Source organism: Pseudopipra pipra, chromosome Z (assembly GCF_036250125.1).
Source record: "Pseudopipra pipra isolate bDixPip1 chromosome Z, bDixPip1.hap1, whole genome shotgun sequence".
Lineage (NCBI taxonomy): Eukaryota > Metazoa > Chordata > Aves > Passeriformes > Pipridae > Pseudopipra > Pseudopipra pipra.
In genome coordinates, this window is record NC_087581.1 from 65,181,046 (window position 1) to 65,325,224 (window position 144,179).

General features: G+C 39.5%; 1 long non-coding RNA gene across 1 annotated transcript; it reads right to left on the reverse strand.

The window, feature by feature from the left end:
* Positions 1-7,986: 7,986 nt before the first annotated feature.
* Positions 7,987-70,753, reverse strand: LOC135407236 (uncharacterized). The gene is made up of 3 exons (XR_010426776.1): positions 70,653-70,753; positions 69,728-69,811; positions 7,987-11,814 (listed from the first exon to the last, which is right to left on the reverse strand). It is a non-coding gene; the product is annotated as an uncharacterized LOC135407236 (long non-coding RNA).
* Positions 70,754-144,179: the final 73,426 nt, after the last annotated feature.

The following is a 144,179-nucleotide window of genomic DNA, read 5'->3' on the forward strand; positions in this document are numbered from 1 at the left end:
TCTTAGCAACAGCCCATGACATTACAATGAAGGGTATGTCAGTGTGCCCAACATAAAACTTGTTGTTTAGTGTTTAGTACTCAACCAGAAAACCTCACTCTGCAGTGAAATGTAGTGTATAAAGTGTTTGCCCTGTACATTTCCACTGATGTTTCATGTTTGGCTGTAGGTTTCTAACATGTAAAGCCCTGAAAATAAAAAATGTCACAATGGTGAGTGACAATTTTTATCATTTAGGAATATCTTATGGTCTGAAAGTCAACTGTGACAAACCCTATAGAAATATAGAGGAAACAGATGGTTTTCAATTAAATTCTCAGACCTTTTCACATGATAATGAACTTTTTTATAATCACCTTTTCTGTATTGGCTGATTACTAGGACATCCATTGTCTTTCTTCTTTATGGCAGTCATCCTTAGCAGCACTCTCATTGGTGAGAAATATCTGTAGTACTTCATTTATTAACTAAGAGCAGCATCTGCTGAAGAGCAGGGCACATAAGTGACATATTCTAAATTTACTGGTAAATCTGCTACAGAAGAAAAGGAGAACAAAGGACATTTTTTTTCTTTTGAGAACTTAAAAAGTATATATAAGAGGTTTTTTTTTTTCTCTATGAATTTCTGCATGTTTGAAACTAGGTATAACAATTTGGGTTGACAATATCAGTTACTTTTTCCATAAGAAGGAAATAAGTCTATGATCTGAGCCAAGGTCAATGTGTAAAGGAAATGAACCTATTGTTCATCAAGAAGCTAAGGTTTTGTAGTATTTAATCATGCTTTTCAATGCTAGGTGGGAATTCTAGAATCTTGTTTAGAGAGAAGTGAGGCATGACTGCTTTTATCTATGTTACTGAATTAGGGATTTGTAAATAAGCTTTGATATGTGATTATAAAGGTTAATTTGTATTTCTTTCTATGTTTTTTTGAGCTATGTAATGTCTCTAGGGGTAACAATTTCCACACAGAAATATTTTGAGAGTGAAATTTACTGCTGTATAAATTTCTTTGTTAATAACTAAAGTTGGAAATTTTAACTTCAAATTTCTTGGTCTCTCAATGAAAATGAAGAATTCTTGTATTAATTTTCCTTAGATATATTACGTGGGGAGTTTTCTATATCTAAAAATAGATCTGAGATAGACACTCTAATTTTAAACTAGCAAAATAGATGCCAGTTTTTTATATCTGGGCATTAAACCTTCGCAAAACATGTTTTAGTAGAAAACATAAAATGTTTCCTGATAAATTTCACAGAGGATTTTGCAATACTTCTATGTAACTCACATTTCAGTCACCAAGATCTCATTTGATTTTATCTTCAGCTCAGTATTCATAAAATGAAGGATAAATCTTCTTCTTTCAGCACTATATAGTGTTCTCCCTTGCTTTCAGAGATTATCTTCATCTAATGTAATCCCTCTACATATCTTTTAGCAAAATATCTGCCTTAGTTGCTTTGATAGGTGTTTTAAAGAGAATCTACAAGCATTTGTTGAAACCATAAATATCTTTAAGAGGAAATTAGAAGATTCAGAAAGATGTTCTTCAAATAAATGTAAGTATAAAAGAGTGCAGCTTAAAGATTGATAATTTATTTCCTTAAAAAATCAAGGTGATCTATGTATAAACTTATACTTGACCATAAAAAATAAATGGCACATTAGAGACTTGCTTACCCTCTGTGGCTCCCAGTAACTGACTAATTGTTCCTTTTGTCACCCACTACACTGAGTTTTGGGAAGTTTATGGAGAAACTCCCAAGTCTGAGGTAGAGTAGCTTTAGACTGGCAAAAGGAACACTCATTTATTGTAATTCCCTATTTCAATGACAGATTCTGCTTTTCTGTCAGAGCTTTCCTCTCTTCAAACAAGTTTCCAGTCACTCTGTAAGTTTTCCCCAGTGTTTTGCGGTTTCCAGAATAAAAATATATCTTTTCAGCATAATGAATGTCACAGCATGACTTTTCAGCCAGGATTTCACAGGGGAAATTAGAAGTGAGATCACTGAAAGGAGAGACGTGCACCACCTATGGACTTAAAATTTACAATTTATTTATTAAGTAGGAGTATTGTAGTGGGTAGATAGAAATTTCAGTCTAGAGCTTTACACCTCTATTCTGTGACATTCGCTGGCTTCATGGTCACCCCAGTCCAGCCCAGTGCCTCACCTTCCCCTCCAGCTCCCACTAGAACCATGGCCCCAGGTGACTGGGTGCTTGCTCTGACCTTCCAGCATCCTGGGGTTGTATGGAGTGAATTCTCTGTGGATTCACAATTCTGCATGCTTCTGTGTGTGTATGGCCCCAAGAGATGGACAGATACAGTGAAGGTCTCACTTACATGTTGCTTTTGTATGGTCTTTACTCCATGACAAAGGCAATAAATTCTTTTCAGGTTGGATAATCCCCATCTGCTGTTCTGAGGTACGATTCATCAGTTGTTACAATAGTAAAATAGACATGATGCATTGCAAGCAGGCTGCTTCCTTCCCACCCATCACAGCCCATTCCCCACGCTCCCTCCCCATAGGATCATCTTCGCTTTCCAAGGCTGAGAAGTTATCCTGTTGCAGTTGCTAAATCTTTTGCTTTGCAAGGGCCAGTGTCTTACCTTCAATTGTGAGAGAGGAACCTTCCCTTTAGGAACTCCAGCAGAAGTATGATAATGAGACAGCAGCCTGCCAGACTAAACAAGCACATTTCTTACTGTTTACCTGAATCCCTCAGATTCTGGAATAAGCCACATTCATTGCAGGAATTGGTATATGGGGTACCCCAGCTTCCCTTTTTTTTTCAAAACCATTTGATTTCAAGTAACAGTCTTCTGAGGCAGCTTGCAATTCCACAAAGCTCTAAAATTATATACATCTAAGCTCTTTCTTTACTTCTTGGAAAGTACCTGCTGCCCTCTAACTCAACATAAAGGGAGAGGATTAACATTTTGTAATTGCTTTTAATTGCTTTTTGGTTGCCTCTTTTACTGGTCTTACTGGCAAGATAATTTCAATGCTTTGCTAAAACAGTGTGTGTATATTTTCCCCTGACAGTAAAAACACGATGAACCACAGACTGTTATTCAGTTGTCATGCAGACACAGTGCTTTCTGCAGCACATTGATTTGGTGGAGAGGCTGTCAGAAACATGCCAGCTTGTATGCTATATTCACATAAGCAATGGCATTGGTACAGAAAGAACAAACTGGCTGGGCACAAGTCACATAGATACACTCAGGTGTTCATGGCTCCAGCTCTGCACAGCATTAGTGTCTTTCGTCTGGGGATTACTATACCTTGGTTTTGCTCATTTTTTGTCTGAAAAACATATGATGACATTGGATTTATTACCATTACTCTAGCACTAACACAACCTATAATCTAGATACAATGAATTCCAGGTAGCATTAAGTAAATGGAAGCTATAAATCCTTCCTTGAGTTCACATTTTCATCGCACATATATGGTAGCTCTGCTAGTTCTGTACAATCACACTGTTGTGAAAAGTCTCTTGTGTGTCACTGAGATGTCAGTGTGTCTGCAAAGCATACAGAACTGTCTCCAGTGAATAGTGTGCAAATGGTATTTCATACTTCGTTCACATAAAGAAAATTAACTGAAACCTAGGTAATATTTGACAAAAGATTGTGTACACGCATGCACAAACATATATGACAACTTGTCATAGTTTGAACTCCCCAAAAATCCAATTTCCAAATCTCCCACAATTTGTCTCAATGTGAGAGCAGTTTTCAGACATAACACAACTAATAGCATGGGGAAATTATATTAAAATTTATTACTAACACAATACTATAATACATATACGTACAACAATTTTAACTATTTCTCCTATGGTAAAGCAATATATATACATAGGTCATTCCTCTTTCGCTCTATAAATGTCCAGAAGGAAAGAAGAAAAAGTATTTTCCATTTTCAGGGCAGCACAGTCTCTCCTTTATCTTCGAGGCAGCAGTTTCAATTTGTCGTAGCTGGAAAATATCTCTCTCTCTCTCTTTTCATTACAATGCAGGAGTTTTTCTCTCACTCCTTTCAGCCCTTCGGCTCCAAATGAAGGTCTCTCTCTCCCATGGACTGTAAAAGCAGGGACAAAGCTTGCTTCACCTCAGTCATATCACAAACTACAAGGCATTCCATGAAAGTCCCTCCCCTCAGGGGGTCAAGTTCCCCCGAGTCAGAATGGTTTAGGGGCTCTCAGTTCAGTTCTTGCCCCAAGCGTTCTAACAGAGCTGCTTTGCTCCTTTTCAGTTACTAATGTGGCAGGGGAGGGCCACTTCCCCCTCACTCCTTGGTCTGATCGTCCTGGTCCAGCTCATAGGATGTCTCCGAGCTCTCAGCTCCTCTCTCTCTCTCTAGCTGTTGCTGCATTTTGGAACTCCCTTTAAATGGAAGCCCACCCCTCCTTCCTAGGAGGGTCTAAAGGTTTTGGGGATTTAATTTCAGTCTTACCCCAAAACGGTCTCTGCTGAGCTTTCTATGCTCTGTTGCCGGCTCTCCCTCTCTGCAGGACATCTCTGCATCTCTCAGCCTGGCTCCATGCCGTCTTGCTGCTCGCCGGTTATCTTCTCGGCTTTCAGCCACAGCTCTCTATTCAGTGCTGCCTATGCTGCTGTTTTAGCATCTTCTGCTGCCTACTCACAGTGGAGAAACTCCCCCAGCCTTTGGCCATGGCACCAGTTCAGTTTTAGCACTACACCAGGTCTCTCGTAGTCCCAGCTGGGGGGACTGGGGTCTGGCCCCTCAGCTCTAACATGTGGCGTCTCAAGCCATGGCTGCCTCTCCTTCCAGCTACGTAATTCCAGGTCTCCTTTTCCGGTCTGTGTAATGTGTTAATTTCACAGGGGCAGCCTGATTGGCTCAACACCACTCCCTGGAGTTAACTACTTTCCAACTCCAGAGGGGAAGCTTTTTCAAACTAAGACACAGCTTGTACTATGAACTGTTTAGTCTAAATGCTTAAGAGAGCAAAGATCATGTAAGTACATCATGTAAGTGAAGGAAGATTTTCTATAATGTTACTTGCAGTACCTTGCATCTGCATCCCAAGTGTCTCCAGAGGTAAGGCCTCTAAATGCTTCTGCATCAGCACTGATTTGGGAGACTCTATAGAGTTTTTTCCCTCCTTTAGAAATACTGATCCTAACCTAAACATTGGTTTTTCCTACTATTTCTGGTGTGTCGAATGTGAACAAAGAGAAATCTTTGTGCAATCACTAGTGGCACTGTCCATTTGGAAAACTCCATCCTGAATCCTAGTAGTTCTGTCATAATTAATATTCACCCTCACTACCAAAATTCATATTAAAGTCTCATCCTTTACTAAGTCAGCCTTACACACTATGGCCTTGACAGAACAATACTCTTTTACTAGTGTTTTTCACAAAATTATCGCCTATTCCTCTTGATTCACCAAAATGACAGAAAGGGACCCTTTCTTCTTGCTATAGCTCTCTGTTGTTGTTTGATGCCAGCCAGCAACCAAGTACCACACAGCCACTCACTCACTCCCCCAACAGTGGGATCAGGAAGAACATCAAAAGGGTAAAAGGTAGAAAACTTGTGGGTTAGATAAGAACATACAAGCAAAGGAAAACAAGGAATTAATTCACTGCTTCCCATGGGCAGGTAGGTGTACAGCAATCCCCAGGAAATGTGGGTTCCTTCATGCGTAATGGTGACTTGGGAAGTCAAATGCCATCACTTTGAAGGTCCCCCACTTTCTCCTTCTTCCCACCACTTTATATGCCCAGCATGATGTCATATTATATAGAATACTCCTTTGGTCAGTTTGGGGCCACCTGTTCCAGCTGTGTCTCCTCCAACTTCCCATGCACCCCCAGTCTCCTCACCACTGTGGCAGTACAAACATCAGAAAAAACTTTGGCTCTGTATAAGCCCTGCTCAGCAGTAACTAAAATATCTCTATACTCTAAACACTGTTTTCAGCACAAACCCAAAACATATCACCATTCTAGCCATGTGAAGAAAATTAACCCCAGCCAAAATCAATACACTGTCAGATGCAACTTCTCTGAGTCACCAGTCTGCTGTATGCCTCTTCACTCCAAGTCACAGCAGGATGCCATTCAGCCCTTGTTACCACCAATCTGGTTCACCTTAAATGCTCTTTCTTGCAAATGCTTGTAAACAAACATTTATTAATTTGCCTAAATATTTGTATTGAAAATGTTCCCTTTTTTTGTTTCAAGTGTCTTCTTTAATGGCAATTCTTTCAGCAGCCTACACAGGACTGCCAGGGGCTCAGTGAGGAAGAGACAATGACTATTTCTTAATTCCTGTTCCTGCCACCCCATGTTTCTTCATCATTTGAATATCAGTTGCTTGGATTTGGATGGGTTTTTTGCTGTTTTGGTTTTTTTGGGGGGTTTTCTAATAGCTGTTTGTTTCTTTCCAAATGCAAAAATCTCCACAGGGACTTATAAGAACTGGGATAGTTCATTACCCATGCTACACATTTGCTCTACTTTTCTCCTTTTGATTTTTCTCTTTTGTTCAAGTACCAAGCACAGAAGACTATTTGGGTACATTATTCAACTATTATAAAGTGTACCACAGGAAAATTATCTGGTCTCTAAAGAGAATGAAAACATGTGTCATGGAAAATGTATAATATTTTTTTCTTCTTCTTACCATCTTTGACTTTGTCTAGCATTCTTTGACCTTTGGTAGCAGAGAAAAAGTTAGATAAAAATACTTTCATTAAGTAATATTGTATCACTTAAGTTACAAAAGGAATGAAGCAATCACAGCCCTCAAGGATGCATTAGAGTGGATTACCTGGAGGGTCAAGATAAACTAAATATTTTATCCCTTCCATCTCAGGAGCAAGCCTGAGGCATTATCTCTTACTCAGAAAACTTGACCTAAATTAGTGACAGAAAGAGACAGGCAAAAACTCCAGTAATCATGGGTAATTGGCAGAACAATTCTTCAGCCTTTTGACTGAAGAGATACAAAATAGCATAATCATGGAATTGAAGCTAAACCACTAGAAAATATTTCTCATTATGTGAGTATCAAGCATTTATCTCTAACGTTGTCAAAAACTCAGCTTCTCCTGGACTACTCCTCAGATAATTAAAGGGCATAATCTGAATTCTCCAGGCACTTGTTTTGGCCAAAGTACAAATTTCTCCATTTGCAATTGAATCTGAAAGAAATTCCATCTGGGGTACATGCAAAGTCTCATCTTTGCCTAGTGGCATCTCCATTTCTGTTTTCAGGCTGAGTACAAGGTGAAAATGCAGCTCCTTTGCTTCAATAGTAGAATTTTATGCTTTGATGTTTCAGATTTGCTGACTCAGATCTTAGTTTCTCATTTAGAGGATTTTAGGCACCAGATCAGTGATTATTGGGTCAGAACTACCTTGTGAGGAATGTGTGGGTGTGTGTAGTGGGAAGGGATGCGTCAAACCCCAGGGAGGTGGGGTGGTGTCATATCCCTCATGGCAACCCCTGGAGCCCACGTGGGAAGCCCTGGAGTAACTGTCAGTCACAAACAGCTCGGGAAAACTATAACACACCACATGTCCTGGAGCTCCTAATCCAGCTCAGATTGGCAGGGACAGTGATAACACTGCCCCTCACCCTACCCTGGAACCCCAGAGTGGCCAGGGGGTCAGAGGCCTCACCTGGAGGGTTTGGCCATAGGGACCAGAGCAGATAAAACCACAGACGTGTGTTTGCTTCATGTTGCAGCCCTGCCATTGAACTTGAGAGCTGGTCTTCTATAAAGTTGTATTATCTGTCTCTCCCTCTTTCTCCTCCTCTCTTCTTGCTCCCTCTGCTTCTCTTTCTTTACTCCTTTCTTGATGCTTAGGGTGGCTTAGAGCTGGAGGGATTGGATCTTGACTTAAGAGTTGTGGATTTATTGGATCTTGACTTAAGGGTTGTGGATTTATTGGATCTTGACTTAAGGGTTGTGGATTTATTGGATCTTGACTTAAGGGTTGTGTATTGGTTGGATTTTGACATGAGGGTTGTGGGTTAATAGTATATGCTGAGTCAGTATTGTGGTGGAACATTTTTGTCTAGCCTGTGTGATGTCCCTTTGAACTTTGGCCACGTTCCCTTATTTACTCTCCTAAATAATAAAGAAATGTCTTGGGAACAAGTCCGTGGCTTATTCTCTTGATGCTATCTTGAGATATTAAAGAACCCTACATATATAAAATAAAACTCCTAGCCAAGTCTGTGAGCTGGCAGCTTCCGGGACTGGAGTCTTACAGGGGGTTGTGATTTATATGAAAGCCTGTGCTCTGATAGACTCTGGACATGTTAATTTATGTTGCCAAAGCGTTTTGGAAATCCTCTTTGTAATCCTAGAAGGTTCATCATGGTGCACACATACACACACGTGTTGGGACACAGACCTGGAGGCACAGCTGTACGTTAAAGGGTTAACCTGTGAAACTGAAAGTCAGACTTTGCAATATATAATGTTACTATTTGAAACTTTTGCAAAAGCTTTTTGTAGCAGTTTGCAGGGAGAAGAGTTCAAGGTCTCCGCCACATTCAAATCTCAATCAACTCTTGTTTTTTAAAAGTATCTGAATGTCAGTATCTGGATTAATTACCTATGTTCGACAGACAAGATTTTACTATGTATTTGTATATTTAAAAATGAAGTGGTCAAAGCTTATATGACAATTTTAGAGGGCATGTATCATGATCCTTATAATGAAGAATTTTTGCCATGGGATTAAGGATAGAATTTTTAAAACAATTTCTTTTTACATGTGAGTCTTTTGGATAATTCATTTAGTTGTGTCCTAAAGAAACCCAATAGTGAAAAGGAACTCAGTAAAGCTGTACTAAGTAGTTTGTAAAATTACTGGTAACTGGTTACATCTTAAACAAAGACACATTATTTAGGTACATGCAATTCAGAGTCTCCCTTAAAGCTCCAATATTCCTAGGGATGAAAAATATTGACTTCTTTTCTTCAAGACAACTCTGTACAATATTTACTGGTTGATTTAAGATGGTAATTGACTACAGCAAAATAAAATTAATAGAAAAACTTTCATGAAATGTTTCTGATAGTGGAACTTTCTGTGCCATAGGTAACTGCATTCTTAAGCATTTTAGAAGGAAATCTACAGCTCCATTGTCCAAATAATTTCTAATTTTGCTTTCATCGAATAGTGTTTTTAAGAGTGGAAAAAAAAAAAGAAAACAAAAGTGATCTCTCACCAAGGTGAGATTCCAATACCATTGAGATCAATGGCAAAAGTCTCACTGATATCACAGGAATCATGCCCTGTCTGCTGGTGATTTTTCTGTAGTATACAATGAATTGTTAGAGAATAAATACCCTCTCAGTGCATTAGAGAGGTACTTTAAAAGGCAGAAAATAATTTTGCCTTTGTTTTCTTTCAACTTCTACACTTCATTCCTGTTTCCTTCTAAGGGAAAATATAACCAGTGCTCCTGGTGATGCAATGCTTTGTAGACAAGGTGAATATTCAGGCGAATATTCAGCTTGAAGTTCCACAGAACAGGCTCAGCTTCATCTGCTAATTTCAGAAAATCTCTTATTTGTCATTTGGAATAGGCCACTAGAAGACTTAATCCACTTCAGATTTAATTAACTTTTTTATTATTATTATTAGTTGGAATTTTAATAAGGCTTCCAGAAAGCCATGAGGAACTAGGCATTTTCCAAAGCAAATTTTGAGGGGATTTTTGCCTGAGAGAATTCCTTGCTGCTTCTTGCACAGGAGATCGAATGGCTGAGTTACTGTGTAGCTCTTCATGAAGATGAAATATCTTCACCTTTCAAAAGCAAATTCCTCCCTAATATTTTCCTCACTGTCTACACCCAAACAGAGACCAAAAAATTGAGAAGGTGATATTACATGTCTTTATAACACTCCTGAGACCTATTCTCGGATACCACCTGCAGTCACAAGTAGTTTTTTTTTAAAAAGTCTCCTTAAAAATCCAAATACTAGACTGAATCCTGGTAAAGTTAAGGAACTCAATCTTTTTATCTGTTCAGAAGATTAAACCATGGTGACATACCTGCAGAAAGATCTTCAATCCATTGAAAAATGCAAAATAAAAATTCCTGGTCAAGTATTAAAGATGAACAATTTTAATTAAAAAAACAAATCACTAAGTTGCATCATTGCAGCAATGTGAACCCAGAAAATATTTGTCTTTATGTTTAGCCTTTTCCTCTAGTTAGAAGATTATTAAATTATAAGTTGAAGGAAAGAATAAGTAGATGATAACTATTATTTGGTTATATAAAAGCCCATGCTAGATAATCTAATGATCCACTCTGGATTAAAAGAAAAAATAATCCATACATAATGTTAGCATTCATTAGCATGAAAAAAAAATGTCTAGGTACTGCATATTGATGGACTAGTGATAACATTCACATGGATATAAGTTCCTTCAGAATATACAAGTAGCCAACTTGAACAGCATGACAAATAAAAAAACAAACAAACAAGAAAAACCCTGCATGTTTATCACAGTCAGGATTAGATTTCCATATGTAGTTCTTCTTTTGTTTCTGCAAAGCTAAATTAAAGGTTAAGGTAAGTTTCTTTTTTAGTAAAATAAGTAAATTCTCAATTTCTGAAAATAGCCAAGTTCTAGTTATCAACCTATGTCACTTCCTGATTTATTGAAATGGTCAACAAACTAAATATATTTTGGTCAATATGTTCAATTTTTATTCCTTTTTTTCCCTTTAATTATTTTAGGTTATTAAAAATGGTAGCATTAGAAAAATCTTATTTTCTTGTCACAGCTCTTCATGTCTGCTTTTTGTTAGATTACTGTCATTTGCTTAGTTTTTTTTCTGGTGACCAATTGTAGGGGTAACTAAAACTCATAGTCAGAAGAGCTGTATTTACATTTCTAAATATTTGGGAAAGTTTTACCTGGAAGGGTAACAGAGCTTCTCTGTTGTGGCTGGGCTTCTAATGTGGGCGGATGTATCACACACCCATATTCTGAGCAAAACCTGCCAATAAGTAGTCAGCTTATATCTGTCAGTCTTAGCACTTTCTTCCTTGTGTGCAGATCTTGTGCAGAGAAGGGCTGCTGAATCACTCCAACGTGCTGAGAACAAATCATCAGCATTTATTTTATTCTCTCTGCTCTTCCAATTATCCTTATATCTGTAGCTTTCCTTCAAGACAGACTTTTCTTATGTACCAATAAATAAATATATCAAGTGGTTATCTCCTGCATTACGACTGGACAGAGACTGATTTTATTCAGGTGAAATTGAATCATGTGAACTGTGCTGAGGAATTTTAGTCCCTTTTGTTCACGGTCCGTGAAGCTACTGGTGATCTGAAAAACTGGCACTTACAGACTGGATGAATACCTTGAGATGCCATTTCTTCAGAAAATGAAACAAAATATGTGACAGGAAAGCACGTAAGATTCTGACAAATGAAAGAAAGGATGAAAAAGCTGAAATAGAAGAAAAAACCTCATGACAAAGGATCATCCTGAAAAAAAAAGAAAGAAAAAATAAAACAAAATAAAAATTAAAAAAAAAAATCACAACCCAACTATTAGAAAACTATCTGAAATGACTGAGGATTATGAGCAGGAGCAGACAGATACACACCCTCAAGGAGTTCAGCTGTCAAGGGGGCACCCTCGAAAATGTCCACATCATGGGCTAGGCTGTGTCTCATTCATGCTGTGCCAGTACCTTCATGTCCCACAGGAGCACAGCAGCACAGAGGGTGAGGGAAGGCTGGGGATTAATCTGCAGAAACTCTCAGGAGAGTAACTGAAATGACAAAAAAGGTACCACTTAGGAGGTACAACCAAGGGAGGGCTCACCCCACAGCAGAACCCACGCCTCTGCTGCAGCTTTGCAGCATGATTTATGAACACACAGGCAAGGCTTTAAGGTGCTTGAAATGTTTCTACATATTGGACCAACACAGCGCAACATGTACAGTAAACAGCCCTCCACCACAGAGAGGAGGCAGGTGGTTAAATCAGGGCTTCATGTCACATGCAGGTTGCTGAAAGGTCCAGCACACCCTGTGTCTTGTCTCCGCTCCCTCCTCACAGTGGCTAGCTTGCCCATGACCAACTCACAGCACAAAAAGTAACTTCAGACCTTTGTGTTTCAGCTCAGGGTTCTCTGTAAACTTCTTCTGTATCATTTTGTTGGTCACAGCGCTGGATTTTGTCCTTGCTGTTTCAGCTCCAATACGTCTTCTGAAAATCTGAAGAGTTTCATCACTGGAGCACTTAATCACATTAGCATATGACAATGAGCACACTGACAATTTGTGGAAACCGATAAAGCTCTTTGGGCTCCTCTGCCTGGGATTTGACCTTGCCTGTTTCTGAATCTCCTTCTGAGTACTGAGGGTTTTTATAGCACAGAGCCCAGGGAAGCACCAACTTTGAAGTCTTCTGAGTACCTCAGTCACACTTCAGCTGTAAATAATTGCCTTCCCATCAGTATTTATGTTTGTCTGGAGTTTTAGTCACAGAGGTCATATTTTGCAGTCAGCAAGCAAACACTACTTGTCTTACACTAATTGTCTTATCTCTCTGGTAGGCAGAATCCCCCACAGAGCCTCTAGCAGACAGTCAGGTAGGGAACAGGGATGAAGGAATAAAGGGTATAAATAATATGTCTTGGAGAACAGGGTCATTGTAGAAAAGCCATACATTAAAAAGGGTGTTTAATTGCATACAGTGCTTATGTAGGTCCTTTCCTCCCATATAAATTTGGACAGTGCATGTGTACCAAGCTAGAATTCCCTGTAAAAATACGCAAAACCACCTCGTTGTTTTTCTAAAGACATCTTCAGTTTATTTACCAGAATCTTGAAGATGGTGGACTTATAATAAGCAGAAAGTACTGCTGGCCACTTCAGTATATTTCATTTTTTTTATTATTTCTGTCAGGTATTTTTTGCAAACTGTCATCTATTGCATTATGCCTGGGTTTGCAATGTTTGGATGTTCAGATGCTATTAATGTTTTCTCAAATCCTGGACTCCTCAAGTACCTAGTAAATTACAAATAACTAACATTATTGAGGAGTCATGTGACATGCACTATCTGAATTAGCTTTCAAAACTGAAGAAACAATTAATTTGTACTTTCTTTAAGTTTTTTTACTGCCTTTGGAGTGCTTTACAAATGCAAACTTACAATGAATGCTGTGGCATGTACTACTTAATACCAGGGCCTAGTTTTTTCTGTGCATGTTCAATTTTAAGCTGTGTTCATACCGCTTTCAAAGTCAGAATCTGATCAAGAGCACATTTTTATTTCTGCAAAGTTCATTTGTTTTGGCAGCTAGAAAATGTAATTTCCTTTAAAAATGGTTGAGAAGTCCCCTCCCCTCTTCCCCCGTCTCCTACACATTCAAAACATTCCAATTTTTTTTCCACAATTCCCTCTATAGAAAACATTATATTGGTACTCTTTGGCAGTGGTGTAGTCAAAATACTGATTTAAATAGAGACAGTAAAGTAAAAGCACATGGGAAGTTGGACTTATTGATTTTTTTTCTCTTTAAATGAGACATTTATGAGTCAAATGATTTTATTGAAAGTCCATATTATCTAGCTTAAGTAGCAGAGGAATTCCTGCTGGTACCAAAACACAAAATTAAATGTAATTTTTTATATTCCTTCCAAGCTGTAAATGTTGTTTTGTGTTTGTTATCAAGGTAAGACTCTTTTCCTCTAGTAGCCATTCCATGCTCTTTTAATCCTAGAATCTTAAGGGGAGTTTCACTTTTGGCTGCTATTAATACTATCTGTTTTCCAGAACCAGATGGGATCTCTCCAGAGGGAGTTTAAATCCAAACTGCTGTGGATACTGCAGGAGCTGCCAAACCTCACAACCTCCAGGACCTGTGTATCTGTGTGTTTGTTGACAATTTGCATGTAATTTGTTTTTTCTTTTACACTTTTACCACATTTTTGGTCCTTAGACAAATAACAATGAACCAGCTGCTCTCAGATGGCTTATAGCTCTATATAAATAACTAAAAAAGGCAGACACTAGTGAAAGAAAAGGATTAAGGTTATTCAGCTCTCTTATATTTTTACCAGTATTTCATCATTTGTCATGATCCTGAAAAAAATGAATGTACATTTCAAAGTCTTTTAAAGAAAAAAGCAAGAAAAACAGACTACAAAAGGGGCAGAACAGTTTGATTTTTAAACTGGTACTAAATCTCTTATGTCAGGTCAGCTCAATAGTAAGATCCCTATGGATATTGTGTCACAGTGTCTGATGAGACCTGCATTTTTGTTTGGTTATGTTATTCACTGTGAGCCAGACTCTCTTGCTTCCCATTTTGCATTATGTGGCTTGTCCAGGGGAGATTTTGCAGACTCCAGAGAAGGCACAGTTCATACAGGAGATTTGGGTCCTACAAAGCATCAGCACATCAGATTACCTGACAACAGCTTTCCTGAAGACAGTATAGCATCACAGCAAAACACAGCTTAGTGCTGAACCACTTCAGAATTTTGGGTAAGGAGGATTTGCTTTTTCAAGCAACTTACAGTTAAGTAATTAAATAGTTCATCAATGTTTTCCTGTTGTAAAAATATGTATTCCTGATAAAATAAAATTTTTTGAACACACAATAGGAAATTCAGTTATGAGGTAAAGAAATTGCAAGCTAGGACAGAAAATAAGCAACACATTATGCTTTTGGTGAGAGAGAAGATACGCTCTTTGGTAAATGTGACAGACTCTTACTTGCAAGTCAAGATAGCACTAAGTTTACAAAATCTTCTGGGATTGCCCTCACAGTTTAAACCTCCTGGCTGTTCAGTTGGATGGAGGTGTCATGAAAACTACCAACCGTTTCAAACCCTCTAGCAGTCTCCTGCACACCTTCTGAATTGTGAGCAGAGGAAGAGGACAGGTAAACACGCCTCATTTTCATTTGGATACCAGACATATTCATCGCAGGCAACATCTGCCTCCCAGATTGACTTGCTGGTAGGGACACAGCAGATGTGGGGTTTGATTTCTGGAGGGGTTCTTTCCCATGTAAGCAGAGCACAATTTTCTTTGTATGCATTTATTCTTACGCATTTTGTGCTTTGTGTGTCCTTTTTTGTGGTGGCGCAACCTGCCTGTTTCAGGCAAAAAGGGTCTGATTGAAGAAGCAGGAATTTACACAGCTGTCCCACCACAGCAGAGACCTGCAGAGGCAGATGTGGCAACGGCAACATCCAGAGGGAAGGTGTGCACATTCAGGAAAACCCACTGATCTCTTTAGTTACTCTCCCATGTAGCTTGGGTAGTAAACTTAAAACCAGTGCATGAGTGGCAGATCTAAGAGAATCAAATTGTCACTGGCTGAATTCATGTCGCAGGGTAGTTGAAATGAAAGAAAAAGTATAACCATTTCCTAGAGTATTAGGCAATGAACAATTTGATATCCAGTTCAGGTCTCCATCTAATTCTAGTTGATGGCTGTACTGGCCAGCGGAAATGCAGTATTTTTAAGGTATAATTTATTGTGATATACAACCCTTAAATCAGATGTTAGTGGTAGGTGAACTTTGTGACAGTTTTTATTTTATTTCTCTATCATGCTACATTTTTCTTGTTGTACAGACAGTGTTTTGATTTAAACAACATTTTTTTTACATTTAAAATCCTTAGATAAACGAACTAAGATTAAGCAGAATACAGAGAGTTGTCACCACTCAGTTCCTTGCTCTCTGAAACAGCGCAAACAAGTCTGGCAGATATTACCAGTGTCTTTGCACCTTTTTCATAGACCCTGCATTCAAACAACAACAAACACAAATTGCAACACACATCCAAAATTGAGCTAGGATGAAGAAAGTCCACAAGAGGAGAGTGGTTAGAAAAAGTAGTGAAAATGCAATCACACTTTTTCAAGTTTCAAAACAGAATATGGCTCACAGCTACTCCTCTTCATGGGAATCTCGATATTGAACATCTAATTATCTTAAAGTGTACATATGGCAGTGTGGTATGCAATGCTCAATTTTCTGATTATCCCAAAACGGCATTGTAAATTAAAAAAAATTAAACTGAATGGTTCGTTTAATAACAAGACTGGTACCCAGATGAGTTCTTTAATGAACTACATTATTTCTGTGTTCAAGTTCAATTTCACAAAGTGTTTTTTAAAATAAGTCTCACAGTGAGACTGATTTGGATTGTATACACATGCATCCAGCGAGTAAAAGGAATCTCAAAAAATTGTGTGAACTAAAAGATGGCAGAACAGGCTTTCCATGCTTATTTTCTTTCATGATCTTTGCTATTCACTCATCTGTCCCCCTGTTTTCAATATGCGACCATAAACATAAAAAATAAAGATTTTCTTATGTTTCTTTTTAGTTAAAAAAAAAATTAAAATTTCTGCTAATTCTTTCAGGTTTTGTGAAGTATTCATAGCAGCGTTACTGTGCTGCAGTATCAGCAGCCAGTCAAATGTGAATTTTAGGATTTGCTAAAATATGTCCTATGCATCCATACTTTGGGATTTGTTTCTTCCAGATATAACTGCAGTTCTTTGCAATTATATTTTCTTTCTTCCTTCTTCTAGGTTTTGTTTATTGTAATCTGGAAATGAGTTGTCTTTGACAGGAAAGTAACTCCAAAGGTTGTTTCTTCTAAGACTTTTGGGGGTTTTTTTCTTGGTCCTTTGACTAAATATAGGAAAATGAGTAGTTTTTATTTTGAACCAAGGGGGAAAAATTGCTAAAATTGAATTTGCATCAAGCTAATATGGAATGGTCACCTGTGTCATTAGAATAAAAACCCTGATTTAACTGTGTAGATAGCTGAATTCAAAATAAGATCATGAACTGAAAAATTTAAATAAGAAAACAGATCTCTTCTCTTAAATTAAGGACTACTATCTTCAAGGGAACAAAGAAAAAGGGGGAAGGTAGGGAAAGAAAGGGATTTTATTAATTTCTGGGGAGGTTAAAATTTTTTTCTTATCTTGATAAAAAGGATTCATTAATTCTGTACAATTCAGCCATCCTTAAGCTAAGTTTTTTTAATTAAAGAGATTGTTCAAGAAAAAATTGTTTGCTTCTCGATGTCTGAACCAATCCTGCTTCCCTTGGAAAAGTGTGGGGTTTGCTTTAAGTTTCAAGGAGCTTTGGCTCAGCATCTCAGATTATAAGTTCATTACAGCAGGAATATCCCACGCCTTCTCTTTTCACCAATAATGACTCATGATAGTATTTTCTTTATGAAATAGTTGTCTTACTGAGAAAAAAATCACCCATAGCTCACTGTTTAAACAAAAATGTTTCATTGAAAATCATTAAAGGTTTCACTGAAAATCATTCCACATCATTGTTGGGTTGTGTCTGACAAGCACAGTATCAACAATAATGCAGATACATCTGTCAGGCTAGCTATGGCTTTCATCAAGTACAATTAAAAAGAAAAACAAACAAACAAAAAACAACAAAAAACCAGTAAAATAAAGCTACTCATGATAAGCTGGGGCACTTGACCTATCCCATAAGCAAAAGAACACACTTGTGAACTTCAAATCCCACCATGCCATGTCCCCAGAGATAGTCAGCAAAAATCATTCCAGCCTCTGACAGATCAAGTGAAGCAGCCCAGATTTACATGCTCTTTTCTGGATCTCCCTAAATGCTATAATGCAAAACATTGATTGTTTAGTAATATTTTGCTCTGTTTTCCACCTTCATCTCTGCATGTTCACATCTGGCATTAGTGCCTGCCAGTCATTTTGCCAAGCTGTTTTGCCTACATGGGTCAAATGGTGATGGAGAGCCCCCTGTGCATGGGCCATTCAACACCATGTGGAGAAAGGCGACCCCCCTTATTTGAGAGCTGAGCAGTGTGCTTGGAGGAAAAAGGAAGGCTTTGGGAGGAATGAATGAAACCAGCAAAATTATGACGAGGTGCTTTTATTTCCACCTCTGTATGCTTACTGAAAAAAAAAATAATGTTAGATATTTCTGATGGGAACCATAAAATACAAGATTGATTTCATTGAAAGTCCACTGAGAGTTGTGCTGAACAAGAGGTTCACAGATGAAGAGGGGAGGAACCTTTATCATACAGGCTCAGAGCTCATGCTGGTAGGAGCTCACTGGCTTCGAGGAGGAAAGGAGTGCATGTAATGACCTTCTGAAGCGGGATCTTGCATGACATTTTGCTAACATTTCTCTGTAAGAGAAGCAGCCGCTTAGTGTGACTATTTACTGCTCAATGTTATGTAAAGGAGAGGCTGTTCCTAAAACAAAACTTTTTCTCTATGGAATTGTAGTTTGACAGTGAAATAAATGGCTTCTTATTAAGTGGTGCTCAAACAGCTTCAGTTTCTGAGGCCTGAACAGAATTTCTGAGACTAGAAATGCTTTGCAATTTTACCCTCTTTTTCTTTATGCTGTAATCTCAGATGTCAGGTATGGACATGAAGAGATGTATTTTATTCGCACCAATTCTCAGAATAGTGTAATTCACAGAATGCACAGCCTGAGAAGTAGACTCTGAAATGAAAGAAGGCTTTTCATGTCATGATGAAATAAGATGAGGACATGGTCGTGTAATTTCTCTTCTGCACAGATAAGTTAGTTTCAGAGTCAATAAGTGACAAAGCTCCAGTTTCGCTGATTTTCCCCATAACCCCTCAGAGAATCATAGAAATGAAAGCAGAACAGTCAGTCCCTGACATTTAGATAGATGGACTAGAGAACCAAAAGCAAGATAACTGGCATTATTTGCAGTACTAGAATATTTTGGAGCAGTGATCTGAAATGTTATATAGCAGCAAATGTGCAGCCATGTTCAAGCATCTTACTACAAATTATTATAGCAATTAGGAAAAGCATCATAAATCCTAACTTCCAAAGCAATAAAGACTTATTTGGTTGAGTAGTCAGTTCCAGTTCCCACCCTTTCTCCCACCTTCCTCCGAAAGTTTCAAACTCACTGACAAATTTCAGTCACAATTGATAGAGAGGGGCAGAACTGAGAGAAACTGCAGTGCTGCAAGTTTCTGACAAATGAAGGAAAAGATTCAAGTGAGTTTTTTCAACAGAAGGTTGAAATCTGTGCCATATGTTCAGCTATGTTACCTAGCTAGAACCTATAAGAGATGGTCCCAAAAGAAATGAGGCCCTGAAAAATCTCTGCTTACTGTAGACATGTTTTTTAATGGTTTGGGTTGTTTTTTCCCCAGTGAAGAGGTATCTTCTTAGTAAAAGTGATATAAATTTTTTTTTTCTTAAATGGCTTTATTTTCCTGGCTGTCTTCAACCAAGTTATTATAGTTACTATCATTGATTCTTCTTGTTGCTTACTAAAGATTGTCTCCCAAACTCGCTCTTACCCCTTCAAAAGCTGAAAGCTGCTAGTATACAAAGTTATTCTTCTCTTGGGCATCTCTTTGTAAGCAACCAACAATTAATTAGGCTCTCACGTGAGGACAGAAGAAAATGTAAACACAACACTCTAATCAACAGAAGGGAGGGCTTTCAGAAGCAGCACCAGGGAATTCACTTTCTTCATCCATTTGTCTGTATTCAGAACACAGTGTGCAATTTCCAGTTCAAAGGACCTTTGTTTTATCAGCTAGACCAAGTCAAGTGACATGGCAAGAATTGTAGGGAGAAAATTCGTGCTCCCACAGCTCAACTGGTGTTGAAGCTGAACAGAAACATGGGGGACAATAAAAAGAGTTTTTCCAAATACATTAATGGCAATAGGTAGTATAGAAATATCATTGGCCCATTACAGGATGAAATGGTCACCCCACAAACAGGGACAGAGACATGGCAGAGGTGTTTAATGTTTTCTTTGCCTCTGTCTTCAACATGGATGATGGACTGAGGGGGTCCATCATCACCATGACTGTGAAAATTATCAACTCCAAGTTGACCCTGAAGGTGTGAAAGATCTGTTGCTCCAACTGCATCCCTACAAATCTCTAGGTCTTGATGGGATTAATCCAAGAATCCTCAAAGAGCTGGTTGATGTCATTGCAAAACCTCTCACAATGATTTTTGAGAAGTCTTGGGAATCTGGAGAGGTCCCAGCTGACTGGAAGCTGGCAAACATTCCTGATTTTCAAGGGCAAGAAGGAGGACCCAGGAAACTACAGGCCTGACAGTCTCACTTCAGTGCCTGGTAAAGTTATGGAAAAGATTATTCTGGGAGGTATTGAAAAACGCCTGAAAGACAACACAGTCATTGGTCACAGCCAGCACAGCTTCATGGCAGGAATGTCCTGCTTATCCAACCTGGTTTCCTTTTATGACAAGGTAACCCACACAGCTGATCAAGGGAAGCCAAGTGATGTCACCCTTTTGGATTTTAGTAAAGCTTTTGACACTGTCTCTCCCAGAATACTTCTGGACAAACTGTCCAGCCCACAGCTGGATAAACACATCATGTGGTGGGTCAGCAATTGTCTCATGAGTGGAGCAGAGAGGGTAATAGTGAATGGGGTGACATCAGACTGGAGACCTGTCACTGGTGGGGTTCCATAGGGCTCCATCTTGGGCCCTGTGCTCTCCAGTACCTTCACGAATGACTTGGATACAGGACTGGAAGGGATATTAAGCAAGTTTGCAGACAACACAAAACTGTGAGGAGCTGTTGACTCCCTCGAAGACAGGGAGGTCCTGCAGAGAGACCTCGACAAATTAGAGAGCTGGGCAATACCTACCATATCAAGTTCAACAAGGGGAAGTGAGGGATTCTGCACCTGGGACAGACAGAGTAGGGAATGAGATGCTGGAAAGCAGTGCTAGAAAAGAGATTGGGGGGTCCTGGTTGACAGCAAGTTGAATGTGAGTCAGCAGTGCCCTGGCAGCCAGGAAGGGTCAACCCTGTCCTGAGGGGCATCAGGCAAAGCATCACCAGATGGTGGAGGGAGAGGATTGTCCCGCTCTGCTCTGCACTGGGGCAGCCTCACCTTGAATATTGTGGCAGTTTGGGGCACTGCAATATAAGAAAGATATTAAGCTGTTAGAGAGCATCCAAAGCAGGGCAATGAAGATGGTGAAGGACCTTGAGGAGAAGCTGTATGAGGAGCAGCTGAGGGCACTTGGTCTGTTCAGCCTGGAGAAGAGGAAGCTGAGGGGAGACCTCATCGCAACTTCCTATGAGGAGAAGAGGAGGGGCAGACACTGATCTCTTCTCTGTGGTGACCAGGGACAGGACCTGAGTGAATGGCCTGAAGCTGAGTCAGGGGAGGCTTAGGCTGGATATTAGAAAGAGGTTCTTCACCCAGATTTGGCACTGCTGCCTTGTACACTTCCACTGCCTGGAAGGTCCCCTAAGTTACTTCTCTGCAGTTTGGCAATCAGTCACAAAATTCCCCTTATCCATCTGCAAAATCTAGCCACCTCACAGTGCTCATGATAAGTTTTGTCAGCTTCTGACTGTTATCATCACAGCCAGCAATTTTCTGAGTCATGTCCTGTGGCATCTCATGCTCTGTTCAATTATATTACCCTCGGGTCAGCACCTATTCATTTGCTTGCAATCCTAACAGCATACATAACCCTAAAGATAGATATCTACCAAGGCCTATCAGTACAGATACAAATCTTACCATCATATCAACTAAAACATCCATCACTGATGCCTGCACTTTGGTGATCTCCTCATCTGACAGCACTGTGAATTTGCATGGGGTGCAGCAGAATCTAATCAGCGTCAAAGTACTAGCCTTTTATTGCTCAGAAAAATGCAGAATCAGAAAACCCTCACGAGGTTTTTCAAAGCTTTTATATTTCCACATACTTTTTTTTTCCTGGAAGAAAATTCCTGGCTATTTCTGTCAAAGAAGGTCTATATGAATCCTCTTCCAGGTTACAGTGCAGGGTTCACGAGCTTCTGTTTTGTACATGCTCTTCACTAGATGAAAACTTCTCACTGATTGATTCTATACAGCATTAGGTAGCTCAAAGCTCTAGCACAAGGTAGACAGAAGTATTCTCCCATACTTACATTGTCTCAAATTGTTTTCTATCCCAAGACTCTTCCATTGTCCTCTTTAATCCTTCATCTCATCCGAATTCAGTGATAACAGCCCTAAAGAACATCTTAACAGAAGGCATTCAAGATGATTAGGAAGTGCAACATCCCTTCTTATGCAGGCAATAGTTAAAAAAAGTCAGCAGGAAAACTGAGACTAACTAGTTGTAATTGCTACAACCAGGCATCCTGCCAGTTCCCTAACAGTAGTTTATGTTACATACTCTATATATAGCAACAAGGAGGAGGAATGGGAAAAGCTTAGATTTATCCTGTGTCAGTTCCTCAGCTGGTATGAATCAACAGAATGCCACCGACACATAAGGACCAACCTATCCGCCCTGCTCAGGAGAGGTTGTTTTCTGTCATCTGCAAGTACTCCCAAGAAGCATGGCTCATGGGGAGAAGCTTGTCTGACTTGCATTAAAAAAATTATTGAGGAAAACATTTAACATCTGTTTTGAGAGAGAATTCAATACCATGATGAGACCTGGGCTCTTCTCAAGAGATTTCTTTGATGAGTGTATGGAGATTGATTGTCAGGAGTTTTTGGTCCTGTCTTAAAGTTGGTAGGTTTTTGCCTTGTCATGGTTTCAGCATGAAGACCTCAGACCCAGGAAGTTTGCAGGAGAAACTAAGATGTAGTTAGCACAAACCCTTTGACAGCTGTTACCTCCACAGATGGTAAGCCATTGAAGAAGGCTCATAAGAAGCACTGAGATATCTGAGATCAGTGAGTTGGATAACTACCTTAACTAAAACCTGGAGTTTATTCTTAAGTAGAATAATACAATTTGTGCCTCCCTAAAGGCAAGGACTACTTCAGAAAAGCTGTTACCTGCTCTCCAACATGAGAGAAGAACCCTTAGGATATCTCTCGTAACTTATTTTGTCTCTCACACTCCCCTAGTTCCATTAAAACAGGGATCTTCTAGTTTGTTCTACCCTGGATATGCCAAAGAAAGTGAATTTATTGTGTGAGTGGCCTTATAAGTGTTAAATTATACAGCTTATTTCTCAACTAACCAAAGAAGGAACCTCTTTTAGTCTAATTACAGCCAGTAATTCTACTCTCTGCTGTTTGTGTAATTCACTAGCATTCCTCTCGGAACTAGAACAGAAACTGTTTCTACTGCAGAGAAATCAACAAATTAATTTAAAAGCGGTGCAGATTGTAGACCAATCTGAAGTGGGAATACACTGGCCAATGTCAAAAGAGCTTGAAAAAAAGTTCCTGCATTGTGCTACAACTGAACAGTTTTAGAAACTGCGTAGTTAGCTATTACTATTTTGAAAGAACGTTTGCACATGCAGTTATAGGGAGGTGAGATGTTAAATTTGTTTCCAGCTCCTATCAAGTGTTTCAGTGAGACCCCCTCTACCCTCTGTTTGGGAGTCAGTGCTGTCAGGGCTGTGCCTCTGGGATGTATGCCATGTGGCAAAGTATAAACACACCTATTTTTTAGGCTGACAGTTTCTCACCTTCTACGAGCAGTAAATTAATCATGAGGATTTAATTGGACTTGGCCATATGACTGTGAGGATAGTTCCATTCTTAGCAATAAAGAAATGGCAGACCAATCCATTAGATGTATTGCTGGTATTTCAGTCACAATTTAAGTCAATGTTGAGCTCGGTCTCTTCCTCTTCTTATTATCCCGACAGTCATTTGTGTCAGCAGTATCCAAGGATACCTATATTTGCAAGGAATTATGAGCTTCATTATTTTTCTTCATTCACCATCACACAGCAGGAAATTTATATTAAGCATAATCTACACTAAATTCTACCACTCAGAAGCAGAACAGTTTTACGCACATTAATAATATGATTATATATATATATATATATCTCTGAATATACTTAGTCAAAATACACAGTCTCCTAGAGTGTTGTATGAAAAGCAGGCATTGGCATAGTTAGTGCCATAGCTTACGGGGCTTATATGAGTTTAAGTAAATTTAGTGAATTTAGTGGAAGCATCTTTTGAGCAGGCAGGCTCAGAGAAAGTGCAGCAGGTGAGTCCCAATGAGGTGTCAGCAGAACACATCACAAGTTTATATCAAGAAATTAACACACCTGAGACCCAGATGTCATTTAAGCCTAAGGAAAGAGCAGCACACTTCATTGCATAGGAAGAGAGGAACAAACCACGGTACACTGACTAGCATCAAATTATTTCCCCCTTCAACTGCCTCGTTTCTCTTGGTTGGGGCTGAAAGTGAGATCACAGCTATTTTCTGTTGCCTTGAACTGGAAGGGGCAGAATGTCTGTCTCGACTTGCACCACAAATGAAAAAAGCAAGCGAACTGAGGAATAAAGTTACTGTAGCTTAAGAGCGAAAATTACTATCACAAACTTTTTAATTCATGGCTCATCTTCTCCTTATCTGTTCAACTACATGCTAGACCTGCTGCCAGGCTCCCTGCATTTTTGCTTTCGATCAGTGCATCCAGGGATGCTCCTCTTTAGACCTCTGTATGTTTGTTCTTTAGGTCACACCAAACCCAGGCACCCATGAACAGCTTTCCCAGAGGTGGGACCAGGTTCCTAAGGTCTCCAAGCTGAGCTGCTCCCAACCCCAAATCTCCTTTCCTTTCTGCCTAGTATATCCTCTGTCCCTTGGCAACTCTTTATTCTGACCTTCTGGAACCTCTCCACTACTGTCTTAGTCCCATTTCACAAGTTATGCAGGGCAGCCTGTGCCATGATTAACAAACACCTCAAGTAGGCAAAAGTCAAGACATCTGCAGTCCCTAACGTCTAGTTCCTTATTTAGCCCTTGGGTCCTTTCTCTCTGTCCTCATTGCCTGAGTCCTGAAGGATGCTCTCCTATGAGTTCTGCAAACCAAAGTAGAGTATTAGCACTTGAGTGTTCTTTGACCCTCCTGCATTAGCAGCTGTTAAACATCAACTGGTGCATGCCAATAGTGTTATCTTCTCAGCAGACTTCTTCAACCTCCACCAAACATGTAACTAGTGCCTCCCTACTTTCTTGAGCTTCATACCTCCCTGGAGAGGTCACCCAAGGACATCATCTGCTGCTCAGTCTCATTGCTCAGGAAAGCAAGTCCAGAAGGGGTTTCAAACAAAAAAAAGTCTCTAGTGAGACAAGGAGTAAGGTACTGTGAATCACAAACATACCTATTCCTCTGAAGGTTTTAGTTTTTAGTTTTTAAAGAACATTCTAACTTCGCTGCTTTTCCTAATCTGTTACCTGATTCACTTTTTCTTTATTCAGGCTTGTTCCTCAAGAGTACTTTAGAATCAAATAGATGTCTTCTGGGTTTTCTGTATGCAACATATTCATTACAAAAACAGCAGAGAGACACTGAGGCTAATTATTTAGTAGGGAGCAACTCCATGTGGTATGCACTAGAGTATTGGATTCAGATACAGAAATTCTGAGGACTCTTAATCGGTGTGACTAAGTCTTTTGCATGACTAAGACTTCTGTCATGCACCTTTTTAAGATTAGGGTGATGATATTAGCTTAAAGAATTTGAAAGCTGAAGAGAAAGTTTGGAAATAATTAAGTGGCATCATTCATTGGATTTACTCACATCTTACAGCAGAGAATTCTGTAGCAAAATTTAACTTGAAGCATTTCTGTCCAATCTGATGGGAAAGAGGAAAAAAAGAAAAAAAAAAAAAAACAGAAAGTTTTACTGCTTTAACTGTGTGCTATTAAACTGCAGTGAGCCAGATAATTTGACTACAAGATTGCTCTAATAGAAGAGAGGTCTGATTTTTCCAGATATGTCAGAATCAAAAAACTCAGATATTGCGAGATCACCAAAGACAAGTACATTAAATGCTTAAATGAGAAATATATGTTAAACATTCCTAAACTCCCACCACTAAATTAAACACAAATCTCAGCCAAGAAAACAATTAGGCAGCGGTGTAGGAACTGCAGAGCTGATATCCTCTTCCTCTTTTACTTCAACTACAGAATAACCTAAATATTCTCCTTTCTATATATGACTTTCCATTAGATATTTTTTTCCCAGACCAAAAATGCCGTAGGTATATCTCAGAAAAGTTCTTCTATCCCACTTAGTACTGGAACATTTCTATTCAATTCTCTTGTTTATGCTTATATATACAGGACATATTTGTATTAGAAAAACAAAGTCACAAGGGATCTAAGAGGCAACAAACTGCTGAACTTTCATTATCTGCCTTTAATTGCACATATGGTTTGTTGATAATGATTTCTCATTTCTTCCTCATTGAAAAAAGTAGGATGGAAAAATATTTTCTGATGGAAAAATATGCTTAAATATTAGGACAAAAAATAAAAGTCACACAGATGCAGACTATCAAAATAAAGTTGACCTTTATGAACAACCGTTTATTTTAAACCAGAATTAATAGCAATCAGCAAGTAATTTTTGGATTCTAGTCAAATAGTGAAATATCTACTAGTCCTTTGAAACGTTTCCTAGATATAGTGGTATTTATTTCATGTGAATATTTTTAGAAAGAACTTGTATTACTTTATTTCTAGGGGAGGGAAGGGTGTGTTGACCAGCACCCTCAGCTCCTGTTCTGCAGGGCTGATTCCCAACCACTCTTCTTGCAGTTCCTACTTGTGTCCAGAGTCACTGCATCACAGGCGCTGAATATGGCATTTGTACTTGTTAAATTTCATTCCATTGATTATTACCCAGTACTTCAATCTATCTAGATCTTTCTGCAAGGCCTCTCAACCCTCACGAGGTCAACAGCACCTTCCAGTTTGATATCAACAGCAAGCTTGTTAATGGTACATTCAACTCCCTCATCTAGATTGTTGATAAATATATTGAGCAGAACTGGTCCTAGAATTGAGCTCTGAGGAACACTGCTGTTGGCCAGACACCAGCCAGATGTGTCTGATCAGTTAAATAGGACTTTAGCTCTGTGAACATGTGTTGAGTGTGTCTGATGATTGCATTGTTCTTTATATGCCTTTCAATAGTACCCAGTATAACTTTCTCCATACCTTTTTCAGGAACTAGGATTGGACTCACAGGTCTGTAGTTCTTTGAATCTTCCCTCGTACTCTGTTTGTAGATTGCAATAATCTTAGTATCCCCTCCCAGGGAGCTGTAGAAAGCATTTAGATCTCCCCTGAGCCTTCTCTTCTCCAGGCAAAACAACTCCAGCTCCCTCAGCTACTCATCACAGAAATTAGCCTCCAGATCCTTTACCAGCTTCATTGCCTTTCCATGGACAGGCTTCAGCACCTCAACATCTCTCTTGAAGTGTGGGGCCCAGACCTTGACACGGTACCTGAAGTGTGGCTTCACCAGTGCCAGGTAGAGAGGGTCCCACCATAACATCCACTAGCTCTGTCAGTACTCTGAGATGAAAGTGTTACCTCTTTTTTAAAGGATCTGTGCTGAATGAACATTTGCATAAGATGAATGAATCAGGTTATTATCAGCTGAGTGTATCGACCAGTGCATAACTGTTTGTCTCTGAGTTTGTTAAAAGAGTGTAAATTCCTTCCTGTGAACATGCTGTACAGACCAGTAATGAAAATCATTACTGGCCATGTAAGTCAACTGTATATGCTACGTAATATTAATAACTTGCCATCTAGTTTCAAATAAATTCAAATAAGTAAATTTTGTACGATGTATTAAATCCTTTAAGAGTTGAACATCTGAAAGAAACAGGACAGTACTGAATTCCAGCGTACTATAAGCCCCATCCAGTGCTTGCTTTCCTTACTACCATCACTGAAACATTTAGATAGTATCTCTGATCTTCTCTGCATAATCACTCAAGCATCACAATCTATCCTTTAGCTCAGTGGCTACTACTGAATTATCCATGGAAAATAATTTGTTTTCAAAGTGCTTAACTGCTTATCTCATAAGGACTAGGACTTTTCTTTTTTCTTTGTCACAGGAAGTTTTTTTCTTCTCTCCTCGCATAAATTTATTTTGTAGGTCTTGCAGTTTCTAGTTTTTCTTGGTATTAGATCCAAGTTGTAATGTCTGGAATCATTTATATTGTCCCTCCCTCAAGAACCAGGATGGTCTCATTTTTTCTGGGTAATTATCAGGTAGCAGTATGAGTATGGAAGTAGAAAACCCCGATATCCCTCTGTTACCAGCCACCTTCTATAGGTTCTCACAGAGTACAAATAATACATTCTTTTAATTTAGAGAGGAACTCCCTCCCTCCAAACATTTCTGATATTTTTCTCTTATTACCACCAAAAAGGCTCAGGTTTTCTAGAATTTTTGTAAGATGTTTTAATTTCATGCTAAAATAAAATGCCCTTCATAATTTTGTTCTGGCATTCAAAGAATATCATAACATTACTATTTTTATATCTGTTAATTGGAGTAGGTTAATAGAAATACTACCGTTTCTGAGTCTTATTGAAAAAAGTAAAAAGTAATCTAATGAGAAGAAATTCACAGTAGTGTCTAATCCTGATCTTACTGCAATTTTGGACAAGAAAATAAGTCACTAAAAAATGTTTAAATGCAGCTTAATTCTATGGGTGTATCTCTGCAAGGATGTCAAAATACATTATATTAATTAAAAGTTACTTCTACAGAGGAATGGACAAATCAAACAAGCATTTCTAGTGGCAGGAGGTATCCTGTTCATACAGCTTCATTATTTTTGTTTTCACATCTTGCTTTTCTGACTTCACACTCTCCCATGCAGAAGATTCAGATATGTGAAAGCCTTTGGTTCTTTGTCTACTGATATGAGTGGTGGATAATTTCCCTTCTCTTCACTGGTGAAAGATTGGAGCCTTTACGTGTTGTTAGGATCAAGCAGAATAATTAGCCAATGGAAAGAATCAGAAGATTTTTTTTTTTTTTTTTTTTTTTTTAGGCAAGAGTAAAATGCTTTTTTGCACAGTTGACCTGATTTGTTCTACACATCCTGCCAGAAGGCTTAAGACACCTTCCCTTCTCCAATAAAGCTCAGTGTGAAGCTTAGTTGAGAAGGGGGAATGAAAACAATAGGGTGCTGACATTATTTCTAAATACAGGAATGGTAAAACAGCTATCAGATTGTGGTGCACTGACCCATTTCCTGACACAACAAAAAGGGTTGCAAAATGAATAACATCCTGGAAAGTACTTCCAAGATTGATAGACCTGAACTGGTCTCCAAAGCTGTGAGAAAAACTTGATGAAGGCAACTGGTTTTATTTTTCTTACAATGATATGGGGAGAGTACAATTAGAATCCTCCCACTAGAGAAAAACTTGCAGCTGCACTGCAGCTCCATGACCATGATGGGCAGAAATGCAGAGATGACTCCTGGATTGCTTCTCAGGCTGGTTGCTATGAATCACACAAACCCAGTTTCTAGAGAAGGATGGAGGAGGTAAAGATGCCAGCTGGTTGTACTGAATGACATATGCTATTTCTGCTTACACTGTTTGCTCAAGGGGTTTTGGGGCAGGCCATCTGCACAAAAACAAAGGTTGTTCATGGTGAGCATGTGTATCCAGCATATGTGTCACTTCTATACTGCCTAAAGAACTGGCAGGACCAAGGTGACTGAGCAACTTTGGGAGGGAAATAACAATTGCGTGAATTATGAAGAGATTAAAGACCTAGGAAGAATAATTTACCTCACTAAAAACAAATGCAATACCATGGATTTCAGTGTATTAATGGAATGATGACTTAATAGTTTAGAAAACAAGCTTAGGTATTTTTCTAATAAGCAGAAGTGTAGGGGGATAATATGAGTTTAGATGAACTACGGTTTGTATTCTGTAGCAGTTTCATGGTGTGTGGAAGACATTGGGATTAAGAGCCTGAAACTAATGCCATAGCTCCCATTGAGAAAAAAGAAATGTACATTTATCTGACTCAATTTCAAATCCCCATCTTCAAGGAATAGGGCGCTGCCATCCCTCCAAACAGAATGCAGATGCTTGATAAATTAGGTGAGGAAAATCTGAGGACAATTTAGATCAGATGGACTTGAAAGCCATTTGATTCCTGTGTATTGTTTACTTGCTTATGTAGATGTTGTTTCTCATCTGGCCTCTTTTAGCAGTTTCTTCCTATTTTCCTTTCCCTTGTGTCTATTCCAGCTAACACTGACTAAGCTTGAACAGTACTGCAAGCCAACTCGCTCAGCTTTGTCAAAACCCCAGTACCTTCCCTGCATTCCAGCTAACTACCATCTTGGAGTCATAGACTTGTGGAACTCTTAAGATTGGAAAAGACCTCTAAGATCATTGGGTCCAACACTGCTAAGTCTACCAACAAACCATGTCCCTAAGTGCCACATCTACAAGTTTTTTTAATGCTTCCAGGGATGGCAATTCCAACAATTCCCAAGGCATCCTGTTCCAATGTCTGACCACCGTTTTCGTGAAAAAAATTTTTTCCTAACATCCAATCTAAACTTCCCTTGGTGATATTTGAGGCCATTTCCTCTTGTCCTATCACTTGTTGCCTGGGAGAAGAGACCAATCCCCACCTGGCTTCAACCTCCTTTCAAGGAGTTGTAGAGAGTTATAAGGTCTCCCTTGAGTCTCCTTTTCTCCAGCTGAAATAACCCCAGCTCCCTGAGATACTCCTTATAGGAATTACTCTGTATATCCTCCATAGCCTTTCTCTGGACTCATTCCAGCACCTCAATGTCCTTCCTGAATTGAGAGGCCCAGAACTGGACACAGAACTCGATGTGCAGCCTCATCAGTGCCACACACAGGGAAAGGATCCCTGCCCTGGTCCTGCTGGCCACACTATTTCTGATACAGGCCAGGTTGCCACTGGCTTTCTCAGCCACCCGGGCACACTGATGGCTTGTGTCCAGCTGCTGTCGACCAGCACCCCAGGTCCTTTGCCACTGGGCAGCTCTCCAGCCACTCTTGCCCCAGCCTGTAGCACTGCATAGAGTTGTAGTGACCCAAGGGCAGGACCAGGCGCTTTGCCTTATTGAACCTCATACCATTGGCTTTGGTCCATTGATCCAGATCCCTCTGCAGCAAATCCTACCCTCCAGCAAATCAACACTCCCACCCACCTTGTTGTTCTTTGCAAAATGGCTGAGGGTGCACTCAATACTCTGTTATTAAACAGAAATGACCCCAAAGAGAAGGGCATCTTGGTATATGACCATGTGATGCTGTGAGCAGAAATGCAAATTCTCTTTACTTTAAAATAACCATTTCGCAGTACAATTCTGATCTTCTTTCTCTTTCAGCCCCTGTTTTCTTCCACTGTACTCAAAGCATTTCTCAGTGTGGATATTACCTTGTTTCTTTCCATGACAGCTAATTTCTTCCTTTCTCATCCAGGAGAAGACACCTGAAATGTAGGGGTGAAGATTTTATGCTAAAACTGAGTTTTTTCTGCATCCACTGCATCCACTGACTGTAGCAATTTTAAATACTAAATAATTGATTCTGGTGGTTATTAAAGGCAGAAGAAAACAGCTTCTCAGATGTAGCATCTTCAAAAGAAATTACATCCACAGAGGCCACCACTAATTCTGCTGTCATCACCTCAAACTGATCACTGTACTACTGTTTTACTACTAACATAGTAAAAAGAAAAAGAAAAAAAATCACATTCAATGACTCAAAAAAAGAAAAAAGTTTGGGTTTCAAACCACAGTCACTAAAAGTATACGTGGGCTCGCTGACTCTACTTTAAAATTGTGACAAATTTTTGAACTGGGAAACCAAAAAACTTTTTCTTTATTTAACTATTTGTCTCATCATTTTATGGATATGAAAAATATTTAATCTGTAAAAATATTTTTATTAAAAATTCTAGAAATTTTAAAATAGTTATATCAAGCCATTTGAAAGTTCTCTTCCAGAATCACAAGAAACATTATTGTGCTGACTGTTACTACAAAAATGTTCAGACAGCTTTTTTGTGTGTTTTTAACAAAAATCCTAAGTCTAAACAGCAAAACTGATCCATTCCTAAGAGTTATCTGAAGTCGGTGTGACCTTCAGTTTTGTTTCCTAAAAACTACCATTTTCACTTCTTTAATTACAAGATTAATTTATTTTAAAAATCAGCTCCTTAGATAATGGGGAATTGTATATGTTTAAAATATAAATATACAGTTATTATTGTCACTAATGTAGTTCAGGAGTGTTATATACTTATACAGGGAAGCTGGGTGTGATCATATTAAATGAATATATTTTGCACTTGATTATTCTTCTGTGTTTGTCATATAAATTGGAAGGAGGAAAATAATTTTCTCTGTTGGAGCATAAAACAAATTAGACATAATGGCACATAAAAAGCAAACCATAATCACCCTCTTGAAAACGAATGCGTTTTACAGGATATGTAGCCATTAAGCCAGTCACAACATTTTAAACCTACTCAGTTCAACACACCTGCAATCTATTCACTTTCCGATGGCAGCATTTTTTGAAGCTGGCACTGATAGTTAAATAAATTGTACAGTGGAAATCCTAAACTCATCTTGCATGGCAATGTGCCAGATTTTTCTTCCTTTGTATTCAGTATTTCACTAAACATTTTTTGTTCACTATGTAGTTTTTTTATGGTATTTCCTTTAGAGATCAGGGGTATTTTTATTTTTCGTTCTGAAAACAATATTAACAGATGAGCTTAGAAATAGTCTATGGATGGGGTAGACATTATATTGTAGCTTAGCATGACCAAAGGGAGCAGGGAGCAAAGCTGAGGGTGACCAATATAAGCTGCTATGGTTGAATGCCAAGGAAAACACTGCTTCATACCATGCTTCAGAAATACTCTTTCTGTTAAATCAATTCAGGGAAAAACACTGGAAAGATTTTCCCTGACAATTTTTTTACAACCTTCCAGCTTCATTAAAACAGTTAAAGGGCAAGAATCTTTTTTCTTTCCTCCATTTACTTCCAACTACTAAAGGGCACGCTTTCACGTCACCTCTAGATGTTTCATGATAGCTTTTAACCATCATAAATGAGTTCTCATTCAGCTGATGACTGGGAGCGCAGAAGAGATTTCTGTTACTGATCAGGCAAAGGTCTGTTTCTGGAAAGACCATCGTCACCTTTATGCCCTGGAGCTCTCAAAATAAGTAATATTAGTAAACGTGCCTCCAAGAGTGAAATTTGGGCACCACTGGAGTTTTTCCACTTATAGCCAGAGGAGTCAGATTGCACCACAAGTGATCAGATATGATGGTTTAGAATAAAACACTTACATTTTAGAAACTCTGTAGAGTGTAACTGTGCTTATGGCTTTGGTGTCTGAAAATCCTGGGGGTTTTAAGAGCTTTAAGTACAGTAAATTACTTCAGTGGAATCGGTATTTACTTCTGGGGAAATAGTCTCTAGGCACAACACTCCTAGGGACTGAATGAAGAATTCCTCTAACAAAGGGTCCACCTAAAGTCAGGAAGGATGAGGAAGCAACATCTAGATGGAAAGGTGGCTAATCTCTACTAAGGTGTGTATGTTATCATGAAGTTACACTCACACACCAAAAAAAAAAAAAAAAAAAAAAAAAAAGGAAAAAAAATAAGAAAAATTAAAGTCACCCTGAAGCACAGATAACATGATCTATGCACAGCAGAGAAGAGGGATATTGAAATTGAAGTCAAAATCCTTAGTAAAATACTCTAGTGTCAGCACACAGGGAGTAGCACACCAGCAAAGAAGGGCTCCGAAATCCTTCTGATGTTATGGTTAACAGGTATTTTTCATGTTATTTAGTTTAAAGGTGATCACCTCCAGATAAAGAGATGTGACAGAACCTCTGCTGGTGGTGCAGATGGATCAGACTCTCTATATGAGATTCTGGTAATCTCCTTATCCGATAAGAGATACAGAGAAAATCCTTCAAGGCTCAATGAAGAGGAGTTTCAGAAATATGAAGGTAAAGCGCTTTCTATCTTTCTCAATCTCAACTGAGGAAAACATTATTTGATAAAGATTTTTTTCTCTGAAAAAAGGAGATGGAACTGCCCTTTATTTATTTCCTTATAAGTTTACTGTGAAATGTCAGGGCAAAATCATTTTTTTTCAGGAGGTAAAATTCACAGGTCATCTTGAGGAAAATATTAAAGATGACAACGTAAAACTCACTGACAACTTTGACTCAAGCCTCGGCAGTGATTGACTGTGAAATTTTTCCACATCTGGTGTTACTGAATTATCAAAGTGTAAGCTGAAGTTTTTTGAGAAAAAGATTTCTCTCAGTGGCAGGTGCTCAGAGAATAAAATTTAAGACAAATAATCTATAGGCCACACATTACCAATGGCTTTCCAGAGCATTTTCAGTCTGCTAACCATTTTGAGTAGTCTACCATGAACATTTTCATTCTGATCTCTCCTGCAAGAAGAGAGAGAAGGGATACACAACTGGACTAACCAGCAGGGCTGCAGCCAAGTGTTGTGCAACTGGCATTATTTCCCATTGCATGTGGCAGGCACCCATGGTGATGTGTGCCTGAACCCAGCTCACAAAGCCCAAAGGTTGGCTCAGCCAGCTGGACCTTGGTGGGACTCCCTGAGGAGCACCTCAGTGCCACAGGGATGGTCCAAAAATCTGGGCAATCATCTCCCAAGGGGTGTCCCTGTGGGACTGAGTAAGGTGCTAGTGTTTTGCACCATTGAAGCCAGTGGAAATTTGATCCCAAATAATAATGCAGTCATGGTTTCAGGCCACAGAATTTAAGTACTGGTGGTAGAAAAATGGCTTGCAAGCACAGCTGTTGCTCATTCTTGAAGATATTCTGTGAGCAATATTCTCTGACCAATTCCTCAGAAGAAACAAGACTGATAAACCTGGCAGTGATTTTGTCATTGCAAAACAGAGAGTATTTCCATATATTTTCTCATTTAGAATTATTCACCCACTTTTGATAAATCAGCACCCATAATTTTCTATTTGGCCACAATTTTTTATTTTGTTCCCTTTCTCTGTTTTGTACCTTGATCAGCCTAAAACTTCTTGAAGGGTTGCATTTGTTTAACTATTGTAATCATCCATTGCAGGCAATGTTCAGGCTACCACTTAATCTTCTGCAAAGACAGCTCAGTTATAGCCCAGTCCCCCCACTGCACTTAAATACAGCAGGGACAACGGGATGTTTTACAATAGGTTTTCTACTTAATTCTTTATTGTATTTTCTGCTCTCTATTGATTCTCTTTTTCAGTCTGACAAAGGAGGTTCTCCAACAGTGACTCCTGCTCCCAAGCCCCAGCATACCTCACCTGCACTCTTGAACCATGCATATGAACTTGGATTTCCTAGTGCAGCAGCAACACACCAAAACAACTCTTTTGCTTTAGAAGTGATGTGTTTGAAGTGGTATTCAGTTGGAGGTATATTAAGTTTGAAATCCTCATACATCTTGAAGTACCAAGTTTTCTTTATAGCTAAACATGTTTTCTTTGCTGTCAGCTTAGTTCCTTTAGGATGAGTATTGCAATAGCATAACTAATTTGCATTTCTTGAAAAGAAACTTCAATAAACTCGGGGATAGATGGCCCTAGACTCCCTGCATGATCAGCACAGAGACAGTCATCTCCAGACCACACTTCAAAATCAGTCCTAAAATCTGCAAAAAATTGACTAGTAAAGCATTTTGAGACTGGTCTCCCAAATTAGGTGATCAAAATTCCAGGTCAAGAATACTGGACAGCAGTGAAAAAAATTTTAAACATTATGCTTGTAAACTGGAAAGAAAGGTTAACAAAAATCTACCCAACTGGCAACTGGCAATGCTAGATAGAAGAAAGCAAGTTCAGTTTTCGTAATATACTTGCCTTTAGACAAAGGAAGATAAACACAGCACAGTTTCTACATCATAAGAATACTAAACAAATTATTCCAACTCAGGTCTGATAGTCTAGGATACTCAACTCTGTAAGGTTTTGAGTTCTCTTTTATCAAAGCCTATCATTATTTCTGGCCTGAGCTCCAGCCAAACACCTTGCATTTCCAAAATGAAGAAAATGGAGATGGCCAAATGACCACATTCCTATTGACGTGAGAGGACAGTAGTTAGGCTTCACAGTTTTATGTCAGCTGCAGAAGTATAGGCAACACTTGATCCATTACAAATATCTCAAGGACAAGGCTGATATTTAACAAACATCCCAAAGCAGCATATTATAGTATTTACACTTTGAATAGTCGACACAACAGTATTTTTCATTCTGTAACTGAAGTACTGAAGTCTGTGTGACTAAATCACAGTCTAACCATCCCATCCACAATCTGTCCAGTCCCACGGATTTCAGTATACCGATACAATTTCTATTTACAGACAAACACCATAAGAATAACCGAAGCATTGTCTCTAAGCCTGCAAGACATCTGAAAACAGTCTATAATATTAACTCGGTTATCCTCCATATCATATGGGGAGGAAAAGCACAGCTTTGTTCAAGAGGGATAACAATCCCTTCAGAAGTGGTTGTTGCCCAGTCTCGGTTCAGCACCAGGAACCAGACCACAATGAGCACAATCAGGCTTTGGAATAATCTCTCCAGGGAAGCAGTGGATTTCCCAATATTAGACACTTTCAAGATTTAGCTGCGCAAGCTGTTGGGCCGTCTTGTCTAGACCATGCTTTTGCTAAGAAAGTTTGAACAAGGTGGTCCTTGGGGTCCCTTCCAACCTGGTATTTTACTATTCTATGACCTTGCCCTGGAGAGGAGTCTGCAAGCAAAGGCATGGTCGCCATGAGCCCACACACAGGGCAGGTGTACGTGTCTGCATGTGCCTCCAGAGAGGGACACATGAAAAGATACACCACTTCCGAGCAGAGCTCTGGCTTTAGAGGCTGCAGCAGGTCAGAGCAGAACTTCTAGATTCACTGAATGAAAACTAACATGGATTTGATTGTATAATAAATATATTGTAATAATATATATTTTATAACAAAAATATAATAAAAGGCAGCTTTATTACTGCCATCAGTGGAGTTGTTTTTCACACAGAATTTTGTCACATCTTGCCATAAGAAGCATGCACTCACAGTTACAATTGCTTTTCCAGCACCTATATTTATAATTTCCTCTCTATCTTTTGCAAATATAGGTAAACACAGGACCTACTAGGGACCCCTCACATAGAAATGCCTGGAGCAAAAATTCCTAGAACATTTATACTGTTCATGAAAGACAGCTCAAAAGTTTCCACCCAAGCTGAACTCATTTTACAGGTATCTTGTCCTTTCAACAGCTAGATAGAAAGGAGATGGGTAGGAACATATAACATTAGTTCAGAAGTCCAAGTGCCATTTTTGTGATGTCTCACTTTGGATATGCAGCTGGCTATACCTGCAGTCTGGTCCTGTCCAGATTAACCTTCAGACAAATTGCTTCAGTATTTCTGATATGACTCTGCTGTTAGAAAAGCACACACAGTCACCATAGTGCTGTTGGACAACGTTTACCTAACTCAGAAAACAGCCAGACTGCCATTCTGCACACGTATTGCTAGATTAGATGGAAAGATTCACTGGGGATATGATACACTGAGATCTGATGTCTATTTTTTTTTTTTTTTTGCAGCTGGAGCAAGAACACATAAAACTCCACATTGTAATAGAAAAACAAATAGGGTTACTGTCATTTAAAGGAATAGAGGTTTATTTTGGTTTTTTTTTTTTAAATGACCCTTAGAAGAACCTGATTAGCTTCTTCCACAAAGAAATAAACACTTGGAAATGGCTGTATATTCTTTATCTGAACAGCTATGCGAGATGGTAAAAAACTGGTGCAATCTCAGGAATAAAATATTTGCTGGGGGGTTGTTTTCTTTTATTCCCTAATCCCGCAAAAAAAAATCATTTTAGTTTAAATTATTTTTCTATATATGAATATATATACCTGGCAACATAAGAATCCAAAGAATAAGATGGTCTGCTTCCAGTATTCAAAACTTACCTTGTTTTCTGAGTCATAGAAACATGCATATTTTTATTTTGACTGTTGTATTATTTTGATATAAATGTTTCACAAAGTCCCTTCACAGGAGTCAGTTTACTTCCTTATTATTTTATGGCTTTTATTTCAGGAAGTGAGACAATAAAATAAAGAAAGAGCATAGCATTAGGTTGGATTTTTGTGAACAGTGCAGGTTATTTTGAGTAAGTCTAAACCAAAAAACAGCCTACTTTTCTGAATTATGAACCTTTATGTTCTGATTCTTTAGCTGAATTCAGCTTTTGTCTCCCTTGGCGTAAAAGGTGACAATCCTTATCTACAAGGGAGAGGAAAAGTAGAGATCTTTATTATTAATCGAACCTTTGCAGCATATAATCTTCTGCTGAAATCACTAATCTGGCTCTGGGACTCTTCTCTACAGCTTCTATCTTCCTGAGTATTTTAACTTTACAGAAACTGACCATTTGAGGAAAGGTGGATGGATTTTCTCCCCTGCTTGCATTCCATGTCTAATGCCATGGTATATCAGAAGAACAAGAGGGTTAAGACACTTTTAGTACTGTCCTTTAACTCTCCAGTTCCTTCAAAATCAGCAATATGTCTGCATTTTTATTCCCTTGGCACCTTCCCTTTAGTTTTTAGACTATATACTTCATGGCTGTTTTCTGAATCACCTGTTCTGATTTCTCACACTATTTCAAAGATGGATAATTGTGGGATTTGAGGGTGGGGATTTTGTTGGGTTTTTTTCCCTGTGCTGCTACAAATTAAATTCAGTTGAGGTAAAAATCAAACACTCCTCTACAGATGTCTAATTAAGCTCATTCTAAAACCTACATAATGTGGCAGCTACTGCTCCCATAAGGAGAAAAGATACTCCCCATTTGTGCCACCTTATTACAGTTATTGTGTAATAATAGATTCCTTACATACTATAAGCATAAAAGTCTTTCTGCATCAGCTAAATCTTTTTATGTCAATGACATAATGTGAGTATAGCATTGCTCCATCTGTTCAGGACAAAAATGTACATGCACTGAGCAAATTCACATTTATTTATGTCTATGTAACAAACTCTTTCAATTAAGCAGAATATACTCAAAGGAACAACAAAATGCAAAGGTAATAGATACTGGAACATTCGAAATCCAAAGATAGTATATGCTTCACATGATATCTGCATTCAGGCTTATAAAGGAGATTTTCAAGTCTGAATTTTCCTTCTATGAACTAAAGAATACCACAACTTCAGGGTTGAGTGCTGATGACAGAATTCAGTCAGCATTCGCTCTGGTGAGATACAGGAAGTCTTGTATTCAAAGGAACTTTTTTTTCCACAAGACACTGAAAGACTTTTCAATATACTAAAAAGAAAGATAAAAACTTCTTTAATGTTTAAGAACAGCATTTGAGATCAATTTAGCTTGCCCATCATCTTCAGAAACGAACCTGAAACCCTAAACACAAACCTGGGAAATTTAGGCATGCTGAAATGTGGAAATGTAAGGATGTTTTTAACCCCAAAACTCAGAGACAGAGGATTACTCCTTGGGAAAACAGGTAAACAAAGAATGAACGGTAAATAAAGAATGAACAGAACAAAGAAAAAAATCAGGGAGTAGCAACTAATGAGCTTTTCTTGGTATATTAATGAGATGTTTTGAAATAAGTATTGGATGACATGTTGCACCAAAAATGTTGGGCCGTGGGGCCTGGACCACATCAATTTCCAGGGAAAGCCTGTCCCCTTCACCAGTGACACAGTCCCCAGTGTGGAGCTGAGAGCTCTGGAAGAAAACATGCCTGTACTCTGCCTGGAATAGTACAAGCACACAGACAGAGGCAATTTTTTTTAAATAATACACACATTCTTTGTAACTGTATTCTCTTTCGTGATTGAAGACAGTCTGGTAGGACAGGGGTTTCCCTTTCCTTGGTATGGCATGGCAATTAGGAGGAAAAAAGTGTTCCTTTTTGCCACTATAACCAGTTGTACTTCACCTCCCATGTCTTGAACCAGAAAAAAACCCTGAGAATTATGCAAGGGTTTCAGGTAATTCTTTGCCTACCATGACAGTAATAGGGAAAGGAATGTAGACTGACACAGTGATACCCGGGAACCTCTCTTTCTGGATTCTGGGAGTGTGGAGAGAATAGAGCCACCAGGATAGCTGGGGACTGGACCTGGGGATGTACAAGGAGAACCTGAGGGAAATGGGCTGGTTCAGCCTGGAGAAGAAAAGGGGAAGGAGAGACTTAGCTGCTGTTTCCAAACACCTGATGGCATTTACAAAGAAGGTAGAGGTGCATGAAGGCAAAACAAAATGCAACAGAAACAAGCCGAGACACAGTAAATTCCATTAGATGTAAAGAAAAACATTTTTAGAGTAAGGATGTATGGGGAAGAAGAAGCAGGATATGAGGAAAAGAATTTAATAAATATTCTTCTCTGCAGAGACTGCTCTCTCAAAGCTTCAGCAGAGCATCAAAATGGACTTCTGCTCATTGTTTTCACAGTGTTTCTGATTCACTGGTGGTGTTTGTGGTGAGTTCTGGTTCAAACATTTAATTTGTTTAGATATATTTTTTACCATCTCTTGTTGTCATTATTTCATAAGTTAAATGAGTGAATTATGTTCTCCTAAAACAGTCTTAAACTGCTTCTGGATTTTCTTAAACCATGCGGCTTTTGTGTTTCTTGTCTTTTTGGGCAGAGCTTCGACAATCTACCCTGAGGAAGATTTCACTTTCTATCTGCTCTTAATTGAGCAGTCCAACTGCTTCTTTCCACCAGTTTTGGTGTTCATCAGATCTCTCACTGAGGTATTTCAAATCACTGATATGACAGAAAATGATCATTCACCAAATGTTTTTGGCCATTTATGTGTGTTAGTGAGTAAGCTCACACGGAGACTGGCAGGCTCTAATAGGTGAGCTATTAAGTCCACTCCAGCCATCTTTCTTGCATACATATTTTAAAAAAAAAAAAAGACTGATTAGGTGAGTGTTGGCCATGACTACTTGTGGTTTCATAACCTCTGCCATCATTTACGCATTGCTGTTGGCACTTGTGATTTGTTTTAATACAGACACCTTGATTTGCTTGTTTTCACTGTCCTGCTGAGTCTGTTACAAGGCCTTTTGTCATCACTGTTGTTCAACATCGACAAGACTGTCAGGAAACATGAACTGCTTGGAGCGAGATGGAGGCTGACAGCAACAGAGCTTGGCAGTGCTCTGTGTGCCCTGGTAAACAATTGTAACCTCCTGGCTATTATTTCCTGGCTCAGCAAAACCACCAGTGCAGTATCAATGGTGCCAATCGTTTTGCCTCCAGCTGGGCTGTGCACAGATACCGCTGCTGGTAATAAAAGAAAAGGAGCAAGATCCAACAGACTACACTCAGGGATGTAAGTTTTATCCTGAAACCCACCTTTGTACATGCATGTATAGTCATTGTGTTTGGTAGAGAACTGTCTGTGAAATACAACTGTTTACTTTCTTAGGGTGACTTCAAAAACAAAAATTCATAATGCCGCCCTAAAATTTCCTGCTTTTGGGATCAAACCATGTCTCGACAAAATAGTTTCTTCCCAAGCAAGGGAATTATAAGAATTAATTTTCCAATAGTAAGATAAAACTACGGGGATTTACACCTACCATTTCTTAGTACAGAACCATGAGCTGTTCAGATTTCCCAGAGTATGACCAGCTTATTCTACACATGTTTATATGTATGGGAACATGGCTATTCCAGATTTGCACTACTTGAGAATAATGCCATGTAGACATCCCAAAGTCATCTTTCTATTAGTCAATCCCACCATGGAAAGGTTTCCACAGCTGGGAGGAAATTTCATGGTTAGAATTGAAATGTAGACAAGAGAGAGGGCACGTGTAGTAGAAGCTACTCAAGGTTGCAGTTTCATAGCCATTAATACAGCAATCAACAATCCAAATTTAATCCAGGTCAGTTACAAACACAAGATTGCATTTTTGACAAATTAGCTAGAAGATGCAATATGGATTTCTGCTGAATGCAGGAGAATGGCAAAAAGCCTGGGGGAACACAGCAAACTAGTTTTTCGCTGCCCTTGTTGTTTTTCTCTAGGTTCCAGGGCTTTGTGCTTTGCTTCAAATGGGGTAAGGTAGTCGAGGCAAAGAGAAAGAGGGGAAATAAATCTATATCAGTTCGTGCTGTATTGGCCTCTTGTATTGTGCATTTCATGTGGTTTTGGCATCTGAAAGCTGGATTTGCTGAAAGATCAACCCATGACTTCAGAGCAAAAATATCACCTTGTGAAAAAGGGATTGTGCCTTTTGGATATCAAAGAATGCCCCCCAGGCCACTTCACAGACCATCATGCAGAGGGAACTACAGGATGAGCATCTGTAGAACTGTCTGGCTCTGTACCACCAGAATAGGCATTGTCTGTATCATGATTTAATTTTTAAAACATCTTGTGCTGTTGCCACATCCTATGGCCTGATTCTGCACCCTGTGAGCTAGTGGCAAAGTTTCGTCCACTCCAGGTGGAAATAACTCTAATTTTCTGACTTTTTGTAGAATTAATTTCTCTTAATGAGGAGGTTTTAACCATTTCTCACCAATCAACCTTTAAACTTTTTTCCTACATCACACTGTAAATGTTGGAAACATGAACAGAAAAGGTGTAACGGGAGCACTAAAATTTGCAGCGTCACAATCCTCTTTCACAAATGCCATTTCCCAAAGATAAAGTTCCTCACGAGGGTATCCCAATCAAAACCTACACGATTATTAGTAAATAGGTGTTAAATAATGAATGTGAAGTTTGCCAGATACCAACAGCCTATTGCAACAACCATAAATCTGAAGCAATTGCAAAAGCTTGTCAATGCTCTAAGAATAGGTACAAGAATGGTCAAGGTACCAGCGTAGATAGAAGCGCTGTCAGCAAGGCCAGATAACTTGAAACTAAGTGTAGTTTTTTGGTGTGTGTGAAGTTACAGTTTAGAAAAAAAATGTCTTAAATGCAGTCCGATTCAGACAAGTAGGAGCACTCAGAAAAATGTTTTAAATTTATGTCTCCAAGGGTTGTATAGTCTCTAAACTGCAAGCTGTGTCCCTTTGTTAAGAGTTTGGGAGTGGAGGAGGTGGGGGGTGTTTGAGGCAGAAAAAGTGGTAGCAGATAACAGAAACTTGGATGTCAATGCAAAAAGAGATGAAGAAAGAAAATTCTCTGAAGCTTAACACATAATATATGTTTTAGAAAATTCTCTTGGGGATAAACCGCAATATCCAGCGTCACTGCAAAAAAGATACTGCTGTTTATTTGGATTTTAGCTTTGTACCTTAATTAAGGTCTTGACTGGTAAAAATTTCCTTTTCCTTCTGGTATAGCTTTACATAACTTTAATAGCCTACACAGCAATTCTGAAGAACAGGCACTGCATGAAAATGTCTCTTGCCCTTGTTAAGGAACTCTTTTCTGAGTTACTTGCCAACGTGCAGACACTATGAATTTGTGTGGAAACCTTGAGCATTCAGCTGAAAATTATATTTCTTCCCCTAGATAGACTTCCCCTAGCTGTGTATATAAGTGTAGGCTGAGATAACTTCAAATTAAAAAAAAATTAAGCTGAAGATAGGATTAGGAGTTACTTTCAGAAAGTATCTGATCCTTGCTTTCATTACTTCAGATAATTTCAGAAGAGTCACATATCACTGAAGAGGTCTACCATTAAATGAAGTGACTGGGAAGGGATTTTTAAAGTGAGTGGTGAATCCTAGAGTGCCTACACATTATATTTTCATAATCTTCCCATAAAATATTTAGATCCAGTCATTAACAGAGACAGACAGACTATCAAACTAGAGCAGCTCTGTTATAGCTATAAGGATACATGGAATTATCCCAGGATATAAGAATCACAAAACCACTGGTAACCACTTTTTCCCTTCTTACAGTTTGTTTCGTTTCATCTAGCACTGCATTTCCAAGGTTCTGTTGAAATTCTAAGCAAAGATATTTAAATATTATCATCATTAAAAAGGAAAAGAAATATGCCTTCACAAAAGAAACAGCTGAGTATTTATCTTGAGGTGTTCTGTCAGGCTTCAGTAAGCAGCTAAAACCATTGTTTTGAAGTAAATTTTCCTATTTGAACAAAAGGTTGAAAGACACCCACAATAAAGACCACAATACATTGGCAGTTTATCATTCATAAATGCAGAAAGCTCAAACGGAAAAAGTGTGAAAAAATGCCTTTAGTAAGTAGCTGTCTAAATTTAGTTCTCTAAGCATGTGCAGAAGTATCTAATTAGCTGCTGTATTTTCAAAGTTGCTGAGCAACAATCAGGTGCTCTCAACTTCTGTGTAAACCACTTAGATAAGCAATGAAAACTTAATCTTTGTTTCTCTGAAAGTCTTGTTGGTTTTATGTGTGTTTTGAGTTTTTATAGAAACATTTAAAAATATGGCAATAAATACCATTAGCTGGCATGACTTGCTGTGGTATCTAAAACTTGCTTATTGTTTTTCTAGTGTGCAAGAGTGAGAGAAACAGATTAACACAAAATAATCAAGCAGCAGGGGGAAACACAGCTGTATCTTGCTTGAGGCTCTTACCTAATTTGCACCTGTTCCCTGATTCTTTTTCAGAGTATTTCACCTATTAATGCTCTCCAGATGCAGAGGCCAGGTTCCACGATTTATTTTTTTTTTTTAATGTACATAGAACAGAGAAATTCCACCTATTTAGACTTCATTAATACAGACCCACTCAGCTGACTCACTGTTGTAATTGCAAGGAGGTTTGTGACTAAAATAGTCCCTTAAAATAGTTTATTTTTTTCTTTCTCCTGGCCCACATATTGAGTTTTGAAGGAAAAACCATTTATCCGACTGGTGACTTTTTTGTCTCGATGAGAATACAGTACCCACTCAGTAACTGCTTTCACTGATCTATATCTGTTTAGATAAATTTTCTGGACTCTAAATTCAGCTCTAGTGTCTTCTCAATAGTTGACAATCCCCATTACAAGTTAGCAAGATTTACAAAGCAGAAAATGTAGCAGTATTGCTGTGTAAATTTGCAGCTAAATCTGCTGGCAGCAAGAACAGCCCTGGGAAGGACTACATTATGATTTAATATAGAATCTCACAATTCCTGGTTGGTTTGTTTTCTAATTATTATTCATACATACATTATGTGACATTATTTTAAAAGGATACATTTAGTGTCTAATATTTATGAAATTTACACCTTGCTATGCAGAAGGCGTTATTCTTCATCGTGTCTGACTACAGGCAAATTCTGAGGGGAATGTGGCATTCCCCTCAGCACACACCAGAGAAGGAAAACAATATCACAGCCTCTGGAGTATTAGGAAAGGAAAACTCCATCAGTTAACTGTTATTGTGACTTCCTTTATGAATGATTCAACGTCATTTGTCCTTAGCAATAAAAATTTCATTGTGCACTCCCAGAAATCTACACAAGGTAAATACAATCAATGTAAGGAAAAAGAGTAATAAAAAATTATAAAGGAGAGGAAAGAAAATATAAGAAGGTTGAGAGTGGAAAGGAAATTCAACAGAAAACTTCCAAAATTTTATTGGTTTTAAACTAACACACTTGCATTTCTTCCCTTTACTTCCCCTACCCTTTACCCTTCCCTTTCCCCTTTCCATTTTCCCCTTCCTCCTTGCCCCTTTTCTCTTTCTCCTTTCCTTTCCCTTTTTTCCTTTCCCTTTTTTCTTTCATTTTCCTTTCATTTTTCTTTTCTTTTTATTTTCTTTTCTAGAAAGTGCTTTCTACAGAATAAGTAAAATGTCAGCGTGCTCTCAGAAAAGTGCATTTCTGAAAAGATTGAATTTAAAAATGTAGACAGAAACAAGGGAATATGAAGAGAAAGGAATAGAAAAGAGAGATCAGCAGCAAACGAGTGGCATTAAACACTAGAAAGAGAACAAGTCTGATATCGTCTTGTTTTGTCATGAGAGGAATCTGAGACCTTAAATTCAGTTTTGGCATTCCCACAGGTTCATGAAGTTCTAAACTGGTACCATTTTCTCAGCTTTTCCTTTCTTCTCAGAATTTTTTGGTGTACTGCCGCCTAAACCAAGGATGGAAAGCAACACTGGTACAGATTTATTCTTTACCCACTTATAGGAGGGCTTCATGTAATTAAAAAAATATGTCTATTAAAGTTGGTGGCTACTAACAGTCCATAGAGAAGAATACAGGATAAACATCATCCTCTCAAGGATTAGGTTTCAGCCTGTGTCATAACTCTTAGTAAAAAGATTTGTGCTTGTAGGTCAGTTTCCCATATTCTCAACTCCTAGCTAGATTTGTCAACTGAATTTTAAGATGGCATTTAGGAATAGTCATTTCACAGTAGCATGTTTGTCATGTAGATACTCACAGGACATTTATGTTTTTGCAGAAGAGAAACTTTCAGTTAGATATATTTGGCTTTGCAGGAACAGCTCTGGCTTACCTACATGTCTCATGACATATATTGGGGTCCTTGTGCCCATATGCATCAGTAATGGAAATAGCTGTGTAAGCAGTTAGCCAGCAATTAAAAATACAGAAATTCAATGTATTTTTCAATTACTTGATGAGTTCTCAAGTCTCAGATATGGGTAAGCTAGAGCTGGTTATTAGCATCCAAATGGATGCTAATATGCCAAATGACAGACCCATCTTACTTCTGTAATTCTTTTATTCAGCACTGCTCCAATGAGTAGATATTTTATTGATTTATTTATAACTGCATAAATAATTTAACTAATAATCATAAGTCTCCACTTTCTTTTCTAAACCTCAAATACAGTATGTTCCAGGCTAATGCACAATTCTTAGATCTATTCTAGAGAATATAATTACTATTTTTAGTATTATTCCAATTATTTAATCATATTCTAAACATTTCTCAAATAAAGTGGTGAGTCGCAGTAAAATTATATTGATATACAGGGAAATCTATTTGTACATCATGGACTAAAATTGGTTTCTTGCTGTTTAATTAGAAAAAGGGTAAGGATTACCTGACAGAAAAACTAAGGGCATTTAACATTATTTTTTTTTTCTGCATTATATGAATCAGATTACAAAAATATTGCAAAAACATAGAAACAAAAAGGAACAAAAATGTAACATATCATGGGAAGATGGCTAGGGCTAAAATTTAGAGGAGACTAAAAATTATAGGGTAAAATCCGGCTGCATCTCCCTGGATGGAACATGGTTGGCATCCTCCACTAAAGGTATAACATGTGACTAACAGTGTCTAGGAATCATTATCTGGAGAATTTAAAGAACTGTTAATTTGTGCTTTATAACCAAAAGGTAGAGTTAAAGTACTCTTTCCTCTCATTTAAAAACTAAAATTTAAAAAAATAAAATCACAGAATTTAACAGATACCAAACTATGTGATTGTATGAACTACAGTTACACTATTGTCCCAGTCTTGTCATCTGTCAAAATACTAGGAAACACTCACAAGCTAAAATGAAGTAAAAACATGTATAAAAATAAATAATTAAGAACAGGGAAAAGAAGCAAGACAAAATTAATAGTACACAGATTACAGACATTTTTCCTTTGAATAGAACAGGTCCAAGATACCATCATAGCAGGAAAATGTAAATGTTTGGAACTGAAGAAAAACAAAGAATTTTCAGAACCATTGTGACCAAAACCACTGAAGGCACAGCTGAACACCAAGAGTCACAGAGCAAGAATCAGACAAGCTAAGAGACCTCACTGGAAAGCAAATGGTGTGACAGGACAAATCTCCATGCTGAGACCAGGAAAGTAATATCAGGAGAAGACATACATGAGCAAGCACTAAATTCAAGGAGTGACTGATAGAAGAAATAAATGGATCTACAGTGGAAACAGAAATTCAAGCAAACAGTGCTGTGACAGGAAAGCATTTATCATGGGAAGAGTGAAACTCCACGTGGAAATTTCAAAGTAAGAAATGGATAAGTCAAAAGCAGTGAAGGAAAAATTCTCACAAATGTGTGCAGCCAAAAAGCCTCCAACTTTCCCCTGTCAATAAAGTAGATAACAACATTCTTGAGAAGCCTTCAACAAACACCATTCAGCATCAAATTCTGAGAAAATAAGGGACAGTCACTGCAATTAACTTAATGATAACATGAATCTAGGAAAAAGTCAGAAGTACAGACTGCAAATGAACTGATGAAAACAGAAAAGCAACAGAAAATAATGCAGCGACAGCAGACTTGGCAAAAAAAGCATTTTCTGTACCACTTCACTCACGCTGAAAAAGCTGTACAGACAAGAGCAAAGGAATCCCTCCCAAACAGTGCCAGCTTTTAATCATGATCAGAATATCCCAACAAGAAATTTGCAACTACTGCAGCAGCTGCAAAGGTGGCTGTGTCCTGTAGACATAGAGTCTTTCGAAAAGCAAAACTGCATGGAAAAGAGGAAAAGATATATGCAAAGCTGAGAGAGATGGCCAGAGTATGTAGAGAGCACAGGTAGGACAGTTATTCACCCCAAATACTACAGCAGAACTGTGGAAGACAGCTGCCCTTTCAGACCCTCAAGGATAATGACCTCAGTCATTAATTTTACAGTCTTCCTCAAATCTCCTTTTTGAAATATTAAATATCACAAAGCGAAAAAATTACAAGAGTTAAACATTTCAGTTATCATATGAATCAAATATATTCCGTAAAAACAACAAATAAAAAACAAGTGAAGGAAATTTTAAATTTTAATTTGTACAACATAACAAAAGGATGTGAGGAGAAGCGTCTCTCTGACTTCTCTCTGAAAGTTTTTCACTGGACTTAAAATGTCTTTAGTTCCTTGCTAGATAGTGAACATGCTAAATCAGCTGCAAAACTTTTCTTAGGCAGGTCAGAAGCTGTGACAGAAAGGGTCAAATGAGACATTGCTCCCAGGTTTCATAAGTCATTTGATTTTGATAGTGTAGTTTACATCCATTTTGTCATGACAGTCATCCCCAGTCTGCCATCTGAGTTGGGGTTTTGTTAGTAGTTACCTGCTTTACCATAAAAAAAAAAAATCACATAAAATAGCCAAAGGTTGGCTATTGCATGTAGTAAGCTTAATGGCAAAACTCTGAACGTTCAGCAGTTAAATGACTGATTCTGATGTCTATCAGGGGCTGTTAATGTTAGAGTAGGCCTTAAAGACGTGTACAGATTGCAACATAGAGAAAACCACTGTGTGTGCAATCCCACCATATCCAGATACAACAACACTCAGTGCACTTTTACATTTTTGTAAGATAGAAAATATACAAAAAGAAAGGTGAATTATTTGGCTGAAAGCTATTGATGACTTCTGAGCCAGAATTAAATCACTGAAAATTTCCCTCCAGTCTCCAAACATATTATATTGTCCTGTAGTTTTATTTGTTATTAAGGGAAAGTTGGGGGGGGAAAATGATGTAAAATAACCTGTTCACATTTTTCAAGAAAATAGGCACCTGCTTCAAGTTTGCAAAACTAATACTGTAGAAAAGCCTTGGAAAGCAAGGTCTTCTCTTCCTCTTCTAAGTATAATAACCACATATATAATTTCCCTCTGAACTGGGAACTCTCATCTAAACACTCACAATGGGTATTGCAGTAGCTTGGACCATAAAAAACATTAAGTGAATCCTTTAGAAGCAAAGAAGTATTAATATGGACAAGCTGTAAGTCAGGAAATGAAGCAAAGAAAGATAGTCACTTGTCCTCAGTCAGCTGAATAATACACAAAGGAACCACATCCAGCTCCTTCAAGCATAAGACTAACAGTCTAGCTTCTAATTCCCCAAGTCTTCTCCTTTCTCTAAGGCATCTGACAGAAAACTTCTGGTCGCTGTCAGTTGTTTTTGCTGTTTTCTGTGAGTGTGACATCTGCATTGAACACTTAATTAAGGCCAACTCAATTCACAGAGATTACATGAATGGCCAGCAGCTGCCAGTGGTTCCCAGCCAGCACCAAAGGGGGATAGATTTTAAACAATGTTAACAATGGCAAGTCCCCATATTATGTTAGTAGTTTCTTTAATTGGCTATTACTTTCACCAAAGTGCCATGCTCTGCAATACCACTGCACTTTGCCTGCATGCATTACTCCTTCATGCAAGCATACCTGGGAGCATCTTTTGCCCAGTATTCGAAAGCGCTATAACACTTTGAAAGTCCATAGATAAGAACATTTGTAATTAACATTATACTTTGTGCACACCATTATCTTTAAATAAGGTGCAGCAAATTGCAGGTGGATTAAAGATTAGGATAATTTTTCCCTCACTCTGTATTCACTTGGTGCAGGAGCTATTCTGGTTAAATTATCCTTTCTGGTGTTTTTAATTTGAGTCTGACAGGGATCTGAGCTTTTGCTTATGTGTGTGTATGAATTATGCCTATGATAAGTGTTTCTTTTCCTCACAAAATTGGAAGGCTAAATTAATATTCATTAGAAGGTAATAGGAACAAATAGCACAAAATATTTTAGAATGCTAATTTAATACAGTTCCATATGCACTGCAAGTCTTTGTCACTGATTGGTCCTTTGTTTTCAAGTTCCAGAGGCTTTGAAATAGAAAAACAAATTTCTACAAAAGTAGTAATATTCATTTTGTCTATTCCAAGATCTTAATTAGTATGTGCAATCCCATCAACATGGAGCCTATTGAAAAAAATACAGCATATTAGACCTTGATGGAAGCTCAGAAAGGACCTTGTATCAAGGTCCTTGTATTAATAATCTATCAAGGCAAAATGAGCAAATATACCATAATCTCTGACTACTTTTATTATTATTATATTGTGATTAATACCTCATCTTTTCAAAGGCAATTAATTTTCCTGGAACTTTATGTGTTATATAAAGGTTCAGCTTATAGAAAGATGGGGTGAAAGGGTGAAATAGCTTTACTTTACAGTAGTACAGGTGCCCACATACACACTAAATTCATGACCTGTTTTTATTTTTCTAAAAGTCCATTGGTGAGCATCATAATAGAGAGAAAATAAAAGTGAGAAGAGCCCAATGTTTTTCTTTTAAGAAAAACAAAAATTAAAACAGATGTTATTTATAGCCTTTTTTCCCTTTACTGTTTTATGAGAAACTGATGCTTGGATTATAATTTTTAGTGCAGAGCTGAAACAGGCAGTTGTGCATACTGATCAGAAACAAGAGAGCTTTGACATCAGTGTGATCTCGGTGCATTCTATGGGAGAAACGAGCTACGAATGCCATCTGCTGGAGAAGGGCTTGCTGGGCTAAGAGGCGATGCCTCACAACAGCTTTGGGCTGGGTACAATATCTGAGACTTTACATATTATAAGAATTTTCCCATCAGCTCTGTTAGCTGAAGCAACAGTCAATGCTCATTTTGAGGGAAGAGGTCTGTTCACCTTTCATTTCTTTTCTTTAAATCCAGTATTGCTCAATGAAGGTTCAACATCTCTCCTGCTGTGTGATGGGAATGAACTGGGTGAAGCAGAAAAAGAGTGATAAAATGTACTCTTTTGAGCATGGTTGGGATAAGAAGACAAAAACAACTCCTCTTCGTGCCAGTGCCTTTCTGTCAACGAGGCTGGTGAAGGGACTCAAACTAAAGTCCTATGAGGAGAGGCTGGGGTTGTTTAGTCTGGAGAAGAGGAGGCTCAGGGGAGACCTCATCACTCTCTGCAACTCCCTGACAGGAGGTTGTGGCCACGTGAGGTTGGTCTCTTCTCCCAGGCAACCATCAGTAAGACAAGAGGGCACAATCTTAAGCTGTGCCAGGGGAGGTTTAAGTTGGATATTAGGAAGAAATTCCTTACAGAGAGGGTAATCAGGCATTGGAATGGGCTGTCCAGGGAAGTGGTAGATTCTCTGTCCCTGGAGGTTTTTAAGATGAGACTGGATGTGGCACTTAGTGCCATGGTCTGGTAACCACAGCAGTGTTGGATCAAGGGTTGGACTTGATGATCTCGGAGGTCCCTTCCAACTCAGCTGATTCTATGATTCTTTGATACACCTGTAATCAGGTGAGAACCCTGAGGAGAACCAATCTCTGTGGACTTACTGAACTGGAGCTGATCCAGGATGTCATGAATTAAGTATTCTGTAAAAGTGTCCTTAAGACTTGTTGCTTTCTTTAGGAGTGGATTGAAGTATCTTATGCTGAAAACTTCCAGGAGTTATGAATTAGTTTGATCTAGTCAACCAGGGTCCTTTTAAATCAGTAGAGAAATCAGGCTTTTACAGAGAAAGATAAATTCCAACATCTATCATAGCATGGGACAAACAGCCCTGTAGGGTATCTGTTGAAGACAGCAATGCAACTTGCTATGCAAGTTGCTTAACTGATTCCAGCTATCTAGTCAGTACCCTGAAACAAATCCCAGTCTGTCAATCTTTCTCCACAGGAAATCAAAAGGATTTTGGGGAAGCTGATTTTAAGTCACATGGTATGGTTTTACTAGTGTAAAATGTACTGGACAAATAATTTTGTTAATTTCATCTTCATAAGGACACTTTGCTTTCTCAAAGGATGAGAACAAGGGTCTCAGCAGATAGTGCTCCATGGGATAGTTATGGTCACCGTGGCTAATGTGGGAAGTAGAGGTCCCTGATCACCCTTAACTGCCTTAGTCATAGAACAGTAGTTTTGGACACAGATCAGGTTTACATCTTATCTTTGAACTTGGCAGACCTGGGCCTTAATGCTTCTGACATTTACAATTCAGAGGAGCTCCCTCTTCCCTGCTGTTTTTATGAACTTCCTATCTCCCACCCAAGTACCTCAAGCTCTCCCCACTCCAAATCCAGTCTGGGTCACACAGGTGTTTCCAACTAACTAATATAATATACAGCTGAAAGTCACTAAACATTCCTCTTTACCTTCATATAACTATGGACAAAACGCTAACTAGCCCAAAGCAGCCAAGCTCCAGTGATTTCAGCACTGGTCCAGCGGTTCCTATGCAGGGATTTCAAAGCAGGAATACAAAGGACACTTTAGATCTGAACACAAAATGAGAGATGAGAGGAAGGGCTGATCAGTACATTCAGCCGTTTTCTTAAGAGCAGCCAAGTCTGAATCTCCTCTTGATTTGCTGTAGTGATTGCTTCCCCAGCAGGAGGTCTCAAGAGATAAGATAAAATGAAACCCCCAGACAGAGGTGAAAGTCAACCTCCCTTGAATTAAAGGTGAGAAAAGAGTGGGTTATAATGGCACTACCAATAACGAAATGAAAAAAAAAAAGAGCTCCAAAGGATCAAGAAGATAGATGAAAAATGAGAGAAAAGGTGAGACCAGCTATCCTGGGGATATGAAGTAGCTTATTAATCTTAGTTCTGCTAAGTCAGCACAGTCAACTTGTGCAGCCTACAAATTAGCCTCAGGTTTGGTTTGACGATTGATGCAGCTCTGTTACTAGCCAGTCAACTGTTCAACATCTGCCTCTCATCCTCTATGTAGGGTAGTCCAAGCTTTCTGCTACAGATGCTGTTACGCAACAAGGCTGTCCTAAGTGAATCCATCCAAAGATAAAATGAGCTTATTGAAGGCACTAGGGTTTTTTACAGACATACAGATTCACTGAAAGAAACCAGTTATGTTCTTTTACATATTTGAGAAAGGTACAGAGAAGCTGCCTAAGGCTGACAGCAGATCAGAGCTAGGTCATGCAGAGGTTGAACTATTTCATTGATTGTAAGAAGACACACCAAGCTCTGAATTTTATGGAATGTGTATTTTTGTAAGAAAAAGTACGAAGCAAGAGTTACAAATCCAGTTCTTGAAGGCAGAGTTTACTGCCTTCTGGACAACCATTTGGATTAAAGGGCAAGAATGTTATTTGCTTCTATTGTGACCCAAAAAAAAAAAAGCTTCATATATGATTTAGAAATTACACAGAAAGAAAATCTTTACACAATTTATACATGATCCTCATTGTAGTAGAAGCAGAGAGTTTTGTGATCTGTCATATAATAACTATCTCCTTTTGTTATAAAAAATTGCATTAAGGATTTAAAAAATTGTAGAAGACCGCATGCACACTACGCAAATGATATCATTCATTAAGGGACATCCTTCTTACAGGAGTCCACACTTATCTGTACAGCTGAGTGCAAAACAGACAGATTGTTGAAGGATGATGATAAGTTGCCACTTCTCTTAAAAATATTTTTAAATGTAAGCAATTCTTTTCTTCTGTTTCACAAAATCTGTTCTTTTGGATACTGAAATAGGAAAAATACTTCCAAAAGTTTACACAAGTTTGTGACAACACATGTGGTGAAATTCTTTATGTCTTTTTGCTGTTCATGTGATCTCATGGTAACCATCTCTACCAGCCACTGATTATTAGCTGATCTATAGAAATGAAGTCACAAAGTCTCTAATTAACTACCATGACTCTTTGAATCAGTATATATGTATACACACACATACTCATATTTCACTTTTTGTATCAGCTGTTTATGTTTTTATTGGCTGTTTAATGATTATGACTCTCAGTTTAGATATTTTCACTCCCTTGCCTATAAAAGATGTGTATAAACTCAAGGTTTAAATTCTTCTTTATCAATACCTTAACTTAGTCTTTTCCCAATGAAATACTTCTGTCAGTGTGCCATGAATTTGTATCAAAGGATTGACACAAATCTGGCTGTAAAACTTTGCAATGAGGCGTGCCTGGATTACAGCCTATGAGAAACCGAGGTATCTAGAAACTCCAAATAGCAGAGGCTAGAGGAGAATATGTCTGAGTTTACATGTGCTTACCTAAGACTACTGCTGCTGCTAAAGATGCACCTTTTTTTTTTCTGACCGGGGGTGCTTTTTTCCTAACTGCATGCAAGTCATTAACAGTACCCCAAAGAAAGGGAAAAGCATGCACTAAAGTCAACATTGAATAAGTATTTATTTATAAATTTCACTGTAAGTAGCATTAAAAGAAGATACTTCATGTAGCAAGTTAAGGGTCCTAACACTATAATCCAAAGACCGTCTAGTATAAGGGAAATTATAGGCAGCCAGCCTCTATTAAATACACCTGTGCTTCTTGCTCAGGTAATTCTCATGAACCTCTCCTCCTTGTGGTCTTTATCAATCTCTTAAAAATTGTAAGTCTTTAAGACTATATTGAAGTTTTTAAAAGACTATAAATATTTTTTTAAATATTTGAAATTAATCTTCACTTTAAAAAAAAAACAAACACGGTCCTTAAAAGTGGAAAACTAAAACCTAACTGAAGCATTTAGCACAGATACCACAATTTTGTATTTGTGGCATAATTTTAACTCAAAGGCAGCATAATTGAGACTGTAAGGAGTGTAAGAAAATATGTAAAGACAGAACAGGTCATCTCCTGGCTAACACAAATGAGAAAAAGCCAGATGAAGTCAACTGAGCCACTTCACGTCCCAACAACGGAGTGTCCCTCTCTAGGCACTATTATGAATGTCCATGGGGCAATCATCATTACAGCAGTTGATAAAAGAGTCTCTAGAATAATGTAGCATCTGATGTTGAATGAAATGCTGCTAAATGTTGCCTGAGGAACAAGAAACGACTGGGGGTTTGTTTGTGTGTTGCCTTGCATGACAGCTTACGCTCACTCCCAAATGCATCATTAGCTGAAGTTTGCTCATGGCAAAAAGACATCTTCATTTTAAGAGCAGCACAAATTTTTAAAACAGTGAGATGAAGGCTTAGTCTTACTTCGCTTGTATATATATATATGTATGAGGTTATACTTGCTCCTGACTGCAGAAGACAAGTGGGAGGCACCATAGTGAAGATGGACCTCATCAGAAGACGGTTGCTCTGTGAGACTCTTATGATCCCCCAGATACACATTTAGCCTTTGAAAGACAACATCCCTTCCAACAGTACTTTGCAGCCACAGCATCACACTGCCTCAGCTAATTCAGAGACTGCACTGCAACTGATGCCAACTGATTAAGATGTTTATTGATTAATGAGCAAACCACGAGGAAATTGGTAGAGGAGCAAAAGAATACATTATCTTGGCAATCATAACAATTATATAATAATGCAGACTATTATGCTTGACAATAAAGCTATTAATTGCAGCTCTTAAGTCTAATGAATCACATACCTGAGCACTACTGAATTACAGGTCTCTAAGTATGGAAGTGCAAATCTATTTCCCTTTACACCAAATCTGGACAGCATGTCTGTAGGGCAGGATGACCCTTCAGAATTCTGATGATCTTGGGCATGCAAGTCAGCATCACTGCTGTCGGTTGGCATCCACACTCCTGCCAGTTAAGGATCCATTCTTTTACCTTTTTTCCCCTCATAATTTTAAAGTTTATTCTCTACGCTCTCTGAGTTCAGACTTACATTTTTGCCATCCTTCCACCCTTGGTCTTCCTCCAAGCTCTTCCCATCAGCGTATTCCTATTTGCCTTTTCCTTATTTCCTCCAGTTTTGCTACACTACCAAAAGCAATACCTTTCCCTAGCCAATGTTAACCACATGAAGGAGATTACTTCACTATGAGTGTATTTGTGCTCAAAGCTCTCCCATCATTGTCCATCTCAAGTTTTGTTCACCTTGTTCAGTTACTGAACAAACACTTTACTTCAGCTCTGATTCCCCTGCCTCAGCTCCTACTAAGCATGAGCAGGTTCTCACCATATGCACCAATTGTTTACATATGAGGGCACCAGAGCAACTTGGTTTTCACACTTCTGCCCTGGGCACACATCTGCCCTGGTCCTTGGTAGGACCTCGGCTGCTGTGCAGCTGCGTGTCCCATGGGACACAAGTTTGGGCTGGGTTAGCTGCAGCAGCAATAACCCCTCAGCCTTAAAAAGAGGCACACTTTTCAATCACTGCTAGTAAGAATAAAAACTTCCTTCATTTCTTTTTTCAGTTCAAATATGACTGCTAATCAGTGTGGGCACAATAATAATGCACCTAACTCACATCTTAATTGCCATCTTCTCCAAGCCAAACTCAGGGGCTTTCCAGGAGGTGAAGGTGATCTTGAAAGACTGAAGATAATTTTTTCGCTTTGAAATCTGTTCGCATAACAGGATTTTTTTCTTTTCTCGCAAAAAGGTTACCAGATCAGTCTTTCTTCCACTAGGTATTTCAAGTTTTCTTGGACCAGTAGCTCATCGATGAACTAGTGTTTATAGGCTTCCTTTACTGTAAAAGCAGGATGGTCAGGTTTTTCTTTGTTTGGTTAAGGCTTCCTTTTCTGTTAAACTTACCTTTCTTAAGCATACTGGCTTCTTTTTTAAACAAGATTTCAAAGTGCTCACTTTCCTAAGTCATCAGCAAATAACAGCATTTTTTTCATAGTCTGATTTGTCCAGATTGAATTTTGTAGTTTGAAACTGTCTTAGGCCTAAAGACTCTGAACTACCCTTAAAAGGCCATTAAAGTTATTTGATAATTATATAAAAGAGAATGATTATTTATTTATTTTTCTATTTATTTATTTTTAATTTAAGAAGAAAACCACCATCTGGCCAGTTTTTCTTTAAACTCAAAAGAACCTCTTGATGGTCAGAGCAAAACAGTATCATTAAAATGATCCCTTTTCTTGTGCAAACTGTTTAGTGCTGGAGCAAAACATTCAGCTTGGAAACATGTATTTTGTATTGCACATGCTAACCTACCAGATTCCTTCTTTTCTCTTGGGAAATTGCCCCACATGCATAACCTCTGGCAAAATTCTGGCTTGCGTGCTTTTTTAACTTTGCTGTAGAAGTAAGATATCCCACAGGTTTTGTGCTGTGGAAAATTTCTCCCCAAAATCCTGAGTAACGCAGAAGTGTTCTGTCCTGCTCTTCCAGAGAAGAGCCTTTGTGATTGTAATGTGAAGTGCATCATGTGCACACCCCACTGCACCTCTTTGCTCAAGCTGGAGATGTCGCTGATGGCACTGGCTGTATCTAGACAAGGAGATGCAGGTTTCCAGAGCCCAAATCCAGAAGAATGCTTCACCTGTCTCCCAGATGTTAGGTGGAAACACCCTGGTGCTGTATACTACTGGTTTGTATGGAAAAGATATGCAGGCTGCATGGGAGCCTGTACATGCTTTAGTGAATCTTTGGTCTGAATCACCGGAAAACTAGACCTGAAGATGCATTACAACATAAGTAAAAATTAGTACAAACTCTGAGTTTCTGGTTCTTGTCTATCATTTGGGATCATGTTAGCATGCCAGATCAGCCTGGGCCTTGAGACTGGTCTAGCTAAACTACCCGTCACAACCTACTCCCCCTAAGGTACAAAAGGATTTTCACTTCAGACAGATTATGTTAAAATATGATTCAGGAAAATTCCTTTTCCAAGGAAATTCAAAATTATTAAGTCAGACAGTAGAAATACAAAGTGTTCACATGCAGCTCTTCTGCCAGCATTGTTCTTGTGAACAGATCCTTTTTTCTTCAGTACATCTATTGCAGGTTTGAGCCCAATCACAATGGACTCTTCACTCTGGTGCCTGGGAAGTCCCTACCTTTCCTGGTTGGGACCTCCAAGGTCTGCTTTTAACCCTCTTCTTGTCCACCATAGCCTGTAACACCCTAGAAATTCCCCTTGTCTGGACAGGCTCAACTTTTTCCTCTTGGACCCAAGGTCACCTTTCCCTGGCAATGACCTTTTCCAAACCTAGACAATCTCCCTAGAGTAGTAAAATGTATAACTGAGTCTGCTCAAGAAGATTACCATCAGCCCCAATGTTTCTGCCCACATAGTCTGTCAGGACTACTGAAACTGTGTTAAACTCTCCTGAACCTCTTGCAAATGGTGTCCACTTGCAGCTCTGCTGCAGTGCATGGTTGTGTCACCAGTGCATGGTTGTGTGCACCAGGAGGTGTATGTAACCTTCTTGGCCTTCACTCTTTCTTTATTACTACATGCCATATTGCAACAGAGAATGTTCCTCTGCAGTTTGGCAAGCGGTATCTAATTGTGATTGATTATTGATTGATCTAATTCATTGGTTAATTAATTGATCTATTTAATTGATTGACCTAAATTATTTATCTAATTACGTTCATGAAATATCAGATCTTAGCACACAGCTCAGCAACACAACCTGCACAAGACAATGTTCTCCTGCTCTTGTTGCATGAAGTACCACCAGAGTTTCTACTGACCCAGGACGTTGCCAGCAGCCACGACCTTTGCTTTCCCCTCTGCTGCCTGTACATTCCCATCCCCTCCTTGTTTCTCAGTTTGGCCAACAGATGAGTTGCCTTCACAAGATAAACCACTGGAGAAAATAAACTCTTCAAAACCAAAAATGAACAGGAAAGACAATAACACTAGCATAAACAACTAAGGACTGCAGGAAGCACCACCAAGCCAAACACTGAATTCTCAGTTCTCCCTCTTCTGCTGTCTCTTTCCAGTTCTCGTCTTTACTGTTTTCCCTTTTACCTTTATTTCCTGGTCTGAAGAAAGAATTTTTTTTTTTCTTTAAGTTTTGTTTCCTCTTTGGAAACAGTGGGGAAGAGCAATCAGTTCCACCATCGAAATAATGGTTGTAAAGAAGCAGTATAAAGATTTTGCTAAGGAGTGGAAGTGGCACAGCTGTAAAATTTTTCTAGCCAACATTAGCAATATTTGTGGTGTTCAGGGTCTGGATTCCAGAAAGGGGGGATGCTCAGAGAGATTATGACTAGAAATCCCTTCTGCAGTAAGTAATTTGTTTTGTTTAAAAACAGCAGACCTAATTCACTTCGTAAGAACTACCAAAAGGATTTTGATATTTTATCTCAGTAAGTGAAAGCACTAACATGTCATTTCACAAAACAAGAACTCGGATTGACCAGGCTAATTGGAGACAATGGACTATGGTTTTTTTCCAGTGTATGTGTGTGTGTGTATAAAAATATATATGTGTATACATACATTTAATGTAAGAGTATTTGGTAGAAAACGAAATACTTGGAAAAGAGCTCTTAGGTCTTTATTCAATTGCATACAGTAACTAAGTTCAACAGAGATAGAGCACTCAAGAAGCAGATTTGAGGTGCCACTGTTCAGACAGGAGACCATTTCAGGAACACTGCTATATCCAAATATACACTGCACTCAGTCATTTTCAAAAGGACTTTCTAAAAAACTGTATGATCCTAAAATAAAAACTGTGGTGAAGCTTAGGTTCAGAGTAAGAAAAGCATAGATAAATTCAGCGAGTTAATTTATGAAGACTTTTACATTAAACGGGCAGTTTCAGTGGTCTGCCCCTCATAAAAATACATGTGTTCCACAAGGATTTCTTTAATCATCCAGAGACTGCACTGTAACTCAGCCTAACCTGCACTGACCTTTTTTTCCCTAGCCAGTTCAGAATCACAGGATCACAGAAGGGCTTTGTAAAGAGAAGGTTTGGTCCCTGGAAGAATAATTCCATGAAGGAAGCACAAGAAAAAGTCTTCAGAAAGATTTAACTTCTCTTTTGCTCTGTGGAGGCATAATCCACTTTGTAACTGTCCCAAGACCTATGCTTACTCAAAGCCCAAGATTATAAAAAGTAAATACGTAGCTTCTGGCCTAACACAGTTAAGATACGAAAGGCAAAACAAGTACAGAATCAATGGTTGAAAAAGGTACTTCGCAAATTTTTACAGAGTTGAGTCATCATCCCAGGAAGTGTAGATGTGGCATGCCTCATTGGTGGACTTGGTAGTCTTCTGGTAATGATCTATGGGGGACTATATCTGGTGCAGGTAGCTCAGTGTACAGCTGCACTGCAAGCCTCAGGCTGAGTTCTGGGTTAAAGCCAGAGACAAGAGGCCATGAACTGCCGACCCTTTGCATAATAAAGGGCACAAAGATCGGGTGTAAAGCCAAGGGATTGGACACTGAGAGACACAGCAGGAGCCAAAGACTCCAGAGGAAGAGCAAGACTTGAGCTCATTTGGACTGTGAGGGTATAAAAGCCCAAGGGTTCTTTGTTGGAGGTCACTCCTCAGAGGCACCAGCTCAGGCTGTTTCTGGGTTACTGCATCATGAATAAATTCCTTTATGGAACAAGGTATCTGAGACTCTGCTATGGGAAACCTGGGACCGAACAGTAAGAAAACCTGGTCTGACTGTGTGAGTGGGATGTGTGGGGAGTCAAGAGGGGCACCCATGGTCTCACTGGAACCACCCATTGTGAAAGGACTCAGTCTCAGCAGTGACAGTCTCTGGTGGCGGGAGTGTGACTGCCAGACTGGTCCTGAATGGTCAGACTGGGAAGTTTCCTTAACACATTGAGCTCAATGATCTTAAAGGTCTTTTCCATCCTAAACAATTCTGTTATTCTATGAATCTAGATACTAAAAAATCTTCCAGATAAGGGGCAGGAGGAGCCTGACTCATGTCTTTTAAGTAAGAATAAGAATAGCCTTCTTGCAAACACTGAAGTGAAAGAGAATTTGCTGAGCTTTTCTAAGACTTGCCACCAAAAAAAAATGTTCTCTGAAGAGCAAAAAGTTTCGAATTTAAAAGTTTAGAAGTTTTGTTTGATTGTTTGTTTTTGTTTGTTTTGGGTTTTTTCCCAGAGATACAAAAAACACAAGTCTGAGTAGAAGAGGAGACACATAGATAACATCGGGTATTCTGTTCACAGGAATAGCCATTTTTTCTTTGACTTTGGAGAAGCTACCTGAGTCCATAGCAGCTATGAATATACAGCATATTTTCAACTTCCTTATGTTCTTATCTATGCTCTGAGTCTTATTCATTTACTGGTCCCCACTGAGGAAGTAAGGAGTGGATATGAAGGGACAGTATAGCCTCAGGGCACCATGGAGAACTACAGACAGATGGGGACATAACTTCTAAAGTTTTACCCTAACACCTGCTCTGCTTTCCAGCAGAGCTGGAATAATTGGCCAGTCAGGAATTCAAGTGAACTGACATTACAATGAACAAAAAGCCAGCACTGTTCTTCCGTCTCCAAAGCTGCCTATAAAATATTATTCTTATTAAAATATTTTCTATACCCATCGTAACACATTGCAACTGACATGAAAAGAAAGTGATCTCAGATAATACAAAGACAAAAATACCTCAACGACCAGCTGTAACAGGACCTGTAATAGCACCATTTTGAAGAAGAACAATTGTATAGAATGACATTATATTTCCTTCTAATGTTGGCTTTGCTCTTCAGACAATATATACCTTCTGCATGTTAAGTATGAATAGAGGAGCTACTGAGAAAAATACAGGTAGGTGCTATGAATTGTTAATGCCTACTTTTGTTCATCTGCCAGGAAGAAATCTAATCTCTAAAAGTTTGAGAAAAGATCCTGAGAGTTAGTAATGGCTACTCCACACACACTTTTCAGATATATTCCTTTGTTTCTGTATGAAGTCTGTAAAATAATAAGAATATGGTTCCTGGCATGCTTATTAGTTTTTTTCAACAACAGTGTAATTTTCAGCAAGAGTCTAAGCTGATTAAAGACAGGTACATTTGGTTACTGTTAGGGAGAACAAAGTAAAACAAGTAAAACACAACACCATTAACAGTTACGTTTTAGCTATGATGATTGCATTTTAATGGTTGCAACCAAAATTATGATGGAATGACAGCAGAGAAGAATATTCTGAAATTCAACCAAGGCAAATTCAGTGTCCTGCACTTGGGGAGGAATAACCCCAGGCACAAGTGTAGGCTGGAGGCTGGTCTGCTGGAAAGCAGCTTTGGAGAGAAGGACTTGGGGGTCCTGGTGGACAACAAGCTGTCCATGAGCCAGTAGTGTGTCCTTGTGGCTAAGAAGGCCAAAGGTATCCTGGAGTGCCTTAGGAGGAGCACTGCTGGCAGGTCGAGGAGGGTGATCCTGCCCCTCTACTCAGCTCTGGTGAAGCAGATCTCAAGTGCTGTGATCCAATTCCGGGATCCTCAATTCTGGAGCTCCTGCAGAAAGTCCAGTGGAGGACAATAAAGCTAATTAGGGGACCGGGGCATCCCTCCTACAAGGAAAGAGTGAGGAAGCTGGGCCTGTTCAGCCTTGACAACAGACAACTGAGAAGGGACATCATCAATGCCTGAAAGTGTCTGAAGGGAGGGTGCCAGAAGGATGGAGCCAGGCTCTTCCTGGTGGTGCCAAGCAATTGGACAAGAGGTAATGGGCAGAAACCAATGCACTGTAAGTTCCACCTGAATATGAGGAAGAACTTCATTACTGTGTGAGTGACCATACACTGGAACAGCTTGACCAGAAAGGTTGTGGAGTTTTCCTCCCTGGAGATATTCAAGAACTGTCTCGACACAATCCTGTGCCATGTGCTCTGGGACGAACCTGCTAGAGCACGATGGTTGGACCAAATGACCCACGGTGATCCCTTCCAACCTTACTATTTCTGTGATTCTTGATTCTGTGACAGTGTTCTCCAATGTCAAAAACACAAACTGCACTGTTTTAGTATTTCTGAAATCCCAGTTTTATAATTGCTCCTCAGTCAGGAAAAATTCCGTGTATGGTCTATGAGCTTTAAGGTACATATTGCAAAAAGGTATTTTGAAATAATGAAAAAAAAGTTTAAAAGTAAATGATACTATATAAGTTTGAAGACAAACATTTGTGTTTCTATCACAGTTAGTGGTCAAAACATGATTGAATTCACAGGTACAGCATAAAAAAGAGAGCTCAGTTTCTGAAAGACCAGATGGTGCACTAGAAATGTGGGCATGCTAGGATACAAAATAAAAAAGCAGATTAGTGGATCTAGTCTAGTGGTTCCATACAGTCTGTTTAGATTTTAGATTTTTAGTTTAGATTTTCTCCTCATTTTTCTTCTGGGAAAAACACAAAGTTGTGGGCAGGATGATATTTGGGTACCTAAACTTCCCGATTCTTTTTAATACAGTTGTTCTGGAAACATTTGATAAATTTTTCTTTAAAAATGCAGATAAAAATGAAGTTTGTTTATACAATTTTTTTCTAGAAATACAGATTTTGATTAAAATGTCTGTGAGGATAAAATCTGTTAGAATAAGTGAGTCATTTTCATGCTACATGAGATGCATCAACACTAACCAAGAGAAGAGAATAGCACCCAAATGTCCTTTGCTAAAGGAGTGCACTCTGATCTCTTAGTCTTTAAATCTCCTTGGTTAAACATCAACTGATCTTCAGAAGAAAAATATCTTCGAAGGTTATGATATTTTTCCAGTGAAAAGTTGGGGAAAAGTCTCTGTGGGATGGGAACATGCAAATCTGCTTGTAAGTTCTTCCCTTCATTGTGAAAGTGTAAAACTACCAAGCATAAACCCAAAAATTAAACTTACCTCTTCTCCATTGCATATATTCTTATTCCACTGTTCTGTGTTTCCTGATTTCCTGTGTGCCCCAATTTCCTGTCACATCTTCTGCTCTGCCCACTACCCTTCGTTGTCACTTTCCAGAGTAGTAGGGACAGTAAGACTTAGCTTTGTGTCTCCTGCGCTATCTACAGAAATAAAAAGTCTCACAGCTTTATCATCTGATCTCTTATTCCCCTGCTGGGCTAGATTCATCATTATGGAAGAGAGTAGAGCAAGAAAACTTGAGCTTTTGCTTTCAGTCTTTGGAGGTCTCAACACAACCCATAAATAATGGATAGGTTAATTAATATTGGTGAAAGATTCAGATAGTATGGTGATAAATGTTTGCAGTAAAGCTCATTCATTAGGGTGCATTCAGAGCCATTATTCCAACTCTGGAGAGCAAAGTCTGCCCTCAAAGACAAACAGGAAACAACACACTTTTCCACTGAAGTAAGATAAGGACATAAAACCTCTTATTTGTCTACTGAATTAAAGTTAATTTTTTTATCCTTTAAGCTCACCTCAAAAGAAATTAGGTCAAGTATTCAGAATTATTATATTATATTATTCATATATTTTTAATATATCTGGTGCAAAAGTAGTAATCTTGTCACCACCAGAATTATGTGGGTTAAAAAAAAAGACAGAATACCGTGTGCTTCCAGTAGAATATTTTCAGCAATTTCTAGATAGCTGATAATGTACCATTTTAGTCATTAGATAGAACACTCATCAGACTCATTGTGCTTAAGATCTCAGGATAACATAATTCATTCTGGGGATGCAGAAAATATGTAAAATACAATTGAAAGATTTATTATGAAATTTTCTCAACTGCTGATTTTACACTGAAATTTCTGAAAAGTCTTGGGAATCTGTGGAGAAGGCAGTCACTTTTGTAATATATGTTCAAGATGCAATTAGAAGGCAAAGACTGACCACCTATAGAAGCTACAAATCAGCACATGGACTTACATTTCTGAAGAAAGAACAGTCTTGGCATAATGAATGACCAAGCTAGTAATATGTCACAAATTATTATGAGTCTAGATTTAGAACTTTGTGAGCTTTATATTCCTCTGTATTATTCTATGCTTCTTCTAGATCCATTTTTTAAGTATAAAAAATGTCATTAGAGCTGTACAATAATATAAATGTATTTATACATGCTATTAGAGTATTGATGTGACTGGTCACAGAACTGTAGATTGTGACACAAAGTTATACTTACGGCATTAAGATGCAACCCAAAATGTCGACAAGGAAAATTCTGAATAAAACCAGTCTAAATTTATAGAACAAGAGCATACCTTCAGTTTTATCGAAGGTAGCAGAAGTTATAAGAACTCAAAATCAGAGAAGGGTTATCTGAGTGCTTTAATCAGACAGATGGTCTTTCCCTTATCAACATGGAAAGAGACTTGCTTTAACAAGTAGAGAACAGGATAATGAATAATCCACAGTTTTTCATGGAGAACCTTGGAGTAAAATATGAAAAGTTAAAGAAATAAGAGTCTAATAACTCTACCTGACTATGTATGACTGAGTGAAACAGAAGTGCACTATGATATGAGTTACTACAGGAGGATTTATTTTGTATGGGCTTTCTTTGCAGACCATAATTTACTGTCAATACAGTATTTTCTAAGTAGCTTCACAGAGTACAGACAGTACAGATTGTAAAATGCTTCTCAAAAAGGTAGTGATTTGGGAATGTGATTGGAAATAGTGATTCCAATCTCACCTTTTTTTTTTTCTCTGGGGAAAAACAATACATAATAAAGCATTCTTAAAGAACAATCGCTTTCTAATTCTATGTAGTGTTATTGATCTCCTTTAAAATAAACCATGAGCTAGTTTGCTGCCCAAAGTTTACTTCTTTTCCTAAAAAGTGAATTTCTAACCACTGAAACACAGAAACCTGGGAATGAGAAAAAATCACAGCTGAGTGCAGGATCAACATGTTGAGAATCATAGGAATCTAAATATGGGAAACACAGGAGAAGCTCCAAACAAGTGACTATCTGAATTCTTTGCAAGGAAAATGGGGGTCTAAGGTACCTTTCTTCTGGTTCACAGAGACACAAGCATACTGAGTGTTCGCATCCTGCTGCAGCATCCCAGCAGATTGGTGAGAGGTATTTTCTGTTCCTCCCATCTGTCCAGATATTTGTCAAAATGTGGTTTTATGAGCAGAATCTAATTCTAGACATTCATTTAGGCCTGTGAAGAATTTGTCAGTCCACCACGAGGGAACAGCCTGACAAAGACTGGTCCTTGAGAGGAAGGTGCAGCACACTTGTAATCCCTGCTCTCTTCAGAGTTCAGCAACAGGGAGAATGAACACAGGTACCTGTCCTTCATGAGTGAGATATATTTTCTAAGGAACAATGATCAAACAGAACCTTCTTGAACATGCATCCATCGCATTATGCAGCTGGAAATGGCAAGTGTTCATCAGAGGCTTTTGACTTCAGGGAAAGAAGACTGAGCTGTCTGCCTTCCAGGGTCTAAGGTTTTTTCTTTTCTATTCTCCTGGTGAAAATTACAGTATTCCAGGGAAACAGAGGATTCCCTCTTTTTTAACTTAGCTATTCAGACCCGAGAATATGCACAGGGTGGGGAGCAGAGGTGAGGAGTGAGAGCTGCCTGAGAAAGCTGTCCTGTGGAAAAGTCAGACTGGACAGTCTAACGTGGATGAACATTCCACATCTGTCTTTGTGCCTGGCATTTCACTCTTTGGTTCACATCTTCCATACATAACTGAAGTATGTCAGATGATAAAAAGTAAAATTTCCCCTCGAAACCAATCATTTGTCTTTATGAAAAAAGATCACAGTGAGCAATAGGTGTTAAAAAACCCTTTCTAAGCATTAGCCTTCTGTTTTCTTATTGCTTATTCTCTGTGCCATACCTCTGGCAAGCCATCAATGGCTGCATTTCTGATTTACACCTTGTCTACCTCTTGAGATGTACCAAGGAAATGTGAGGATTTAAACATCATCATCCCCACATCTGTCTTCTGTCAACTGAGTACTCCCCTTGACCTAAACCACTTGGTTCCATCTCTCACAATCACTGAAACTGCTGTGTTTAATGCTTCTCATATGCCTGGGTTGGTTCTATGTTATTACAAGTTTGAGTTTCAACTTTTTGGTTGAGGGAATTCTTTTTGTTTGTTCTTATTAGTAGTGCTATTATTTTGCTTCAGTGTAAGCATGAGAACATGCTTCCTGCCAGCTTCTATGGACGCAGTGGGAAAAATTTGCAACATCTGGGGCTCAAAGGTGTATTTCTTGGCCATGATGTTGCAGACTGCAAGAGAGCTGGGAAAAGAAAATGTGTGATGCAGGAGATGTTTCCTTCCTCACCTCTCTTTGCTCATAAATAACTCTTTCTTTGATAATGTACAGTCCTGCACTCACTAACTGACTCAAGCTCCCAGAGCACTCATGTTTCTGTTAAAGACATGCTTCTTTTCTTACTCATCATTTTTATCCACATTGTGACATTATGAAGCCTTTTTTTGTCTGTGGAAGCGACTCCTTTTTTTCCTCAGTGCTCAAGTCCATGAATCCACTCGAGCATCAGGAGAAGAAGACAGCCCTTCCCATTATGCTGTTCTGCTCCTTGCCTCAAAGGTTTTCAGACTCCAGAAGCAGGCACTGCCCGGTTTTGTCATGTGATGGTCTGACAGGCCAGACTCTCACATCTCAGGAATACCTCCTGAACTTTGCTTGAAAAGTGCCCTCAAATGAGGCAACTCTTGCTGTTCATACAGACTGGGGAATGATATGCTGGAAAGCAGTGACAGGAAAGGGGGTTCTGGTTGACAAGTTGAATCTGCGTCAGCAGTGCCCCGGCAGCCAGCAGGGCCAACCCTGTCCTGGGGGGCATCAGGCAAAGCATTGCCAGCCAGTGAAGGGAGGGGATTGTCCCCCTCTGCTCTGACCTGCAGCTGCCTCACCCTGAATATTGTATGCAGTTTTGGGTGCCGCAATATAAGAAAGATATTAAGCTGTTAGAGAGTGTCCAAAGGAGGGCAGCGGAGATGGTGAAGGGTCTTGAGGGGTGACTGAGGTCACTTGCTCTGTTCAGCCTGGAGAAGAGGAGACTGAGAGGAGATATCACAATCTACAACTTCCTCATGAGGGAAAGAGGAGGGGCAGACACTGATCTCTTCTCTGTGGTGACAAGGGACAGAACCGGAGGGAATGGCCTGAAGTTGTGTCAGGGGAGGTTTAGGTGGAATATCAGAAAGAGCTTCTTCCCCTAGAGGGTGGTTGGGCACTGGAACAGGCTCCTCAGGGCAGTGGTCACAGCACCAAGCCTGACAGTTCAGGAAGTGTTTGGGTGATCTCTCAGGCACATTGTGTGACTCTCGGGGATGGTCTTGTGCAGGGCTAAGAGTTGGACTTGATGATCCCTGTGGTCCCTTCCAATTCAGCATACTCTGTGATTCTGTGAAATAATAGGGCAAGTTCTGACTTTTCATGCTTCTACCTGATTTCTTCTTAGTCAGGAATACACGGGTTTTGGTCTGCCTAGAGACCACTGTCTGGTTTCATAATTTATACAACATTTCAGAGGCCCAAGAGTGGTGTGAATTTAATTAATATCTACAATTATCCACAGCTGATCAAATACAACTACACTAGTTTAATGGAAAAAATCTTTACATGAAATTCATTAATTCATTAAAACAAAATAAAACCAAGAACCTGACTAGTGGTACTGTAGCCATGGAAATAATAATAATAACAACAACAAAAATAACAATAACAATAATAAGGTTCACAATGGAGAGTCATTACTGAAGGATGAGGCCTAGTACAAAGATAGAGCTCAAAATAATATATAAGTAATAGGTTTCTGTACCTAGAATATACAAAGATTAAAGGCTTAAGAATTAACTGATGCTATGGATTTCCAGAAGGGCTTGGAAGAATATGCTTCATGAGGTAGAAAGTTAATAGCTTCAGTGTGAAACATTGCCTTTAATAGTATCCAGGGTCACAAAACAACAAAATACCTGCAGTCAAGCAGTGAGTTCTGGCTCAGATTTACCTCGGACTTAAATTATGGGTTAAAATTTTATCTAAAAATTTCAGGAACATATGCCCCATTTTTGCAAAACCAGCTCCAGGTTTCAGCAGCTTGTACTTCAGTGGCCACACTTACACAAATGGACAGGTACATACTGCTTGAAGCAGTGCCTTTCCAGACCCTGATCCAAACCCAGATTATGTCCCTTTTCATCTGGGAAACATTTACAAACACTGCTGTTGTTTTGGTTTGGGGATTTTGGGTTGGGGGTTTTTTGCACAGCTTATCTCTGCATTTCCTATTACATAGTTTTGTCACTGAATCTGCTTAAACTTACATTCTTTAATCATGGACACTTATAGAAAAGGCTAGGGGGAGATGGAGAAGAAGTTGGGGTGGAGTAGGGTCCAGTGTTTTAATCTGGGTATTTCTTAGGCATCGCATCTGAGCAACTATAGGGATGATACCTTGATTTCCTGGTGATCAATCACACTTCAGGCAGTGAGCACACAAGTCAGAACTGATAATATCTCTTCATGGCATATTGTTCTCTGCGGCAAAATAGAATTCAGTTTTAAATTCTCCTTTTCATCCATCAGAAGACAAAATCAGGAGCTCAGGAAAGAGCATAGCCCAAGTAATTCTTATATCTGAGCAGACATCAATACTTATAGACCTACTCAGGATTTACAAACACTGCACAGTAGGGCATCGCAAAACAGTATTGGCTAAGGATCAAAATGGGTTATAAGATATAATTGGTCAGGAACACCAGTTGTCTGGCATTATGGAATAACAGTGATCATTTTGTACAACAAGGCGTACATAAGGCAACTTTGGAAGTAAAGAGAGGCAGAAACAAAGTCTCAGGAAATAGCATAGCCTCCTCTTACCATGTCACATGCACTCACTGGATAGTAATTCTCAGCAGAACTACATGTCTGTGCACATGGATTTTTTGTTGTACTGGCTTTTCATGCCTTCCTGCATCAGTTGTCTCTCATCCTGATGAGACCCAGGCAACCCTTACAAAACACAGCCCAACAGTAGTGCCCAGCCTAAACATCCAGGCAGGATTAAAAGCACATTCAAGAATGTATAACACCAGCATTCATGCCCCAAACCTACTGCTTCTAGAAAATCTCTGCTGGCACTTCTGTTTATACAGTAATGACTATCTACACTCAGTCTAATATCACAATGGTATATAACTAAAGCTCACACAAGTGAGAAAAAGGGTGCACAGATCATCTCCTCAAGACTTGTGGTTAACCAGAGATATATGCAGTCGTGGAACACTACATTGCCCATACCCATGTCCCTCCTATTCTTTTTGAGCTTTTCAAGCTCATTTTATTCTTGAACATCAGCATAAACTAAACCCAAACCTACCTTATTGTAGGAGTCCTAGAATTTGGTGCTTTCTTTGAATTCACATATTGCACATTTTCGGCCTTCCCGTGCTCAGAAGTGTCTTCGGGTAGTGAGGTCTGAAGACTGACACCAAAAATAGATAGTGAGATTAGGCTTATTTAAAATATGAGTAACTGTTACATGGATTGTGGTTTTATGTCTAGAAACTCTTTTCTTTAAGTGTTGTAACACCACTTGACTAATAGAAGGTAGCCTATTATGTTAAAACTAGCCATTGTAGCTGAAGCAACAGCATATTTTGTTGGAACAGATGTTCTGCAAATGAGCAGGGAGTAAGGAGAGCAGTCATTGTTTCGATGTTGTTTAAAGGGCAAGAGTGATGCCAATCATAATTACCATCTGCTATAGTACATAAAGTATCCATATGCTCTTTATATGGCCCCAAAATTGATTTGAACTGCCATACTGAGATTTCTCATTGGAGGGCACTAGTTCTGCATACCCTTTTCAGCTCCTGACTGACAAGAGCCCTGAGAATAGTTAACACAAATGTCTCAAAATCCTGGCTCAAGTAGTCACAGATTAAATTTAGAGTAGGCCAACCTTTGCCATTCTTTCCTGGATCTCCTGCCATGATAGCATTTACCATCTGAAGTCAAAGCATACCAGGCAGCTGTTCAAAAACATAAACCCAACCTACAAATCCCTATTACTGTACTCCAAAGGGCTTGCAAAGTTTCTCATGGCTCTAAAAATGCCATGTTAGACCCCACAGTCTTCTGGACATTGACTCAGAAACCAACTCTGTATTTAACCTTTCATTCCCCACTTTCCAACTGAAATGTGTTTGCTCTTTCAGCTGAGTGCATTTCCAGTAATATTTCACATACAAAAAAGAAAGACCTCTCTCATCTATCCAACATGCAAAGGAAAAACTATTTTTAACCTTGCAAATCCATTGACCTCTTCCTACTTTGTGACTAGATCTTACATAAAGTCCATGAGCTTTCCAATAAAATTTTGTGTCGAGTTAACAAACGTTATCATGAATACAAAGAAAGAAGTCCAAATTCATCTACAACAGAAGACTAAAACAGTCTTCCCTCACATTCCAGGTTAAATTTAGGACTTTTTTTTTGCTTGCACAGAAAATAACAAAACATATCAGCTCTATGGAGATATAGTGATTATCCATTCATTCACATGTTTTTTTCCACAGCAGTCCAAATAATAGGTGTCTGAAAGAATGGTACTATACCCAATATAAAATAATAGTGGTTCAAATGGCATTTGTTGCTAAGCCCAGTCACTTAGTGACAGGCTTATTCTACAAAGAAGTTCAGTTTATATTTCCCCTCCTTTCCTTATTTTATCAGACAGGTTTTCACTATTATGTGATTGTCTAGTTTTAGAATCCACTTGTGATTTATCTGGCAGCAAAGCTTATGGAATGAGTTCCAAAGCTAGATTTAAATCTAGATTTAAACAGGCCATCAGATTTTTACTTTGGGTATCTTCTTGCTGTTCTGTTAATGATAAGGCATGAAAAGGAAAATTTTTGGCATATTATATCCTTTTTTTTTGCAATTTCTTCTTATGAGGCTGTAAGCAAATTATGTGGCTTAGAGGTTTCTGAGATACTTGTTTGGACTCAGCCATAGTTTAATGGCCTACATATAAGAATTTGGCACTGTGTTCCTGCAATTTTTTATGACATCTGAGAAATGCTATTAAAGTTCCCCTGGCACAGGCACATCTCTGCGCTTTTAAGGGACTGTTACTGAAGTGCACTGGGGAAATAAACCAGCTTCTTGGGCTTCTTTCTTTTCCCTTTATCCTTTATAAGGTGTTATTACAACTCCCCTTTCATATTTTTATTTTACTTATTTACCTCTTGGGCAAAAGTATGACTGAAGTATGATTGGGACATTCACTGGGGAAAAACTCCCTTTAAATGAGGGGTAAAAGACCATGCCAACATCGTCTACAAATAGCCACAGAGCTACCACATAACCTCCCACATTTTGTTGCAGTAGCAAAATTACACACAACTCTTTTAACACAAACATGCAGAAAAATGTGTGTGCTAATAGAGAGGGTGAGGGAGGAAATCTTATCAATATAACAGTATTATGAACACAATTACTCTCCTTCAGGAAAGAGCAAGATAGAAAGCTGATCTCAGGTGACAGATTGTTAGTCACATTACACATTCTAGAGGACATTCAGCAACAATAGTGATCTGGTAATGAAACTAGAAAAGAACTATTGCAGACAGTGCATATGCTTTTAATTGAAAGAAATAAAATCAAATCCTAAACAGAAAAAGGACAAAAAAGATCAGCTCCTACGATAACTCTTGCAATGTGTAGCTCCTTTGTATGGTCATTATACTTTGAGCACACTCCATTTTGCTTTAGTTTATTTTGGTTTATTGATCTGTGACTAAAAAACTATACATTTATGTGTGAGAGGTTTTACAGAAGCAAAATTCATTTTATATTATCATAGATACTCATCATTAGGAAATTGCCTGTTGCTAATTTTTAACTGTAATATGGTTCACCAAAGGCTTGATTTTCTTTGCTCAGCTGGAATATTACATTTATTGTTCTTAGTAATGAATGCACAGAATTCTATGTAGAGCAAAATTGTGACATGGAAAGTTGTCTATAAGGAGTAAAAGGTAGTAAGAATATATCAATGATTTACATTAATATTCATTATCATTCTGAAAAGTGGCATAAAACCATAAGGAGTTGTAGGGTTCAAATTGTTTCACTCTAATTATTCTAATTTACTGTAATTAAGACACTGAAAAAAAAAATCCAGTGAAAGAAAGCCATAACACCCTTTCAATATCAAAGAATCACAGTCTTGTATTTACACAGTATTATTAACCAGACCCCTGAGTGAGCAGGACAAAGGCACAGAAGACACGCTTAAGAAAATTATTTATGTATTTGTGTAGGTGTTTATAGAGGAAGAATTTTTAAAATATGGTTGTGTCTGTACATTTTGTCCTTCTTTTAGGGTCATCACTGGCATTAAAATCAATAGGGCAAAAACCTGGATGAGATCTCAAGGGCCCTAGCTACATATAGAGTCACCATCAAGGGCTATACATCAGACCAAGCTGGTTCACTATTATTTTCAACTGTGCAACTGGGAGACTGTCCTGGCCTCTGCTTCAGACTCTTAAGATCCATGAATAAATCTGAAAATTCATCAACCAGCCACTTGTGGTGTTTACCCATTCTTTTTCTCTTTCAGGCTTCAGTTTTCTGTAGGAAGTTACATCTGTGTACAGCGTTGAGCCATGCACACGTGGTAGCTCAGTGTGAGCATGGCCCTTGTGTTTACTTGGTAACTAAACAGTGCTAACAGGCTCACAAACCTATTGTTGATGCACAGTCAAAGCTTTAGCTGTTAGATGGAAAGAGAGGAAGGAAAAATCACTTTTTTTTTTTTTAACTCACAAAGGATGGTGAAACACCTGGCTCTGATAGAACCATTTCACATTGACTGACATTATCATTCGAACCGTGGGATGGGTGTTTGACCCTCTTGCCTCATATCAACAGTCCAGGAAATACAGGGGAGCTTGGAAAGGTCAGGAATTATCAGTTTCCTGTTTTGAGAGATTAAGGTGCACATGAGGGATGCACAGGAGGAGACAGGAAGGGAAGGTGTCGGGATAACACATTCATTACTCAGATCTGGATGCTTCGAAGCATCTGCTTGAATTCTTCTGTCAAAAACAGCTCATGTATTTCTGAATACCCTTCTATCAAGTCCCTTCTGCTACTGAACAAAATACTTGGAAATTTGCCCCTCCTCTTGGCTTAAATTATTTCTAGCCCATTTGTCTCAGATGTTACATAACAGGTATTATGAATTTCTGTATGCTTCCAAACCACTATACAATCTTCAATTGGAAACCACTAAGTGCAAAATATCTTTCAATATAATAAAAAAAACTAATATGTGAAATAGGCCTGAAAAAACCCTCTTCATATATAAAGTGGGATAAGGAAAAGAGAATGTCATTTTCTTGACAGGCCATGATTCTTTTTTTATGTATAATCACTGGTTTAGACAGAGAGTTTCCTTTTTATGAATGTCAAAGTATGACAGGACAAGAGGAAAAGAACTAAAAGAACAGGTCAGAAAGAGACAACAATCCAGTGTCTTAGCAGCTGACTGGCAGGAAAAAATCCACTGAGTTAAGAAAGTTTCTCAGCACTTAGAAATGCTTCTGAAAATATCAAGTCTGGCATGTTCCAAGGCTTAGACTATGATAAATTTTCCATTCTGTGACCAGGAATATTTTGGTTCTTTAAATATTCACTGTAATCACTATATGTATCTATCCGTATGTATAGCTGCATATATAGACATGTAAGTACATTTTTTATACTATATTTGTAGCACTGTGAAGTTGCTTATATATTGGTAAGAAAGAAATCCAGCTTTAGCTGGTTGGGTACTGAAATCAACTGCTTCTGTAGGATTCAGTGCGTGTCCGCCAAAAGTAAAAGACATCAAGCTGTAAGTAGTATCAGGACATTTATTCATGTGCCTTGGACAGGTGTATGAATCTCTCCAAATCAAAACTTTCCATCTGCACAGATATTTTTCTCCCCATTTACTTGTGTTTCCTGTTTACAGCACAAGAACAGCCTGCTTTAAGCACAGTGGGTATCCTTATTTCAACGGGATCACAGAGCAACAACACTAGTGAAGAAAAATAACAATACAGGTTCACTGTGTTTTACAGATGTTTCCAACCTGCAAAGAATGTGTATGCTCTCAGGAGGCTAGCCTGCTTCATGATGACAGCGTGCAGCAAGATGCCAACATACATGCTGGGAAGGGGCATCCACAGAGTTGTAGGATGGCCTAGGAATCGCCAGGAAAGTCATGCAGCCCATCCATGTGAGGATGCCTGGCAGAGATTTTCATCATAGAGCACAGCTTCCTAGCCCTAAAGCATGTACCTCATTCAGCACTTTTTTAGGTCAGACCCTCAGTAACTATCACATCCCACGCGGCCCGGGAAAACTTCTGGTTTATGACACTGAGGCTTGTAACTCTCAGGTTCTGGATCTCTGGTAAATCTATTTTCCAGTCATCTTCAGGGAAGATAAAACAATTTATGAAAAGCTAAAGTACAGGTCAGTAAGAAAAATAAGCATGGTAAGAGGTACTCAAATGGATTCATACCCTGAAGTAATGCACATACACATCTAGCCAGATGTACCTTTCTTGAAGCATAGGCAATACCTACATAGTCATGTAAGCCTATACAACATTTCAGCAAATCTTCCTACAGAGTCCTGCTGAAGATCAGTGTAAGCTTATGTGACATTACAGAAGATGGAATGAACAAAAGGTTTGCAAAATCACAATTTGCTATTTACAATTTAAATCTGTATTTCAAGAATATAAATTTCCCATTAAAAACAGACTTTAGAAAGCAGGAAAAAAGTGTCCGCAGGTTTTAATCCTCCTCGAAGAAAAAATACGTCTCAGAGGTACTCTTTTCCGTTCATCAAAAAAGTTACAAAACAGCACAAGGCAAAGGATGTTATATTCAATTTCTTATTCAGATGGAATACCCTTCTTTCCTCGTTAATACTCTCTTCTTCCAGTCTTTTCACCCACATGTACATATCTTGGCAGCAACTACTTCAAGAGTATTGAACATGGAACCACAGAGCCACAGAACCACAGAATATGCTAACTTGGAAGGGACCCACAAGTATCATTTAGTCCAGTCACACCATGTACCTGAGAGTGTTGTCCAAACACTTTGTGAACTCCCTCAGGTTTGGTCCTTGGACGACTTTCTTGGGGGAACCTGTTACAGTGCTCAAACACCCTCTGGGGGAAGAACCTCTTTCTAAGATACAGACTAAATCTCCCCTGACTCAGCTTCAGGCCATTCCCCTGGGTACTGTCACTGCTCACCACACAGAAGAGATCAATGCCTGTCCCTCCTCTTCCCCTCACAAGGAAGTTGTGTCTGCAATGAGGTCTCCCCTCAGTCTCTTCTTCTCCAGGCTGAACAGACCAAGTGACCTCAGCCACTCCTCACACGGCTTCCCCTTGAGGCCCTTCACCATCTTCCTTGCCCTCCTTCGGACACTCTAACAGCTTCATATCTTTCTTATATTGAGGTGCCCAAAACTGCACATAATATTCAAGGTGAGGCTGCACCAGTGCAGAGTAGAGTGTGCACATTCCCACATGAGTCAGACTGGAACAAAGACCATTGAGTTTCAAAAATCCCCCACATTCCTATTGAAAGAAAAGTTTTGAAGGCTGAGCAGGATGAAGTTCAAATAAAAGGATGTTCAAATTACCATGTAAGGGTGTGGGGTTACAAGCGAGTTAATACGGGGTGCTTGTTTGCGTAATGGTCGTGGTGTACGCTGGGAGTTGAAGTTCTGATGGAAGCCCACGAAAAGATGACCAACTAGAAGTGTCCCAGAAGGAAGTTCAAAGTGATTGGACAGGACTGCACTGGCCCCCCCACGTTTTGTTACCGCGCCTTTTTCAAATATAAGAACTTGTTCAGCCATTAATAAAGGACTCTCCATTTTCCAGCATCCCAAGAGGGTCTCGTTTATATTCACTGCCACGTAAGGGTGTCTTTAATACTAGTGCAGCCCACACCTGGGCTCAAAGTCACTTAAGCACACACTTGGTTCCCAGCTGCAAGCACATAGTAGGTTTGGCATCAGATGTTGTGTAGTTGACCTTCATCTGTCCAGCAAGACTAATACTTTGGCTTTATTGTACATGCATTGACTGCCTTATCTCACCTGTGATCTCTTGCTCAACATGACATGCCTCCTGAATCATTTAAACCTGTCTTATGGGACCCACATTTTACTTGAACGCTATGCAGGCAGAAAAAATGTGTCCATGATATTTGATAGCTATCAGTAAGACAGAAAAAGACTGCAAAAAGATAGTTATGCAGGAAAGGAAAAGTGATGTAATGAGAAGCCTCTGTCTTTTCTCTGACAGGGTTTATGCCCTGTAATTACAGGAAGATGCTTTCTCTCTCTGCTATCTCTCCTTTTTAATACCAGGAAGCTCATATTTCACATGTGAAAGAAGTTGAAAAAGATTTAATTAAATAGCAACATATCTTGGAGAAATATACCCTGAGACACTGATGTCTTATCTTTAGTCAAGCCAAATGGACTTTAACAGGGGAAATTGTTTGCAAACTGTAATCCATCAGGCAATACTTATAGGGTTTATCACCACGGACCTGCATATAACAGCTCATCACAAAATAGCAAAAACCACAAAGCATGCTTTGAAGACTGAATGAGACACAAAAATAAGAGGCAGCCTGCCAAGTCTGTGGCAATGCATTTTAATAAGATGAACTCAATTGTGGGGAGCATGTCAGGATGCACAGGGGATGTGCCAGGCCGAGGGGCCCGAGGTGACATGCGCAGTCACATACAACTCTATTGGCTGAAGAAGTCACATGGTACACAGGGATTTAAGAGTGGGAAATTTGAATAAAAGGGCTCTTTGACCATACCACCGACGAGGAGCGTCTTCATTCCTTGTTATACAAGGACCCATGCTACAAATGGCGACCCGACAGGGACATTTTTAGCTTATATTAAGTGAGATAAATATCCTGGATCAGGAGATTAGCCGGTGACTCCGGGATCGTCTCGATTTTTCGGAGACGGGAGTCTTTACCGCAAAAAACCTTGACGTCAATAATCCGTGGTCTTAGTGGCATCTAAGAGACGGACAGTTTAGTTTAGTGAGCTCAAAAATAGTAAGATAGTGCACAGAAGAAGAGAAGAAAGAAGTTGAAGAAGAAACCGAGAGGTCAAAACAGCCACCGAGAGAGCGAAGAAGGTCAAAGCAACATCAAAGACGGTGAGTCTGTCTGGAACGCATTCCGCACGTCTAAGACTGATCCCTGGGCGAGACGTGGCTGCAGCTCGGAGCCCCGAGCTGCGGAGCACCTTAAGATCGTCAGGGAAAGGCCTGTTTGTTCCCTAAGTGTCGGTCATTTTTGATAAAGCGACCCTTCGCTACCGACTGTGTGGACCACGTGCAAAAAGCGGCTTGCCGCTGCCGCGTCCTAGCAACCCCAGCCACCGCTGACCCCCGCGGAGCCCCGTTCCAGTTTTCTGTCCAGCAGAAACTGGCCGCGGCTCCCCGCCTGCTCGTTGCTGCTGACTGACCCTGCGGCGTGCTTAAAAAGCACTGCCAGCAAAAGCCCTTGCGCCGTGTTCAGACCGCGCGGGTTTTACGGAGGCGCCGAGCCGCGCCTTCCGATACAGCGCACTCCGACCCCCGCGCCGCCCAGCGAACCGCGGGAGCCCCCGGAGCCGCCGCTGCCACCGCTGCGAACGCCGCGCTCACCGGAGACGGAGCCGGGACCACGCCGAGCCGTCGCCACGTGACTGAGAGGCCGCCGCCAGCGCCACCGCTTCGTTCGCCGCTTGCAGCCCGCGCACGCCGATCGCCGCAACCCCAGGTCACTGCCTCTACAGCCAGCCCCCGCGTCCGTCGCTACAGCTGCCCGTGCCTGCCGCCGCCGCTTGCCGTCTGCCGCCTGCACCGGGACATCAGCCGCCGCCGACGGGACGCCACAGCCCAGCCGACAGTGAGCCAACACAAATCAACAAACCGACAGACCCTCTTCAGCAGCGCACCCCAGCAGCGCCGAGGCTCAAAGGTAACATGGGAAACTTTTTCCCTACCGAACTATCACGAGACACAGAAGCACTGGTTGCTCTGCTGAATCCTTACTATGTTCAGGTTACAAGGGCTGAACTCTCAGAGTTGGTGCGGCTCATTAAAGCAGCCGTACCAGAACTGCCTCTAGTTGAAGCCCTCAACATTCACATATGGGACAAAATAGGCAACCTTATCAAACTCAGGGCTCAGGGAGGAGATTCCCAGGCAAACAATGCTTATCCAGCCTGGCAAGCTATAATGACTGCATTAAGCAGATCCCATAAAAGAACGACGAACTCATACACCCCCACTCACGCTGCAACCAGCAGCCCCACTTTTACGCGCCGCAATTCAAACACACAAACCGCGGCGGGGGGAGGGGGTGGAGCCGTTCACAATTCAACTCTGGGGAAGGGAACAGGAAACTCAAGAGACACGGACCGGCGGGAGGGAGCGGGACCTCAAATGCGAAGTTCCAGTCCGTGGGACAGCAGCAGGGGGTCCCGTGACGGGGGTGGGGGGGCTAGCCCAGCTTACTTGCCAACCCATCCCACGCATGAACGCCGAGTACGCGCCCAGGGGCGGGCACCACCATCTCGCCCGCCACGCGATACGGACGCTGACCCATCCTTCCCCGCCCCTGCGCCGTCTTCCCCAACCACCACCACCACCCACCCACAGGCAGCCGCTTTCGCCGGAGCTGCAGGGGGGGGGGAATGGGGAGAATGGGGGGAGGAGGAGGGGGATTTCGGGATAGCTCCGCCGGCAAGGGATGAAGCGACATACCGAGAGGGCACAATTGATAGGTGGGCTTTATGTAGGGAAGAGGCATTGCGTACTGGAGACTTACAAGTTATACAAGCATGTCCAGTAATTATCGGCCCACGTCAAAGCCGCAGATTCCAACCATTACCACATGAACTAACCAAAGAACTGAGACAGTTAATAAGAGAAACGGGTGTTTCATCCCCTAACACGCTTGCATTTTTAGAATCACTAAGTTCCACATATATCTTCATGCCTCATGACTGGAGAACCCTGTTACAAATAAGCCTTTCTAACACACAGTACAATGTATGGCTGAACGATTTTAGAGAAATCTGTTCCGCCTATGCTAATGACCCACAAGCAGGGGTATCAGCACACCAACTCACAGGGGATGGTAACTATCGTTCCATAGACGCACAAACCGGCTACAATAGAGAGGTATACGAAGTCATTGCAAAGCATGCCCTGCGGGCAATAAGGAAATTACCCTCATCAGACAGAGACGCAAACTTGTCATTTACAAAAATAGTACAGGGCCCAACAGAATCTTATACCAAATTCTTAGATCGGCTGCAATCTGCTCTGGATAGGCAGATTGAAAATGAGGAAGCCAGAGAAATCCTTAGCAGAAGACTGGCTTTTGAAAATGCTAATGTGGACTGTAAGAGAGTTCTGCAAACCCTTCCTAAGAGGGAAACTTGCAGTATCTCAGAACTAGTTCGTGCCTGCCAAGAAGTAGGTTCTTTAACACATCAATCAGATTTGCTAGCAGTAGCACTGAGTACTCAGTTAAGGACACAGCAGGGGGCCAGACCCAGAGAAGGTTGCTTCATTTGTGGAGCCCCCGACCATTTCCAAAGGGACTGCCCTCAGAGACCTCTAGCATTGGTACCTCGAAAGCAACCCAAAGCAAGGAGGATGCCAAAAAACTGGAGGCGAGGGGCGCTGTCGCACGCCCCGGTACAGCAATCACATGCGACACAAGGGAACAGGCTGGCGATTTGCGCCCCCCCAGCTCAGCCAGCGCTCTGTGCCCCTACACCCCAGCCAGCAATCTGCGCTCCTCCACCGCAGCCAGCGCTGGGCTGGACTTATCCAACAGGGACACAGTCGTCTTAACTTCCACTGAGGTGGTGCTAATCCCGACTGGGTGTTGGGGTCCCCTTAATCCAGGGGTACATGCACTGCTGATTGGAAGGTCCTCCACCACCAGAATGGGTTTGTTTGTGCTGCCAGGTGTAATAGATTCAGATTCTCATAGTGAGATTCTAATAATGGCTTGGACCCCTTCACCCCCCTGCTTCATCCCGAAAGGACAGAAGCTTGCTCAGTTAATCCCCTTCTACAGTGCGTCGCCTGCAGGGGAGGGGGGGAGGGAGCGGGGTTCAGGGGCCTTTGGCAGCACGGGACAACCACAAGTTTACTGGGCAACAGCCATCACAGCCACACAGCCGCTCATGACGTGCCAGGTTAATGGGCACCGATTTACAGGCCTTGTGGATTCGGGAGCCGATATTTCCATCATAAGGGACTCGGAGTGGCCACTTGACTGGCCCACTGTTTGCCCAGCTGCAATCATTCAAGGGGTAGGAGGTACACAAAGAACCAGACAGAGTGCTCAAATACTCACTGTCTTGGGGCCGGAGGGACAATTAGCAAAGGTAGCTCCATTCATAGCTCCAATCCCTTGCTCTCTGTGGGGACGTGATATACTTTCACAGTTTGGCACAGTCATGCAAATACCTCCTGCAAGCAGCCAGGTTTTTCAATAGGGGCCATTGGTCAGCCGTCCCAAGCACCGATTAAGCTGGTCTGGAAAAGTGACCAGCCTGTCTGGGTAGACCAGTGGCCCATGAAAAAAGAAAGGCTTGATCATTTAAAAATGCTTGTAGAGGAACAATTAGAAGCAGGACACATTGTGCCAACAAATAGTCCCTGGAACACTCCTGTATTTTGCATTCCTAAAAAATCTGGCAAATGGAGGATGCTTCAGGATCTCAGAGCAGTAAATGCAGTCATTGAACCTATGGGAACATTGCAACCAGGATTACCCTCACCTGCGATGCTCCCAGCAAACTGGCCTCTAACAATAATTGATCTAAAAGATTGCTTTTTTACCATATTCCTGCACCCCGAGGATGCCCCAAGGTTTGCATTTTCCATTCCAGCATTAAACAACTCACAGCCTATGCAAAGGTATCACTGGGTTGTTCTCCCTCAAGGGATGAAGAACAGTCCAACCATATGCCAAACAGTAGTTGCAAAAGCTATTCAACCCATCAGAAAGCGTTTCCCCTCTGCAATAATATATCAGTTCATGGATGATATTCTAATAAGCATGGCCACAGAAAATGAACTGCAAATTGTTGTTACTGCCTTGACTGATGCTGTCCAAGAAGCAGGCTTGCAGGTTGCAGCAGAGAAAATCCAGCGATCGCAGCCCTGGACCTATCTTGGATGGAGAATCACGCAGCAACAGATTTCCCCACAGCCACTGCAACTCGAGGTAAAAGACACTTTAACCCTAAATGAGTTGCAAAAACTCCTGGGAGCTATTAATTGGTTAAGGCCTATTCTAGGCTTAACCACAGAGGAGCTACACCCTCTCCTTGTGTTACTAAAGGGGGACTCTGATCTAACGTCTAAAAGGTCTCTGACAGCAGAGGCAAAACAGGCGTTGGACATTTGTGCCAAGGCAATAGAATCTAGGCAGAGCAGAAGGAGAAATCCTGAACTGCAAATCTGCCTGGCCTTAGTTCCCAGCAGGTACCAGCCATTTGCAGTCTTGTTTCAGTGGGACCAGACTGAAAAGGACCCACTGCTGGTTCTAGAATGGCTATTTCTGCCCCACACCCCACATAAAACTGTATGGACAATTAATGAAATGTTTGCTAAGCTTGTTATTAAAGGCAGAGCTCGACTACAGGAACTAGATGGAAGGGATCCAGCGGTCATCTACATTCCAGCCACGAAGGACAATTTTGCTTGGATGCTGGCTGAGGACACCGAGTTCCAAGCTGCCTTAGCAGGTTTTGATGGTAACATTTCAGTTAATCTCCCTAAGCACAAACTTTGGGCAGAAATCGGTAATTTACCTTTAAGAACCACGACTAGATGCAGGAGTGAGCCAATAAAAGGCCTCACAGTTTTTACAGATGCATCTGGACGATCACAAAAGGCTGCAGTGACTTGGGTGAATCCTGATACAGGACAATGGGAACAAAAAGTACAGATCATGAACCAATGCTCTGTACAGGTTCTGGAACTGGCTGCTATTCGTATTGCCTTGGAAAAGTTTTCTGAACAACCTGTTAATATTGTCACTGATTCTTGTTATGCTGCAGGGTTAGTTTCACGTCTAGAATGTTCATTTCTTCGGGATGTTTCTAACCCTCATTTGTTGTTTGAAATGCGTTCTATTTGGTTCCTTGTCAATCACAGAAAGTTTGATTTCTATATAATGCACATCAGGTCTCACACTGACATGCCAGGGCCAATAGCTGAAGGAAACCGGGAAGCTGACAAAGCAGCAATGTTCAACACAGTACCTAGGACCCTTGAGCAAGCAAAATTGTCCCATTCATTTTTTCACCAGAATGCACGCTCTCTAAAGAGACAATTCAAAATTACTATCAATCAAGCCCGAGATATCATATTGTCTTGTCCAGACTGTCAAAAAATCACCCCTATGCCATCTCAGGAAGGTGTTAACCCCAGAGGGTTAGTATCCAATGAAATATGGCAATCAGATATTACACATATCCCAGAATTTGGCCCCTTGAAATATGTACATGTAACTGTAGACACACATTCACAGTACATCACTGCTACAGCACACACAGGTGAGAAAGCCAAGGATGTAATAAGACACTGGCTAAGCTGTTTTGCTACCCTTGGCACTCCAAAACAAATTAAAAGTGATAATGGACCAGCATACGTCTCTGAAAAGGTAAGGAACTTCCTATCAGAATGGGGAATTTCACATATTACAGGAATTCCTCACTCACCTACGGGACAAGCAATTGTAGAAAGAGCACACCGCACACTGAAAGAGATGCTAATAAAACAAAGAGGGGGGGAGAAGCTATGTAGTCCGCAAGAACGTTTGTGGAAAGCCACATATGTTATCAATTTTTTAAATTGTGACAGTGCTGAAAGAAGCAGATATGAGAAGCAGCACAAATCTCAGGCGTTTGCCTCTCCCAGGCCGCTAGTCATGGTAAAAGATTTGATTTCGGGACAGTGGACAGGACCTTTAGATCTTATGACTTGGGGGAGAGGTTACGCTTGTGTGGCAACAGGAAAAGAACTGAAGTGGATTCCCTCCAGGTGTGTAAAGCCCTATTTGGATACACAATCACAGCTGCAGGAACCAGGTAACTCAGGAGTTTAAAAACAGTTATGTTATGTTTCAGTTTATGTTAATGACCAATGTGGTGACAAGCAATCTGCAAATACTGGTGTGTGTATGTTTGTGCGTGAATGATGACGGCCGTCGTGTGTGAGCTGAGTGAATGAATAAGAGAATTGTGTGACTGGAAAACATAAAAACACAGAATATCTCACAAAACCACATTACCTACACCACAAGGTCACTTTGAAAGAATTGAGTTTTGATATGCTTACCCTGTTTTTTGAATAAAGTTTGAAATCCCCAGTTATTAAAAAACCCTCAGAATAATAAAAGTTATAGTTTACACACAGTTGGGCTAAAGGCCCCAAGTTAATAAAATAGTTATCCAAGTTGCACTACCCTATAGGAATATAAGGTTTTAAAAGGTTTATGTTAGAGTTAAGAAGCTAAGCGAAGCAATGCGCTGGGTCGCTGCGAAGCTTGGTAGTTTACAATGTTCTGGTTGTTTGCACTGTTTTTTACACTGTTTTTTGTGACTTCTTTAAATATTTGAGAGAGGGGATGTGTGGGGAGCATGTCAGGATGCACAGGGGATGTGCCAGGCCGAGGGGCCCGAGGTGACATGCGCAGTCACATACAACTCTATTGGCTGAAGAAGTCACATGGTACACAGGGATTTAAGAGTGGGAAATTTGAATAAAAGGGCTCTTTGACCATACCACCGACGAGGAGCGTCTTCATTCCTTGTTATACAAGGACCCATGCTACACTCAATCTCTTTATGATTCTTGAAATTCTTGGGAAAAGAACTGCATTTTTTTATTCATTCCAAATTATTTTTCCTTCTATTTCCTGTGTATATTGCATCTATGGTGAGATTTTGAGGAGACAGAGAGACATGTTTCTCTTAGTTTCAGTTTAAAACTGAAAGATTGACTACAACTATTCTTAAGGAAACTAGAATCAATTCACTCTTTATGCTAGAATTAATAGTCCCAAATACAGACTTATTTTATTCTGTGTCAGACTCTATTGCAAGTAATATTTCATGCAGGATTACCGTAAAGGAACTACCCCAAACTTTTATTAATTTCACATAAACATAAGGTGATGAATGGATGTGTTTACAAACATGTGTGCACTCAGAGAGGACAAGGGATGATTACCTGGCACATGAATAGAAAGTCATCTGTGGTAAAGATTGATAATCTGAAAAGCACTTCTGACCCTGATGAGTCCAAGATCAGAATTTCCACCTGCCTACAGTGCCATGATAATACTACTAAACTCTGCAGTAAACTCTGTGCAAACTAGTTGAAATATTTGACAAAATCATTTTAGAGGATTTCTAATTAATTTTTTTTTTGCTATTCTTGGGTTTCTTTGGGACGAGCCATTGAAATAATGTTTTATTTGTTGCGGAATTTTAAGAAAATATAATGTTTCAAGTTGCATAACTCTCAGTGAAAAAATGTATTGAAAATTATTTTTCAAAAACATATTTTTGTTAAGAATGGGATATATAAATACCTGCATCTCTCTAAATTCTAACAGAGAAATGTGCTGCTTTGATATTAAAGGCGTAATAATGTGCTTTTCAACATACATGTGTTAAATACATTCTAATTTTTACTGAATTTTGTTACAAATTGAAACAATTTAAACTTATATTGATTATGATAGCAATTGTACAAATGCATGATATTTGAAAATTTGTGGCAGTCAGGTGAAGTTCTGGGTGACTGGAAAAGGGGAAACACTGTACTCATCTTTTAAAAAGGTAAAAAGGAGGACCCTGAGAACTACTGACCTGTCAGCTTCACCCTGGCGCCTGGGAAGATCATGGAACACATCCTCCTAGAAGCTGTGCTAAGGCAGAGGGAGGACAGAGAGGTGATTTGGGACAGCCAGTAGGGCTTCACCAAGGGCAAGTCCTGCCTGACCAGCCTAGTGGCCTTCTGTGATGGAGTGACTGCATCAGTGGACAAGGGAAGGGATCCAGATGTCTTTTATCTGACTTTCTGTAAGGTTTTTGACAGTCCTTTACAACATTCTTGTCTCTAAACTGGAGAATGAAGAATTTGATTGGTGGACTGTTAGGTGGATAAGGAATTGGCTGGACAGTCACATTGAGGGGAGTGGCCAACAGCTGAGAGTCCCAACAGACATCACTGACAAGTGCTGTCCCTCAGGGACATATATTGTCCCTTCATTAATGACACAGACAAAGGGATAGAGCGTGCTCCCAGAAAATTTGCAGATGACACCACACTGAGTGGTGCAGTTGAGTTGACACACCTGAATGATGGGATGGCATCCAGAGGGACCCAGACAAGCTCCAGAAGTGGGCCTATGGGAACCTCATGAGGATTCACAAGACCAAGTGCACAGTGCTGCACCTGGGTGGGGGAAATCCCCCGTATCAGGACTTGGGGGTGCTGGTGGGTGAGAGACTGGACATAAGCCAACAATATGCACTTGCAGCCCAGAAAGCCAATTGTATCCTGGGCTGCATCAGAAGCAGTGTGGCCCACAGGGCAAGAGAGGTGGTTTTGCCCTTCTTCTCTGCTCTGGTGAGACCCTACCTGAAACGCTCTGGGGTCTAGCTCTTGGGTCCTCCACACAAGGAGGACATCGACCTGTTGAAGAGATTCCAGGGAAGAGCCATGAAGATCATTAGAGGGATGGAACACCTTTCTTATGAGGAAAGGCTGAGGGAATTGGTATTGTTCAGCTTGGAAATGAGAAGTATTCAGGGTGACCTAATTGTAGACTTCCAGTACATGAAGGGAGCCTACAAGAAAGACAGAGACTTTTTATAAGGGCATGTGATGATAGGACGAGGGCAAATGGCTTTAAACTGAAAGAGAGTAGATTTAAGTTAAATATCAGGAAGAAATATCACATCTGTGAGGTGGTGAGGCACTGGAAAAGGTTGCTCAGAGAAGTTGTGGATGCCCCATTCCTGAAAATGTTCTAAGCAAGATAAGATGAGGCTTTGCACAATCCGGTGTAGTGAAAGGTGTCCCCATCTACACCAGTGGGATTGGTGCTAAATGATCTTTAAAGTCACATTCAATCCAGGCCATTCTATGATTCAGTGGTATGATTCTATGAGAGAAAATCATGTTAATACTTAATTTCTTCAGTGACAAATAAAGCACAATGTTACCTTGGTCCACAGAATGTTTTCTAGTACTCTGGCATAGCTTTGTGTAACTCAGCATTTCAGAAATATGCAATTGAATAAAAGAAAATAGCCAGTTGAACTGCCTGTAGAGGAAATGTGATTTATGTACTTTGCAGTTATAAGAGAAGAGAGGAAAACAACACAAAAAAAATCACAAAGTGCTTTCTTACTGCCAAAAGCTTTTTCTAGTACTTCTTCTCTCACAGAACTTTTGATACAAAATTAAACAAAAGCAGGAACACTTGGGAAAGGTATTTAATCCTTTAGTGCCTTTTTTCCCAAAGAAAACTGCCATTAATCTGCATAAGGAGTTAAATAAAAAGGAGGATTATCAAAGTTTGAAATTGTATGAAAACATGTACAGTATTGTTTTGAATATTACTACGACACATGAAGCTGATGCAAAATTGACTGAATCAGACTCACAGCAAAATGCATGTCTGAAAGGCTTCAAGACTCTGTTATGCTGTTTCCCAGACCCACCACATTAAAAACTTTCAAAGCCATGCACTGAGAGCTCTCAGATTGAAGGCAGAAGCTTGGCTTATTTAGAGATTGCAGATTTCAGCAAGGATGGAAAACATTCAAAATATTTAGCTCTCCTCTTTTTTGCTGCCCAAGATGGCCCAAAGAGAACCCATTATTGAAGGGGCTGGGCAAAAAGAAAGGGACAGTCATAAAGCTCTTGTTATGATATTGTTCCATTACTCTACAAATAAATGATCTAACACAGAAACTGCTTTGAAAAGTCTACTTTTCAGAAGAAGGTTTGATATATTTTTTATAGATATGTTTTTCCCATCGCGAGGAAATGATAAATCTATCCAGCTGAAAGATGATGATTATACCCTCAAAGTATGTAGCAGTCATAGTACAGAAAACTCCAGAACAATAAAGAAGAGGGTCTAAATAAGGCCATTTGGAAGCCCCAAACCCCAGGATCTCTTCTGTTAGTGTTTTTTTGGTTTTGCAGATTTTTTGCTTATGGCACCAGAAAGGGTTATTTTTGTGCAGAATAGTCAATTTCAATTAAATCCTCCTGTTCAGATACTCACGAACACTTACAGACAGAAGGTGTAGATTGTTTTGCTTTTTTCACCAACTAAAGTACAACTTCACAGATTAAATTAGCAGTTATATACCAAGGGCCAGGTTTTCCAGTTATGTAGATACCATTTTTAAAAGCTCCTGCATACTCTAAGGTTTTTAGTTGGGCATAAATTACATTTGTACTCCCTCCAAGGCTCCTTTAACCTTCTGGAATGATGACAGTTGATTTTACATAAATGCAAACCCAGCCCCCAAATTCATTATTGTACTTGGATTGAAGCCTTCTCAGTAAAGACAGTTCACTGCAGAATATGCCAGCTCACAATCTGTCACACCTTTCCTCTGCATCTCCTTTCTTCTCTATGTCCACAAAATTTCAGCCCAACCTCTGAGAACTTGACCCACCACACACCAGCACTGTAGTACAGTAAAACAAATCCATGAGGCCATGGAAGAGGAAGCTGCAGACCATCAAAACATATGAGGAAGACAATGCAGAAAAATATTTTTTATTTACAAAGAGTTCTCTCCTCTTGAGTAAATTTCAAGATAAGGAAAGGTAGCCCACTATGAAGTGCTCTCAGTCTTTCATGACTAGAAATTTGAACTAAGTTACTAAGATGCAAATTTACAGTGACTATTTGTGTGGTCAGTTTCGTCTTGCCAGCCATCTCTCCTTTTAACTATGCTGTTGTCTCCCTCCCATGTACCTGACAATACAGTGGCCTTAGGTAGCCTTCTCTTTCCATATGCATATATATAGATATCTTTCAGTGATTTGCATGTATATGTCGAGAAGGTGACTCCTTATGGGCATTTTTTCTGTTCAAGCTAGTAACCCTAGGCCAACGTCTTCTGGATGTCAGAAGAACTTCATGCATGCTACTCGCTAACCAATGTCTGCATTAATTTCTTGAAAAATTCTATGCCTTAAACTGAAAACATTCAACATGCAAATCTTACTCTTTCTCCTCTTTTACTTTGTTTATCAAATTAATTTCTGAGCCTCAACACAGTATGCATTGTCCCTATCCCACCTTCATCTGTATCATTGCTACATTTTGCTGCATGAAAATTAGAGTTAACTAGATGTGATGCATTTATTAATAAGAGTAAATACTTACATGTATAGTTATTTTGCCTATGATTACATAAGCCAGGCCCTTTAATTTGTCAAACACCCAAAAGCTACATTTATATAGTAATAATCTTATTTTGTCCGTACACCTCACATTCTAAGCCACCTGTTTTAAATTACTTTGTTTATGCTAGAATAAACCAGAAATGTATAGGGTTTTATTTAAATTGAATAAGATTAACAGCTTATGCTGTATCTTTTTTGAGCACAAATACACACTCCTGTGTGTTATCAAGATCCATTCTCAGATGTCCCCCTTCCTAACTTATAAAAGGCAGAATTTGCATAAGAACAGATCTAAAGTTATGCTCTGCAGAGTGCCAGTGGGAAGGCACTTGTGTTTATTTAATACTTAGGCCTAACTGGAACTGTTGAGCAGGAATATGTAAGTAGAAAAAAGGATTTAAATGGTCTTTTGCTACTTTCAGCAAAATTGACTTCATTGTGTCACTTTAGATGGATTTTTTAACAAAACTATTCTTAAAGTGGTTGAAAGTTTCCACTGGCTACAACATCGGCTTTAGAAAAATCCAGTATTAAAGAAGCCTTTCACTAAAATACTTAAATAAATGGTAGTATGAGTTCTTATGAGTGTAGAATATATTCCTTGGGGGAAGAAAAAGTAAAAAAAAAAAAAAAAAAAAAAGGAAAGAAAAAAATAATAGGTATAAACTTTTTTGTTGGTTAATCACATGTATCATTTGAGACAGTACAAAAACTTCCCAATAATTCCATCATTCTTTCATACTTTGAACTTTTCCAGCCACTAGATTTCATTTTGCTTTTGTCTGAGAAATTAAAGTGTCCTCAAAATTATTTATCTTCCCCCTGTAGAGGTACTTCTCTATTGATGGTACTTATCCAGCCCCCATTATCCAAGAAACAGAAGAATATGCTCAAGGTCAAAAAGATAAATTTGATAAAGCAGTCAAAAACTGACAACAGCTTCTGTGCTAACACCTTAACATGTGGACCACTCTTCCTCTATTGTGTTCACCATTTTGCAACCAAATCAAATTATCACAAGAGGGAAAAATAGAAAAAAAATCATAAGGTTCTTACTGTTTTATACTGACTTTCCTGAGGAAAATGCAGGGTCAGACTGGGCCTTATTGTATCTCTCCTGTGCTGGACAGATACACATAGACAGAACCATTGTAAAAAAAAAAAAAATTAATTTAGTAAGGTCATTTTTATAGGGTAATATTTACATGGTAAACTGAAGCTCTCAAATACATGGACCATTTGCTGCCCAGATGCTGACAGGAAACTCCATCACAAGCATCCAAGTGGCAGTATCTTCAGAAGAATTAAACACTATGTGCCAAACTGTCACTCTGGTCAATTTTTATGACCCAGCTCACCCTATGGCCCTATGCAACTCCTCTGGCATACACATGACCTTTGAAATTTATTATCTCCACTTTCATGTAGAAGACTGTCTTATGGGACCCTGTCTGCATAAGCACAGACAGTTTCTAGTGAGTACTTAAAATCTCCACATGACTTGTTCACAACCTTCTTCCACAGTAGGATCAGCCTGGGGATATCCCTGCTATAGACCATCCCAAATATTCCCACTGAGAAGGCTAATTAATGCACCTCAGCATACAAAAAGTGCCTAACAGGGACCCTGAGCACAGTGGGGCTCCATGGTGTGGGGAGTGATCCAGGACTGCTCCCCACAAGCTCCTTTACCAGTTGATCAGTTCCTCTGCTGTGAATAACCACTTTGCCTCATATTGGCCCATCATCTTGAACCAGCCTGGTGTGCAAACTACACAGAGGGAAGGAACTGAGGACTAACTGCATGGAGCAAGGACACAGGCAGAGCCTTGGTACACAGATACAGCACAGCTGTAACTATCATTCAAACTTGAACTTCATTCTCATATCACAGTTGTAGCTTCAATAGTACGGAGTGCCCCATCTTGGCACGCTCTTCTGATTTATTCCAAAAGTTGCTTTTTTGCCCCTTACAACAACACTTAGAAAATATGTTCTATTTTTACCTTAAGAAAGTATCAACAGTCTTACAAGAACTCTTGTAAGACCTGTAGTGCAGTTGGAATAATATGAATTATATGAATGGGAAATGAAATATCATCTGCCTTGTTTCGCACAATCACAGAATCACAGAATCAACCAGGTTGGAAAAGACCTCTGAGATCATCGAGTCCAACCCATGACCCAACACTACCATGTCAATTCAACCATGGCACTGAGTGCCACATCCAGTCTCATCTTGAACACCACCAGGGATGGTGACTCCACCACCTCCCTGGGCAGCCCATTCCAATGCCTGATTACTCTCTCTGTAAAGAATTTCTTCCTAATGTCTAACCTAGATCTCCTCTGGCAGAGCTTAAGACCATGCCCTCTTGTCCTACTGCTGGTTGCCTGGGAGAAGAGACCAATGCCCATCTCTACAACCTCCTGTCAGGGAGTTGTAGAGAGTGAGGAGGTCTCCCCTGAGCCTCCTTGTCTCCAGGCTAAACAGCATCAGCTCCCTCAGCTGCTCCTCATAGGGCCTCCAATCCCTTCACTAGCCTTGTTTTGCCCTTCTTTGGACAGTCTCCAGCACCTCAGTGTCCTTCCTAAACTGAAAGGCCCAGAACCGGATACAGCACTCCAGGTGTGGCCTCACCAGCACTGAGTACAGGGGAAGAATCACTTCCCTGGTCCTGTTGGCCACACTGTTCCTGATCCAGGCCAGGATCCATCGGCCTTCTTGGTCACCTGGGCACACTGCTGGCTCATTTCTGCTTCCTGTTGATTAGAACCCCCAGGTCCCTCTCTGTCTGGCTGTTCTCCAGCCACTCTGTTCACAGCCTGTAGCACTGCAGGGGGTTGTAGTGGCCAAAGTGCAGGACCCGGCATTTGGTCTTGTTAAACATCATACCACTGGATTCGGCCCATTTATCCAGCTTGTCCAGGTCCCTCTGCAGAGCCTTCCTACTCTCCAGCAGACTGACACACTCCCCCAACTTGGTGTCATCTGCAAATTTTCTGATGGTGGACTCAATTCCCTTGTCCAGATCATCAATAAAAATATTAAAGAGAACTGGGCCCAACACTGATCCCTGGGGGACACCACAAGTGACTGGATCCCAACTGGATGCAGCCCCGTTCCCCATCACTCTCTGGGCCCGGCCCTCCAACCAGTTCCTAACCCAGCACAGAGTGCCCCTGTCCAAGCCGTGGATTGCCAGCTTTTCCAGGAGTGTGCTGTGGGAGACGGTGTCAAAGGCTTTGCTGAAGTCCAGATAGGCACATCCAAAGCCTTCCCCTCATCCACCAGGTGGGTCACCTGATCATAAAAGGGTATCAGGTTGGTCAGACAGGACCTGCCCTTCCTGAACCTGTGCTGGCTGGGTCTGATCCCTTGTCCATCCTGTAGGTGCTGTGTGATTGCACTTAGGATGATCTGCTCCATAACCTTACCAGGCACTGAGGTCAGGCTGACAGGCCTGTAGTTTCCTGGATCTTGCTTCCGGCCCTTCTTGTAGATTGACATCACATTATTCAGCTCCCTGTTGCTGTCTACCAGCCCAGGAATCCAGCTGTCCTGAGGGCAACCTTTCATCCTGTTGAAAACTGAGGCAAAGTGTTAAGTACCTCAGTCTTATCCTAATCTTCAGTGACTATGTTCCTCTCTGTGTCCGACAAAGAATGGAGGTTTTCCTTGCCCCTCCTTTTGCTATTGATGTATTTATAAAAACACTTTTTGTTGTCCTTAACAGAATTGGCCAGATTAAGTTCAAATTATGCTTTTGCCTCTCTAATTTTCTTTCTATGTGACCTAACTAAATTCCTAAACACTTCATGAGTTGTCCACCCTTTTTTCCAAAGGCGATAGATTCTCTTTTTTGCCCTAATTTCCTGCAAAATCTCCCTGTTCAGCCAGACCGGTCGTCTCACCCACCAGCTCACCTTTTGGCACACTGGGACAGTCTGCTCCTGCGCCTTCAAGATTCCTTTCTTGAGGTATGCCCATCCTTCCTGGATCCCTGTAACAGGGAAGGGACTAAGCAAAGGGGAAAAACACAGGTTCGAGAGATTCTGGTACGTGAATAAACCAAACACCGTTGCTAGTTGGCAAAAATAATAGCTATTTATTAGGAAAAGGTGGCAAACAAGGAAAAAGGGAGAAAACAAAACAGGCGCCTGAGGGAAAAGGATTGGGGCGGAGGAAAAAGTGCATAAAAGACCCTAGGAAGAAGGCTTCCCCCCATACTCACCAAGGTATCACCTGTAAACAAGTCTTACCCATCCTAACCAATAATGAAATCTCTCTGCAGCAGCTGCAGGTTCATGGGGGGTGGCAGGCTCCCACTTCAAGTAGGCGTCCCTGCTGAAAGCAACTTGGTCCATCGTGAAGAGCCGGCCCCCCAAGAAGCGTCTCTGCTTTTTATAAAGTTTTTTGAGAGCACCTGCCCCGGAGAGGTGTGGCCAGCACCGCCCTGTCAGGGCTCTGAACCCCACCCCCTTGGTTATGTAAGTGCACCCCTCCTGCGCATGCGTGAGCACTTTGGAAAGTCCCCCACGCAGGCGCAGTGATTTGGGGGGGGTCTTCCCAATTGAGGCTGGGGCTTACTTCATCACCCTCCTCATCACTTTGTCCTCCAACTGCCCCTGACGAGCAATTGACCAATCACAACAGACCAATTAAAACAGTTTACACAGAAGCTCTCCCTCCAAGGCCAAGTTCACTGCTTTATCAGAAGACTTGGCAGGAGAAAGCATAAACTAACTGCAGGTGGCTAGGGCCAAACACAGACCAAAAAATAACATCCCAACTTCGTCCCGATACAATCCCTTTGTTTTTAAGGGCTGTTTCCAAGACACTCTCCAAAACAGCTTCCTGAATATGTCAAAGTCTGCCCTCTGGAACTCCAGGGTAGAGGTTTTGTTGTTTGTTCCTTACCTTCACAGAGTACTGAAAACTCTATCATTTTGTGGTCACTGTACCCCAGATGGTCTCCAACTACCACATCTCCCATCAGCCCCCTTCTGTTTGTAAACAGTAGGTCTAATGGGGCCCCAGCCCTGGCAGTTTTATTTACAAGCTGCAACAGGAAATTATCCTCTATACACTCTAGAAATCTCCTAGATTGTCTCTTCTCCGCTGTGTTGAGTTCCCAGCAGATATCCGGCAGGTTAAAGTCACCCACAAGAACAAGTGTTGATGCTTTTGAAACCTCTGCCAGCTGCTTCATCACCCCCTTCATCCCTGTTGGCCTTTTTGGCCTCGCTCCTGATTCTGACCCATAAGAACTCAACCTTACCGTCTCTGACCTCAAGTTCTACAGAATCAAGAGACTCTCTAACATATAGAGACACTTTTCCACCTCTCCTACCTCGCCTATCTCTTCTGAAGAGTACGTAGTCACCCATTGCAACATTCCAGTCATGTGAGTCATCCCACCATGTTTCCATGATGGTGCTCACATCACAGCTTTCCTGCTGCACGATGGCTTCCAGCTCCTCTTTCGTGTTTCCCAAACTCCATGCATTAGTGTACATGTACTTCAGCTGGGCTGCTCATATCACGCCTAACCCTGTCCTTCCACCCTTAGGCTCTTCTCTGGAGAGCCTGGCTTCAACCCCTTCCCCCTTCAAAACTAGTTTAAAGCCCTCTTGATTAGCCCTGCAAAGTTATATGCTAGGGTTCTTTTGCCCTTGCTTGATAGATGAAGCCCCTCTGACTCCAGTAGGTTTGGTACCACAAATTTTGCCCCATGATTAAAAAAATTCCACTGGTGGCACCAATCCTTTAGCCACTTATTGATAAAATGGGTTTTCCTATTCCTCCCCTTGTTCCTCCTGCTACTGCAGGAATTGAAGCTAACACCACCTATGCTCCTGTCGTATCAACTAGTCAACCCAAAGCCTTAAAGTCCTTTTTAATTGCCCTGGTACCTCTTTTATCGATCTCATCACTGTCAACCTGTATTACCAACAGTGGGTAATAATCAGAGGGATTAATTAGCTCAGGGAGTCTCCTGCTAAAATCCCTCACCCTGGTCCCAGAAGGGCAGCAGACTTCCCTGTAGGATGAGTCTGATCAGCATACAGGGCCCTTAGTTCAGAAGGGAATCACCTTCTGAAGGGATATGATAAACAGTAGGAAGAAAAGAAGGAGTTGAGCAACAAGGAGCGAAGCAAATGTTTACTCTATCACTGCTGGAATGGACAAGGCAAAAAATACTTCTCCAGACTTCTGGAGAGTGAAAGGGTTATGGGAGAACAACCAGTGAGCCTCGGAAATAGATCCGCATCCTTGGAAAGTAAAAATGAGAATAATTCAGCTGAATGACTGATTCAAATACTGGTCGAAATTGTAAAATCAATTTGAGTCTGTGACAGACAGTCCAAAGGTGATACATCTCCCCTTACTTTAGGTATTTACAATACTGACATCTACATATGTCCAATTTGTCTTTCTTTACATGTAATTAAGAGAATTGGGCACTTCTATGGTATGATGCATCTTGTCTATTTGAGGTATTATTTTAGCATGTAGTGAACTATCACTGCATATGCCATTCCCTGTCAGCAAGACACATAATGCAGTTACCGCCATTGCTGTAGAGGACTATGTGCAGCTGTCTCATAGTTGGCAAGGTAAATTAAATCCTCTGAAGCCAAGAATGGCAAGATTTGCCATCTGAGGGAGACATAGTGGAAAAAAGATCCTTGTTCCTTTTTGTAAAACTTGGATTCTTTGGGGGATTGTTTTAATTACAGCAGACTGATCTAATTTCTGATCTGTAGAAGGACAAATTCAGGCCTCAGGACTTAACCCTTCAATTACCCTGGTACCAATATAAAAAGCACAGCTCTTCCTTTCAATAATTAAAACCATAGCTACTCTTCTGCCAGGTTTCCTTGGTACAAGTGAGATCTGCTGGATTACTGGGCTGAGAATTTCAGCCAATGTCATTGGCTGTTTTAAATAGATAGCTGCTTCTTCCAATATAACACTTTCATATAGAGTCAAATAGCCTTTGAAGGGAAAACCCATTTTCCTAATTCTAACAGACTAAATATTTTCACTTTTCAACTTACATTGTTGGTCTTCACATTTTTTATAGCACGAGGGCTTCAGTCTCAATTATTCTTCAAAAGGTTAATTGTAATTCTTATAAGTTCTTTGAATTGTATTTCATAGTTTATTCACACTGAGAATTGCTTCTTTTCTTATGAACTTCAAACTGATGAGCTAAACAAATTCATACAACTTTACCTTGCACAAGGTACTGCCTTTCTAATGTGTATCCAAGTGGAAAATGTAGTAGTTGGGGAAGAGGTGTATGGTCATTCTGCTACAGATAAGATCTAAAATAAAACTTTGTAAGCCCCTGTAAGCCTAACATATGAGGTAATATCCTTTTAAAGAGGCTCTCAGAAATTGTTTTCATACAAAAGCTTGTGCTTTCAAGTTTGATTTGAACCTCTGGAGTTTTCTGCTTACTGTTGATAATATTCAGCTTCTTTAGTTGGTTGAAATTCTCTCACAGGTTGAATTCTCTGCTGCTCACAGATGTAGTGCAATATACTCTACCTCTTCCATGTCACGAAAAGATTGTGCCACCAAACAGGATAGAAGTTATCTGTTTGCTCTCATTTTCCAGAGCACAGCACAGCACAATTTTAGCTTAGCAAAGAGTTTCCCAGGCATGGCTACCAACTGCAGCAGTCAGACCTTCCCATTCTTCACAAGACTTCAGGCTTCCAGCAGACAAGTTATAGCATTACGCAAAAGCACATCAAGTTTGCAGTCAAGAGAGTTATTTCTAACTGGGCCACAATGAAACTGCTGGCCTTTCTAGAAGGAAGGGTAAGAAGACTGCTCTGAGAGAAAGAGGTAAGTCTACACTGATCAACCTGCTGCCAGCAGTCCCACTTATAAATTGCATCCATCAAGGAGCAATGGTACTACTCTTCTTCAGCATCTTTTCTCGTCTCATCTGTGAAATCTTCAAGTGATCCAGTCTGTTATGTTTTAGGCAAAAATGTCACTAGAAGGTGAATAAACGCTTATATAGTCTATGTCAAACCATTTTGTTGTGCTACCTTGTGTCTCGTTAAAGCTTTGCTCCCTCTCTTAAAAAGTATTATGTAAAAAAACAACCAAAGAAACCCAGATAAAAATGCTGATAGTACACTATCTGAAGTAAGGGTAGACACAAAATCATAACCTGCTAAATTGAGAGCAACTTTGTGTCAGGTTGGAGGCTGTTGTGAACATTAAGTCTTCCAGTCTATTAGTAAAATGAAATCCCTCTTCTCAACTAAACTATTCTAATGGCAAAGCAGGGAAGAGTGTTAAAAAAAATAAAAATAAAAGACTCAGTATCAGCAGTAATTCTTCAGTGCCCCTCGTGGAAACCATGCACTACCCTAGTTAATTTCATATGAGTTTGGCACAAAGTACCCGAAGGACTATCTTTCACCCCACCAATTCCGACACATTTTGCACTATATTTTCTATTTTTTATGTGCTTATGAAACAACCAGCCTATCCATGGATTCATATATTGATCTAGGCTCAGTGGTGCTGAGACATCAATTTACTAATCAGTGTCTGCTATGCTTTATATTACCTTCCAGTTCCCTCACCATGCAGCAAAAATAGCTCAATTATTTCAGGAGCAGTACAGTAGGTGATATTATTCTGTATGGTGGCAGAATGAATTGCTCCCTCCAAGGTGTTTAACAGCAATCATTTTCCCAAGCATTTTATTACAATCAAGTTTTTCTCTTTCAGCATGATTTTCAAAGTGGGAGTACATTGAGTACAGAGGAAGGAGGGCCCGGTCAGAACTGCTTTCAGACCTCTAGGGACTGAAAAGGCTGAGAGATAAAGCCTGGAAAATTCAGACACGTCTCTAAATTAGCAAAACATTTTTGGATGGATGCACCTCTCTGCTCACCTGGCCTTCAGCAGGCACTCCTCCAAGAGCACTGCAGCACTCCTCTGCAAATCTGCTGCTGAGGGTTGCTGCTTTAGGCTTCTACAACAGGGCTGTAGCAGGAAAAAAGAGAGGAAGTTCAAAGCCAAGGCAGCAAGAAGGAAGAGAAGGAAAGGTCTTGCAATGGTAGCATTTGTCTGAGATTTTGTTGATCTGAACAGCAGGATAAGCTATCTGAAGAGCCTGCTGTGATTTTGAGTAAGTCACCAGTCCCCAGGATGCCCTCTTCCTTATGCAGACCAGACCGTGAGAGAAACTCGTGTTGAAATTTGCTAAGTCCCCTCATAATCTTCTCCCAAGAGCAAAAGTTAATTTGAGTTGACTCTAAAATCCTCTTCTTCCACTGTCTCTTCCCCCTTTTCTCTTTAATTTTGAAGTACATACTAACCAAAATGAGGTACAGATAAAAAAAGCTGTAAATTTCAAAATAATTTTTCTCAATGTTTTGTGAAAGAAGAACTAACATAATCATTTCAAAAATGTAAAATTTAAACACAGACTGTCTTATTCCCCATTCTCTTCTTACCTATTATCACTGAAACCATGCAAAGTTTAAAAACTGTTTGAGAAACTCAAGAGAAATGCACTCTTTTGCATAAGTTAAGCATCTCAGCTTTTCACTTGGCTTAAACTAAATTGTTTCTGTCTCTCCTAAGGGATGAGAATGAGAAAAAAGAGAGGCAGAAAAGTGTGGTTAAGGCACTCATTATTTCAGAGAAGTCCTTCTATTGAACAGAAGGGAAGTGATACTGAGTCTCTTGGTATATGGCAATTGGAGGAATGAAAGTAAAGTCAATCTGTCATTTACTTAGGCAGAGCTAAGAGCTTAGTAGGTGCAAGGTGAATATGTTTTCTCCTCTAGTAATTCTAACTTCACCATGTGCTGAAGAAGCATGTCAAAACCTAATGTGCACCTGTTAAGGGTTGCGTGCATCTTGCTCCAAACTGGCATAGATTTCCTATGAGAATGTGTTCACCAGCAGAACCTCGGAACATCACTGTACCAATGCCCCAGATATCAGCTATGCTCCGTCATTTGAGATGAGAGGAGAATAGTGGGAATGGCAAAATGAAGAATCTGTAGATGACAGGGTACCATCCTTTGCATACGGAGGACAACACAAACTTGTCTTCATTCTTGGTACTCAAAAAGCAGATAAAAGAGGGGTCCTGCAGCCAACCCTATTCTGACTTCCAGCAGCTTGATAAAAGCAGCTCAGCTTGGCAAATAATTTATTTCATAGTTTTATATAATAATGTTGAAAATGAGTCGCAAAAGATTATATCCTGGCAAAACCTAGCTCCAAATACTCACTTGCCTTACAGGTAAGGGGCTAGAGTACCTGGAAGACATGTCAAACAGACTGCCCCTAGCCTAATATAAAACTGCATGACACACCCTTAATAACAGAAAATGCAAAGATCTATTAACAAATGCAAAATATTAAACAGAGTGTATCAGTTTGGAGATATACAGAAAAGGGGAAACACTGCATAACTTGGTGTGGTAGTTTGGCCTAGGCCTTCCTCGGTGACCAGTTTGTAACCAAGGAAGGGTCCAGATTTACCCAGTATTCCCTGCGATTTTTACGTAAACTGGACTATAAGAAGAAAGGAGGAGAGGCCTTCGGTCTCTTTCCTTCCAGCGGCTTGGAGGTGCAGGTTCCCTGCTGTTGAGTCTGCCGTGTTGGGGAGCGAGGCCTGGTTAGGCCTTGCCGACCTTGGGAGACAGAGGTTGCCGGCAAGCGTTCCAGAGCGACTCTCGGTTGTCCCAAGGAGAGTAGTGAGATATTTCTTTGCTAAATCGGGGTATATATATATATTTTATTTTGCTAATCGGGATATATATATTTTTTATTTTGGTTTTGTTCCTTTTCCTTTCCCCCTTCCCTTTCCCTCGTGAAATTGTATATATATTTCAATTGTATATACCTGTATCATAATTGTAAATATATTTATATATATATTGCTTTAGCTCTCTCTCTCGTTTCAGGTTTTCTTGGTTGTTTTTCTCCCTCTTCTCCCTGAGGTTTGGGGGGGGGACGACTTCCTGTGGTAAGGTTTGGAGACTTGGCAGGGAGCCAGCTTCAAACCATATCACTTGGGTTCAACTCAAAAATACCAGTACAACTCACTAAGTTTTCCTCTAGTGTTGAGGCACACATCTGGTGCAGGTAGCTCAGTGTGCAGCTGCACTGCAAGCCTCAGGTTAAGCTCTGGGTAAGAGCCCAAGACAAGAGACCATGAACTGCCCACCCTTTGCATAACAAAGGGCAAAAAGACTTGGTGCCAAGCCAAGGGATTGGACACTGAGAGACACAGCAGGAGCCAAAGACTCCAGAGGAAGAGCAAGACTTGAGCTCATTTGGACTGTGAGGGTATAAAAGCCCAAGGGTTCTTTTGCTGGGGGTTTCTCCTCAGAGGCACCAGCTCAGGCTGTTTCAGTTTTACTGAGCCATGAATAAATTCCTTTATGAATGAAACGTCTGAGACTCTGCTATGGGAAACCTGGGCTCAAACTGGTAAGGAAACCTGGTCTGACTGTGTGAGTGAGGTGTGTGGGGAGTCGAGAGGGGCCCTTGTGGGCTCACTGGAACCACTCATTGTGAAAGGACTCGGTCTCAGCAGTGACAGTTTCTGGTGGTGGGAGTGTGACTGCCAGACTGGTCCTGAATGGTCAGACTGGGAAGTTTCCTTAACACTGGCACCTGTCTAAGTGTCTCTTGTATTTAATGAGATACATTAAGTTCCATGTTACATCTGATTCACATGACATTTAGCACATTGGATATTCTATACTAACACATTTTAATTGACATATATTCAACAGATTTAGAGCTACTGTACCAGCAGGTTGACCCTTAAATCAAAGGGGAGACAGCATTTCAGATTGCTGAAGAAATTGAAAAATATTTTTCCAGTTTGTTTTGGGCTTTGGTAAGGCTCTTCCAGCAGATTTGTTTCCCATCTCTCATGACATATTAAGCAAAAAAAACCAGATAGTTAAACTAGTCCAGGTAAAGAGATGACTGATGATTTGCACACTGCAGGGTAGGATTGATCTTTCTACCATTTGCATATCAGCTAGCTGAAGTATTATTTAACTGCATTCAGAAGATCCTTAAAGGTCAGAAGTAATGGAAATATAGTAAAAGACAGTAAGCAACTACAGGGAAGATTTCTGACAAAAACAGTGAGCCACAGCAGATGCTTGCACAACCTTTTACTTTTCGTTGCTCTAATATATACAGACACACAAAAGAAGACTCAATGTTGAAGTCAAGAGCAATGAGATTCAGGAGAGGACCCCTATGTTTCGCATGCTGTTCTGTATCTATGAAACACTCAGAAGCAACAGGAGTTTCCACTGACTTTATAGAGAAGCATCGAAGGGAGCTTTCTTCTCGCACTCCTTTTTTTCAATCTCATTGAAATCATCGGAACAATGACAGAAAGGTTTTTACAAAGCATCTCTTGACTGTTAAACTTATTCTGAGCTATTCAGCACTAAAGACAGAGATGCAGTGGCTAGTGATAAAAATACAAAGTGGTTTTAAATTTAAAGAATCAACTAACAAAAAAAATGTCATTATAATAAAGTAAGAAGTGATGAAAGAAGGAAGAAGGATTGATCTTTTTTTGAGTTATGCTGTCTTGGATTTTTTCATCACACATCTCTCATTTCTGCTTTAACTGGGTGTACAAAAAAGTGCACCAACAATTATGAATTACTATAATACACCAGGGGATCATCTACAACATTAAAATAAACCTTTTGTATATGAAACATTTAAACACAAATCTTCTAGAAGTCTTAAGTGTACTACTTACCATAATAAATATAAGAAGTAGCATGACATGCAAGGTAGTGAGGCCATCCATATTTTTTTCTAGAATATCTGTTGTCAGTCCTGCATAATAACTTTATTACTGATCTGGGCATGGGAATCAAATGCACCCTCAGTCCATCTGCAGTTGGGTAGGAGTGTTGATCTGCTAGAGGCTCTGGAGAGGAATCTGGACAAACTGGATCTATCTTCTGGGGTCAACTGTATGAAGTTCAACAAGCATAGTTCTGAGTCCTGCTCTTGGGTCATAACATCCCTACACGATGCTACAGGCTTGGGGAAGAGTGGCTGGAAAGCTGCCCAGAGGAAAATGACATAGAGGTGCTGGTTAGCAGTCATCTGAACGTGAGCCAGCACTGTGCCCGGGTGGCCAAGAAGGCCAGTGGCATCCTGGCTTGTATCAGAAATAGTGTGGCCAGCAGGACTAGGATAGCGATCGTCACCCTGTACTCAGCAACCGTGAGGCCACACCTCAAATACTGTTTTGGACCCCTCACAACAAGAAAGGCATTATGATGCTGAAGCGAGTCCAGAGAAGGAGGTGGGGAAGAATCTGGAGCACAAGTCTAATGAGGAGAGGCTGAGGGAGCTGGAGTTGTTTAGCATGGAGAAAAGGAGAGTCAAGGGATGCCTTATGACTCGGTAAAACTACTTGAAAGGAGGTTACAGCAAGGGAGGGATCAGTCTCTTCTTCCATTTTACATGTAATAGGAGGAGAGGTGACGACACTGAGGGCATGGACCCAGTTGCTTGGGGTTCCAGGCAACTGAATCAAGTTTATTGAGAACAACAGCATCTTATATATGCAGTCTGAACAGTAACAAACGATCCTCAACCAATCACATCCAAGTATTCCACAGAGCAGGTGCAATGGTATATCAGGAACTACAACTCCCAGAATACCCCTCTGCATTCTTCCTGTGACACAAACCACCGCAGAGAGGAAATTACCTCTGGATGCACTGAGGGGGAAGTGGGTGGGGGTTTAAATTGAATATTAGGAAAAATTTCTTCAGAAGGGTTGTCAGGTTCTGGAATGGACTGCCCAGGAAAATGGTTGAGTCACAAGCCCTGGAAGTATCTAAAAGATATGTAGATAAGGTACTTAGGGATATGCTTCAGTGGGGGACATGCTTCTATATTAATGGTTGAATTTGATGATGTTAAAGGTCTTTTCGAACCTAACTGCTATGATTTTATGTGATAATAAAAAAATTAGATATAATCCAGGACTTCCCAAAGGCAAATGTGAAAAAGAACAGATGGGGAGACAAGTAGCCAATATCAATTTCTATTTACTACATTGTCGTCTACAACACTTTCACGAGGGGAAGCAAAGGGGCAGGCACCAATCTCTTCATTCTCATGACCAGTGACAGGACCCAAGGGTCAGCACAAAGCTGAGTCAGGAGAGGTTTAGGTTGGATGTCAGAAAAAGGTTTTTCACCCAGAGAATGTTTGGGCACTGGAACAGGCTCCTCAGGGAAGTGGACACAGCATCAACCCTGGCAGAGTTCAAGAAGCATTCAGACAACGCTCTCAGGCACATGGTCTGACTTTTGGGGTGTCCAGTGCAGGGCCAGGAGTTGGACTCAATAATCCTGATAGGTGTCTTCCAACTCAGCATATTCTATGATGCTACTTAACAAGAGGTAATGATTTCCAATTATCACATGTAAAAATTTTTTTGTCACAGGGGTTATATAATCTGTAGTATCCATTTGGTTACATCAAATGAATATGATATTTTACCTATTCTGTTATATAAGCTGCTGTTATTCTATACATGAAGATAGCAAGGGAAGCATGCAATAGCCCAGTTTTGTTTCTTCGCACTTGAAAGTATGTGTACACAATAATTCCCATCAGGAGGAACCTCTGCACTTCTTCATAGTTAACAAAGTCTCCTGTCACAGTGCACGACTTTGTTAGAGAGTACCATTTGGAAAGAAACAGACTTGGTTTTGCAAATCTGCTTACCTATGGGTTTTATGTTAGTTTTCTATTTTCATTCTGTGACTATATGTCAAACATTTGCATATGTTTCCTGCATATACTTCATTGTAGTACAGGAATTTGCCATATTCCATCAAAACGCACATACTCAGCTTATTGTATGATTAAACAGATGATTAAATTATTTAGATTCTGGTGGATTTTTTAAAATTTTTTAATTTCCCAGGTCATTTCTGTGAAGCAACACTTGCATCAAATGCATTCATTCTCCCTTTCATTGACATCAAAGCTCACAGGGATGCTCATGTGTGAATAGATGTATTCTGAGTATTTCTGAGTTTTGATCTGTTTAGTTATTGTTGTATACATGTGGAATCACATACAAGACTAAGTCAGATAAGATCAGTTAAATCTGCTGTCTACAAATCCAACAACAGGCAGTGGGGCTTTCGCTGAAAAGCTAAATTCAGCTCAGATTACACTTCCATAAGGGTGTTGTATCCCGAGTACTTTCTAGTGTGGGAGAAAATGGTGGCATTCTCTACAAAACCGAGATTGAATATTTGCAAAATAGTGATGTAATAGTCAAGATAAATATCTACTGAGTCCTGTAGAGCCATACACTAGTTTTGAACTTAGTTCATGACACATTTTTCTATGCAAGCTGCAGAATATTTAGTTTAAAACTAGACCATACTGGTTAAATGTAGTTTCAACTGAATTTAAAACAGGGAAACTAGGGTGCAAAACAGAAGCTCCATGAGGCAGAACAGAGGACAAACTCCTGTTCCTTCCAGCACAGATATGATTCCCTTAAAATTTTCATCTGTCTTGACAGTCTGTATCTACCCAAATATAAAAGGCTCCTGAATTACACACACAGGCAAGGAATTTACAATCTTATTGTCTGACAAACATATCGGGCTCAGTGTCAGATTACTGCACAGAATACAAGAGCCACTAAAGTTTCATTTAAAGACCTTGAAAAAGGGTAAGGGCAAAGTCACAGTGGAAGGGCAATTCTACATATCTATCACTGTAGGATATTTTTACTCTTAGTTTGCCTCTGCCTGACACCAACACTCAAATTTACATACAATCATTGGTGACAAAAAACATGCTTACTTCTTTTTAACCTTGGCAAGCCAGTAAAACAGACTGATTGGAAATAACAAGAGCATATACCCTGAAATGCTTCCTGCATCTCCTAGACAGAATCACTTATTTTTGTAATTAAGGCCTAGAACAAAATCTGGAACCCTGCTCATAGTTCTGTTAGACTATGGGACTGCCTGAAATTAAAAAATATACTTGATGAACTACAAAGCAGGCAGTAACTGTAAGGAATATTTCTTAACCACTCATGTTTCTTTTTGCACCTTTGTCAACTTTTCTTACAAGTTCAGAGCTTTGGCTGTCATGGCTGGAATTAGATCCTGACAAGCTACCTTTATTACTGCAACCCCCCCATGCTAAACTGCTTCAGTTTAGGAGGTGGAAGCAATGTAGAAAGTCACCTCTTCCCAATCAGGCAGCTGCCTACACGGTGACAAATAATTTCCTATACCAAAGCAGTTAGACTGTTCAATACACTATTAAGTGCTATTTCTCAAAAGGAGTGCCATCATTTTCAGAGCCCCTGGAATGCGTGCAGACTTCTTGTGACTAGAGATCAAACTGTTGTTTCATTGTGCCTTTTTTAAAATAGGCAATATTTACTGCTTTGACATGCTTCACAAAATACCTGAACAAACACTTTTCAGAAAACAGGATCATTTGCTTTGAATAGTTCATATTGACTGGTCTGAATTAAATTAAGCCTATCCAGTCACAATGAATACCTCGAGTGCCTGTCTGTCAGTCCCCACAAAGAGATATATCACAACATGAAGATATTGACTAAAACAGGGTTTTTCCCAGAGACTCTTGGGTAAGCTGCTGCTTCTCCTTATTTCCAATCCATAAAACAACAACTGCATATTTATCATATTCAGACAGCAACAAAACTTTGTCTCAACACCCTTTGTCAAAGAGCTTTGCCATGGGACTTTATCTAAAAAGCTAATTCAAGCAGAAGTGACAATTTTTTTTTTTTTAACTGTACCTCCTTAGCCACCAATCAGATTAGCATGCATCTGTCACCTGTCTTTGAGGCAGGTCATCAAACAAATTCTCTTTCCGGGTAGTTTTATAATATCTAGACAGAACCATTCATAATGCAACTCATTGCACCAGGGACTTCTTCATTAACAGTAATTATGCAAACCACCATGCCGCATAAGAGACTGAGATTACGAGGTGGGTAGCCTGCAATGCAGGGAAAAGTTTGCTAATTTCTGGAAACCGATTAAGATTCTGCTTCTGGCTTAGAAAGAATAGTAGATGTACAGTTATCCCTGCCTTAATTATTATTTTGCCTGTTTTCATAACTCAAATCATCAAATTAGGCCTACGGAAGATTTTTCTAGGTTCAGATCTCCCTACATTTCTGTAAATTATTCCAGCACACACCATAGCTCAGTTTCTTTCTTTAATTACTGGTGTCCAATTACTTTATATGATATTATTCATTGTATGTAAGAACTAATCAAACTTGATTCCTGAGACAGGCAATCATGCTGGCCTTTTCATTGCAACAAGCAGCAGTTTTATAAATACCTATATATGGAAGCACAGTCTTTATTAAAATCTAACAGGCTTTTGAAAACCCACATCGGCACCCCTGCACCTACCACGAGTATACCATTGCTGATGGCTGAGCTCTTTGGTGTTCCTGAATCACATCCCCAGGGCTGTGACACAACATCCCCAGGTCAGCTCCCAAACCCATTTGTCAACAGCATGGTTATGTGTCTGTGATGCTTTTGGACCAAGCGGTCACCACCACAGTGGGCAGCTCTGAACTCTGTCCCATGGTAAGGCTAGGCTTTTTCACAAACAAAGCACTGAAAAAAACACACTCTTAAAATGCTCAGATGTTTAGTACACCCCTAGTAACATCTGCACTTTTTAAGTCATGCCTTCACAAGCACTTGCAGTCAAGGGAATGACTTACAGGTAAAAAATGAATAAATTACTATGTGTTCTCCTATAGTTGAATAAAAAAACAACTTTTTCCATTTTAGTTTTGCACGTAATGCAAAAAAAAAAAAAAAATGTCGAAATAAAACACATAATTCTGATCTGGATCTAAAAAGTATCTGGTCCACCTTTCCATGGAAATTTCCCCTTAAGGTGGGGTGATGGGGGAGAAAAAACTACTAGTATGGACAATTTAAGAAATAAATGAATGCATCTTCTTAAAACTGACTTTATATAAGTCATCAGGAATCAGTTTAGCAAAGGTAGTCTCTGTTGAAAACAGACTTTAATTTTACAAAATGTTACCTTGAACAGCTGCCCCACTTCTCCATGGAGCAACATGTGGTGCAAAGGCATCTCAACATGATCCAAATTAATAATATTAGAAAAGCAAAAACTGATATCTTTTTATTCTCTTTTGAGATAGTGGAAAAGAGGTATGTAGGGAAGAGAGATACATAGAAAAATTCACGAGTATGTTTTCCAGCTGTGTCTGTATTTTTGAGCTTTGCTTCTACTTGAGGAAAACAGGGGCAAGAGTGACAAAAAGGATACAAACATCGCTATCAATGATAAAAAGCAATAAACAATATCTGTAGGTAGAAGTTGAATATAAGGTTAACAGTGATTTTTTGTCCCCCTTAGGCAAAATATTACTTCACTACAGCAGTGATTCTGCTACTGACTTAGTGAAAACTGAATTTTATTTTTTAGATTGGATTGTTTTCTTGGGTTCAGACTCCAAGCTTTACAATCTGCTCAAGAACATCACATTCAAAAAGTTACAGTGAACTTACATTTTTGAAGCCAATAAGAAACGTAAATAAGCCATAAAGATCACCTACAAGAAATTATCTCAGAGGCAGCAAAGCAAATGCAATTATGACAGGTTGTGGGAGGTGATTTCAGTGTTTTTGCAGCAGTCAGTGCCATAAATCTTTCCCTTCTACCATAAATGGTTTTGTTCAAGAACACACTTCATCCAGGTGCCCTTTTGTCTTTTTATACTGTGAAACATTATGATAGAAGGAACTGCTTGCTCAGCTAAACAGTCTCCTTTTTTTTTTTCCCTCCTAGGACATTAAGAACTTGTGTCGTCTATTTTAAAAACAAGATTCATTTTAATTCAATGTTCCAATCAAGGTCATGGATGTAATGCCATATTCTTTACAAACCTTGTTTAAAAGCCTGTGTTTCATTCCATGTGCTCTTATTGAATGTAATCTCATTGTTCAGAAGCACAGTGTCAACACAAACACAAGAAAAGGCTTTTTGCTATCTGGTATAACAACACAGCACAATTGCTTGTATAAATGTTTGCAGATTAAGTGTTTACAAACTATTAACACATAATATCTAATTTTATTACTTGTAGACAGATTAGATAGATAATTCCAACAAAATTGAAAAAAAAATATTTGACTGAATATACACTGAGAAATAACCAAGACAAAAGGGTATTTTACCACCTGCTGCCTTATCCTTTTCTCTGATTTATCTGCCTCTGCATTCAGAGTAGGTTGTTGGACATGTGCAGCAGTGGATTACAGCTGGGAATCTTTCACCTCCATCAGTCTTACCTGGCCAAGGCCTTTCAGATAGATAGGTAGGTAGATAGATAAACAGACAGACAGACAAATGGTTGTAAATTTCTTGAGAGAAAGATTCCTAATAGATATTTTCAAGCCATACTTAGAATTCAAAGTCCCACAAATGCTTCCAAAAAAAGTTGCCTAGGGTTATAATAGAAATTATTAGTAAATTTCTGAGTTTCAAAGAATTATGTTTAACTGAAAAATGAAATATGAAGACCTTTTTTGAGAGCACAGTGAAGGTGAAAAACAAATACAGATGCTATCAAGTTTTTCCAATATGATAAGATAGTTCTTTGCCAAAAGTATTACACCTGAAACAATCTACACTGACTTTGTAATTGCCATTATTTATGAATCAGTGTAACACTGTGGTCCATCTGATTCATAAAAACACAGCCTTTTTTCTCTATGGCTTTATACAAAACCTCCCAGAAACAAAATACTGAAAAACAAATCCACTTGTGGTGACTGATGGCCTCTTACCTGCTCAAGGAGTTGAATTCAATAACTGTCTGTTAAATAGGTAGTCTCTGAATCACAGAATCAAACAATATGCCGAGCTGGAAGGGACCCACAGGGATCATGCAGTCCAACTCTTAGCCCTCCAGAAGACCGTCCCATCCCCAAGAATCACATCATGTGCCCAAGAAATCACCCAAACAATTCCTGAACCATCAGGCTTGGTGCTGTGACCACTTCCCTGGGGAGCCTCTTCCAGTGCCCAACCACCCTCTAGGGGAAGAAGCTCTTTCTAATATCCAAATTAAACCTCCCCTAAGGCAACTTCAGGCCATTCCCTCAGGTTCTGTCACTGGTCACCACAGAGAAGAGATCAGTGCCTACCCCTCCTCTTCGCTTCACAAGGAAGTTGTAACTGCAATGAGGTCTCCCCTCAGTCTCCTCTTCTCCAGCTGAACAGACCAAGTGCCTGGAGCCGCTCCTCACACGGCTTCACCTCAAGGCCCTTCACCATCTTCACTGCCCTCCTTTGGGCACTCTCCAATAGCTTAATATCTTTCTTATATTGTAGCACCCAAAACTGCCACAATATTTGAGGTGAAGCCACCTCAGGTCAGAGCAGAGTGGGACAATCCCCTCCCTCGACTGGCTGGCAATGCTGTGCCTGATGCCCCCCAGGACAGGGTTGGCCCTCCTGGCTGCCAGGGCACTGCTGACTCACATTCAACTTGCCATCGACCAGGACCCTCAGGTCCCTTTCCCAGCACTGCTTTCCAGCGTCTCATTCCCCACTCTGTCTGTACATCCAGGGTTGCACCATCCCAGGTGCAGAATCCCACACTTCCCCCTGTTGAACTTGATATGGTTGATACTGCCCAGCCTTCTAATTTGTCAAAGTCTCTCTGCAGGACCTCCCTACCTTTGAGGGAGTCAACAGCTTCTCCCAGTTTTGTGTTGTCTGCAGTCCTGCATCCAAGTCATTTATGAAGATGTTGAAGAGCACAGGGCCTCAGATGGAGCCCTGTGGAATTCCACTGGTGAGAGGTTTCCAGTCTGATGTCACCTCATTCACTGTTAACCTCTGTGCTCAACCCGTGAGCTCAACAGTTTGTCCAGAAGTACTCTGGGAGAGACAGTGTTGAAAGCTTTCCTGAAATCCAAAAAGGTGACATCACCTGGTTTCCCTTGATCAGCTGTGTGGGTTACCTTGTCATAAAAGGAAACCAGGTTGGAAGCAGGACATTCCTGTCATGAAGCTGTGCTGGCTGTGACCAATGACTGTGTTGTCTTTCAGGTGTTTTTCAACACCCTCCAGAATAATCTTCTCTATAACTGTACTAGGCACTGAAGTGAGACTGACAGGCCTGTAGTTTCCTGGGTCCTCCTTCTTGCCCTTCTTGAAAATCAGGACAATGTTGGCCAGGTTCCAATCAACTAGGATCTCTCCAGATTCCCAAAACCACTCAAAAATCATTGAAAGAGGTTCATAGCTATGCTAATTCTCTCCACCACAAAATACTAAAAAAGCACAAAGCAGAACATAACTGCAACTTTGGGTCTCTCAGTTGGTCTGGTTGCTGATGCTGCTTCAAATCCAAGGCCTGTAACTAGAAAATTTTTTTCTCTTCTGTTTTGATATCATGATATCTCACCCAGACAGCCTGTCTGTGTTAGCTAAACTCAAGTGCTGTAAAACCACATCTGGAGATACTCAGCACCATAAAAGGCAGCTGTAAACTGCTTAGAGTCTGCTGTGCAGACCTCATGCCTTAGCAGATCTTTAATGATGACAAACAGCATACATCAAGATGAAAATACAAAACCAAAGAAAACAGCAGTAAAGGTGACTATTGAAAAATAGAAGGGGGGCAAAGTGAATACAGCTGAAGAAAAAAAAGATTACTCAGGAACATTAACACAGTTCATTGTGTTAAAGCACTTCATTGTGAGGCTTTTACATCCCGTATCTGCCAGTGTACTGAGTTTCATTAGAGGGTAGCATGGTTTGGGATTTCCATGGGTACGAGTTTTTCATTCTTCACCAACAGGTAGTGCTCCACTGGCCTCCATTATGTTGAACTCTCCTGTTCACCCTGAAGCACCGAACTTAGATAAGATATCCTCAAATTTCACTTTTATTTTCTGTATGTTTAAGTCCTTTTCCATTTCAGTTACATAAAAATGCCACAGGTTAGTGGTGGTATGGCTAATTTTCCCATTTCCTTTGCCTCGCAAATAGTTACTGCCTCATTGTCTTTGTTCTTTCTATTTAATTAAATCATTTGTTGTCTTGTCTCTTTTTTCTTTTTAAGTACATCTACTTCAAAAATTTGGTAAACAAGTTCTACAATTAAACAGTTGGGTTTTTTTTTCCTGTAGATAAAATTTATATAATATTCATAATGCATTACCTATTGCTCATGTGTAACCCAGCATTGTAATTAAATTATTTTCCAAAATTAACTTTGGTTATGTAGTAGCTGGAATTCAAGATCTAATTTAATGTTAGATTAGTGAAACATCTCCTCCAGGGATAGACGCTAGAGAGCTAGCAGAACTCCTTCACTGTACTTATAAGGGCTGTGAGGATTGGCACGCTCCACTGACTGCAGCAGGCAGCAGTCAAACTACTTGGTTTCTTGTTCACAGCCCCAGAAACTGAAAAGAAAGAATGAAAAAATATATCCTCTGGAGCAAGCAGTGTGAAAATGTGTCTTTACTGTACCAAATAAAACAGGAAAAGGTCCGCATGTCGTGGTTTTTTTGCACAAGTCTAAGTCCAGGATTTCTGGTGAGCACCCAAATATTTTTCATAGCCAACACATTTGAAGCCATTTTCCCTGTTTTCCTCACCCTCTTATCCCTTACATTTTGCTCAGATCATACAATGCAAAAGATATTGGGAGTGTCACAGGAGTAAGTCAGGCTGAAAAAGTACCAGTGCCTAACTAGAAAGGAACAAAGACAGAAGAGCTTGACCATACCCAGCTGCTGTGTATGATGGTTGCTGCAGTGAATGTAAACCTGCCCTTGAACATAGTAGGGGATTCACAGAGGGACAGAAATTGTTATGAATTAATGGAAGTCTTCTGCTGCAATGAATGCCACTAAAGATTTTAAAAGCATCACAAATACAGCTCCTAATCAGTAATAAAAGTTGCCGCTTAATAGTCTGCAAGCATATTTCTATCCAGCTAATGAAAATACTGGCAGAATACTAAAGTAATGAGCAGTTTCATGAGCAACTTTTATATTGAGGTAAAATTGCAAGAAAATGTTCTTGTCTAAGCAGTTGAAATTGCCAGCCAAAATGACCTGCCAATTTCCAAGTGCTGTGCAGATAACATATTTTAACATTTAGAACATGAGTGCTTGAGTGCTCATGCTCAAAAAAAAAAAAAAAAGGAAGTTAAATTCTTTAAACTGTACAGATGACAAAATCCAGTTAGGTGATAATGTGTTATTGAGACAGGTTATTGTGCTTAAAGCATGAATCACAGACCTGACTCTCACTGAAGTGTATACAAAATGAATCCCCAGGACAAAAGGGGAGAGGCGTGCTGCTTTGCTTTTAAACCTTCAGCAGCATTTCCAGAAACCCATCCTGCCGAATTTTGATTTCCTCTTACATACTTTTGTGTTATGAAGTGGAAAACTGTCTCTCTCTAAACTTCTGTCATATGTCATGAAATTTCTGTGCTCCAGTGTCACTACATTATATCTCGTTAAAGGACTCTCACAATATATGATGTTATTAGGACAGCTTCTGTGCTTTTCTTTTAGGGTGATAAATTTTGAGGTGTCAGGTGTTCGTATTCCTCTTTACTCTTATGATGAGGTGAATATTTTATCAATACTCATGTAGTACTGAAAGACTCCCAGGGTATGAGAATTATTTTGGCTGCAGAAGTAAATCACATAGGAGGTAGTGCGTTTTTGGAATAGCAGTTGAACAAGAAGGATCTGCATTGGTAATGCTTTTTCAACTCATTCCAGTTCATTCTCAACAATAAATAATAATATTTTAAAGGAATTATTTTAGGTGCATAACTGCTCTGAGTCTTCATTTAGTGCTAGATGATTATTGCAGGTGGTCAAGTGATTGTCTCCGTAGTGCTATTCATCCCTCCAGGAAGGCGATGCACAACCCTTTATTGAATCATAAATATGAATTCATGTGCATACATATTTGCACATGGATCTACTATTGCAATCTGAAGAAATGCTCCCTTTCAGCTGCATAAAAACAGAAATCTCACGAAAGGATGTATACTGCCCTTCTGCTAAATGAAGGTTCAAACTAATCTTCTAACTTGGAGTATTTTGTGTTCCTTTGTATTTCTTCTGGTGGCTATCAACTGAACAGTTGAGCAAAATTCCCTCTGAATGCACAAACCTGATACTACTACACATCCATTCTGGGGCAACAAACAGGTTAGGTAGACCCCAGTAGTTAAGATAGCTACTGGGTATGACAAAATAGAGACAAATACATGTTTCAAAAATTTAGGTCTGGAAGGTACCCATAAAATCTGCTGTATCAGATCCTTTACCTAATACAGCTGCTTTCCTGGATTTTGAGGCTCAGCAGCATTTAGGGCAATCCCTAGATAACTTAAAGGTGTAGAAATACTTCCAAGATGATCTGATAAGCAGCCTGACCCTGAGCAGTATATCTAATGTTTGGAGTAGAAATAAAAGTAGAGCTTCTGGCATTACTAGGAAGAAGATAATGATGCAGAAATTCATCCTTTACCTCTGTCACCAGCTACGGGAAGAAAATAGATTTTTACAGAATAGTCCGTGCTTACAAATGAAATGAAACTTTTACTCAGAAAGCCTGGTCTCAGCACTCTCTGCTTTTTAACAGCTGACTGGTGAATTTTGTCTTTTGGCACCTAAACAAAATTATGACACCCCATATGCAGTGAATTAAAAGTAATAAGCAAAATTTTACTGAATGATGCAACTGCATTGATAACTTGCTGTTCTTCAAACAGCAGCAAAAAGACAGCTCAGGATGATCAGAAACAATGCAAAGGGGTACTCTCTGATAAAACCCGCTGGTTTTTTATCCACTGGGCAGACATCTGGTCTTACTACTGAGAAGGATCCAAACATGTGGCCTCCGATGGCTATTACAAAGTGATTAAATGCCTAAAGCTAAAAGCAAAGGACCTTGCAATTGTTTTGACTCTTAAAGCCAAAGAAGTGTTATTGTGCAATTTATTGCCTCAGGTACACTGTGCTAGGCACAAAGAACTATCCTGTTTGTATAAAGCTACCATGTTTGAAAAGGAGCCAATCTTCAAATAAGGTGAAAAATAATCAGCCTCAAGAAACATGCACTGATTTCTTCTGGGCAATGCCTATTGCATTATTCTGAACTATGTCTAACAAACAAAATGCTGAAATAATAGCAAACTGGGACATTTTAGTACCTAGAACATCATAACAACACATGCATAGTGACAAATTTCAATTCCAATTCCTCACATGCATTTAGTTTCATTCTTTGGTGCTGTTTGTATATAGGGAAATTATGTTGCACTTTAACTGGGCAATCCAATGCTTAAGTTGTTTAAGATCCTTTGAAATCTCTGAAATCATTGCCAATGGCAACCTAACAGTGTCAGTAAGATCCATCTCCATTTCTGTAGCTACTGATTTAAATACAGGTTTCTTTTGTTTTCTGCTGTAAGAATCAAGATTTCTTTTTAAAACTTTATTGCTGTTGTTGTTGTGACTGTTTTGGTTTGATTTTTATTGTTGTCATTGTTAATCAGCCGTGCTGCCTCAGCTTTTACAGAGTTTTGATGCTAGAAAACAATTTTCACTTCACAGACCTAAGGATGTTTGGCATAGTATCCTCCTGGACACACTGTCCAGCACAGAGCTGGATAAACATATCACACATTGGGTGAGCCCAGAGCGTAATAGTGAATGGGGTGACATCAGACTAGAGACCTGTCACTGGTGGGGTTCTACAGGGCTCCATCTTAGACCCTGTGCTCTTCACCGTCTTCATAAATGACTTGGATGCAGAACTGGAAGGGATATTAAGCAAGTTTGCAGACAACACAAAACTGGGAGAAGCTGTTGACTCCCTCAAGGACAGGGAGGGTCTGCAGAGAGACCTCAACAAATCAGAGATCTGGGCAGTATCAACCATATCAAGTTCAACAGGGGGAAGTGCGGAATTCTGCACCTGGAATGGGGCAACCCTGGATGTACGGACAGAGCGGGGAATGAGATGCTGGAAAGCAGTGCTGGGAAAGAGACCTGGGCTTCCTGGTCGATGGCAAGTTGTATGTGAGTCAGCAGTGCCCTGGCAGCCAGGAGGGCCAACCATGTCCTGGGGGCCATCAGGCACAGCATCGCCACCAGTCGAGGGAGGGGATTGTCCTGCTCTGCTTTGCACTGGGGCAGCCTCACCTTGAATATTGTGTGCAGTTTTGGGTGCCACAATGTAAGAAAGATATTAAGCTGTTGGAGAGTGCCCAAAGGAGGGCAATGAAGATGGTGAAGGGCCTTGAGGGGAACGTCCATACACTGAAGGGGGTCACAAACAGTTACCAGTAAAATAAGATAGATATATGTCCAGTATAATTTACCTAATTACTGCCCAGGTTGCACATGTGTGGAACCTCATACAGCCACAAAGACAATTTGTCACTCAGTGTAACCCAATACTAAAGCTTATGTGGGACTTTAGAATGCATGTGTCTTAAATTTCCTTCTGTATTATATATCAATATGTATTAGCTTATGCAATTGCCCAAAGAGAAGTAAAAAAATATTTAGTATATAAATATTATATTTCTACATAAGGTTCCTGACTGAACAGTGACAAAGTAAAGCATAATCTCAAGTACATTAAAGTTACACAAGATAACACAGTAAATTGGGGTCTCTAGTATTCCCAATGCTTTGAGGTTGTCATCCTTTCACCTCAGAAAATGCAAGCATTGCTCACTTAAACATTTAATCATTTTACTGTAGAATAATGATGTGGCTCACAATTAAACCAATTAACATTTAATTAAACATAACAGTTAAAATATAAATTAAAATTAGAACATAAAAATTAAAATAAAAAAAATAATTAATTTGGGCTGAGGTGCAGTTAGGTAGTTAGCTAGTTGGTTAGTTACTAGTGTCTGGTATGGGGTTGTGATTTAGATTTGTGCTGAACACAGTGTTGATAAAAGGGAGATGCTTTTGTTATTGCTGAGCAGTGCTTGCACAGTGCTAAGGCCTTTCCTGCTTTTCATACTGCCACATTGGCAAGGGAGCTGGGAGTGCAGGGAAAGCTGGGAGGAGACATAGACAGGACAGCTGAACCCAACTGAGCAAGGACGTTCCATACCATGTAACGTCGTGCTCAGTACATAAAGTGGGGAGAAGAAGGAAGAAGGGGAAGACATTTGGAGTGATGATATTGCTATTCACAAGTAACTGTTATGCATGATGGAGCCCTGCTTTCTTGGGGTGGCTGAACACCTGCCTGCATGGGAAGTGGTGAAAGGCTTCCTTGCTCCTTTACTCAATCACGTTAGAAATGTGGGTTTTCTCCTTCAGGTGTCAACAGTTCAGTTCAAGAATATTTAGTACCAAGAGAAAAATGTTAGCCACACTGGGATGTCAAGAGAAGAGTGTCTTAGAAAGGCAATGTAAAATTACAGCTGTGCTCTACAGATGAGGCTGTGCAGTTTCACATACACACAGGGTAGGAACTGCTGTTGCAGTCTGACCTTTGTGGCTCAGTCCTTTCATGTACAGAAAGGTGACCACATCCTAGTAACACTTCCCTGTTTCCAAAGAGGAAAATCTCTCCATATATTTACATTCCAGAAACATATTTTCATTAAATAGCTTCATGAATTTTTTTTATACTCAACTAAAATTAATGTGCGTTCTTTTAAAGAAAGTGTTGGTCTAGCTGCTTAGAAAGAAAGTGTATTAAATGGTGTGTAATTTTTCCATATGGGTGTCTCCTAATTTTTATTCGTAAACTGCTACTTTTTCTAAACTGACAGAATATAAACTTGGTCACTTCTTCTGGTGAAAGCGGGGTTTTTTTTAAAGACTGATGAAGACTAATTCACTTTCTTTCTTGATTTATTTAAGAAGTGTGTCTGGACTTTGGAGAGTGCTACAATTTGCACATACAGTTAAATTCATGGCTGGGCTTCGCGAACGAAGATTTGGGGAGGCTCTATCCACGTTTGTTACAAGCACGCCAGTGGCTTATGAGGCCAATACGAGATAGACATGTCCAGTTGCAAAAGGCACAGCAGAAAGACTCCTTAGGTGGTATATTCAGCAAGACACGATTCTTTCTGCGCTGTCTTTTCTCCTCAAGGGTGATCCTGCGTGCGTTCTCAAAGGCATCAGCAGTGTTATAGATGGTGTGTCTCCAGGTCTCCCAATTTGAGGCCAGAGTAGACCAGTTATGATGATCAATATGGCCAAAGCTGAGATGTTATTTCAGGGAGTCCTTGTATCTTTTCTTCGGGGCTCCTCTCTTGCGGCAGCCAGTGGCAAGTTCACCATAAGGGAAGATCTTAGGGAGGTGGTGGTCCTTCGTCCTGGAGACGTGCCCTGCCCAACGCAACTGTGTTCTCATCAACATGGCCTCAATACTTGTGACTGCTGCTTGTTCTAGAACAGATGTGTTGGTCACATAATCTGACCAGTGGATGTTTAGGATTGTACGGAGGCAACGTTGATGGAAGCGTTCTAGGAGACGCAGGTGGTGGCGGTAGATGCCCCATGATTCAGATCCATATAAGAGAGTAGACAGCACTATGGCTCTGTAAACACTGATCTTGGTACTTTTCTTCAGGTGTTTATTTCGCCATACTCTTTTATGGAGTTTTCCAAACGCACTATATGCCTTTGCTAACCTGTTGTCTATCTTCCCATCAATCTTACCGTCTGAGGAGATGAGGCTGCCTAGGTAATTAAACTGCTGGACTGATTTGAGCTCTGATTGACCAATGGTGATGTGGGGATGATGGAAGACTTCCTGAGGTGCAGGTTGATAGAGAACTTCTGTCTTCTTTAAGCTGACCAGCCCAAAGAGCTCAGCAGCGTCTGCAAAGCAGGATGTTAAACGCTGCAGAGCTGCTTCTGTGTGGGCCACAGGGACGACGTCATCAGCATAAAGCAGCTCCCGGACAAGATGGTTTAAGGTCTTGGTGTGGGCCTTCAGTTGCTTTAGGTTGAAAAGGCTTCCATCAGTGCGGTATCGAATGTAGATACCGTCCTGATCATCGAGGTCTGCTGTGGCCACAGTTAAATTAAATTTAATCTATATTTCAAATAAGCTGTTATTATTTCACATTTTCTCCTGATCATTTTGTTTGTTTGCCTGCATATGCATCGTGGAAATTTATACATATATACAATTTTCCAATTCTTCTGTCAAAAACTAAAAAAAAAAAAAAAAAAAAACAAGCCTCAACTACATACAAATCTGAGTCTTCTGGATAACTTGATGTATTTTTGCTGAGTGCTCCATGTCCAGAGGTCAGGAAATTATATTATTAGTGTATTTATTTGTGTATATACAGTATGTATTTAAAGCTTATTTCCCAGCAGGAAACAAAGCTTCAATTTGAGAAAATCATTAGATAGAAAAACACTTTCCTTGGTCAGCTGAAAACAAAAAACAACATTATGTTGCAACACCAGTAATTACAAAACATCACCATACTATTCCAGTTTTATCCGATACTGTTTTAGGAAAAGGAAGTTGATATAAGATTCTGATTAATTTTGTGGTTTTTTTTTTTAATATTAAGATACAATGCTAATGTAGTTGTTTAAAATCTCTTCAGATCAACATCTGAAACAAAAAAAATGATCTTTTGTTCTGAGTAACAAATACATGAAACCAAAATTATGATAGATAAGTGCAGCCTGGCATGAATTAGACGCATTCCAAAAGAAGCCCTAATTTTTATATGTATGGTAAGTAACATCCATTTTAATAGCCTTGATTAAATTTAAGAAGTAGCTAAGGCTAATTCCTTCCAACCCAACCCTCGCCCCTCTGTGCATTACTATGAGAAAGTCTGAATCATGGTTAGAATGAAAAAACAACATAGATGTCCCCTCAGAGACAATATTTCAAACTTATTGTCCAGATTCCACCAATCCAATTAGATTATTTGAAATGATAGCTCATAAATTGTTAATATATTACCTGAAAGTGAAGAAAAATACTTATCTCATTTTTCCAGCCTACTGGTTCAGTTTCTGCACTTTACAATAATTTGTTACAAAATTTTCATTTTTCCATTACTTTTTATTGTTAGTTCAGAAATAAAATCCTATTAACAGAGGATTTATGATGACAAGATAACTACAGTGCAGGTGCGGAGAGGGTGTGAGTTTAATGACACACAAATAAAGTTTAATGAAATATTATGAAATGGAAAAAACATAGAGTCTGAATAAATCTCACTGGTAACTATGTATTATAACTCTAAGAAAAGAAAATACACAAGAGAAAAAGGTTGTAAATATAAAGAAAAACCATACACAGAGCAGACAGCAGAACTATCCGATATGGTAACACCATTCAGACTTAAATTCTTAGAGATTTCCTAAAAAAATTCTTGAACCTTGGATCTGTATCCCAGTCTTTGTTTTTTCTCCGTCTGTGGAGGAGTATCTACCAATAAAGAAAACAAATTAGTAAAATATCAGTAAACTTAAATGATACAGATTACGTATTCAGAATGGAAAGTAGCAAAGAGATGGGACAGATATACTGTAATGGACCATGCAGTAAAGGAATGTATCAAATGCTGCATTCAAAGATGTGATTTATTTTAAGCCTTCCCTAAGATTTTGTAGTGGAAAAAAATCACACATTTTTAAGCCAATATCATGAGCATAAAACTGCATTGGAAGGAGGGAATTTTCAGGAGTGTCTAACGCAAATCACAAAGAATATGATGATCTACGTCCTCAGGAGGACATGAAACCCAAATATTGGGATAGCTAAAAGTAAATCAAAGAACAACATACAACAGCATTAAACAAGAATTTCTTTATGATTTGAAGACAATTAATAACCTTCACTTTCATACTTTTTTTCTAATATAGTCCTCCAAAGGAATATTTCTAGTAAATCTGTGCAGTTCTGTAACCTGCACATAGTATTTATCTTTCTATAAATGTCACTGCAAGGTCAGTTGTTCCAAGTCATCCAGAGACAAAGAGGAAAGAAGTACAAGTTTACTGCCAAATTTGACTAGAAATACTCTACCCTGGGTTTTGAGGAAGCGGCAGCTGTTGCTTGTACATTTATATTTCTGTCCTACCATTATATTTTCATTTGTTGAGCTGTGTTACTGAAAATAATTTTCTGCTCTGCAAAGAAATTACTTCTAAGATGCCTCTCCTGTCTGTATTAAAACTCAGACACTGCATAAGGATTAAATCAGATACAGGGTTTGATTCATAGATAATTGCATGCAAGCTCTGATAATTATAAATGTGTTAGAGGATTGAAAGTATTTGCAAATACTTCAGCCAGATAATTTATAGAGAATAGACTGTTCATCAAATAACCAGTTCAGTTATTCATTACAAATTTTTTAACAATTTACTGTGTGCAATCACATGTTATTCTTATACATACATCTCACTTTGGAGGCAATAAGTTAAGTTGACTTTGAATTTGACAAAATAGAATAATTTCTATAGAGAAAAATCAGATAATAGTATTTCAATTCATTGAGAAGGCTTGAGACAAAGGACATTACCAAAGGGAGGAAGTGTAATTATAGATCATTCTGCCTATTTCTATAAAAATTATTTGTTGCACTGCATTACCCATTCCTTAGGGAAATTACAAGTTTATTTACATACATAAAATATCTATTAATAAATATTTCAACACTGATCTAGTTCTGTTTGTTGAAGAAAGAATATCGTTCTTGCCTAAGGAGTGTGGCAGAACTGTGAAATACCACTGTTGATCAATGTTGACTAATAAGATCGACCCGGTATGTTTTTGAGCATGCTATTTGAGAATGCTATATTATTATCTCTTCCAATAGAAGATAATTTTAAAATATTTATACCTTTCAAAATATTGCTGAAAATAACAATACTCAGAAGTTTTGGAAGAATGACATTTAGGTTTCTCATAGGTCTTTTGCAGCTACCCTTATTATTTTTGAAATGCAGTGAAAGATTCATGAGTGTCTTACATCAGGAAAACTGTGGCTTCCTGTTGCCTTTCCACCGTCTTTTAATGCTTTTTGACTTTCTTTTCTGAAAATGTCTCCTGTCTAGAGCCCTGCTATAGTCTTTGTAATTTTAAAAATTATTTATTTGTTTAATTTTTGATTTGCAGTCTAAAAAGACTTCTGTGACAGAAACAAACTGCACTAGGATAGAAACCTTTTTTTTTTCCCCTTAAACCCAGCCAAAAGGAGGAAAAAACAAACAAACAAACAAAATAAATCTAATATAGCCAATAAATCCAATATACTGGAAATGTGTGAGCACATGGTAAGAACTTTGAAACAGTCATTATTCAAATTCGTAAGGGTGATGCTATTAATAACATGTATTTCACTTTCCTGGAAGCTTTGGACAAGACTATGCATTAGAAGGCATTCTGGAAGAAAAGGGATTAATATGTGGGGAAAAAAAGGAAAAAGGTTTAAGAATTACCCAGGAGAATAAACAAAAATCTTTGCACAAAGAGAGAAAAAATATTTCTCTTTCTACGATATCAAATCAAGGTATGAAACTCTACATCACCAGATCGCATGGGTGCCAAAACTAGATATGTTCACAAAGCAAGCAGATGAGTTTACAGAAGAAAATCCCTTTCAGAGTTACAAAGCATAAAGGTATTCCCCAATTTTGCAAGTAGTTGTGGTGGGTCTGCTGAGCCGGAATTTATTTCTCCACAGTAGCCCTCACAGCTCTGCATTGGTAGCTAGAGGAGCGCTGATAACACACCCCTGTTTTGGCTACTGCTGAGCACGGCACTGTAACATTCCTTCTTGGGTCCTGGGAGGGGACACAGGTAGGCCAGCTGACCCACACTGACCAAGGGGATATTCCATACCATATGACATCAACCTGAATATAACAGCTGAGTCAAGGAGCAGGACCAGAGGCACTCATTTTCTCTGATGGCTGCCTGCTGACAAGCTGGAGCCCTGCTTCTCAGAGAAGCGGCCAACCATCACTGCTGATGGGAAGTAGAGATTGACTGCTGGCTTCTGCTTTGTTGCGTGTGCAAGCTGCTTTTACTTTCTTTTTTGCATGAATATAAACTGCCTTATAGCAACTCACGATATGTTTTGTTTTCTTTTCCCACCTTACTTTCTCCCCTGTCCAGCTGGGAAGGGGAGGGATAGAGTGGCTGGGTGGGCACCTGGCGTTCAGCCAAGGGTGAACCTACCACAGTAGTTTGCTCAAATCTGCTTTGTCAGATGTTAGAATTAGAAGGGGACTTAATTCCATCACCTCTCTACCACAAATACCTTGCACATCCTTCACTTTAAAAGTTACTCATAGTTTAAAATATTTTCCCTGGTATATTTTTGCATTGTGTTGTGGTTTAGGAACGGCATTCCCAAATTTAATAATTCCAGTAAAAAGAAAATCACACAAAAAGCAAAGGTTATAGGCTAAGGACAGTTTACTGGAGACGCAGTGAGACAAGAAAAAGAACAGTAACAGCAACAATAGTAGTAACAACAGTGCACGAAAGAGGGTGATTGACATGCAAAAATGCTCACCATGCCCAGGACAATGAAAAACAACAGTGGATGGACTCTCTGCCCACCATGTTTTTCCCGACCACAAACCATGCCCACCTCCTTCTCTGAAGAAAGAAGCCCTTTCTTACACTTCCCAGCAGTACAAAATAACAACCTAGACATGACCATACAGCTCCAGGCTCCACTCCTCATGGCTAGTGTGAAAAAAATAACTCTTGTCCTGGCCAAAACCAGGACAATTGCCAGTGTATGCATATTGAAAATCTCTTTATTTTTCTGTTTCAGATTTTATTAGAGCTGTTGGAAATGTTTTCTGATTTCTACCATTTTGCATGGTAGAAAGATGTTTTAATTGTCAATTTAGTGCTTTTATTTTTATTCTTTTTCTGTCACTGTACCTGTTTTTTCCCTCAAAATCAGTGAAAAAATATCCATCCCTACAGTCCATTGAGAAGCCCTAGAGTCCTCTGTTCATTAAGAGAGGCTTTTTGTAAGTTTCTTCATCACCAACATTCATTAAGGTACCAGCCTATTTATGAAAACTTTGTCTAAATTTCTGATGTTTCTGAGTCTCAATTTCTCATGGAAAGGTCCACCCGAGGAGAGTGGGAATGCAAAAGAGTTCATGAGAAGATTCATTTCAAACAGCTTTTAATTCACCCAAACTCTTGAGCACCTTCCAGTGTGTGCAGTGATTTAATCCTCTTGGGCAGACAGCCAGGCTACAAAGCAATCCTTTTTGCCACTGAAGGCTGCTCATTTTCTAGTACAGCAAGAGTGTCCCTTTAACCTGGAGGAGCTGTCATCATGCAAAAATAAAATTAAATAAAAACAAGTGCAAATTCTTTCTCTGTTATAAAAGGTTTCTGCACGGTATCTTTAATGTCAAAGGGTATGCCAAATGTTAAGGAGTCTGTGTCATTCCCACTCCTGTTAGTATTTCATTACCTGCTGTGTAAGAAGTGGAGAGCTAGGAATCTATTGTTTGATTCAGCTTCAGCTGAAATCACTAACCACTATAGTACATTTACATAGCTGGTTTGGGGTAAGAAGGAGATAGAGAAAGGAACTGAGTCTTATTCTGACATGCACAAATACAGTGGGGAAAAAAGTTCTTTCACTGTGTCTACTTGCCTTTTTAACTGAGCACAAATGATGATAACACCTTGAAGGAGAAAGAAAGGAGAAAGCGTATTTTCAGATGCATGCTTGCATACAGTTTTTACTTAATTCAAGTTGTCCTTTCAGGGTGAGTACAAAGAAGAAAGGATAAAAATGAGAAGAGGAATTTTGAAAGAGTGACATCGTTAATTACAAATCTGCATGTGTAGATCCTAACTTCAGTTTGTACCTAAAAAAAAAAAAAAAAGTACCTATACTTTATTTGGCTTTTTCTGGTGCAACTAAATGTGAATCTTATAACCCTCAAAAGTTCTATTGTGATGATAAAAGCACCTTGAATTGAAAGCATCTTTACTCAAATTTGAATTGACCTGTTCATAACATTTCAAAAACCATTAAAAAAGAAGAGCAGAGTGTGCAGGAAAGTTGGCATAGCTTTGTGGAACTTGTAGAGTTTTTTCCATTGCACTTTTCAGGGACATTTTTCTATTAAAAAAGAGCCGGGATGAGAAATGTCAATTCGCTGATGCTCACAGGTGTTACGCAGCTCACCCGTGTGAAGCTCATGCTAGTCTGTATTCTATGTTACTCAGTTCAGCCTTCTCTGAACTTTCATATTTTTAGTCACTTTTTTCCTGCAGCCATATGTGTGCGACTAGTTAATATTCAAATTCTTTTATGTGCAATAGAATCTGTGAAACTATGTACTACTTATGTTGCACAGTAAACATGAGAATAGTTCCCCACAGGTTCGAAATAAGAAAATGAAAGAGCTTGACAGAAGTACCTTTCTGCTTCTTGAGACCAAATGTTTATATGTTCTCTGCCTTCAGTGTTCTTATGGCTAGTCAAACATTTTCCTTGGACTCACACCATCAAACTTCTATCAAGAACATTTAGAAAGAGACTTGAGGCATTCCTAGTTCCATAAACCAGCTACTGTTCATCCATCATAATCTCTGCAAGTAAGAAGCTCTAATAGCAAAACTTGAATTTCAGCTGTTAATGTTAAAGTTTTCTTGTTTGAGATTATATCATTATCCACATTTTCAGAAAGAATCTGGGATCATTATATTCTTTCTGCATGCCAGGAATTTGTCATTTTTGGATTTCTAATGCATTCCTTGGCCTCCATGATAAAATTTTCCTTCATTTGTTCAGCTTGCTAATGCTCTGCTCCAAATTTCAGATATGAGCTTCCTACTCTCCCTGCAAAAGGTCCAACCAGAAAGCAGTTCAAACAAATGGATCTGTAGCTTTACAGAATTTCAGAACCAAAGTCTAGCTACCCTTTTGCAGAAGAGGCTGTAATTAATTTGGTGGTTTGGTTTGGTTTGGTTTTATGTAGAAGTCACTTGTGTTTCTGATCTTTCTATGTCTCTAGGAGCTACCTCCATTGGAAGAGCAATCTAGCATGTCAGCAAGTACAAAGCAGCTATATGAGGAAAGGACTGCACAAACAATGAATTCTCATTTCAAAAGATCCCCTGCTATTTCTGCATTTCCCAGACCTAATTTTTTAACTGTTGCCTTTGCTCTTCCAAGTGGGCATCTCCTGCGTGACTGCTACTGCCCACTGATAAACACATACTCCCTCCTGAACTCAGACAGAAGTTCAAGTGCTTCTGTTATATGCTATTCAAGTACAATAAATAATATTTAAATAATAAATATTTAAATTATAAATTTAAAGTGCTGATAAAGTGTAATGACAATAAATTGTGTTTCCACAGTTCTGCTCTTACTCCTATTGGTTTAAATATATGTTTGGCAAGAAAACACATCTCATATTGAAAGGATGGGACATTTCAAATACAGAAAAGAGATAAGTCAAAATCTGAAAACTATGGGATCCTTTGAAAGTGTTATACTTCAATATCTAGTACCTTTGCACTTCTAGAAATGTGTAAGAGACAAGTACTGGAACTCAGACACAGGATTTACTAAGATACATCCAACTCAAATCTTGCTGGTAGGAAGGAATGATCCATGATACTCAGATTAAGATTCTGACTTCTCATTTTTGCTAATAATGGTCTGCAGTCCCTGCTTCAGTAACACTGCTAAGCAGCTCAGAATGAAATATTTTATTCTTATGGCATTCAATGGGGATTTGTTTTTGACACAACTGTTCTCAAGCTCATTTCCTTTGTGAGACGTAATTTTTCCTTGAGTTTGACTATTATTGACATATATTTAAAAATTGGGCTTTTTCATTATATGTCAACCTCTACAATTTACGGCAGTTCAAAGCAAAGACTGTGTTAAATATTTGGAAATCTCCTGTTCTAAAAAGGTGTCCTGTTTACAGGTACTCTGGTAGGAAATCACACTACCCAAAGGTAAACCTGGAGGGCTTCACCCTCAGGTCATTCAAAGATCAGAAATTACCTACAGCTTCCTTCATCACAAGTTTTCTGCATAGGTGCTACAAGGCCAATATGTCCTCTTATTAATTGTGCTGCAGAAGCATCTGGATAACCCACAAATTCTCATTAACAAGTTATGAAGATTTAGGAACTTTAGGTCTTAGCTTGATTCAGCAGGTGATTAAAAAAATAATATCTATTTCTACAGTGACAGAGCACAGAGACAGGTAGAAGGGTTACTTGGATTTTTGCTATTTTGACACAGGATTTACTGTATTGTACTGACACTGGCCACTGGTTGCAATCATAAACCCCAGGAAAGAGCAGCACATATGCTTAGCTGTCTGATAGCTCCTCTACAGGTCACTGATTTTCTGAACTGCTGATGCTAAGACACAGCTTTGAAGGTATTTGACATTGCCATGTCCATGCATCCAGAAAGGCTATACTTCACGTGGTACATGCAGCTCAGATTCACTAATCCTTCGAGTGTCATGGTGTTTTCGGCCTCTGTAGGCTGCCTGATAGCTCAGGGCCTTTTCCCAGAATGTCACATTACTCCTGCTATCCTACCTCATTGTGCTTTCCCCCTTACTTACTTACTCCCATCACCCACTACCCCAGAGCAGCCCTCTGTGTTACAGGGGCCAGGATCAGAAATAGGAAAAACACATGTCTATCCACCATCAAGTGAGTTAAGAAACAGGTTTTCTGTGAAACAACATCTCAAAACCAAGATGTTTTAATTGAAGGTTAAAAAAGGAAAATAAAAAGGCATGCAACAATCACAAAACCCTATTGAAAAGGGCAAAAATTTGAGCTTAGAGAGAGAGAAGAAAAATGCAATGGCAGAAATGGGCTAGACAAAACTTTAAAAAAAATGAAAAGTACCCCTTCTAAAAGACTTAGAAATTAAGGAGTCAAATCATCCCTTACCTTATGACATTTCATCCTCAAGAACAGAACCAGTCAGACGCAAGAAAAACAGGCATAGTTGCAGGTTCTACCTATACCTAAACAAAGTAAGTAACAAAGCAGTTTCTCTGTGAAGTGCCATGATGGTTTAATATCTACTTATGAGTATAATTTTTCAAAAGGAGACGTTTAACTTTTATTCCTAACACGAGGACTTAAGAACTGATGGGAAGACTCTTGCAGACTTTGGTGAGTCTTCTTTGGAGCCAGCCTTCACAAATGAAAGGTGTTGAAGATCAGTCTCACTCAGTAGGATATTCAAAGTTCAGAGTTTTTTACATAATTGTGCTTACACATGGAGGGAACTACAGCATGCAAGCGTAGTTCACAGTACTTGGTTTGGTTAGCTCTATAAATATTTAATCCTCGTCTGTGTTCAAAGAAAGCCCAGCTGCAATATCTAAAGGAACACCACTAGATTTTACTGTAAAAGGTGTGAATTCTTTATTTGCTTTAAAGTAAAACTGCTCTCGAAACCCTAATATGGCTGAAGCATATATATCTGTATCACTGGACAAAGAGGATATTATGTGATATTCTATGTGACTTTATCGCATTACACTGATGAATGAAGTGTGTAAAATTATCTCAGTGATGTTCTTCATTAACATCATTTGCTCTACTTGATCACTTAGGTGTAATGCATGTAGGGGTAGTCAGCATTTACATACAACTTAAAATCGTAGAATCATATCACAGAACGGTTTGCATTGGAATGGACCACTAAGGTCACCTGGCTCCAAACCCCCTGCCATGTGCTTGTCATCCTGATTAACAACTCTTTATTTTTTTCTGACTATTTCTAATTAGTGGACACTTGTCACTCCACTTCATGCACTCTAATTGACCTATGAAGAGGGTGTCTTATATCAGTGTCATCAAAAATGATAGAGCCAGTTTGTTCTAAAGAAGTCACAAGCTCCTTTTATATGAAGAATAGTCAATTAATGGTTTTAATATATGAATTAGTTATGTTAATATCTTGGTATAAAAATATTCTTACTTTCAAAATTTGTCCTCAGAAAAATAACTCAGAGATAAAAAATAAAGTAATCTTACGAATAGGCACTGTATCTTGAGTAGATAATGTAAAAGCTAAAAGCATTCAGCAGAGCTGGCAGATTTTAAAGGATACTATAAGAAAGCATGACAAGAAAGTCTCTCTCAAAGAAGTGAAAAAGACAAGAAATGGCAAAATACAGCTCTGACCAAATTTTAAAGGACATCTAACTCCGAAAATCAAAACATAACAAAAAAAAGTAGCAGGGGAAGATGACAATAGCACAGGAATATATGAATATAAACCATATAGATGGAGGCACAATACAAGTTAAAACTGGACAAAGATACTAAGCATACGAACAAAACCATTATACCACATTTACAGAATCAGAAAAGAGTTAAATTGAAAGTATAGGCTCCTTGATTGTAGAGCAGCAGAGCAAATAAGTATGGAAAGAGAAAGTTGTAAAGAATTAAATGCCTTATGACTGAAGTTTTGAAAACAGAACTAATTGCATGATTGATTTTAACGCAGAGATAGGAGCACAAGGAAGGAGTATTAAGCAAAGTCCGATTGAGTTCAGAAACCCAAGTCAATTTATTATCTTTGTATAAGAATATTCAAATTTATTGAGAATAGTCGAGTTAATACAGGACAAGCTAATAGAAATATATGGAAAAGAGGCAGGTGTTAAACCACAGTTATTATGGACTGGTTTCATGTTGGCCAAGACCATGTGTAAGGTCACATGTTAATTCCATCATGGAAAATTGAGAAACTGCAGATAATTCATAACCAATTAAATTCCCTAAGCATGGTTATCAGTAGTTTTCTATCACATCAAAAGGCTATACAAGTGGCATCCCATCAGTCCTTCTTAGATTTAATCAGTCTTTTTCTTTATGATTCGAGTGATGCAACACTTCAAACAGTGTGTAATTTTAGGAAGCTTTGTGAGTTTCAGAGATAATGCAGAAAACATACATAAAAACCCTCATATGTCAAGCAGAAAGTGCCAAATGTAAAAAGGAGATCACAAATAAGTACATATGAAGGGGATAAATGTTGGCAACAACAATGCTGTGAAAGAAACCATTCCAGTTTATACTAGCAGGCAAACTGATTTTAAGTTAATGATGCTGCTTGAAGAAAAGCAGATTTCAGTCAAGAAAGTATATCATCAGCTGTACTTTTCAGAAGGCATAGGAGATAACCATTCAACCATATACAGCAGTATCGAAGCACTGGATGAGGTGCTCTCAGGTTTTGGCCCTGTGCTTAAAAGAGGGAGAAAATCCAGCAAACAAATTATGACAAGGGTCTTGAACTGTGGGGAAATGTCAAAGAATCAGCTTTATTTTACCTGGAAAAGAGAAATATGATATGGGAAAAGGTACTTGTGTTACAGTTCTGCTGGAATAAAGGGATGAGAAATGAGTCTTTCACCATTTGGAGCAGGTAGCTGAACAGTTAGTTCAAACTGCAATAGCTTGGGTGAGTGGGAAAAAAAACCCCAACAATAAATTATCACTGTATATCTGGACCATGTACCATGTATGTGGATCAATTAATTCAGTAGTCTGTTTTCATTATTGAATATTGTGTTCAAAAAGCGAAATGGCAGTTCCAGATTTACCCTGCTACTTATATACATTCCAAAACTTAAGCAAAAATCTGTAGATAGAAGAGAGAAAGACTATTCTTCATTCAGGACTGCTTTAGCAGTATAACTTTGCATTTGCAATGATTGAGATAAACAAACATAACATGCATTTTGCAGGGTAACTGTGACCTTCCGTACACAGTGTACACTTCTTAAACTGAAACCAAAGTACCAACATTTCCTTGGTTTCTGTGTATTTTATTGATTTACTTTAACCTTATCACTATGAAAAAATTCACAATTTCAGTTTCTAGATGATTTACTTTTGAGAAACACTTTAGCAACAACCATTGTACAATTTCATTGTGAGCCTAATTGAGAAAAATATTGCACAGATTTGCCAACAAGTGGGGCACATTTATGTCAGGGGCAGCAATTCTATAAGACAAACAAATAGCAAAACAAGAATGTTAGGAACAATTACCATTCCAAAGACAAATACTTACATAAGAAATATTTCTATTATTAAACTAATGCTGTTCTATTTTCTTCTGAACTCTACAACCCTCCCCCCAAAAGTGATAAATTTACCCATAATGAGGTAACATGTAAAAGTAATCTCCTGATGCAAAATTTTTATTAATACAATAACTCTTTCTAAAGTCATTAAATCTGGTGCTTCCTCTGCACAATTTAGGAACAGCTTCTTATTTATGTAATATACTCATAAAATTTCCTGCTTAGCCCAGCTAAGCAAAAGTGTTGCTCAAGCAAACTTCAAGCTCATTGATCATTATGGAGCAAACAATACAGTGTGTTTCATCTGTGTTTCTTACTGTAGACAACATTTTGCTTGAAAGCAGAGACTCTGTGAGTTCTAACACAAAATGCATTAGAGTAGCAATGGATGCCTGTTGGAAGAGTAAGAATAGAAAAAAAAAAAGCAAGGATAATCTGGGATAACTCTATCTCTAAGAAACAATACAAGGTCCACTTACTGAGCACATCAATTAAGTTCCAAAGATCCAGCAAACTGCAGATAAAATCTGCTCAAGTTGCTGTGCCTTTGGTGAACATGCTTTAGTGAGTTATATAGACTAGCAAATATCAAAGCAAGTTCTGAATTAGCTAAATATTGGGCTATTTTTTTTTGTTTCATCAGAGATTTCTAAATTAATTACTTGAGAATTCTTTGCATAAATTAGAATAATTAGGGAAAGGAAAGGATTGGGTCATTTAGCTTGCAAAGAAGAGGTTGTCAAGTGGAGGTACAGCACAGGGAGAGAGGAAAGCAAAGGTGAGAAAGAAGCCCCATCTCCAAAATTTTTTTGTGTTTCACCCAAAAGAGACTGTAGTCACCCCAGCCCTGTTCCTCTGATGTCACTGAAGAAATTCTAAGTGACTCTGGGGAGTCACACCAGTACACTGGTCTGGACTTGTGTAAAATCCTTAGTTACATTTAAGGATCTAGTCTGAGGACTAAATTAGACAAGTCAAGAGCAAGACTCCTGGAAATTTCCTGCTTTTGCTCAGAGAAGATCAACTGTGACAACAAGGCTGGCCACCAATAGTTTTGGCAAGATGGAGAGTCTTTAAACAACCTAACAAAGTGACTATCTGTGGTGTATATTAGAATTAAAATGCCTTCATTTAGTTCTGTTGAAGGAGTAGCAAGTGTAGAATTGCTATGGCATTTTCTTAACAAAAATGCCATAGAATATGGATATTCTCAGCAATATGAAGAGGACTAAAGGAACTAAACACTTAATAATGCAGAATGGCATAATTTTAAAACCTCACGTTTTTAAAAACATCTGCATTAACTAAAAAAATAATTCTCATTGTCTTCTGAAACATTTCATGTAGAATCCTCTTGATTCTGGAAGACATGATGTGAGTATATACGCTTGGCTAGATTTTGGTTCAGGATTATGACATCCCAAATGAAGGAACAAATAATGCCCTATCACATACGTGTCAGCGTTTCAGCTTCCTTCAAAGACAGCTTTCTGTCAAAACAATAATAATAATAAAGGACAAATAACAACCAAGCTCATGAAAATATCTCTACGGATTAGGATCTCATTTAGCTTTGACAAGAAATGGCACATAAAATTTGCTTAAATAGTAAGGCTGGCAGACTTTCTGTGCATACTGTTCTTTTGTCATCCAATGATTTTCTTAATGATATCTCAGTGTTGGAAAGCTAGCTGGATTACAACTTTGAATTAGTGCTTCATGATTAAGGCTTGATAGCCTTTCAACAGGAAAAAATATTAATGGAGCATATGATATGTATGATAAGATTAATTTATTCAGTGAAAGATCATAATGCTTAAGAGAACAGTGGGAAGCTGGGCAGTGTTCAAGCTCTATAAAAGCACTTGAGTGGATTAAAAAATAAGCCCTGTAACTGTAGTTATAGAATCTGTAAAAAGACCATTTAAGAATATGGTAATAGATGAGGGATTTTGTATTTAAGTCCAAATGAGATTTTGTGCTGTCATATAATCATAGAATCATTTAGGTTAAAAAAGACCTCGGAGATCATCAAGTCCAACCATTAACCCAGAACTCCCAAGTCCACCACTAGAGCATGTCCCTAAGTGCCACACCTACACATCTTTTAAATACCTGCAGGGATGGTGACTCAACAACTTCCTGGGACTGGAGCAGACTGTTCGAGTGCTTGACCACACTTTCAGTGAAGAAATCTTTCCTAATATCTGATGTAAACCTCCCCTGGTGCAACATGAAGCCAATTCCTCTTGTCCTGTTGCCTGGAAGAAGAGGCTGACATCCATCTCAACATAACCTCCTTTGAAGTACTTATAGAGAGTGATACGGTCTCACGCCAGCCTCCTTTTCTCCAGGGTAAACCACCCCAGTTTCCTCAGCTTCCCCTTATAAAACTTGTGCTTCAGACCCTTCACCAGCATCATTGCTCTTCTTCGAACATGCTCCAGCACTTCAATATTCCCAGGGTCCTTCTCCACTGGGCCAATTTCCAGCCACTCCACCCCAAGCCTGTAGCAATGCATGAGGTTACTTTTGAACATCATACAGTTGGCCCCAGTCCATTTGGAGAGCACTCTCAGGCACATGGTATGATTCTGAGGCTGTCCTGTGAAGGGCCAGAAGTTGGACTTTGATGATCTTTGTGAATTCATTGCGACTCAGAACATTCTGTGATTATGTGAAAGCAATAATTTCTGCCAGATTATTACTGTTTCAAATTCATGAACTGCCTATTTCTCCTCCATGGTTAACATTCCTAGATAGTAGTCAGTGAATAATTTGCAAACATAGAGAAATTATATGTTCTTCCAGAACTGTTCCTTTAACTCTGTCCACCAAATGTTTTAAAGCAAATAAATGAACAGTTCATTCCTGAAACATTAAATTCTCAGAATGGAACAAAAATTTTCTCTGAGTTCCTTTTTGAAGCCATGCATTTAGGTATCTTTGTTTAAACTGAGCCTCCACCAGCAAAATGATATGGCTTACTTTCACTCAGCAAGGACAACAATGATGTACATTAACAAAAGATGCTGGGGAAAAAAAATATATATAAGCTGAGTTAAAGGATGACAGAAATAAAATTCAACTAATTTTTCTTTATTTCTCAGCATTTCGAACCTAAAAAAAGGTAACTGTAATTACTTAATGAATTTAAGTCATCCTAAGGGTTTACTCATTTTAATCAAATGCCAAATAACTAGATGTGCATGAACCTTGCAATCTGAGTATGTTTTAAAGTCATAGGCTAAATATTACAATTCTGGCATACTCATGCGCAGTGTACATTAGCAATTCTCCTATCCCAGACTACTTTAAAAAGTAGGAAGGCAAAAACATAGTGAAAAGCTGTGTTTACAACTGTGCTCACTCCAGTAATTACTGACTTTAATGTTGCAGTATTCAATAACTTTTTTATACCTCCATGTGTGTATATACACATGTATGTGTATATATATATATATATATGTGCCTTTATATATGTATGTGTGTACACACACACATATATATACATACACACACACACACACACACATGTATATATACTTTTAGGAATGGTATTCCCAAATGTACTACTCCCATTTTAAAAAAAAAAAAAAGAGAAAAACCACAAGCCACTCCCCAGTGAGAGAGACAAAAGGCAGAGGTTACAGGCTGAGACAAGAACAATTTACTGGAAACAGCAATGAGATAAGAAAACAAACAGTAACATCAACAATGCTCTGTACGAAAGAGAGGGTGATTACATGCAAAATGCTCACCAAACCTAGGTCAGTGAAAAACAGTGGCAAACAGAGCCTCCGCCCACCACACTTTTTCCCCTCCATATCCCCCAAGTTGCTTCAGAAGCAAGAAGCCCTGGAAGTGATCTGAGGTGGTACAGAAGAACATCCTCGACACACCCACACAGAATGACAAGTGAATAGACAAGGGAAATTGGCTATTTTGTCCCTTTTCTTGAAGCCACATTGTTGGACTACACCGACTACTGCTCCTATTCCGTAGATATTCCTTGTGCAATGGTCTGTTTAAGTGGACGGGGAACATCTGTTTCACCTCTCTTGTTTAATGTGAACTATCACCAGATAATTGTAAAATGAAGAGCTGTCTATAAATCAGCAAGGGACAGGAAAATAAAAGATAGGAGGTACAAGATTATTTCATTTGCAGTCACGCAAAGGCAAAATTGGGGGGAAAAAAAGAAAAAAAAAAAGGAGGAACAGTTAGTGGAAAGGTTTGCTGGTTTCAAAATTGAAACAGTCCATTCATAATCAGAAGCTTTATTTTTGTTAATGTGAAAAAAGAAACGTTCAAAATTACTTATTTCAAAAAAAAGTGTGCACTTTTGACAAAACATTGTTGCATAAAATGTAATTTGATCATCTCCCATCACTATACTAACTGACTTAAATCGTATCTCATCTGCAGAATGGCTGCTTTCATCTAGGCCTACAAAAGTAAAACTGTCAAAACATGACAAATCTCACTTTTGCTTGTTAGCTTTCATTTCCAGTTACTCAAGGCTGTTATATATGAGTTCCCACACTCCAGAAGGTGAACAAACATTTTTGGTAGAACAGCTATTGGCTTTGAGGTATATTTTATGATTTGATTAGCTTTTTTGCCACTCCTCAGTTTTAAAAAAAAATATTCTTTTTTCACAAAATATAAGTTTTTGATCAAATTCATTTGTCTCCAAAAAGTTCTAGGCGCATCACTTTAAGTTGCCCAAGTGCACCCATTGAATGCTAAATGGGAGACAGTCAAAATAAACAGGTTGTGAATTGCCCATAAAATAACCTCTGCTACTTGGCAAATACACAGCAATAGTAAAACACATTTGCAGAAATTAATGCCCTTCCCTCATGGATTTAATGGGTCTCAACAGACACGGCTCATGTGAGCGAAGCTTGTGAATCACTAGGAGCAGAGAACAAGGAGCTAGATCCTTTGTGAGTGTTGTCTGCAGTGAATTATTCAGTCAACTGTATTTGCAACCACCTGTGATGCAAATGTGCTAATAACTCCGATCAGCATTAAATTGCCTTCCCTCCCTATCCCCACTGATGGTCAGAGAATATTGATGAAGTCATATACTGCAGCATTTAATGTTTATTTAATTAGCAAGTGCTCCACTTGCTAATTGCAGGGTTCCCTCCATGAATCAAGGTAAGAACACTTACTCTTTAAATCCCATGAAGGTTGCGTAACTTCTCAGGTTCATTTCCAATGCACATTCACCAAACTGAGCCAACTCCATTCCAACAGAGCAACTCTTCCTTCAAATAAACATGGCTAAATGTGATAAGTTATGAAAAGAGTCAATTGAGTGTTTGAGTATATTTACGAATAAGTGTCATGCATGGAGAGAAATGGGATTCAGTAAACTGACCAAAGATTTTAACCTTAAAGTTATAACGCGTGTCCTCAACAAGCAAAGATGTAATAAAAAAGGGGAAAGACTACTGTGGTAGCAAATCCAGGGTAGGATTTTATGTGTGAGTAATAGTCCAAAAACACAAGTAGTGGCTTTTGGGCTGGAGAAACATCCCAAAAAATTCAAAGATCCTAGGTTTTGCAGTCCAGACATCTAAAGAAAATCCTTGGGAAGTCACTAAATCAAAATGTGAGGCATTTAATTGGAAAAATATTTGAGGAACAGCTTTGGGCTTTTTGGTGGGTTTGGGGTTTGGGGTTTTTTTTCATTAGTGCTTTAAAGACTGTAAAAGGGATTTGTTAGTCTTGCTACTAGGAGCTTTAGCTCTTCTGAGTCTCCCAATGGGAATCATCTTACCCCATAAACAGCAAAGTCCTGAGGTCATCACATACAGGTGTAGAGAGACAAGCTTCCACATGTTCCTTTGGCCTTGTGACAAATACCTCAAAATGCTTAGTCAGCCAACCATTCACCCAGCATGTGTATTGCTCTCCACTTAGAAAAGCACAAAGAAAGTAACAGTGGTTGAGATGAGGGTAAGAAATCAGACAAAACCGAAGTCCTCAGCTCAGCCTTATGTAAGAGACTTTTTCCACGGTGATGATATTTTTTCAAAGTGAAATATAGGAGCTGTAACAAGAGTGCAAAACTCATGGGACACCAAAGCATAAACAGAAAGTCACAAGCTTGAGACCACTAACTGGGGACCACTTCATCTGATGGCTTAAGGTAGCAAGTTTCAGAGTTAATTAAATCCTTTATACTTCAATTGCACTGCAAGGTCACAAGCACTGTCATCAGCTTTCATAGCTGCCACATAAGAAAGAGTAACTCTCCACAGGGTATGGTTCAGACAAATAGATGTTTCGGAGTTTTAAACTGAAGGTTAGAGCCTGACCAGGTGAACACAGAGCATAATAAAAAGACTCATTACATTCCCCTGGGGTGGGTAAAGACCAGGACAGACAGAGTCTAGTGCTGGTGCTGTTGCCTGCTGCTCTGCAACAGGCATCCTTTTCTTCAGAGCACAGGAGGCATAAAGCAGTCCGTGATCAAAACTGTTCCACATTACAGCCATATTGCTTCAGTTTTTTTATTTGGAGGGTTAAGTTGCAGACTGAAGGGTCCCACTGTATAGTTTTCATATCAGCGCATGGTAGAAGTCTGCATGGCATTTAGAAGAACCACCAGGATAGTAATCTGTGTGCAAGCCTCCATAGATAAAGGCAGTAAAAACTGTACATCAAAGTATTTTAAGCTCATCAAGACAAAAGCTGTTACCTTGGGAGGAAAATATGTGATGCTGTAAACTCAGTTCTACTGTGCACGAAGGCGGTGAGGGGCCAGTAAAGGGCAGGATGTCTTACAAATAGTCTGCCATGGAGGCATGTTGGAACTTTTTTATGTGGGCTGCAAGATAAACAAGGTTTGTACCAAGAGTTCTAAATTTGTTTTGACTAATGAGGCTTATAGGTACAGATTGGCCAGACTGGCTGAGAATCTAAAACAAATTCCCCATGCATTTGCTGTGAAGCTTTCAGTAATTTCTTTCATGCGCACTCAAATCCAGGGACTCCCTTCATGGAGCCATTCAGGGAAAAAAAAGAAGCAGGCAAATGAAGCAATGTTGCAGTTAAATGCACCATAAGCTGTCCACAGTGACATCCAGGTCAGCTGCACACAAGCATAGCATTTGAGCATTTGAATCTGTTCCACTGAATACTTCAGCTTTGCCAAAGATAGCAAAAAACCTGATGGTATGTAACTCCACAAGTCAAGGAAAGCCATTGTTTCTGCTCTTTGCTGTTGCTTAAATAACTATCTGCGGCAAACGAACCACAAAAATAACAAATGGGACTACTGCTTTCTTTTCCAGGCAGAAGAAACAGACATCTTCCATTTATCAAGAGACATCTAACCAATGTTAGGTAAATTGAAAAGAACCACAACAAATTTGAAATAATGAATAGCATTCTGTGTTGCTTTTGGCTGCATTTGACTGCTGAGGCTTTCTTGTTATCTCTTTTGTCCCACATGGCAAGTACCTGTCTCTAAATATAGAAAGGCAGTAGGTGCATAAACTGGAATTTTCCAAGAAAGCGATTAAATTGCATAACACTTGCAGTAAAGGTTTGTACACTATCAATCCAGATAATCTCAGATTGCATTCGTCATGGAGTCCTCATGCAACATGATGGCCCTGCACCCACAACCAACATCAGGCTATGTTCAATGGCTGCTTAATCTCCTTTGGCTGCAGAACCAAAGCAATCAGACTTTAGACCCACATACAGACATCTAAATTTATTTTCTCCTTCCATGGAGGTACCCTTTCCAAACTGACAGGATGAACTGTGTGAGTTTACAAGATGAGAAGCACCTACAAAGGCTAACAGAAAATTGTGTTTAACACATAGAAGTATTAAGATGATGATCTATCTAAACATTATTATTATCGGAGTTTTGCATATTTACTTCCAGCTATTAGAAGTACATAGACAAACAGGTGGGTTGGTATTTGAAAAAATAGACAGAAGAACACTGGTTTAGAAACAGGAACCTTTACATAAGAAAAAAAAAAAAGCTTTTCTGTTTCTAGAAACTTAATTTGCAAAACAAGTCATTTAGCACTAAAGATTTAACTTATATTCCTAATGACCATGTGTTTTAAGCTTTAATTTTCTGTAAAACATTTTGATGTCAACAAACCAGTAAAAAGACATATGTTTTGTTGCATACACTGGCTTCTCTTGAAGCTCTCTGCTGTTTGCTGATGTTATGACAGTTCCGACTTCCATGGTATTAAGCAGATCTAAGATTTGGTGCAAGAGTTACAGCATGTTTGTAATACTGTTTTCCCTTTCATCAGGGAATGTATAAATGTATAAAATTAAAATTATAAATTGAAAGAAAGGGAATTTTCCCTCGTGGTACCTTTTTTTGCCTCTACTGCGCTGTCTCTTTGCAGCTGAGTGCTGTAGCTTGTATATCCTTTCCCAGGACCACCAGACTTTAGGTATCTTGAAAACAGTTTGACCAGAGTACATAGATATATTGGCCAAGTCTGCCATGCAGTATTATTGCTCTCAATTTACCAGAGGAAGGAAGTAATTCTTAAATTAATAAATACTCCTATTTCTGCTTAAATGTTTACAGTTCATAACATCTGTTATTAACAGGGTTCCTTGAACTGACCAAAAATGAAATAATCACTAATCAACTCAAAAAGACTTTAGCACCTGTAAATCACTGAAAAGTGCTATTCAGCTTAAGAAAGTTCCTCTATTCACATTTAACCCAACGTGAGATTTAAATCAAGTGCTTTTTAAGAAAAGGCTAGAATGCAGCTAAATACTTCAATTTCTTTTTGGAATTGCTCTTCTTCCCAAAGAATGAGATTATGAATATGATGACAAGATATTCCACTTCATGGCTTCAGATAAAATATTGGAGTATGTCACATTTCATCTCCTACCTGCAAATACAACAACATTTATTTGGCAGCTACAAAGTTGACCTTCTATTTCATCCTTAGCAGACCATACAGATGTTGTGAGACATGGTGGACAGCACGGAGGAGAGAGCAGGTCATGCACAGCTACCAAAGGCTTTTAGTTCAACTTCTTTACCTCTTGTACCTGTCAAACCACTCTCTCCTTACCAATGGTAAACCATGAGCATTTCAGAGCAAGAAGAATTTGATATTTGTATGTCTCCACTGAACACAGACAAACTCAGTCATAACCAAAATCTGTCACATTTTAATGCTCCCTTCTGAAATGTTTCCAGCATTGTTCTTCCAGATGAGAGAATATTCATTTATTAGCATTTGTTCAAAGAAACAAGCAATTTCAGATGAGAAGGGCATCCACTGGAAATAAACAGGAGCAAATTATGGCTATATGATTTGCTGATTAGAAAGATTAAAATGGAAACACTGGGTTTCATAGAACAAGGGTATTTTCTTTCGGTTTGGAATGATGATTGATCCTGATTAAATAGGGATTGAGGTAGGAAGGGAAACTGCAACCCACTTTACTGTCATATTCTGGAATAAGGCTAAACATTACAAAGGAAAATTCCTTTCCTGTCCTTACTTAAAAACTGTTCTGCCATAACCAGTGCAACTTTGGGAATACAGCTTTGCATCAAACAAGGCTATTTCTGGCTTACACAATATTTGCACAGAAAAATGAACCATATCTTTAAAAGAAGGAAAATAAAGTGGAGAAGTATCTGGAAAATTCTTGCCTTAAGGCAAATTACCTTTCATATGGAGAAGTTAAATAAAATAAATAATTTAATTAATTAAAAAGTTGTCTCCAGTTAAAGCAGTATTTAAGCTCATAGTAAAGTGAGGGAATCTCTTTTGCTCCCTCTTATTCATTCATTTGTCAGGACAGGGTCAAATTTGCTCTTATATGTGCAGCATTACCACATTATAGCACAGCTCCATAGGTCCCCCTCCTACAATCCAAACCACAGGTTTATGCACAGGCTCAGAAATTGCAATGAGAGTTTGAAAGGGCCAAATCAGACACGCTGAGAAATCACTTTAGTAACTGGGTCCTGGTTGTCATTCTTCTACAGTTTGTATGAAATTTTCACCTATCAGTGGGAATTTTTCAGAAGAGGGAACAATCTCATCATAAACTCACAGGGAAAAAAACAGATAAACCAATGACTGAGGAAGCTAAGACCAGTTGTAATAGCCAAAGCCACTTTATTTTTTTTTAGTAGGCTAGATTTCAGTTTTGAAACTGTTTCAACTGTAAAGAAAGCATGTTTTTAAAAAAAATCTCACCTGCATTTGCATGAACTCTTAAAGATTGTGCAAAGAATTATCTGACAAATAACTGCAGTGCTCAAGGGCAGAACAGCTGTTGTGGACTTATCACAGTGGCTGAACTCTGTCAGTTTCCTCACAATGTACTTGAATCTCTTTACTTAGTTTAGCATGGGACTTCAGGCACAGTTCACAGGTAAAACATCACCTGTCATTGTGACAACCAAAGGTTTTCATGGCTTTCTACAGCATCCAAGCACTCCAAAAATTAAAGAAAGCTGGTCATCCCCTAAGAGACCCTTCAGATCCCTGAATAAATGCTGCTAACAGCAAAGCATTTGCATAAGCTTCTCAACTGCAGTCTTAAAAAGGCATCAGAGGAGGAGGGGATGATACTTTTTCCTGCCCTTCATTGTTAATTTGCATTTCCTTAGCATAGACACCGTTCCCTATCTCTTGCATTGCCTATTAAAAATATCAGACACGTGGTGCATATCTATTTGAGCCAATATAAAACCATCTACCAAGTTAGAGCTCCTGACTCCATTTGCAGATATCAGTCTTGCTAAATGAGATCTCTGGCATCCACCACATAGATCATGTTCTTTTGTTCCCCAGTAAAATCTCATCATAATTAGTTTTTGATAAATCAAATGCCAGCCTTAACAAAAGGTTATGCTTAACTAAATATCGCATAATGCTCTAGTTGGCAATTATATAGATTAAGGAGGAGGAATGGCAAAAACTCTGACATTTAGACCAGTTTAAAGGTCTGCTATCCATAGAAGTAAAATACAATTAAAGGTACAAACCCTTGACAAAGTATTCTATATATATTCTATATTTTATGTATATATATGTGTGTGTACATATATATATATAAAAGTTTCCTTAAACAGTTCATTTCCACTCAAAGATATATATCATTGGGCAATCACTGTATGACTGCTGACATGACAACTAATTTTCTTAGAAGTGAGGTGGAATATGCAATGTCCATGGATTTTTCACTGGGACGTTGTGTGATGTTTTCTGTACAGATATACCTCATACTGCAACTCTGGGAAGTTGTCCATTCCAAGGACAGTGACAAGGGGCACAAAAGAAAGGACTCATCATAATCCAACTCAGCCCTGCATAGTCTGATGATGCACAGAGCATGTGATGTAACTGAGCACTGGAGGCACATTGCCTCAAGGTCAGTCTGCTGAGCAGGCTGAGCAAATGATTGGGGCATCTGCATTTGCCATTTATTTGGTCAGATCTCCAGCCTGCAGATACTCCATGTAATGCAACATTTCTCCTATTATCTTCAATAGCAACATTCATGTTCAGCAGAGTGTCTCAGGCACTTGACTTTGGGGTGCCCCATGATGTCTCAGCATCCCTGTGCTCAGTGCTGCCCCCAGAGCAACGCGAGGCACGCTGACCACTGCTTCACCCCAGGCTTGACCACCATCACGCTGACCACTGCTTCACCCCAGGCTTGACCACCATCAGCTGCCACCCACAGAGCTGCTGCACAAGCAAGGATCTTATGAGGCATGGAGCAAATACATCTCCAGTGACTCGCTTCCTTGGTAAGAAAAAAGAAAATTGTCTCTTATATTTTCTCTCCTCTGGCTTTTAGAGCAGTGCCCATCCTGCTCAGTGAAATTGCCTTCAGCATCACCAGACAGTAAGGCTCTGGGACAGCTCTCACAGCCATAGAACCTTTTTTCTCTCTTGCAAACCTGCCTGTGTACAGGCCAAACCTGAGGAGATTCATGGCTGTCATTTGTCTGCTTGGGCTTGCCACATCCTACATGGATCAGTCAGTTAGGCCACTCTGGAGAACAATTCCTAATCCTTTTCAGTCAAAATAAACTGAATTATCTCAGCACATTTAATGAAAAAATATTAGTTCATGCATTCATAACTATTGGGGTTTGAGTGTTTTACCCACCTCAGAAAGCTTCATCTCTTCAGAATGATTGCTCAGTAGCTCATATTCAGGTGTTTTGGTTGCTTCCCTGGCTTTTATTCTAATTCATTTACTCAGATTTCTCATGTAATTGCTCAATAGCATGTGGTCCAAAATATTTGAGAGACTGTCTAGCTTTTCTGCAGATCGGTTTCTTAACAACATAGCTGTCATGACACTAATTTTTTATGGTCACTGCAGGGAAAACCTTTAACTGCTACCTGCGGGATACTCTGAATAACCTACTGTGAATAAAAGTGAAAATAGACTCCCACATGCATATGAAACCCAGAGATTCCTTTTCAAAGACAGCATTTGACCCAAATTGTACTAGAGTCATTTTTACAAAATGTCAGCTGTCAGGAAGCTGTCAGCTGTCAGGAAACCTTCAGCTGCAAATCTCAGAGCTAAGCCCATTGTGCCCTGGCCTATTTGGGGGAGAGCTGTGAGTCTTTAGCACAGGCCTGACCCCATGTCCAACAGCCACTGCAGTGCTCTTTGCACAGGTGCCTTCTGCCCGCAGAAAATGCCCAACATGACAGAGCTGGAAAAGCTAAAGCAAATAAACACCATCACTCACAACAATAATTAATCTCATAATCACCAGCTCAGCTGGCTGTAATTGTCAATATATTGTTTTATGAGCTTCCATTGGCAGGAAATGAACGATTTCTATCTCCCAAAAATGAAATGACTCCCCGAGTACAGTACAGGGATTATTTATATAGAGAAGAATAAATCATAATGAAAGTGACAGAAAATAAATAAAAGTGTAATTCTGCTGGCTGACTGTCTGGAGCTGAAATTTCAATTTGAAGCGGGTTTCAGGGATTTTCTATATTACTTTAGTTA